The sequence below is a fragment of the Saccoglossus kowalevskii genome, chromosome 16 (assembly GCF_978046115.1).
Source record: "Saccoglossus kowalevskii chromosome 16, keSacKowa6.1, whole genome shotgun sequence".
Lineage (NCBI taxonomy): Eukaryota > Metazoa > Hemichordata > Enteropneusta > Harrimaniidae > Saccoglossus > Saccoglossus kowalevskii.
The window spans coordinates 9,794,701-9,938,879 of record NC_140656.1 but is presented as its reverse complement, the minus strand read 5'-3'; the positions used below and the strand labels follow the sequence as shown (position 1 = coordinate 9,938,879).

Sequence of the window (144,179 nt, the reverse complement as noted above, 5' to 3'; positions counted from 1 at the left end):
ACATTTGAATAAAACTTGGTACATAAATGCTCTAGGACAATAGACAGCCTGATTAATTTTGGGTTAAAATCTGTTCATATTAACTCTCTAATTAGCATAATAATTAATATGTTAATATTAATAATTGCACATGTGTCATTCATTTTGTGTTTGTAAACAGGTGCTGAGCACCTACTGCTGGCACTATGTAGCCTGTACTATTAAGTGCAAGCTCTCCCCGTGTCTGGATCTAGCCGTTATACAAATATACGAGATTAGTTTACATCTTCGTACTAGGTGGAGCCTGAACTACTATTAATATATTACTTGGAACATTAATTTAGACTTTTGTTAGCCTAGTTGTTTTCATTACAGTGTATGACCTTGGGTCACCAAAGAGCAATGACACAATGCCAATATCTTGTTATTGGGGGGGGGGGGGGGGGGTTGTACTTCTGAGTTTAATGTATTCCTTGTTGTCCTTTGTGTTTGAAATTAATGTTCTATTAATGCCTCATTTGCATAATGCTGCTCTAATTGATATTTCATTCCATATGGCTACAGATACTGTGAAATACTTAATTATATAAAGGTATATTTGCTTGTTTTTATTTTCACTGAGTCAATCTTGCAGCGAAAATTAATTCCAACCAAAAATAAAGTATTTTTCAGTAAACTATCGCAGGACAGGTACCAGTTAATTTATGCAGTTAGCTTAACTATGCTGTTTATAGGTTGGGGAGGGGTGTGTTTTTGTAGATCAAATTACCTTCACTGTACTGTTTGGCACTAGGATGTAGCAATTGTTGGAATACAATACTGAACCCCAGAAAAGCATTTCACATACTTGTAAATACTTGCGTTGATGTTGTTATTTGTGAACGTCAGTGCACAGTGAACTATGCCACCCCTTCATATAGTGGAATAACCTGAATTAATCAGTTGTTTTAAGTAGGTCAGTAGTTTGTTTTGATCATGTGAAAGCTCTAACTGCGTGTTGTACTGGTTTAAACCGGACAGAACTAACCAGTTGACAACATTCGACTTTACCAGCTGACCGGCACAGTGAATATTTGGTTGTCTTTGCAGTCACTGAAGGTAAAATGGCAGACACTCATTTTAAACGTTTAGCTCTTACATGTATATATAGGGAGACGTGCATTCATTCACATGACGTGCATTCATTCACATGACGTGCATCATATGTTCCAGGCTGGCGAGAACCACAATTAATCATTTCAGCAAATATTATTTATTATTATTATTATATTGAATCGTATTGGTCCACGAAAGACTATTTAGTCTACGATTTAATTCAGTTATTTTCAATTGGTCACTTGAAATATTTTGAATAATACTTACCAACTATGTTCTCTGTAACATCTATTTTTTTTTTCAGTGAGTTTGAGCAAAAATCATAGTGTAAATGTAAATGTTTGTCACTTAAGATAGATGCAAGTTTGTGGGCACTCGGAGTAAATTTTGTTTGTTTTTTTTGTTTTTCTTACCCATACAGTCTTGGCTAGATAGTGTTAACATTTCGGAGTATTGTCAATGCTGGAACATACTTAAAACAAACATACTTGATTTTAAAATATAGGGAACCGAGGCACGCATATGTGATTAAAAGTCCCGAAAGTTTGTTTACGTAGACTGTATCATTTTTTATAGCATTCATGAAAATACAATTTCACGTACATCGCTGACAATTTGTGTTGTAATACCCAGAAAAATTTGAAAAAATATGATGATATTCACCTACTCCAGAATTTTTGTCTTGCAAAATTAAATTACAGTCTATACCGGTACTTTCTAAATATAGCTTCCCGAGAGGCAATATGTTCTAGGTGATATTTGCGGCTCATCTATGTTTAGCTCCGCTGTTAACTTTGTCGAGCGGAGCTTATCATATGAGTGATTGTTTGTTGGTGTCCATCGTCCTCATCCGGCATCCATGTCAACTTTTTACTTTTTCGATTTTTTATTGCTTTTGTACTTGGTGTATATGTACATGTACCTTGGGCAGACCTCTTAGATTTGTTTATTTCGTGATGATATCCTTAATTCTCTAATTTTGATGAATGTTTTTGTCATTTTTCGTCTTCTTGTTAAAAACCTCAAATCTGATTGCTTTGATATTATACATATAGGTACCCCAGGTGTACCTCTTTCAGATTTGTTCATTTCATGGTGATATCTTCAATTCTCTAATTTTGATGAATATTTTTGGTAAAAAGTGATATTTTTGACTTCTTGTTGAAAACTGCAAGTCTGATTGCTTTGATACTATATATACATAGGTACTACTTCATCTCTCAGATTTGTTCATTTCCAAATCATATCTTCAGTTCTTTAATTGAAATATGCATTGCTAACAGCGGAGCTATCTCAGCCGGGATGCTGCTTGTTTCGTTTTGTGAGGGACCACATGTATTCATATCACAATGAATTGTAGTCCTGAGCAATATGAAGTTATTGACTTAAAAATAAGTTGGGGATCACAAACCTAATTTCCTAGAAAATGATGATTGTATTTTAGTGGTTCATAATAAATAGTGGTATTTTTGTCAGTATTACCGGGTATAAGGCTTTTACCATAAGTTTTTATGGCAGAGATATTATACAATATCTCAAATTGAAACCTGTTGGCATAGGCTGAAAAAATCATATGTTGTGAGTAATGGGGTACTGTTTGTTGTCCTAAATTATTTTAAAAAAATCTGAGTTTTAAAAGTCTCAACAAATTTATTTTTGACATTTTGTTTTGTGGAATTGTTCTAAAAAGTTTCCCAGAATACATCACTGCAAGCACGCAAAAGAATGCTATTTCATGATACCATGGAACAATAGCTCCATGATTTTATATAATAACCCATAAACATTGTCATACAATTTTTGACCTTTTGACTTTCTCAAAAATTATTAGTAGGCTTCTTCCTCAATGATGGTACGGTGTAGTAGTAAAGCATTGGCAATAAACATCAATGAATGATCTATCTGCCTCGTGTAGCCACAACTTTTGAATCCCTTTATCGAATCCAACAGCCTTCAGTGTTAGTTTGGTTTAAGTTGGGAACAATCTCAATCAACAATTTTAATAAGTAAATGATCAGGGTTTTTTCTAGAAGAAAACTGCAAGAGGGAGCACTGCAATTCAGCGGCGCCACCAAGTGAGGAAGATAGGGTTCTCCCCACCAAGGTGTGGAGTTTTTGATAATTCTAAGTTAAAATGGAGCATTCTATGGCTTCCTTGAGGCCAAAATTACTATCAGACAGGTCACAGTTTAAGACTGGTCAATCAGAATTTCATGGTTGGCAGAGGATCTGCTCCCCAGTAAACCTAAACTGTAAACCTAAATATTATAAACTGCATTGTATGAAATGTTATTACCCAGTACTATATTTGTAAATATAAACATGAGTATGTTAACTCCAGTGTTAAAGTATACATACAGTACGGTATATACTGGAATAATGTTTACTATTTTGCCGAGGGGGGGGGGGGGAGTCAGTGAAAATAAAATCCAGTGAATATCTTTTTTTTTCATATTTTACATTCAGCTCGTCAAAAATCAGTGAAAATAAATTTCATACAAAACACCCAGAAAGTCTATTCAGCGAAAATGAATTCCAGTTACAATGAAGTATTTTACAGTAGATGTTTTACAATCAACATTTATTTAATCTATAACAACCTACATGTACATGTAACTATGATGGCCTCAAATCTTTCCAAAAACTTGTGTTCATACAGATCTGAGTGTGGCATAGTCGGTATAATACCATGCAGAAAAATATGTTTGTATGTTACAAGAAGTTAAGATGGTATTCAACTTTAATACTTTCTGTGTATGTTTTTGGTATACATATCCTTGGGGTGGGTAGTCCCAGTGTAATTGCTGGGGTGGCATGCATGGAGATAGTGCTGTTCTGCTTCAACCTTCTCACCACCAGACTTTCTCGCCCAAATTCTTCTGCACTTTTTTTCTTGTATTCTTCAATATTTCTGGAAATGAACCTTCATTTCCAGAATCTTCTGAAGGAAAGTGTAGACTATAAACATTAACTATTTTGTGAATTTGTGATGAAAAGAGGGAAGTGGTAGTGTTTTTCATTGAATAAACAGTGGTTCTTAATTAGGCTGGCGGGTACTGTAACGCTAGTTTCTACTTGCTCTTACAATCATACATGAATATTCCGGGACCCCTCCACCCTCAATAGAAGCTACTTACAAGATTATGCCCAATTGGCTATCCAACCCTGAAATCTAACAGTTAGACCAATCAGAGAGTAGCTTGTTTGTTGACAGTTTTTTTTACTTTACTCAACTGCAGTTCTGTTCTTTATCTCTAGAAAAGTTCTTTGTTCGATAATTTGAGAGTGTATGAGGATAAAATGTCATGAAAGTCGATCACTATGACGACTTTTCTTAAGGATTCCGATGAAATCTTGAAGCAATATTTCATGATTTTCCCTGAAATTCATGAAAATTTGTCTTGTCAAATTAAACGGTTTACAGTAGCGTCTGGTGTTGCATCATCTTTTGAAAAATCAGTAAGAATCAACATGACCTAACTAGACACTGATAAATATTTAATCAATGGGTGACCTTGATAAGATTGAAATAATACAGAATTCAAATTTTGTACTACTGAGCATGTTACTGCACATGAATGCAATGCATTGTGGGAGTCAAACTCAAATTTTGCACTACTGAGCATGTTACTGCACATGAATGCAATGCATTGTGGGAGTCAAACTCAAATTTTGCAATACTGAGCATGTTACTGCACATATATGCAATGAATTATGGGAAATAACACTTTATTTTAGCTGGAATTTGTAGCTGCTTTGTACAAGGTTTATTTTCACTGTTTTTTGATGAGTTTAAAGTAAAATATAGGAAAAAGGATATTTTCACTGGATTTTATTTTCACTGACTCCTCCCTTCAGCGAAAATAAATTCCAAGTGAAAATAAAGTAATGTACAGTAATGGAAAACATGTATCACCCTGAAAACTCACAAGTTATATACCATTTTTTTTATTTATCAATTATCAATACAACTTTTTCATCACATAATAATAATAATGCAGTTTTATTACACCGTAATGAAATTACAAATTCATTTTTGGCTGAAAGTAATAAAAGGTAAAGTAAAAAGGTAAGTAAAAAACAGAATGTTAAAATAACATAAGATTTGGTTGTAAAAAATTAATGTAGTTTGTGTTTTTCAAAACACACTTTTAGATACTGTGTCACATGTCTAATTAGTTTAGGATTATTAGTATTAATAATGATAATAAACTTGTCGATATTGTTTTCAGACTGGAAAGTGGGAATTTCCTTGGTAAATTCAGCATATATAGTATCCCTTTCATCAGTGTAATAGCTACAGTCTGTAATCAAATGAACTTCATCTTCAATACTGTCGCTCCTACACTTATCACAAATCCTGTTCTCCAGTGAGATTTTAGGTCTCTTATGTCTGCCTACTTCTATTTTGAGTTTGTGACAACTAAGTCTCAATTGAGACAGTGATCTAATATCTTGTCTATTATTTAACAGAACTAATATCACTTTTAAGTAGACTATAAGATCTGAGTTTGGCATCTGGTCTCTTGATATTATATGTATATCACCAAGGAAAATGTTGACATATACGGGTAAATAAATAATCTCACCATAGAAACCAGTGGAAATATTACTCTGACTCTTATATCTGATTTTTTTCGGTATTCTGATGGTATGAACTCGTAATAATGATAGTATGACAGACATGATATAGAATCCTTGAATTTGGTTTGAACCTTAATAAAATGTATTTGTGATTACAATTTTGGGGAGTACACTTTATCAAAATTTCTTGCTTTAGTACTACAGTATTATCTACAATTACATTTATATCACATTAGATATAGTCACTGTTGGATTTGGTGGGTGAACTAGCCTAACAGGTGATAGCTTTACAACCCCCCAAATGTAGAACTGTTAAATACAATAAAAATGTACAAAATACAATAAGATTCTAGCTGTGAAAATACAGAAAATGGTTAGTGTAGCAGAGTAGCCTTATGGTTACCGGGGGGGGGGGGGGGGGGGGGGGGGTATTATGTAAATAGTACATGTGGATTAGGTGAGGGTAGGGAGGTGTTTCTACCATGAAGCATTTCAAATATTTATGTTTTATGTGCATGTGTGGGAGGGGTTTGCCATTTAAAACTCTGGTAGGAAAAATATTAGGAAAATTGCAGATTGCTTACTGTTTCTTTATGATTTTGCTGGATGTTTTCTCAGAGGATGCTTTCTTCACCAAAAATTGTGTTGTTTTTTTTATAAATACTGGTATGTAGATTTTTGTTTTCAAAATCTCCACCCGCCCCCTTGAGTTTTTAATAGTTATCCCCTAATTGTTTTTGGGGGTAAGTGTGACACATTTGTCGATGGCAAATGACAACTCAAAAGTCTTTGGCTATAGGTCATAGATATGGTTGACCCTCACAATTCATGCCACACACCTCAAAATTGTAATTGTTTGTTTGACACGAAATCTAGGACAATGTTCCTATTTCTAGGACATATATCAACATGTGACTGCTATATTTTAATTACTGTACATAACAAATTAACATTTATGTCAACTTGTCATTTGTGTCACCACTTTTATTTACCACCAAAAGATGAACTGCATGTCCGTATTTCTATGTACAGCTTGAATTACTAAAAGAATTGATTCAAAAGTTTGAACGTTTACAAATTGTACCTACTGTGCTGGAATAAGTGGTTCATTCCAAGGTGACATTATGTTTGGTGTTAAGTACCAAAATGGGTCAACTCGTCCCTGGGAGATTGTTATGCAGACTCAGTGTTGAGTATGTTTCATTAACTTATAGATGCCACGTCTTCAATGAAACCTTTAGTTAGTTAAAGCGACAATAGCTGTGAATTTTGAAAATGTTTTTGTATAACCAGATAAAGATAATATAACCAGATAAAGATGAACAAATCTAACAAGACTAATGTCGCATAACATACCAGTAGCCACCATTTTGTTGAAATCAATCATGTGTTGGGGGTCGTAGAAAATTGTGACGTACAACGCCGCTATTATGGAAAATGATCATCAATTTATTGATGAGAAGCCGTCAGAGAGTGGCACTTGGCCTATCAAGATGGCAATGTACTTGCTGTTTCACCCATACTCTGATAAGTTGTCATTGTGTCCCATTATACCTGAGGTTCACTTGACCTTGACACAACACTTACAAGTGATTTAATGTACTATGTCGGTATATAATAATATAATAATAACTTTATTACACAACTGCACCATCGGTGGGTGCTGTATGGTAAGGATACAGATCTAAAAAAATAAACACAAATAAACAAAAACAACAAAAGTTTCAAAATTACAAACAAAACAAAGGGTATATATAAAATATATATAATCTATATGCTATGCTTTCACCGTCTACATTTTTGAAGATGGCCAATGACGCAGAAAATGTTTTATTAATAATAAAAATTGGGGGGAAAAAATTTGATTGTTACAGCTGTTGCTGCTTTAAAAATGTATTATGAATGAATTTTTAATATTCATGTTTGATAATGTATGTTGCTGATTTTTCATTTGTTGAAACAATGAAGTTGTTTTGGTGCATACAATAGCAATCAATGCGTGTGCGTTTTAGTGTTTTTGATTTTTCATTTAGTAAATACTGTCGAGTTCATGATCCTATTTGGTCAACAATATTATTTTATCCATATTGTATCTTTAAAGAATGATTGTTGCAGAGCACATTCAAATTTTATGTGAAGCAATGTGTATTACATTTGTTTTAAAATACAGCACATAAAAAGCACTTTAAAAGTAGCATTCTGAGAGAATTTATATAGGTTTAATTGACGTTTTGAGACTATTGTTTGAAATATATGACAATGAATAACTTCTAAAGTAACAACTAAGAAAACAATGGGAAGCAGAAATGATGACCATTGCTCTGAAATGCTGAAAAACATTGAAATGTGAATGTTTATTTTAACATTTTCTGCATCAGACTTTCTCACCAAAATTTTTCTGCACTTTTTTTTAATATTCTTCAATATTTCTGGAAATGAACCCTGATTTGGGAGTGAACAGATGAAATTTATGTGAATTTTCAGTTTTTATTCAAAAAATATGGCTTTTTGTCCAAACTTCATGTATAATTGGGACTATTTTGTGAAGAAAATAGGGAACTGGTGGTGAAAAGGTTATTAAATATTCCCACAACACAGACAAGTTGAGACCATTAAACATTTCATGTAATAGTCCCAAAAACAAATTACACTATAAGAATGATCTCGGAGTACAACTTTACTGCAGGTTCACTTGGGTCTCTTGGCCAATCAGAATGACCTATTCATAAAATTAACTCTGGAATAATATAATTAAACATTTTCTGTGTTCTATTGCAGATTAACTCTGTGTTATAATGGTCTGAGAAAAACTTAGAATGGCTACAAGTGGGACAACAAACATGTTGGGTGTGCTTGTAAGGTCTGGAGTTAATGTCAGGTAATTAGACAATATATAGCGAGGGAACCATCTCAAATATTCATTTAAAAAAAAATTGCCTTCACAGAATTTTAATTTCTCACTTCAAGGAAACTATCATCAAGAATACAATATTTTCTTAATTAGTAGCGTGCTAATCAGTGTTTTTGTTGAATTATGGTTTTATAATTATTCCTTGTGTCTGAGAGAAGTAGATGCTTTTAGTTCTCAGTACATTTATCTGGAGCCCTTTCTCAAAGATGCTTCAACAAATTTCTAACAAACTTTGTGTTAAAACAGTACAGCATGTGTCCTTTATATCTCTTCAAACGTTGGCAACTGGTTTCCATTTTTACTGTCGTGTTTGTTGGAGATAACTGCATCAATTCTTAGCAACCTGTTGCGGTTCAGAGATCATCATGATTATGTACCTAATTTGTGATTTGATCAAATTTGGTTGACTGCATGGTGGCCATTTTGATCATACAAATCATAAATACCATAATACTTATTGTGTTTGTTTGTCAAAGGTGAATGGGATACATTCACTCACATTCCTCTCCCCCCCCCCCATGAACTGATTCAGTATGGTCAAGTAGTCGCTATTTAGTCAACAACTTATTGAAAAATCCTAATATGTGAATGTGTCTGTATCTTTGATATACCTAGGTCTATTTCAACATTGATGGTAAGCAATACGTACATGCTCATGTTGTGAACCCTTTCACTATTCAATTCTAATATTATGGCATTTTATTTCGCTTCACTAGGACTGTAACTAAGCAACCATACGTGGCAAGTAGTGCATCATACAGGTGAGAGATGTTCGTAATTTACTAACCATACTATACATATTCAATTTTGTCACAAATCTTACAATCGTTTTTAGGGAGTTCTGTTTTCTTGGAGACATGAGTACACCTTGCAGACTGGCACATTTCCTTAAACGTTCCAATAGCCTCACTCAGGCTACCATACCCTATGCACATAATGATGGATGTGGCTGACGAAAAAAGCAGCTAAAAATTTAAAACAAAAAAAATTCTTGATTCAATGAATAGTAATTAAAAAGTGAAAATAAAAAAGAGGGGAATCCAAACTTGTTTCCATAAAAACAATGACTGAATAAAAAAATAAAAAAATCCAAACTTGTTTCCATAGAAACTATGACTTTGTGATTTTGCAATAGACGGCCATTTTGTATTGAAAATTGGGCAAAATGCATAGAACTAAGGTTCATAATTTATAGGTATTTTTGGTTCCCAATTTTGTTTTTTCAAGATTTTCAAATAGTGGCAGGGAATAATTTTGTAACACTTTATGATTCAAAAAAAAGTGTAGTTTATCTGAGTTTTATCTAGTCAGTCACAGGGAGAATAAGTGATATTAAAATTGCAATAAATGACTCTCATAAGTGTTAGTTTTATGCATTCTTTATAGGACAGTCATTTGTTATTGTGGCGTGCTGTCTTAGATGTGGTCAAATAAGACCCGCACATTGTGTGTAAAATGCATTAAAACCTGCATGGTGACTAGCGCCCTCTAAGTGTTGATGTGGAATAATGGATGAGAATACTGTAGAACACGTTGAAATAGCTGCATGCAATTTTAGTGGATTTGACTCTTAGCATGAATTAACAGAATCTTAATTTAGCTAAAGTGTTGACTATCTCCCTGTGAGAATATACTTTATACATCTTATATATACTTAGCTACATCTTGAATTAGCGAAATTACAGATTAGCTAAAATACTGTGAAATACTTTATTTTCGCTGGAATTAATTTTCGCTGAAAAGGCTTTTTGGGCATTTTGTATGGAATTTATTTTCACTGATTTTTGATGAGCTTAATGTAAAATATAGGAAAAAAAGTGTATTAGCTGGATTTTATTTTCACGGAATCATCCCTTCAGCGAAAATAGCGAAAATAAATTCCAAGCGAAAATAAAGTATTCTACAGTAGCTAAAATAACATGCTATCTAAAAAACATGTTTTACAGTAATAAAATGTAATAATATACAGCTGTGATATTTATTTAACCATTGACTTAAAATTCATTCATTCATGCATTAGATATGTTACAACTGCACTGTCTAGAGGTGACCAGACCACGACAGATGGTTTGATTTGTAATCCAGTGAATAGGAACAACTGGCACAAGAATGGAAGAAGTCAGTACTCCACCGGAGGTACTCAGAAAACTAAATTTGGACCTCTGATTGGTGCTGCAGCAGCGGCAGCGTTTGCAGGGATTGGAGTTGTGGCATATTGGAGATCCAATTACACTCACGCTGGAACTAAGAAGAGTATTCAACATGCAGTTCAAGTTCTACCAGCTGAAGATACTAAAATGGTGATTCATCCCAAAAAGATAAAATCACATGCTGGAAATGCTGGGAAGGCGATTCCTGGGATACCAGAATACACAGCTACTGAAGTTGCCCGTCATGATGACCCAAACAGAGGTATCTGGATGACGTATAAAGATGCTGTCTATGATGTAACAGAGTTCATTACAGCTCACCCTGGTGGTGATCGAATCATGATGGCTGCAGGAGGAGGCTTAGAACCTTTCTGGGAGGTTTTTGAGATCCATCAAAATGCTAAGGTCTTTGAGCAATTAGAGCTGTATCGTATCGGTAACTTGGCCAAGGAGGGACGTAAAGAGTACACACCAGATCCAAATAATCCATTTGCGAACGATCCTCTTCGGCATCCAGCAATCATCCCGAGTTCCAAAAGACCTTTTAATGGAGAGCCTCCATCTGATTTGCTCATTGAGAAGTTCTCCACTCCACAGCAGCTGTTCTATGTTCGCAATCATCTTCCTGTTCCTGATATTGACCCTAACAACTACTCGCTGGAAGTGACCTTCGAGGATGATGATGAAGGAACAGTTGAGTTTTCACTGAAAGACTTGAAGAAGTTCCGGAAGAGTTCGGTGACAGCGACACTGCAGTGTGCTGGTAACAGACGAAGTGAGATGAATGAATACAAAACTGTGAAAGGGCTCAGTTGGAAGCAGTCTGCAATCGGTAATGCTACCTTTACGGGAGTTAAACTACGTGATGTTCTTATGTTTGTGGGATTCAAAGAGTCTGATCCTTCATATAAAGGAAAACACGTTCAGTTTGAAGGACTTGACATCGATCCTTTCACATCTGAGCAGTATGGTGCTTCTATTCCTCTAGTAAAAGCTCTAGATCCTGAGGGGGATGTTCTGCTAGCATGGGAAATGAATGGTGAACCACTCACCAGAGATCACGGTTTTCCAGTACGTGTAGTCGTGCCTGGCTTTGTTGGTGCTCGCAATGTCAAGTGGTTAGGTCGTATCACCATTTCTGACGAGGAGAGCCAAAGTCACTGGCAACAAAATGACTATAAAGGTTTCTCTCCAGAGGTTACCCTTGAAACTGCTGATTATTCAAAGCAGGCTCCGATACAAGAATACCCGGTGCAGTCGGCTGTTTGCGTCCCTGTCAATGGTTCAACAATCTCTAGTAAGGATGAGGAGATCACCGTCAAGGGTTATGCTTGGAGTGGTGGTGGGAGAGGTATTTTCCGTGTCGACGTCTCTTTAGATGGCGGTAAAACATGGTTTGAAGCATTACTGAAACAGGAGAAACGAACATTCAATCGGAACTGGGCATGGACCATTTGGCATGTCACATTACCAATACCGAAAAATCACAATGGAGAGTTAGACATCGTCTGTAAGGCTGTTGATTCGGCATACAATGTTCAACCAAACACATTTCATGGACATTGGAATTTCCGTGGTGTCTTAGCAAATGCCTGGAGTCACTCTCAAGTGAAAATTGAATAAGAGTTTGAAATAACAGTAATCTTGACTTTATATATTAGAACAAATTGAGACCAGTTTGGAAGGCAGAACTGGTGACTAAAATGTCTCTAAAAAATAGCAGGTGTTTTATTAAACACATATATTCGGATATTACTATCTGGCTTTATGCAATGTGAATAGACTCGGAGGATTGTAATTACGCGATTGTTGGAAGTCAACTTGATATATTGGTACATATACCTATATTAGGTTGGTCCACTGGGAAGAGAATGCTTGCAAGGGTACTTGAATATTCTGTTTATTTTTGGGGAAACCGTTGCTTGGTTTTACCAAGTTGCAATGTACATATTTTGTTTTTGTTTATATAGGGACGAGCTAAATTCTTTAATTTTAAACAGTGTACATTGTGTGGTTGGACGTGGATCAGCTTGTCAATATAATGTTTGTTTTGTTATAGTAACACCATACACTGATGTAAATTACAGGTGCATTTATGGTCAGATGAGATCGTATTTTAATGATCCAATATACAATAAACAAATGCCATTTTTTGCTTATATGCATTTCTATTGGAGATGCATTCTTAATACGGTATGTGAACTGTTGTGAATATATTGTACAAGCGTGGATGATTTAGTATGGTATATTAAAGATTTTATTTCTACATAAATACTGTGGCCTGCTCAGATTACCATATTGGTCTTTCAGGGGGGGTATAAGTAAATTACAATATTTTCTACTGTCACTCTTGTTTAGTACAGACATTGGGAAAGTGGAAACTGGTGCGTTTTTAAAAACAACTTTGTTCTGTGCTTTCCCATATGCTACAATTTCTTGTAAATGTGCCATTACGTACAAGTGATGGTTTCAGTTTTTATGAGGTATATAATAAAACAATGCTAATGTGCGGTGGATTGGGTTTGTGAACATTTGTGCAAATAAAGTATTCAATTCAATATAGCAGTGCAGATTCACTTCGTTCCTTCAAAAATGATCGCGTAGGTGAAATTTAAAGAGCAATGCAGTTCATACTTTGAATTTTGTGTAAATTGTTTTTTTTTACACGTGTTGTGTATGGTACATAGGTCCCATATCAAACAAGTGTTAGAAGACCAGTGAATGTTTAACACCTTCAGGGATCTCTCCAGACTATCTGGAGTGCTGGTCGGTCATGAATATTAATGAGCTTGATTACAGTGCAAATATTTTTTTATTGGAGTTAAAACATTGTTTCACAATTTAGAAGAGTTTGAATTTAAAAATGAAATGCAAATGCTGCAGACTAAAAACAATATTGTTGCAATATTAATGTCTATTGTAAAAGGTTCAATGAAACTCGATTGAAACGTTTCAGCCAGCAATATATTCATGATCTTATTTACTCCAAAAACATTCTCCTTCAAAAAATCTACCACATAATTTTTAGATGTTGTAATTTATTATTCGTACCATCAACTTCTACAATGTTTACATTTACATGAACGAACAAATAAAACTTCCAAGCGATCATTAAAGTTTACAATGTGACATAACTTACTGTCACCTTTCTGCATCATCAGTGGCATCCCTGTGGAATCATTGTACAACACACCAGTTGTATAGTGTAAGGGTTAAATTAACGTTGCAGCTAGTTTCCATGATTTGGACAAAGGTCACTGTACGTCCTGCTGCGAGGATACAAGACAAATGTTTGCTACTACAAATTCCTGATGGTGAAATTCACAAATATGTGTCAAGAAAATTTAAAATCGTAAAAGAAACAATTTTACCAAATTACTGTCACAGACCATAGACATAACTGGGATGTGAATTACAATGTATGCAGTGAAAATAGCCATGTGGCATGAAAATGACAACATTGTTGGTTGGTATATGTACACTGTATCCTAAGAACGACCAAGTGCCACCATTCCATTGTGAGTTGACTTATTTCAGCTGCCCTGCAATAACAAATCTGCATTTCAAACACCTTTGACAAAGGTTGATTGTCAGAAACTCGCAAGGGAAGTAGATTTTTAAAAAAAATAAATTCATTTGAAGGAAAACAAAAATAACATTTTTTTGGCAAGATCCTGAATTAAAATTGTCTCCAAACAACAACAGTTTGTCTACCATTTCCCCTCCCAGAGTTTGTAATGACCAACCCTTAAAACTGCAAATTACCATGGAAACACTCTCAGTAGAAGTGTGTTAATGTAACGTTTGGTTTTAGTGTATGCACAAAGATTTAAATAAATGGATTAAACCCACCATTATGTTACGATGTCATGGCGCCCTCTCTAGTTCATATTATGTTGACTTTGTTTTTTCCTGGTGGCGCTCTCATTGACAGCTTTAATATAAGAGTACAGTTTTCCAGATTTCACATTGCTACAACAATTTCTTAGACACACTAATTGTAGCACACTTTCATGTTGAAAAACATCTTCAATAGGATAAAAAAACATATTCGATATAGTAAAAGAATTTATTATATAATTTGGAAAATGCTGTGGGGTATAGGATCTTTTACCGAATCAGATAACAAGTCAGTCACTTAGAGTTGAAAAGAACGACTACTTTATTCCGTGGTCTAAACACTACTGCCTCATGTTAGCCTTGACTCACACATGTGACAAGTTTACATTCTGCTGGGCAATCTCAAGTTACATTAACGTGATAGACTATAAACTACAGTGACGTAATGTAAGATAAAGAATATCATACGGTATCCCCAAATATGTTAATCACATAAATCTGTTCCCAACAAATGCATGAAATGTTTTCTTGCCGTGATGAATATATTGCTTAAAATTGTATTGTATTCAAATCTAAAATCCAAGTTAAGTCAGACGGGATTCAGAGACAATTACAACATTTAAAACACTGATGCATAATTAGAGGCAAATATTTATATTTCAAGCCATTATTGGTATAATTTTACTTCAACAATCCGTTTTATCAAATTTAAATACATTTGCTGTCATAAAACTCGCGTTTAAAAAAAATTCATTGAAATAGTACTGCAATATACGATTTTGTTCTTGCTAAATATATTTCATATGGTTTTATCATATGAAACGTCAAAAAAATATTGCAGGCAATTTTGTTTTCTTGAAATCACAACTTGAAGGTGTACATGTTGTTGCATGAATATTCCATTTGTGAAACACCTGAGAAATCTGTAGTCACGGTTTTCAAAATCAAACCCACAATTTTTAAGGACCTACTTTATAATCATTTTCTATACACCTAAAACTAACCAACATGACAACATAATGACAATAACATGTTTTTCCCAAGTATTTGTAATTGTCAGTGTTTTGCTTTTATTAATTAGCTGTTTTGTGATAGCAAAAGTAGGACTATAGTCAACTGTGGGGGAAATAAACAAAAACAGAACACTTGGACCATGGTGAACTGAGGATGGCTCTGTGGTAAAATCAATGAAAACATAACAGACGATGCGTTTGTGTAACGTAATGGAAGACGTTCACATTTCCTGGTTCCTGGCCTCCTATGCATGACAAGAAAGACAACTTTATTTAGAAAGTTTTACTTTCCTATTTGGTGTATAAATGATATACCAGATATATGATTTTGTTAAAAAGGAAATAAAACTTAGTTTTTTTTTATTGTGTAGTCGTTCATCGGTTTATCGTTTTAAGCGACAAACTATATTCAAAATAACAATCGGATAGACAGCGAGGACAAAAGATTGTTCACAGAAAGTACCTTAGGACAAATGTATTACAGTTGTATTAAAAAAAGTTTGTCTTGTACCTAATAGACCATTTCGTAAGCGCATTTACGTAAGCGCATACTACTAATAGAGCAAATACGATGTATAAACTAACCTTCTTACCAAATTCAAATGGAATCTTTCAAATATGTTCAATGAATGATGTTGGACAGACGCACCATAAGGGAATAACAGAATCTACTCATCTTATAAAGTCTTCATTTATGAGCAGGAACTAATAATAACTTTATTTTGAATAGACCATTTTCCGTTCACTGCGAGAATCACGCGTTATGCGTGAAATCGAACGTAAAAACAGGACAAACAAAGGTCATAGCGTCGTAGTGGCGTCAAACAACGCGTGGGATTCGACAAACGCGAAGTATTTTGGGGAACATTTCCATGCTTAATAATGTGCTGTCCACATTTGATGATAGGCAATTTCGATTAAGTAAGGGTATTCGGAAGCAATATTCCTCTGTCGAAGATCGGCCGGTCGATGTGAGTTACGAAATAAAGAAATTCTAGTTCAAAATCAAATCGTTCGATTTTTGCGGCAGACGTTCGATGCGCGTTTTTCATACATCTCGCGAGATCTCGCAATTGTACGGAAAATCCCCTATTCTCTTTGTATAGTGGAATGTGCTTGTCAATTGTTAACACTGTAAATGCCCTGTATACACGTCATCATGGAAGGTACCTTTCATACCTATATAGAGGATATACCGGTATATATATATATATATATATATATATATGTTTTCTTCCCAACTGCACATGGAGCATTGACAGTGTATACTTGTGTTTGTTTACCAAGTACCACAAACATTATTATTGATAAAGTCTATTGCGGGACATTCCATTCTATAAAGAGGTGACAAAGGTTATTCTAACCATTTGGGGGGGGAATATATATTTTCTACTTCTTGTTGGTTGTTGCATTGATTAACCATAACATTTTCATCTGTCATTTTGATGTCGCATAAGCATTTCGGGACCGCTAGAGGGAGTGTCATACTGTAAAATGACTACTGGTAATTTTCACCTGATTTAAATTTCACATATTTACCATTTTAGGCATATTCAGTGGGTTTCAAATTCACATTTTTATCTTTCAGATAATGTGTTCTATCCTAAATTTTACATTATTATTCACTGGGTTTTAATTTTGCGCATTTTCCAGTCAGCAAAATAAGCAAAATTATAACCCAATGAATAATTAACCTATATTTGAAACGATCCAATTGCCAATTCTTCTCCATGCATTTGAAACTTAGGGAATAATAATAAAACCAGACAAGTGGGACAAGGCAGAAACCGAAAAATACCACATAAAATACTGTAGACTGCACAATTGGTTGTAGACTTGATTAGGGACATTTACAATAGAGACCCAATTACCATATCAAAACAGTCATTCTAAGTCAAAACTAAGAACCACTATATAGATTCATGTATTAGTGACATTAATAGAACAGATTCTAATCTCAAAACTTAAAGTCTCCTTTAAATTGAAATCTGCATTTATTACATAATAGAGAAGACATCAAAGTAATGTCACACTTGAGATTGAGCTGCCATAAACTTCAAATTGAAGTTGGCAGACATAAAAAGCCAAAAATACAAGCAAAAAAAAGAATCTGTAAAAAATGCACTTCATCAGAAATTGAAGATGAAATACATTTTGTAACAGGATGTGATTTTTATAATACTGAAAAAGAAATACCGGTACTCTATACAGAATTCACAAAAAATGTACTCCCACTTTTCAATCAAAAAACAGTATATTAAGCAAATTCAAAAATATATTAATACACAAGAACATAAACTAATCAAGCATGTGACTAAATACTTAAAACTCTGTTTCAAGAAATATGACACATAGACATGTACTTATCATACATAATTGGATATATCACCACACTATCTCAGGCTAATTTGCCATTTTGAACTACACTTATCTTAATTTTTACTTTATTTGTTGTTACTGATTTTTAAAATTTATCACAGAACAGTCTAGACTGATTTGTTCTGAAATCATTGGAGAAATCTCATTGGATTAAAACGACAGCTTAATGTTGAAGAAATAATATTTGGAGACCCTTCAGTGCCAAGGTTATTAAATTTTCTGATTTTGGTGATAAAGGGATTTATATACATATCCAGGTGTAAACAAAAAATTCCAACTTTTGTAAACTTGAAATCATTTGTGCAAAACAATCAAAATGTGGAATATGTAATTGCAAACAAAAGATCAAAACTGGGTACTCATCTGAAAAAATGGGGTAAATTTCTTGAACTATTAGAAAAATAAATGCATTCAGTTGACAATATTATATACAATGTATATTTGTTGAAGGTTTCTCAGACACATGTAATTCTATTCATTCAAAGCACTGTAAGATTGTATCTTGTATACTTTGAACTTCAATAAAAAATCAATTAAAAACAAGTTAGAACGAAATCCATCCATAAATGCCAGAAACGCTTGATATTTGATGATTTTTTAGCACAAAAATGGCCACCATTCGGCCATTTTGAATAGGATCGTCAAACCAATATATCTGTATATCTATGACATGATCTATAATGATATTTAAAATTTAAACATAATCAGTCAAAGCAAGTCAGAGATATGGCACGAGAACCACATTCATTAAAACAAAATGGCCGCCAGTAGGCTATTTTGAATCATATCTGAAAAACGAAATTATGTGCAAAATCCAACTGTAAACAGCTGGAAAATCCTTGATTTTGAAGATTTTTAGCACAAAAATGGCCGCCATTCGGCCAAATTGACGTGCATATGTATAATATCGTGTATGATGTATGTGTGAAGTGATTGTGATTGGTCCAGGCATTTCTGAGATACATGCCCGGATGCATGCATGCATGCACGCACGCACGCACGCACGCACGCACGCACGCACACACTGAGGTCAAAACACAAGTCTCCGTTTTCGGACTGTGTCCGAACAGGGACTAAAAACAAAAAACTTTTACTATGGTGCAATATAAAATGAAATTATTATTATAGTGAAGGTTTATTGTCCAGCATATTAGTATTAGAATTACAAATGTTGACACAAGTCAAGCATTCATTTATGGGTTCTGCATGTGCAATAAATCAGATTATGAGTAATAGACGCCCTCTAACTGCTGCTGTGGAGTAAATACGTGCTGAGAACACGCGTCGTTCAGAGTCAATAGGTGCTTGTTCTGCCGCAGTGAAAGATTTTAGGGAGTTTTTATTCTTCAAAGAATCTCTACCTCGTTTTGAAATACATTACATTGATTAGGAACAAACCATTATAAACTCTGGGGTTGCAGATGATTGAACTGTTAAGCCAAATGGATATTTGTTCACGACAAAGTTACTGCACCCTTTGAAAGATTTTTTTTTCAATAAACATTTTATTTTTCAAATCACCACCCATCTATGTATTTTTTGAGTCAAGATGGTGCCTTTTATAGGAAAGGTGTAGCCCATACAATCTATTGTGGGGGTCACTTGATTGGTCAAGCCAAACACCTTTCTTCCCTGCAGGTAGCCTGACAAGTTCGTGTGAATTGCACCCTCCGCGGTGCTCCAAACCCAACACAAGTGGCACCAGAATTTTTTTCTTTAAATTAACTATCTGGCAATATTAGCGCCATGTCCCACTTCAACCTTCGCTATCTACATGTACTTTCTCTTCAGTGTTCAATATGGTACCCTAGTGATTCGGACACGAGCTGCTGAAGATTGTAGCGCTTTAAAAAGATACTCTCAATACTATTTTCCCCGATATTACTATGTATATTCCCCATATTTTCCGAACTACATGTGACTCTGTTCTTCCGCAATACTGGTATCCTTTATGACAGGAGCCATATTAAAGTTGTCATGACATAAGACATATTTCTACACAGACAATCAGAGCACAATATTGAGTAATTTAGATGGTCGATATCAACAGGACAGAGGTTCATTAACTGAGTAACATTAATACTGACCTCAAAGATGAGTTGTGGCATTCTTACCTATCATATGTTTCACTTTATTCCAAATGCCACCATATGTCTCTGGTTGGCAACAATGACATTTGGTCAGACAACCATCTTGACGGTGGTCCAGACAACAAGCAACATAGTGGTTGAAATAGCTCCGCTGTTCTACAATAACTTTGTGGTAGCCAAGTTGAGAACAAATTGATCACAAAAATAATGTACACCTCAAATATCAAAGTAATCCATGATATACCATTTACCAAAAACAAGATGGCTGACTGGCGGCCATATTTGGTCTGATTGTGAAACCAATCATCATGGATATGTATCCTAATATGTATAATGTATGTACTAAATTTGAACAAAAACTGACAAAGCATGCATGAGATACATTTTCAAAAACCAAACTGGCTGCCAGTCAAGAATCATGGATTGAATCAGTAAACCACTGCATGTGCATATGTCCTAAAGAATGAACAGATGGTCCACTGGATTCTGAAATACGATTCCTGATGGACGCACGGAGACCAAATTATAAGTCCCTGTTTTGAACAGGGCCTAATAACAAATCAAAGCAAAAAAAACAAGACAACAATGGACAATAACCTAATAGTATATGAACAGCTCTGCTCTGTCATCTATGATTACAGCAAAGCTAAATCAAAGAAAGCTTAGAAAGAACCTCTGTGTGCTGAGAGTATTGGAAACACAGTAAAAAATTAATTTGAAATGTGATCAGAACCAAACAATTATGAATTATTATGCTAATTAGGGAATTAATATGAACATATTTTAATTCAAAACTAATCAGATTTGTCCAAGAGCATCTTTGTACCAAGTTACATTGAAATAGAATAATACTTTAAACATCAGTGTGAAAGCTTAAAATTGGTTAATTATGCAAATTAGGTAATTAATATGATTTCAACTCAAAATTAATCAGGTTTGTCTATTGTCCTAGAGCATCTATCTACAGTTTCATTGAAATGTGATTTGGACTCGAGATATCAGTGGAAAAGCTATGCAAATTAGGTAATTAATATGCACAATTATTTACCCTAAAACTAATCGGGTCTCTGTATAGTCCTAGTAGATGCATGTACCCGGTACCAAGTTTCATTGAAATGTGATGATTAATACTTGAAATTATAAGTGGAAAAGCCGAAAATTGACTGATCATTATGCAAATTAGGTAATTGATATGCACAGATTTTCACCCAAAACTAATCAAATCTGTGTTCAGAGCATCTATGTACCAAGTTTCATCAAAATCCAATGAATGGCTCTTCAGATATCAGTGGCACAGACGGACACACACATACAGGTGTTACCGTAGTTGTAACACCACACATTGGATTAACTGTTAATATAGTTGAATTAACTTTTAATATAGTTGCGATATAAACACAATTACTGTAGAATACTTTATTTTCGCTTGGAATTTATTTTCGCTATTTTCGCTGAAGGGATGATTCCGTCAAAATAAATTTCAGCGAATATACTTTTTTTCTAATATTTCACATTAAACTCATCAAAAATCAGTGAAAATAAATTCCATACAAAACACCCAATTACATTGCAATACAACTTAGAATTGCGTTCTAATTAAGTTTAATTAAACAAGAGTTGAATATCCCGTGACTGAACATAGAAATGTTTGCGAAGCTTAGGTTTAGTAACAAGGGAAGGTATGGCACAATTATATTAATATAAATTGAACCATACCTTCCCCCTTCACTAAACCTCCCATTGTGCTTCACACACAGGAGTCAAAAAAAGAGAAATAACTTTCTTGTACTTTCATCACATTTATTACGATTTCACAAGTCAGATAAAAACAATCACTCCAAAAGTTTCAACTAAAACTGGCCTATACCCATTTGCATATTCAGGACTGTTTTGTATTCATTTGCTCAACTCGATTTCAATGGCAGAACTTATTAACTCAGATTAACTCATCATCGAACAGTTCCTTTTCACTCAATCTTATCTGGACAACCATCAGGTAAGCTTAACGAGTGTTCTTTATTCCACTGACTATAAAGCTGAACAAGTACTCTTCATTCTATTAGCTAACTTAAAAAGCATTCTTCATTCTATTAGCTAACTTAAAAAGCATTCTTCATTCTATTAGCTAACTTAAAAAGCATTCTTCATTCCATTAGCCAAACCCACCAAGTACTCTTCATTCTATTAGCCAAACCCACCAAGTGTTCTTTATTCCACTGACTGAGCCTAACAAGTGTTCTTCATTCCATTAGCTAATGTAGCAAGCATTCTTCATTCCATTGACCAAGCTTAACGAGGGTTCTTTATTCCATTAGCTATGCCCACCAAGTGTTCTTCATTCCATTGACCAAGCTTAACGAGGGTTCTTTATTCCATTAGCTATGCCCACCAAGCGTTCTTCATTCCATTGACCAAGCTTAACGAGGGTTCTTTATTCCATTAGCTATGCCCACCAAGTGTTCTTCATTCCATTAGCTAATGTAGCAAGCATTCTTTATTCTATTGGCTAAGCTTAACTAGTGTTCTTTATCCCATTGGATAAGCTTAACTAGTGTTCTTTATCCCATTGGATAAGCTTAACTAGTGTTCTTTATCCCATTGAATAAGCTTAACTAGTGTTCTTTATCCCATTGGATAAGCTTAACTAGTGTTCTTTATCCCATTGGATAAGCTTAACTAGTGTTCTTTATCCCATTGGATAAACTTAACTAGTGTTCTTTATCCCATTGGATAAGCTTAACTAGTGTTCTTTATCCCATTGGATAAGCTTAACTAGTGTTCTTTATCCCATTGGATAAGCTTAACTAGTGTTCTTTATCCCATTGGATAAGCTTAACTAGTGTTCTTTATCCCATTGGATAAGCTTAACTAGTGTTCTTTATCCCATTGGATAAGCTTAACTAGTGTTCTTTATCCCATTGGATAAGCTTAACTAGTGTTCTTTATCCCATTGGATAAGCTTAACTAGTGTTCTTTATCCCATTGGATAAGCTTAACTAGTGTTCTTTATCCCATTGGATAAGCTTAACTAGTGTTCTTTATCCCATTGGATAAGCTTAACAAGTGTTCATTATTCTATTGTCTGAGCTTAACTAATGTTCTTTATTCCATATATACTAATACTATACTATATACTACAAACACTTGTTAAGTTTGGCCAATGGAATAATGAACCCTTGTTGAGCAACAAGAGTTCATTATTCCATTGGCCAAATTTAACAAGTGTTCAAGATTACATAGGCCAAGCTTAACAAGTGTTCGTAATTACATTTGCTAAGCTCAGGAAGAATTCCAAATTCAAACAAAAGTGATTTACATGCAATTTGCAGAGGTCAATGAGTGTGATTCATTTCATTGGCCATTAAAGCCAAACAAGAGTTCAACATTCAATTCGCTGGATTTACTGTGCAATCCAAATGTTGAAGATTAATGTACATAAACAAAAACAGTTTTGGATGATGTAGGGTAATAATGAAACATTGAAAACAAAGGAAATAGCAGTAAATATAAAAACAATGGCAGGTATGTTTCAAAACAATTTTAAAATAAATGTATTCTGAAAATGTACGACTTGTAAACAGGGCAGTAGTAACCATGGATCAAAACTACACTAGGAGTATGTAAACACCCTAACTTTCAATATCAGAGATAGAAAACAAAGACTTTGCATAAACTGTAACCAAAAAGTTGGAATACGGTTACATCAAGTTACATCATGATTACACCCTTTACTAAATAAACAACACTGATTCACATGAACATTTACAAATGCTGGGTCACAATATATAATGGAATTTTCTCCTTGATTTGTACATTTTGTTGTGAACCACAAAAATATATACACATTGGTGCAACTGCAGGGAGCAATGGCTCGATGGAGTGAACTGCAAGAAGCAATTACGACTCGATGGAGTGGACTGCAAAGTACACTGGGTTGATAGGGTGGACTGAAAGGAGCATTGGGTTGAAAGGTGGACTGCAATGAGCAACAGCTGAATGAAGTGGACTGCAGGGGGAAATGGCTTAATGTAGTGGACTGCAAGGAGCAATGGCTTGATGTACTGGACTGCAAGGAACAATGTGTTGATAGACTGCAAGAAGCAATGGGTTGAATGAGTCTACTCCAGGGAGCATTGGGTTAAATGAGTCTACTTCAGGGAGCATTGGGTTGATGGACTGGACTCAAGGGAGCATTGGGTTGATGAACTGGACTCCAGGGAGCATTGGGTTGATGGACTGGACTCCAGGGAGCATTGAGTTACTGAACTGGACTCCAGGGAGCATTGAGTTACTGAACTGGACTCCAGGGAGCATTGAGTTGCTGGAATTGAGGAAGCACTGAAATGCTGGTGTGAACTTCAAGGAGCATTTTTACTCCTCGCTTCAATCTCTGAGCACTCACTTTTTTCTAATAAACAGTGCATAGACATCAGTGGTGACGTAACAATTTGGTTGTGACAATTACACTCCTTCACATAAATATAGACAGCAGACTGTCAAAATACAGGGTCATATTTATTGTTAGACACTATTTATTCGGAGGAATATTTATTTTCATCAAAATGGTACCAGTAATTTGACTGGAGCACTGGCTTTGCGAAGTAGGACTTTGTATAAGAGCTTAATTGTTATGGAGCAGTTTCGATGATGTAAAACACCAAAAAATAACAATAATATAAATAAAAAAAAATGACAACAACTGGTAATCCTGCAAACCCAGTACCACTGCAACTGTAGAACTCGTCTATAATCCACCACTTGGAATCTAGTATCGACCTATAACACATATAACTCTAATATACCACAAGACTTAACCAATGATCAATGATTTTGCAGTTTGAAATTCAAATTCGTCTAATGTGTATGGGAATGTTTTCCCTAAACTGAAGCCCAAACTGGTTGCTCTACATATAAAAGAAGCTAAATCTGTACACTTCAAATTTTTCTTCATCGCTTCACATGTACAATGTGATGATTTCATAAAATAAAAATTCAAGATTCATTTGCAAGGCTAAAAATACATTACTGACAACATACATAATATATATACTATTTACATATTCACAGCCAAGGCCTTCAATTCAACAATGACAAAAAATCACAACTTGACAGAAAAACCTGTCATGCATGTGCAAGTACTGTAAATAGTGATGCCATATTACACAGATATTTCATAATGTGTATCATAGCGACTGTCATTTTCAATTGACGTAGCCGACATTTGCCGTGTTGGTGTCACTGTGTGTCGATAACTATTACCTGCACCATATCGCCCACCAGCAGAACCACCCCGTCCAACATTACTGTTTTTTATTTTCTTCTCTTTACTGAGCTGCGCTGCCTCTTCACTCATTTGTAAAGCAGTTGTAAAAGATAACGGTCGCCTCATTCGTCGATGATCACTACCAGAAGTCCGTGACCCAGTTGAGGCAACACTGTTCTGTGATGGTTGCCGGGGGAACTCCGGATCAGACATGGGGGAAGTGGGAGATAAGTACCCAGACCTTGGAGAGCTCATCTGCTCTGATGATGTTGTGGAATGTTTTTTACTACTGACTATCACAGTGTTCGGTTTATTATCCAAAGAATCAATACTTCGGCTAAATACTGATGAATTATCTCGTGCTACTTTGTGTTGGCGTTCTCGATGAGAGCTTTGACTCTGCAAGATATCAGAGGCACTGGAGTATGGAGGATGCACATTATACCTAGGTCGATTGACTGACATAGTTAACTGTATACTATCAGACTTGGATCGTGCCATCTCCCTAATAAAATCTTCATGAGAGCCTCTGGGTTTAGGTGGAGGTGATGGCTCACAATCCTGTCCCTGGCTTTCCTCATCACTACCAGAGTGACTGACAGAAGGGTGGGAGTGGTTGGTTTCAGGCTGTAAAGAGTTGAGTAAGAAGAAGTAGTAGATACACAATGTAGTTATATTAACATGCAAGTTACAGCCATGCAACAGAGTTAGGATACACCAACATTTGAGTAGTATATTTTTTTAGGTATTCCATTATTAAACCAAGTTGCGAAAATGTTAACTCTGATAATATTAGTGTCTAATATACAAGGATAGGTGCAATATTTAACTTTCACAGAAGCGATGAAAGTGTGCTTTTTATATATAAGGTATACAGATAGTCAGTTTCAGTTCTGGATCTCAAAGTGAAGGTGCACTTATCACACCACTTAAAAAGTGGCCAAGTTTATATGGCCAGGTTGGAAAATATGTGACAATGATAGAATACGTGCTCTCACGGAGGTTTACTTTTAATAAGGGTTGGGGTAGTGGTAAGTAGTCACTCTGCATGCAGTAATCAGTCAGCCAAGCAAATCACAGAGTAGTATATTGTGGTTTGGGGGAGCTCTTTCTTGTCTTAAAAAAATTTACAGTCTCAAAAACATTAGGCCAAAAAAAAAAGGTTTTTGCTTCTCATTATTGTTTACGTCAATTCAAAAACTGTATCTTACCCATTATTTTTGGCAATTTTGCAAACTGGTGAAGCGTGTTGCATATGATAGTATTGAGAAATGTTTTCTTTTCTTTTCTTTTTCAAAGGTACATGTATACGTTTATCCAAACCAACTTTAATGCATGTATTTAATAAATATTAAACTTTGAAGTTAAAAACATATTGTTGTGTATTGAATAATTTTAATAAAAAAACAATTAAAGCAACATGACCAAATTATTTTTTAATTTACCTTAGGACGAGAAGCAAAATCTTTTTTTTTTTTGGCCTTTAAAAAACAAGCAGCCTCTCAGCTGAGCCTCTCAACTGTTAGCAACACCCATTTCAATTAAAGAACTGAAGATATCATTAGAAAATGAACAAATCTGAGAGAGGTCTACCTGAGGTACCTATATGTATAGTATCAAAGCAATTAGAATTTTTACCAAAAATATTCATCAAAATTAGAAAATTAACGCGAAATAATTAAATCTGAGAGACGTTTACCTAGGGGCCCTATATGTATAACATAAAAGCAATCAGACTTGCGGTTATTTAGAAAAAGTCAAAAATGATTTTGGTACATATTCATTAAAATTAGAGAATTGAAGATATCATCACGAAATGAACAAATCTAAGAGCGAGTATCAAAGCAATAAGAATTGAAGTTTTCAAGAAGAAGACAAAAATGTAAAAAATTGACACAGATGAGTTTTGCAAAAACATTTTATATAACAAGTATCAGTAAAGACACTATGTCCCTGCACCACATTTACGCTATTAGAAGGGCATCCCCAATAGATGCGTGCATAAAACAAAAACTGCATTTATTGGATGACTAAGTTTAGACATACACATATGCAAATATGGTAACTGTACTTAAGATTCTGTTTTTGTACACTCTTTACCTTATACATATGATTCCTTGGTTTCGGTGGTAATCCATTTCCTTCAACTCTGATCTGTACTTGACTCTCAAATATCTGTGTTGGCATATACTCAACTTGTATTGTCATAGTCTTGTGCTTTTTCTTACTATTATACTTAATATAGCTAATAAACAAATATAAACAGTCAACTGAATACTGGGTATCTTCGTCGTGGTGCAGCAGAACCAACTAAATACTATAAATGTGGTGAAGCAACCTAATTTAAGGTAGTTCGGTATCATTAAAACATGAAACAAATTGAACACAGTAAATCATTCAAAAATGTCTGGTGATGATTCACATACATACACGTCATTCATATTTGAATTTTACAGAGAAAAAAAGATGTGCTTTCAGTAAAATATATTTAAAATAATCTAAAAAAGAGGCCACAGAACCTTTTCTATAGGATTCCATGTAAACACATTATTCAATGGATAACTAGTATTCAAAATTATCCCAATTTTTAGCATATAACTGTAGGTCACCGAACAAAATGTTTAAAATGAATTAAAAGTAAAAATGCATTTTTTATCAGTTTTATGAATAATTTTGTGGAAAACTTTGGAGACCATATACATTACAGTAAGCCAACCCCTATTTTGCTAGTTTTTGAGGATTTTTGAGTATTTTTTAGTGACTGCAAACTACTTTAAGAAGGAATACCACTCAATCAAAGTGAATATTTGCATACATTTTAGTAATCATTTCAGTGACATACTGTAATTTGTCTATAATTAATGCAGTACTTTCAATAGGCATAGGACAATTGTACTTTCCATATATCATAATGAAAATGAATTTAGATGAAATTCCACTGATCAGCTTTTCAGTCTTGGCACAGAGACATTGCTAAAATTGCTGTTAAAGCTAATCAGCCAGTGTAGAAGAACTGAATCATATGACCAATCCTAATTCAGGGAACCCTCAAAGGAGGTATATCATATCTTCACCATTTATCAGTGAGAAAAATGTTATTGAAACATATCCTTGCCAAATAGGAAATAATGGTAAAATTTCTCCAAATCACAAAACTAGTACATACAATCAGTACAATTTTTGCAGAAATCTGGTCGTCTGGCCTCACTTATTTTTAATATTTCTTGAGTTAGACTTTACTAATCTGATTATTTAGTCTTTGGATAAAATCTTACTTTGTTATAATTTGTCAATCTGCAAAAAATATTCAAATTACAATGTCGTATTAGTTCCAAACTAACAAAGAGAATTAAAAAAATAAGTCTTACCTAGGATGTTGTGGACCACATAACGTGGCACGGAAATTATTATAGCACCCTTTGGTAAATGGATTGTGACCACTACGAAATTTACCCGTAACCTGCAAAAATACCATAAACATTGAGGGCTAAGTTTCCAGTACTCCTTAGCTTAGTCATAATTGTCAAAACATGACAATACCAGACTGACAGTATTTTTATTTTCATTTTTAAAAGTTATCCTTCAAAGTAAAGTTTGAAATTGAAATGATTGAATAAAACCTGCAAAGACTTGTGGGTAATGAGCATTACCAAATGGCTTCTATAGGCTATGAAAGTACAACTAGATTTGAATAAAGCACAACATTTTATATAATTCCAAACAAAAAAACCATTTATGCCTTCATGAAATTTACTGTATTTTAATCTTGCAACTCCTTTCCACTAAAACAATGCCTATAACATACATCATGTCATCAATTTACATGGCCATAGAGTGTTATTATCACAGAAGATAGACATTTAGGGATGCAGATTTCACCAATATTGCTAGAAAATGCAATTCTAAATTTTTAGCATCAAAGTCATTTGATGCAAAAATAACAAGCTCAGGGGTTAAAAATATTATCTTTATATACCGGTACTGATTAGGATGCATAAAACATAACATATGTATGACCCCTAGAGGTCACACATCCTGGTACTTTCTGAAGGGAAATATTCAGGGTGCAAATTAATGGTGAGACACATTCAAGCCCATTGAAAGCAAACATGCCCCTCTGAGCCAAGTTATCAAGCCATAATTCCACAAAACTGTGGTTGTTTGAGAAAGAGGAAATCGACAGTGTGTAAGTGTGCCATAGTAGCTTGTATTCAGTTACGCATATAATGTTCTCGGATGAACGTCATGCAAAAAAATGCCAGGATAACCAGCAGTTTTTATCATGAAAGAATCAATTTGTATTCATTGATCAAAACATTGTTGAGTAAACAAGTCGTGCATTATCGTCGTGTTCGTATGTTAGTGCATTGACCTCCGGCATTGCCATTGTTATCGTCTGATAACAGGGCTGCATGTGGTACTGATTGACCAATCAGAATGTGGCGTTTCAATATTGGACAGTAAAATTATAGCCCAATTTTTTGCAATGTTGAACTTTTTTTTTAATTTCAATGATAACTGCTTGCTTTTTTGGGGGAGAAATAATCTAATTGATAGTGAAATGTACCCTCAGAAAGTACTAGAATGTGCAACTATTTGGGGTCATGAATACAGTCTATTATCTAAACGACATACTTGTTCATTAGTTGATCTACCCCTAGATACAAGTACAAGATGAAATGCCGTCAATCCAACTACGGGGATTATAGTCAATGCTATAATACACATTATAATAATACTGATAAACAAATATATTAAGGAATAATCCCCAATTTGCGTTTAATATGCATTAACCACATTATAATCCACAATCCTGATCTGATACATACTATCATTTTATCTACCAGGTGTGGATGCGATATTTTACACATTTGACTCATATTAATAACATATTTTTTTTTAAATGTTGTTAAAAGCGACGATAGCTGTCAAAAACTGTCAATTTGTAACGACCATCGCCGAAATGTGGACACTAAAGCATAGAATATATGCTATATACCAACGGTGTACATCACTTGCAAGTACATTGTAGCGTCCAAAATGACCAGAGGGTGCCATCTATTGAAATCCAGTTTTGTTAAGCGAACCACAAGGATTACGGTACAAGGTGACAACTTATTTGGAACCGTGGACGAATGTCAATTAATTTGTCATCTTGAGAGGCTGAGCCTCAACCTGACAACCTATCATTTGTGATTTTATGTCTCATTTCTAATAATAGTGTGCGACGTGCGACAAGATTTTGGTGACTACCCTTAGTGTCAACATCGCATACAATTGCGTCAAAAAAACAATAGATTGGTAAGATTTGGTTATCTTTATGTGGGTATATTGAAACAAAATGTTCAAAATCACAGCTATTGCAACTTTTGAACCAAATGTATATAATTTCCAGTTAGATACAGGTCTTGATCAAAATTTCCCCAAAAATTCACAAAAAATATTGAGAGCTTAATTTATGAATGGTGAAAATATTGGCTTGGGTGTTTTAAAGGGAAGGGACTTTGAGAATGAGTTAGTTTGAAAGGTGACCAGCACATTTCTTATTTGATTAATATCATAACTAGGAATTTTTTTTTGCTTAAAAAGTGAAATTTCATACGAAAAGCAAATGTTAGCTACCATATTTTCTGAACCCGATAGCTGAAAGGGCACTGAAATAAAAAACAAAATTGTATTCTGATATACAAGGTATCTGATAAGCCTAAGTAGGATATGGTGGTAAGATATATTAAAGTAAGTTTGGTGACTATTCTATTTGGAAAACTTTTCTACTATCAAAGGATACGACATTATACAATTCACACTTTCTAGTTCTTCATCATGTTGTAAAACATACATAAGGCTAAAAGCAAATACTGAGAACATATGTACAGTTAATGAGAGTAAAAACTGGAAGAAATATCGATAATTCCTCTTGCCAACACAGTTGTTAACCCATGGACAATGATGATCAAATCTCTGTAAATACAAAAAAAAATGATAGAAGTATGTATGTAAGTACATGCATTCTGACAGGCATTGTTTAGATGAAACATTATTATATATCCAACATCAATACAACTTGATATTCCGAGAAAAGTTGTATCAGCACTCCTTCAAACATTTAAATTTCCTTATATGGGGTAAAAAATGGCACCAACATCAATGAGTTCAAAGTTATTGACATTATATTTGAACACTTCCCTTTGTTTGTTTTTATATTCAATTTTTATATTTTTATATTCTATTCATTGATAAATTCTAGCAATCCAATTCATTTCTGACAGGGTTTCTCAAGTTTATCCTTTTCTGTGGTAATTTCATTCTCCAAATGTTAGAATAAAGGAAAGTAAAGGTGTGGGGTTTGTTTTTTTACAAATCATTGCTGAATATATGCGTCTCATAGCTATCAACATAAGGTGGTTATAAATCATACAAAAATCAGGGTTACAAAAAACAATCACATCCAGTGTAGGTTAGTTCACTAACATTATCATGAGGATATAGCAAAGTATGCACTCAGGCAGTATGGGGTCACATCGACCTCCACTACAAGTTCATCGATACATATTGCTTTTGAGCATATTCCGCGGTATTTTCAAGGTTAACCTAATATCTTATTTTCTTTTGTACCAATTTTAAAGAAAAAGATTGTCTCACCTCTATACAGTTATTACAGACACTACAATGAGAACACCTAGGCGGTCTATAAAAATTACAAGTTGTGCACCATTTCATTCGCACTTGAATACCCTGGATTTCCACAGTTTTATACAAAGGCGCTTTGAAATCGTCATCTTTATCTTCATCACCAGCAGCTAAAGGGCATGAAAAGATGAGAGACAGGTATCATCACTTAGGTTGAATGAGGTGAACACCACAGGGAACTAAGCAACCATCTATTACTATGCAACCCACTTTGGAATATCATAGAAACTAATACCACAAGCTGAGATGGAAATTACAGAATACGATTATAAATGAACGTTTACATGTATACTGAATGAATGTAGACCTCCTACATAACCTTTTAATCAATCACAACTGTAAACCCCTTTAATTATGCTGAAGACAAATGTTGTATAAATTTGGCCAGTCCACATAAACAGCAACATACAAGTATAGCTGTGAAGTACAGTACGATGCAAGCGTAACATAACATTTATCTCTCTTTAAGCTGGCTGAAAGCTTGCTTACCTTGCTTTCAAAACTGTCACGTATCTAATCTGCATGAATATGTCTCATACATGTATTAATAACATACAAGCAAATACCACAAAGAATAAGTTGGAATTATTGATAACAACTTTAAAAATTACAAGTTTTTATTGAGAAGGCAAATCTAGTTGATAGTCAACAACAAGTTATATGTTAGGCCTGAATTGAACTGTACTTGTGAATAACTTCAAATAGTATTAAACATTTTTAGCACAATACAAATTTACAATTATGTAAATAGCATGTGAAGATGTTATGGCCACTGTATGTTGGTCCAACATAACAAAGAAACACTTAGTCTATTTTCTTTTTTTATTATACGTGATTTTTATACATTATCTTTTTTTCTCTCTTTCTAACTGTTATGTATTTTATTAGTTTTAGTTATATTTGTAATTTTGTTTTGTGAAGGTTTTTATGAAGACCACTTGTCTAATGTGACCAGTGACTACCCTTTTAGCGATGCTTTCGACAAATGAATCTATGTCAAAAGGTCAAAATCATGGTAGATTGTTGGATGTTTAGTGTTTTACACACTGACATTTTCAATTCAGTCAACGAGGTGTTGACAAATTGCTCCTTAAACTGAGAAATTACAGTTCAATTTGCATTCACAAATTAATCAATTAAATTCCATATAAAGACCACCTCATTACAGAAATTGCGTTCTTATTCAAAGAACAAATGCACACATTCATTTCAGATTCTAACTCGGTCAGTCATTTTGCATCATGGATTACTTACTTGGATTCTAAATGCCAGCTCGTCAAATTTCACTCAAGTTTGGTGGTTTGTTTTTGTTCAGTCGTCTATTTTAGAAGTTTTTGGTTGTTTTCATTTTAATATTATTTATTTTTGTCTGTGAATCACATGCTTGGCATTTCACAAGCATTGAAACACAGTAATTATAGAATACTCAATGCCATGGTACATGTTTGTAAAAACATCAAGTAAACAAATTAACTTTACATAAAGATACTTACATTTTGGGTAGACACCTGGATCCATGAAAGTGGCAAGAAAAAAGTTAGCTAGAACAAATATAGTAACAATACCCTCATATATGGGAATAGCAAGTGATACTTCTGCGAGAGTTGGACATCTGCAAAAACACAAAAAAAAAACTATTTTAATACCTAAGAAAGTGGTTATTGCGATGAACTCATGATAGACCCAAGTTCAAATCGTACATTGTAGCTGGGGGTTGAACACAAAAAGGTTAGTGAGAGGGAGTTAGTAGGAATGGCTGTATAGATATGCATGACAATACACTGAATAGTATTTAGTGTTTCTGCAAATGTACCCTTCTACTGACAGACTGACAGCTATGGAGTAAAGCAGTGTGTGCATCAGGTTTTCCTTGCATTGTCATGGTACCGGTAATAAACAAATACAGTACTGTATTTGCTGTATTAGAAACACATCTCCAATAGAAGCAGATAAAAACCAAAAATCCCATTTACACATATTGTATACTTGATCATTCAAATATTACTTATTTTGACCATAGAAATACCTCTGTAATATAAATAAGACTACCGTAATAGAGCAAATACTGTATTCATTTCAAAATATGAGAACAAATAGAAAAAAAAAATCTTGGTCAGGTGACAATAGTACTACAACATTCATTCATAGAAATATAAAGACACATATTTATAACTACTGTAGACTCTTTTTTTTTTATCTCTCACCTAGTGTAGAAATAAATGTACTTGTATTTGACCTTATTCATTTGATCAGGCAAAATGAAGCAGCAGAAATAATTTTGAGTCATGAAAAAAAATTGCAATATCTTGACAAAATTGGTACAAAGGCTAGAGAGACTACATACAGTATAAGCCCCTAGAGTCAAGCAAGTGAGTATGGATTTTCACAGGTCAGTGTGAGTTTTTACCTTCAGTGTCATATGTAGAACAGCTCAAACTGAACTATCAAATTTATAGTGCCCTAAAAAATGTACAAGTATGTGCTTTGAATCTGAAATGTACAAGACATGATAATATTGTCTAGACAGTGGTATCAAAATGTCCTTGTAAAACAAGGTTCTAGCGGGTCAGATGCTAAGTCAATTGAGTCAACCAAAATTTAATTTATGCATTTCAAAAACAAGTTGTTACTACCGGTAATTTGAAATCATTTACTATGAAGTGACTGAGATAAAATCTAGGAGTTTAGGTTTCAAGCTGTATACAATAAATAGATAGGTAGATGAATGAAACAAACAAATAAATAAATAAATAAACAAATACTAGTAATTTAATCATATTGCAAAGCATGTTTCCCATTATGTATTTACTGTAAAGCTTCTTATAAAGTGACTATTAAAAGTAGTTTTGGTGGGTGACATAAAATACATGGTATTTCTCACTATAGAGATACATGTGTTATGCATGTGACAATGAATGATGCAGTAAAATACTTTATTTTAGCAAAGACATGTACACTAGAAAAGATTTTAGCTGGAATCAATTTTTGCTGAAACACTTTTTGGTTGTTTCGTATGGAATTTCATTTCAATGATTTTTCGAAAGTTGAATATAAAATATAGGAAAAAAGATATATTAATCATTCCTTCAGCGAAAAATAGCGAAAATTAATTCCAAACAAAAATAATGTATTTTAAAGTATCACATTTATAGCAAGAAAACAAATGTCAACAGCATAGCACACATTAGTATAACATTTTCTATTCATAAACACACTTTATTTTTGTGCTCAACCTCAAACAAAAAAAAAGATTTATGAATAATTTGGCTCCTAGTCCTATGGATAGTTAGAATTGTGTTTATGCAAAAAACTAATGATGTCTCAAGTAATGGATACTGCTTCCACCAAATTTGAAGAAAAATAACATTGCCAAAGATTAGGTCTTTGAACTGATTTTAGGGTGTTTTGTACAACAAAATAGTCAGCAGTTTGCCACCTTTGATCAAATGATGTAATTATTGTATTTTGGCATGTGTGAATTGATGTACAATCCAGGTACAATGTATGAAGTTTGAGGTGAATTGCTCAAAGCATGAATGAGATGTATGTCTGAATTTTTTCAAAGATAAAATGGCCGCCAGTCATCCATCTTGAGACAAATTTAAAAATTAAAGCAGCATGCATCAAATACCCACAATTAGTAAATCTTTCCACAAAGTTTGAAGTAGATCGGTAAAACACATACCCAAGATATACTTGAAATAGCTGATTTTAGTGTATTTTTAAAATCAAATCAAAGAAAGTTTAGAAAGAACTCCCATGTGTTGAGGTAATCAGGTACGAGCATTATCCCCGAGCATCTATGTACTAAGTTTTATTGAAATCTGATAATTGGTTCTTGTGATTTATTCGTACAAGCTTCACACACAGGAGTCAAAAATGGCCACCAGTTGGCCACTATGACCTATTCATGAAATCATTTACCTTTAGGTTGCACTTATATTTGTTTTTCAAGCAAGATGGAGTGACAAAAGAATGGATAGAAACTAGGACAGAACTCATGTAAATGGTGGTGCTTGCCAGGCCTCGCATGTTCCAATTTCATGTAAACAATGTATTTTACATGCATTGTATATGTCGCTATGAGTCCCATATCGAACAGGACGCGGCACGATGACCACCACCCCTTAATAGCCTTCATTCCTGAATTTTTTTCCCAAATGGGGACTAATAAAGGTACAGGTAATATATCAACCTCGGATTTGGAAATTGAATTAATTTAAATTGCATCTAGCCATACAGAGTACATTGCATGTATGCATAGACAGGCAGGTATTCATTCATTCATTCATTTAGTCAGTCAGTCAGTCAGTCAGTCAGTCAGTCAGTCTGAAGAATTGATTAAAGTAGATGTATCTTCTATCGGCATTTACTGAATGATACAATATAAATTCTAAATCAAACGTGATACAATTTTCATTATTTTCACAAATTTTGGGGATTTCCGAAATCTATGGCATTTGTGAAGAGAACATTTCACAAACAGTCACGTACACTACGCGTTATGGACCCTCAGAGAAATTTTCACTTCTAGAGAAATTAAAAATTTTTATTGACTCATGAATATTTGTTTCTCGTAGTTTACAGTATATAAATCTTATTTTATGGACTGAACACTTGCAAAACGGATCTGATCACCACATATTTATATTTATACACAGTAACAGTATATGTTTAGTAAAAATGTACATGTATGTGTGTTTAATTGATCAGGCAACTTTATTTATGACACAGCATTTGCTATTCTCGTGATATCTTGTTTTTTGTCATGTCACTACTTAGTTGCATGTTGATGGCTTAGTTTCAGTTGTCATCTTGTTTGGCTTCATTGTCAATTGTTTTGGGTATTTGATTATATTTTTCACTTTGTATCTCACAATATGAACTAGTGAACAGTAGCTACAAGATTGTACTTCCGGGTAATAAACCAATGAACCCTGTTATCCGATTTATGACCAACTCAAAAATTATGTGTAGAAATCTATCTCAAGTATCTGTCGTATCTAAAAAGAAATCATTTTCCACTCAGGAGGCAAACAGATAGTTTGATGTTGAACTAATTGGTTCAAAATACTTGTACATTGTACATTAATGATAAGAAAGCCAAGATGAGTTACTACTATGTAGGACTGAAATTTATACTTTAAAAGGTTGCTGCACCAATTACAAGATCCAATTAATGTATGTATCTATCAAATTTCTAAAGGGTTGTTCTGTAGGGGTTGGACTTCTTGAGTTTTATACCTAACACATTTCTGATGAAAAACCACATGCACATTAAATTCTGTATTACCGGTAGAAGCCGCACCCATTTTTTTTGAACAATTGAGACCCCAAAAATTAACGATTTCTCATGTCATATGCCGGATCTCCTCTGTTGCATTACAGATTTTACAGTACATGTAGACTCCACTAAGCAATAGTCATTGTTTAGTAGTTGTAATTATAATATCTGTATTTATTTATTTATTTATTTATTTATTTATTCATTAATTCATTAATTTATTGTTAATTTTTAACTTCAATGATAACTTCTACCAGTTGTCCATTGCATACAAACTAACAATGGCTATGTTGGCATTCTCTTGATATCATTTTCCAGATGAACATACAAAGTTTGTTTGCTATAATTGTATTTTAATGTATTTTTAATGGTAAAGTGAAAAACAAATGCTTAGCTACAACATAATTGTGACTTATTCAAACCATAGACATCTTTTTCATTTGCATAAACACTTGCACTACTAATAGAGTAAATATGGTATAGTGAATATATTTATTTTTCTAAAGGTAGCACAAGGTAAACTGCTTGGTGACCAAGAAAATTGTCCTGTGAAGTTCTGATCAGTGTAATAAATATTATGCTGTACAGGAAGAAATATTCATTGGGATAAATTTTTGTGGATTCGATTTTGCAGGAATATTCATGAAGTTATAAATTTACTAGATTTTGAAGGAAACAATTTTGTTATATTTGCATATTCACTGGAAAAGAAATAAGAGTCCATACATTTGTGTACCTTCACTGTGATAACAATAGCACGGATTTGCAACGTCCCACATACATAATGTAATCAAACAAAGCCTGGAAAGAACTCCCTGTGTGCTGAGAGTAATGGAGACACATGAAAAATTAATTGTACTTGAGATATTGATGGAAAAGCTGAAAACTGACTAATTATGCACAGATTTTCATCGAAACGTGATTAGTACTACAAAAATTGAGTAATAATTATGCAAATTAGGTTAGTAAGATGTACAGATTTTTACCAAAAACTAATCAAACCTGTGCATTAGTACCAATTTCTACCAAAACAATGCATGAACACATAGCTCTGTTATAACTGTATGATGTATGAAGAGGTGTACATGCAGTGGCGGATCCAGAGGGGGGGGGACAGGGGAGCTGAAAATGCTTTTTGGGAGTTTTGTATGGAATTTATTTTCACTGATTTTTGATGAGTTTAATGTGAAATATAGGGAAAAAAAATGAATTCTAAGCAAAAATAAAGTATTCTACAGTAATAATTTCTGTAATTTGAGGAAAATGTATTGACTACTAATGGAGCAAATACTTTAATGCGATATACTGGTATGAGGATAATGTGACGATGCATATGTTCAATATCTACTTTTCTGAATAAATTTATGAAATATGAATAGTGGGGTCGATGATGCATCAAATAACAGACATTTTTATTTTATATAATAAATCATCACTTATGACTGGACAGTTTGACAGATGGTAATAAAATAAGATTGTGTGGGCAGCAATAAATTATGATCCAACTCCATTTGTTCATTTGTCATAATTAGCGGAAGTAAAATGAGCCATATGTTAACATTCAAATATTGCATCATACAGTTTGTACTTTGTATTTAACTAGTAAATGTCTTCATTGTTAGTTTAATGATACAGAGTGACAATGGTTTGGTAATATGGATCACCCAGGATATTTTTGTCTTCCATATTCACCGAATTATGATTCATAACCGCATACAGCTCTATTATACAAATACATGCCCATTACATAAATATCCGTGTATGACTTGTATTTCCAAGCTAGACAAACCGCATGCTATGCTTCAATTCAAATTTAAATTTAATAATAAAAAAAACAAGCCATGCATGGCACAGTCCCCGTTAGTTATCAAATTTAAGATATATAGTTTTGTTTATAGTAATATAGCTGGGAATATAACCATGTCAGAAATATGATTTTTTAACATTAAAATGATTGAAATTTGTATCTGATCGTCAAAAAAGTACTTGTCCATATGGAGAGATATTGTTCTGGAACAGCATTCAAAATCAGCCATTTTGAATACATGTATATATATATAACATGATGTATAACGAATATATAAAATTTGAATATAATCAGTCAAAGCATTTAAGAGATATGGCTCTAGAAGCCCAATCATTGAAACAAAATGGCCGCCAGTCAACCATTTTGAATCCAATCTGAAAAATAAAATGACGTGTATCAGGAACCTGTAATGTCTAATGTATGTACCAAGTTTGAACAAAATCCATCCATAAATGCCAGAAATGCTTGATATTTGATGATTTTATAGCACAAAAATGACCACCATTCGGCCATTTTGAATAGGATCGTCAAACCAATATATCTGTTTATCTATGACATGATGTATAATGAATATTTAAAATTTGAATATAATCAGTCAAAACAAGTCGGAGATATGGGTCTAGAAGCCCATTCATTAAAACAAAATGGCCGCCAGACAGCCATTTTGAAACCAATCTGTAAAAAAAATGATGTGCATCAGGAACCTGTAATGTCTAATATACATGTATGTACCAAATTTGAACGAAATCCATCCATAAATGCCAGAAATGCTTGATATTTGATGATTTTTTAGCACAAAAATGGCCACCATTTGGCTATTTTGAATAGGATCGTCTAACCAATATATCTGTCTATTTATGACATGATGTATAATGAATATTTAAAATTTGAACATGATCAATGAAAGCAAATCAGAAGATGTGGCATGAGAACCACATTCATTACATCATTTGATCAAAATGGCCGCCAGTCGGACATTTTTAATCTTATCTGAAAAACAAAATTATTTGCATTAAAGGTCCCATAATGTCTAATGTACATGTATATACCAAGTTTGAACAAAATCCATCTGTAAACAGCCAAGAAATGCTTGATTTTTAGGAATTTTTAGCTCAAAAATGGTCGCCATTCGGCCATCTTGAATCAGATCGTAAAACAAAATGATGTGCCTCAAGGTCCTACAATGTCTAATGTATATATACCAAGTTTGAACAAAATCCATCTGTAAACAGCCGAGAAATGCTTGATTTTGATGATTTTTAGCACAAAAATGGCCGCCATTCGGCCATCTTGAATCAGATCGTGAATCAAATTGACGTGCATATGTATAATATCATGTATTATGTATGTGTGAAGTTTGAATGTCATTGGTCTAGGCATTTCTAAGATACAGGTCCGGACGCACACATGCACGCACACACACACGCACGCATGCATGCACACACGGACTCACGGAGGTTAAAACATAAGTCCTCGTTTTCGGACTGTGTCCGAACGGGGACTAAAAAAACTTTATAAACAATTAAAAGTCACAAATGGCCAAATAGTAGATATATACAGAAAATTTAATTTTTAAATATTCTTTATGTGTGTATGTGAATTAAGCCAATTCAGCCATTTCTTTCACCTGGACATTTAAAAGAAGATTTGGCGTTATCAAAGCGACATTAGCAGCAATAAAATGTGATCTAGACACTAAGGGTAGAGTAGTTGACATTTTGTGAAAATCGGTAATGTGATAATAACCGAAGAAAATCATGTCACGCACTATTATGGGAAATGACACTAAAATCACCGGTGAGGCAGTCAGAGATGGCAATAAACTTGACATTTTGACTAGGGTATGCAGTAAGTTGTCATCTTGTGTGTTTTAAATGTTTGTTATAGAAGTTTGAGCAATAACATTGCTACAGTCACCAAAATGCAAAGGACACAAACATACCATATTTGTTCTATTAGAAGCACATCACCAATAGAAGTGCATATGAACCAAAATTTATTGTATATTGAATCATTAAAATATTACCTATTTTGACCATACTACAATTTACGTAAGCGCATACTACTAATAGAGCAAATACGATGTATAAACTAACCTTCTTACCAAATTCAAATGGAATCTTTCAAATATGTTCAATGAATGATGTTGGACAGACGCACCATAAGGGAATAACAGAATCTACTCATCTTATAAAGTCTTCATTTATGAGCAGAAACTAATAACTTTATTTTGAATAGACCATTTTCCGTACACTGCGAGAATCACGCGTTATGCGTGAAATTGAACGTAAAAACAGGACAAACAAAGGTCATAGCGTCAAACATCGCGTGGGATTCGACAAACGCGAAAGTATTTCGGGGACATTTCCATGCTTAATAATGTGCTGTCCACATTTGATGATACGCAATTTCGATTAAGTGAGGGTATTCGGAAGCAATATTCCTCTGTCGAAGATCGGCCGGTCAATGTAAGCTACGAAATACATGTAAAGAAATTCTAGTTCAAAATCAAATCGTTCGATTTTTGCGGCAGACGTTCGACGCGCGTCTTTCATGCATCTCGCGAGATCTCGCAATTGTTCGGAAAATCACCTATTCAAAACATGTTACAACAATTTATTAAGTTATGACCTTGTTATGTACCAATGTATGTAATGTTACAGTAATAATTCATCTTTGCCAGAGGAAGCTCCTGAGTACAACAAATATTGATGAATGTTCTCAACAATCTACAAACTTAAGACTGGTTATAACATGTCAAATGAAAGCAGTAAAACATATGTTAAGGAAGAACCCTACTCAATACTTTTAATATACATTGTATAACGATAAATTTGGTCATACATGTTGTAAATCACAAGACTGCATTCATTGGGTTGTTATTCACAATCATGAAGCTATAATTCCCATGGCAACATGTATTAGCATTCTGTTGCGTGTTACACTGCCATAATTCAAGAAAATTAATCTAATATCCAAAGATTTTCATATTTATAACAATTTCATAGAACACAAAGTTTTAATAGCACTGTTAATCACTTTTAAAACTCAGATTTTTAGAAATAATTCAAGATAACACTAAGTAACCAATCAACAATGTGTTCTGTAAGATAGTAAATTGTGTTACTGACACAGAGACTAGTCGTCATATATCAATCAAACAATTTTATCATAAAAAACATCTACAATAGTAAAAAAATTAGCAAATTGGAAAAACTGAAATATACAATATATTTTCATTTTTTAAATTCAAACAGTTCATACGATACTGCTGGAGAAATATTCAATTGGGCTTAATTTTATCAGATTTGATGTTGCATGGATTTCTAAATTCACTGGTTTTTGAAGAATGTTTTGCATTTGAATGTTGCATTTCAGGATTAAATTTGGAATATTTAGAGGATTTCAATTTAGTGCATTTCGCTATCAGCAAAAATAATGTCAAAACCCAGCTAATAATTAAGCCCAATTCACAATATAAGACTTTCACAAAATATGTCACTGCAATATTAGTGTCCTAAGACTAGAGAAATGCATCTCTTATTTCGATAAGCCTTTCTTTGGAAATTTAGAGAGACATTTTTCCATCCCAATAATTCAATACTCATCTATTCAATAACCTTTTTTTTGAAAAAGCTACTTTTTTCCTTCAAATTATCTTGTGTAAATCATGCACAAGTAAAATTGATTTGAGAGCTGAACAAGGTTTGAAAACAAATTATTGATGTTTTTTGAAGATTAAAATCATTTTTTCACTTAGCATCTGTTTGGTTGTAGTTATGGTAGATAACGCAGACATGTAAGCATAAACAAATCAAACAACAAAACAGATGTTACAACTGCAATAAACTGAATATAAACATACTCCACAACAAACCAGTGCCAACCAGTTGATGATTCTATCTAGAGGGTCACGCAATTGACCTCATGATCTGACACAAGCATAAATATGAGTGAATGACATCAATAACAAGTGAATGAGACTTGATTTAAAGACTACAGTTGTAGCTATGCTTCAAACAGAGTAAGAAACCAATTCCCCATATGTACATAATATATTCGTTTCTCAGAAGTGCTGGAATATTCCACTTTATATTTTATACATGTACATTGAATTTTGAAAAGAAAGTCTCCAGTCATTGTATATCATATTTGCTCTATTTAAAAGCACATCTCCAATATGAAGCACATATAAAACAAAAATCGCATTTGTTATATTAAATTATAAAATATTTCTTATTTTGAGCAGAGAAACACCTCTGTAATTTATGTAAGTGAATACAGTATCAAAACAAAATTATGTGTGTAGCAAGCTCAGAAAAAACCTAATAAATGACTAATTATTATGCAAATCAGGTAATTATTCAGTGATGTAGAAAATAACTGTCAGGCGGTAAACATAACTGTCTGTAAACGAGATAATTTTGCCTTTTAAAACATACTACGATACTGTGCTTGTGACTTTCAGATTTCTTTCATGATTTACCGGTAATATGAAAATTGTAATTTACTCATACTGGCAAGGTCAGAAGCAAGCCAACACTATATAATAAACTACAGTATTTGTTATATTACAAGTACATCTATAATAATATTTCATCAAACCAAAATTATATTATTTGTATGGTGAATCATTAGAATATTACCCAGTACTTTTTTGATCATAAAGACACCGATTCAATTTATTAAATGTGTATGCGCTACTAATGAAGCAAATACAGTATTTGGAAACCTATGTGGACACAAATCCAGGGTTATGGTGGAATCAAACGCCATTGATGCCCAATGAGATTGCGTAGTTCCTCTTTGAAATTCACTAATTTATTCCTATTTTGGCTTGAAAATGGGTGCCCTCTCAACTCCAAGTCTAAGCCCTGTAAATTTATCAAAATTTCTAAGAATAGGAAAGAGGACATCGGCTCCCTTAACACATATTGTTATTTCAATTCTTTTTCTGAACTCATTTACTAAATTATCAGGTAATATTATGCACAGATTCCAACCTAAAACTTCAAAGATAATCAAAATATGAAGCGGTGGCGATCTGACAGCTGCATGCACAGCAAGATGTTTCATTCATTCGGTTGCGTCAAGAGACTATACAATGAACACCAATTTCATGGACTGTTAGTAAATAACCGTACTACATGTAAATGTAACTGGTAATCATTTGGTTCAACGATTGTTTTGAATGAGTAGCATTCAACAAAATGTTAACATTACCACTGGAAATCAATTACATGTACCATATGTAGCAGTAGCTTAGGCTTTTATAATATATGACAGAGGTGTGTCTGTGGTCAAACTTAGTAATGAATCAGCTCAAAGTCATACCATTGAAAACTTATCATATCTTAATGATCTAATATACAATAAATGCAATTTTATCAGAAAAGCACTTTAGAAAAAATACAACAGAGGTAATGTGTCATACAGAATTGGTTACTGTAAAATACTTTATTTTAGCTGGAATTAATTTTCGCTGAAAAGACATTTTGGATGTTTTGTATGGAATTTATTTTCACTGATTTTTGACAAGTTGAATGTAAAATATAAGAAAAAAGGTATATTCGCTGGATTTTATTTTCACTGAATCATTTCTTCAACGAAAATAGGGATTCCAAGTATTCCACAGTATTTTGCAGTTTCAATTTCTGGTGGCATTAATTTGAATTGTATGGGTAGTGTTTACAGTACAGGTATAGGTGGTCAGATTGAAAAAGTAGAAGGCAAAAATAGAAAGACTATAGCAGATATCAATTATCGTGCATGTTACTGATATGTCACTATACTAATTTAATACAAGGTGCCAGGCAGATTGCAAACTTAACTAGCTCACAGAATTTAGTACTTTCTGTAAAACAAGTCATTGTATTTCAACGACAGTGGCCATTCACGGAAGATTGTTAATAATTAAAATAAAAACCCATAACTACACGTAGTAAGTGTATTGTGAAAGCAAAATAAAGTTTTACAAATCGGAAGTATTTAGTATTTTTAGTTATAACCTTTTCAACACCACACTTTCTCGCCTAAATTTGTCTGCATTTTTTTCTTACATTCTTCAATATTCCTAATTTTGAAGCCAACAGACAAAATTTGAGTTGATTTTTCAGTTTTTACTCAAAAAAATTAGCTATTTTTGTTCCAATCTTCCGAAGGAAATTGCCAACTATAAACAGGAATATTTTGTGAATTTGTGGTGAAAAGAGAGAACTGGTGGTGAAAAGTTTAACAAATGTTCATAGAACCATTGATACATGTTAGCAACTACCTGTATGATACATGAAATACTAATAAGGAATCTAAGGCCATGGTGGCATTTGATTAGCACCATGTACCAAATGTGAATCTGCATTTTATACCACTTGTCAACATGTTGCAACTTGTAGATTGAAACAGAGACATGCTCCTTTAAACGCAACAGGTTGTTGATGGCACTCCGTCAACTTGTTTGCATGATACACAGACTAATATCTATTGTCATTCAAAGTTGTCAGCATGTTGATCCATGCATCCATGGCCTTTAAATGCTCCACCTGCCCTTTAAAAGTCATAACATTCCTTCACAATTTCAATCAGCCCAAGATATTTGAAGTGTTTGGGTTTTGAAATTGCATGACCTTTGAATATCAAAGTTCAAGCCTTGCATACAGGATATGCATACAATCTAAATTCACTAATTGCAAAGCATCTAGTGCTCCCCTCGATCCAATTAAATTGTTATTTTAACTCACTGACTAATAAGAAATTATTAGTAATTAATCAATCATGATAATTGAATTATTTTTTACTGCTGCAGACATGTATTGATTATTTATTTACATACATTGTACATGGAGACAAATTTTTAATGGCTTGAAAGCAAATAAACTATACAGTACTTAGAAAAAAATACTTCAAAGAAATCAAATTATTTTCTGGAAATGAAAATATTAGTTAGTGTCTGATTTAGGTCTAATTTTCCCAGTCATTTTTTTTCAGTCATACTTTTCCCAACAAAATTTAAGTACAGACAATCTAAGAAACATGCCTTTTAGTTTTATACAAATAAATTTAAATAATTCATGATTTAAGATGTTTTTAAATAAATTTACAAGATACCAATATGCAACTAATAGAGCAAATACTATAGTCCTTAATTTGTTATCATACATGTACATGTATCTATTTTGTGTGCATAACTTTAGCTGAAAAGCGTGTTATGCATGAAGTTATTGTGACATGTCATTGTGATTTGGTGAGCATTTGTGAATTGTTAAGTACTAGACACATTTTTGACTACATACCTGTAGTATTTCTTTGGTGGAAAAAAGTTTCCATTACAATAATTAGGAATGATGTTGAACCATGAAAAATTACACAGCTGTCTCAAAATTGGCTTAGGACATTTTGTCCTAAATGGTAAATTGACAGATTTTGAGTGTAAACAGTAAAATAACACTTTGTCTAAAATGATTGAACAAAGTCAGAACATTTAAAAAAATATTTCCAGCAAATTGCTGATATCCGATGAGCATCTGAATACTGTAACATATGCGCTGCAATACATGGAAGAGACAGTGATTTCTAACTACAGATATAAAACTGACAATGATGGATGACAACACTTATCATCCATATACAGTATTATAGATGTATCACTTTTCCAATTATGGTTAGCATTATCAAGTATGACATCTAATCCAATAGATGCCAAGTTACGCACAAATACATAGAGATACTCGAAACCATAATCCCTAAAAAGTCGTACACCCGGGCACTTTCTTGGGTATCATATTTTTTTTCTAATACCGTACTTGTTCGACCTGGTGGGATGGATTTTGGCAAAAAAAAACAGTACATCTTTTTTTAAAAATTGGTAATTTTTGAAAGGCAAAATTTACTCTTTTCATATGCTTATTTATTGTTCATTTCACGTAAATATACATGCTCAAGTTGTCTGTTTTATTAAATCTTAGCCAGTGAAATCATTCATGTTTCAAAAAATACAGGATGACCCTATGGTCATTACCATCAAAATAGAAAAATACTGTAAAATACTTTATTTTAGCTGGAAAAGGCTTTTGGGTGTTTTGTGTGAAATTTATTTTTACTGATTTTCGAGGAGTTGAATGTAAGATATATGAAAAAAGGTATATTCGCTGAATTTTATTTTCACCTACAGCGAAAATAAATTCCAAGTGAAAATAAAGTATTTTAGAGTACATCCAATAATTATCATACACACAAACATGTTATCACCGAGATGTGACGTCACAATGTTGTGATATGAATTTTCATAAATTCCATATCAGTACATGTGTGTGATATGGTACCGGACTACTTTCAGAATTTACTCAGTCAGGTTCATTGCTACTGTAACTGAATAGGAAATATTTTGAAACGTGTAATAAATATGGGGTACAAAACAAAAAAGATACACGTACAGGGTAAATATTTAGAATGTTATATTGTTTTATCCATTTTTGTGAGCGGAGAATTTCCCATCGCCTTCAACAGCATGCATCGCCTGTGGGTGGCTGTGTTAGCACACAGAAATCTGATAAATTTGAAAATATTTGCTCAATGTGTTTTATTACCATGTAAATAAACGCATCCAGTTAAAATGTGTAACTCTATGGCCCACATTGCTGTTGAATTAAATATTAACAAATTTCTGTAAAATACGGTAAATCCCGAGTTACTAGCTGGGATTGTCACGAGAGTGGCATACCACTGCACATTCAAATACATGGTGCACAACACCTGCCCATGTTGGAACCTCATAACATTCTGGCTAAGTTAGTAAAAAAGTTCCATCGTTTACTCGATAAAAATCAAATAGCTTCTGGAACTGTGATTACAAAAAATAAATGAATAAATCCCCCAGTATTCCTCACTTGTGTGAAGACATCTTGGATTTGTAACTACGGATCAGAGGAATGAAGTCGCTATACAGGAAGTCACTCATCCACGATGTGTACTTGTTCGGATTAGATACAAGTGTCACATGACATCAAATTTTGGCGAGGAATATATGAAATTAGATAATACCACACATATGTATTCCTAGCTACATGTATTTTGTCAAAATCGCTATTGGTGTGTTCACATCCTAAGCTTCTGATTGATTGCATTTCATCTCATTTGCATATACAGAAACACTGTTAAACGCACTATATACAATGTACATTGTAAACATTCAGTTTGATCAACATATCAATTATCACAAAAATAAATTGTCTAGTTAGGCTGAAGAAAATTTGTTGTCCAGTAACGCTACATGTACCTACCCAATTTTGGGAAGAAAATCAAAAAATTTATTTTATACAAATAAACTCCAAATTATCTATTTCTAGGCAAATTAGCTAGCCCATGGTCATTTCATTACTTTTTTTTTTTTATTGCCTGTACTTTCTTTTATATAGTAAATGACTAGTGCTTAAATGTATTAAAGGAAACATATTATATTTCACATCTGTCCAAATTTAGTTGAACCATGATTATGTTCAAACAAAAACCTAAAAGAACAAATCATTAAAAAAATAATATTAAAAAAAAATTAAATTAAAAACCCTGCCTTTCTACCTATCAAATATTTTTTTTGCTGTTACTGGAAATACCAAATTAGTTTATTTGGTCTTATCAAACAAGCTATATTTGTAGGTTTTGACCTTTAAACTTGACCAGTCGGTGACAAGTGAAGATTTACCAATTAGAAGATGTCAAATATTCCATGCCTTTACAATATGTCCACTGATACTGCAGAATCTGTCACCACATTGCTATAAATTACAGTATGCCATTATTTTTTCGGTATCACACAAGGTACATGTATATACATCTTACTTCATTAGAAAATGCAAAATACAAATATGAAACAATTATGTGTTATTTCCAGCAATGGGCTTCCTAAACCATGATTGATTATTATGAAGATGGTACAATGTATGCATTCAAACAGTACATGGTCGTGTACAATCTTCATGTACACTTTGAGGTATCTTCGTCATAACCTCAATTATTTTACAATTTTTTTTTCGCAATTTTAATTTTCAGTTACAATTTTTATTTTCTCTGGGAAATGACTGTTAAATAACTAAATAAACATTGGTTCATATACACTGTAGATGTAGTACTTAAAGTAAATACAAAATAGTTGTTAACAGTGTTGCTTGTTTTTGTCTGTATGTTCATAAAAACACCAGAGTAAGGGGGACATTCATCCAGGGTAATGAAATAAATCTATAATAGCCAAGCGGGTGAGTAGTATAGAGGTCAATCAGGACAATTAATGAAAGTTTAACTTATTAAAATGATCTTAAATTATTACATCGTTTTATTATACCAGTATATATTAAATGTATTGTCAGTAAGATAGTTTGAATAGGGTGTGGCACCACCACATTTGCATGTATGTACATGTATAACCATATGGATGAGAATTGGAATCACTTACATGTATGCAGTACAGTTGGATATAATAATTAATATAGGGTTACAATAGTCATTAGATACTGTATACCAATTTAATTTCATGAGAGACAAATTTGCGGAAGTCAGAGAATAACATGATATTTTGTGAAAAGTGAAAATTGTCTTCATGAATGCAATTAAGTCATTAAATCACAAAAATTCCTAGCAGTAAAAATTAAGTTTACAGTATACCCTTGTCTTAGTCAGTTTCTACATATGGTGGAGTGGAGTAGTATCGTAAAATCTGCATTAGAAGCTGCATTCCTAATAGAAATCACACCCATTTTTTTGGACCAATTGAGAACCAAAAATTGATCATTTCTCATATGTGCAGATGCTTTCATCGAAGCTGCATCTCCTCTGTTGCATTATTACCATTTTAATAGAAACTACAGCTTCTAATACAGATTTTACGGTAATAAACATTTTTTTTAATTTTTTTTTATTCATTACAAACTACTGAAATTGGATATGCAAGTACTTGGGTACCATAGGATCAATCTAAACAGTTGTATAGCTATGGTCAAAATGGCAGGATAAATGGACACTATGAGCGACTGGGGAATTTATTTCATTTATTTTACTAATAGCTAAATATCCTAATTCAATGTTTCTATCAGTAAAAAACCGTAAAAATCAAAACCGCTGAAAATTAACCTAATCATTATTTCTTCCACTCACCAAGTACAATTTACATCAATCTTAGTAAAATACATTTGAGGTTCCAGGCAAGTATAAATTGAATGTTGTCATAATGGCAGGCTTGACTGATCTGAGTCAACACCCAAGCCTAACAACATTGACAGAAGACAAGTATGTGTTTGACAGAGCAGCTTTTAATCACTATAAACTGCTTCAATTTCGCCAGAGACAAATATTTGCAAATTATCCTGGTGTAATACAGCAAGTCAGTGACTTTCGAAAATTTCGACTTTACGAATGCAATAAAATCAACAAATTGCAAAAATACCTAGCAGTGAAAAATAAGTTTACAGTATAACCTTGTCTTCGTCAGTCTGTACACATGGTTTAGTAATAATTTTATTTATTTATTATTTATTTTAATTATTTATTTATCTATTCACAGCACACAACAGGCCTTCAGCCCTTTGTGATAATGGGAAGAAATCTACCCGCTGGGTGTCAATACAAATGGGAATTATTAGATTTAAAAAAAAAAAATAATTACATTGCTTTTTTTTTTCAGTCATAATTCTCATTTTAAAGAGTGGTCACCACTCAAAAAATTACAAACTACTGTAAAAGAATTAATTATTTACCAGGTTTTAATTTTGCTTATTTCACTGACTGAAAAATGCGCTAAATTAAAACCCTGTGAACATGTCAAATTTAGCATAGAACACATTATCTAAATGACAAAACCTTGAATTTATAACCATCTGAATATGCCTGAAATGGTAAATCAGTGAAATTTAAACGCAGTGAAAATTAGTCATTTAACAGTAAATTGGATATGCAAGTACATAGGATCCCAGACTGGGGATACACACATTGTGTGCCCCACCCCTTTTTCTCCAAGGAAACACATTTGAAAACAATATAAACAAACTGTAACACTAGCAAGCTTATTCACTAGTATCGTGTGTATTACTTTTAAAACAGACAGAACGAAGAATAGTTTCGGTTTTGTTTTGAAACATGACAATATTTGTATGTTCATTAACCATTTACAATATTACTGTAAAATCTGTATTAGAAACCACGGCTTCTATTAAAATGGTACAATGCAACAGAGGGGATGCGGCTTCTATTAGAGCATCCACACATATGAGAATTATGAATTTTTGGTTCTCAGATATTCAAAAAGAATGGGTGCGACTTCTATTAGGAATGCGGCTTCTAATACAGATTTTTCGGTATGTGCATTATGCTTTCAGAGAAACAAATTTGAACTTAATTTTTGGAATACTTTTTAATTCGCCAAAAATTCCAAAAACTACAAAACTGGCAGATTTGGGAACTAGGTTAAGAAAGTTATGAATTGATATGAACTATAAGGAATGAGACAAAGCATATCAACATAATTACATGCCTCAGTTTGAAATTTGATACACTGTTTAGAATGACAACATCCAAGGTATTATGCAGCCCAGTGCAGAGTGTATTGACCATTGCGTTTTGTCAGTGTTGCTACACAGAGTACGCTTGTTCAAGATGGCGGTGCTCACGAATTTTACAGAATTAACAGATCTGCAGAAAAAAAATGTTGTTTATTCACACACATAAATGTACACATTTGAAACATTACTTAGGAATGTTAGTGTAAAGACAAGTTTAACATAAAGGCAAACCAAGTCACAAAAAAGCTAAATTCTGTTTAAATCCCAGATGAACACAACTAATGGTTGTGTTTCATCCACATTTAGATTGCATGTGGCTGACAAAAATGAGAGTAGTAAACATCATTGCCTGAAAAGCATACAAACTGGCCGAAACATCCTGATCGGACCCCTTGAAGCCAAAAAGTCCCACCATTTCTCTTCATATATAATTTGATACTGTTACACAACAGTAAACATCATGACACTGAACATCTCAAGTGTAACCACTAACGACCCACCCGCCACAAGATCAGATGTGACTCGACCAGGACATTCTCTAAAATGTGAATTTAATTTTACCAAAATACAAACTCCATGAAGCAGAGTAATTTTTTCGTAATTTTATGTTGCATCATTAGTGCACCAAAGGATAAGCATATTAAGTTACATCATAAAAAATGTCTGTGCACCAGTGATGCATCATACATGTACATGTATCTGTTTAAAGGCACACTGCACCCAAATCCTTGACTGAACTCGTATTCAATGGATCACTGAATATTTTTTCCTGAATAATTGGTCATTTAACTTATTTAACATCTCAACGCTTCATACAAACTCAGCTGCCATATACAGACAATACTATTCAATATAAACCCATACCTCCCCTAACTCTGTATATGTGGGAACTAACAAAATTTGGTTGCTAAATATACTATATTATGCCAGGCTTCTAAGGATAGCACTAAGATGCCGTATCCACTTGTTATCCCCCACCCTATCCCATTCCAACACTATCGTCCTTCAAATTTTTCGTCAGGTAGGAAATTTCATGACAAAATGCCCAACTAATTCAAGCTTCTCTGAACATTGCTGTCCCAAGATTAACTCCATAGTTGCCCCCACATACAGGCTTTGGGAGTTTACATTTACTGGTGCATACTTGTTAAACATTCCATACCAGATTCCTTTTTACTCCTAGGCAAAGAAGTTCAAGATAATGTGCATACAAAATGCAGCCCCATCAATTACTAGTATGACAGAGGTGGGGGAGAGAGATACTATTAATAACTTTATTACTTCACAAGTATCATCTGAGGGTACTATATGGTAAAGAGAAAACATAAATACATTGCACAGATAAAAACAAACAATACTTCTCTCAATGCAACAAAGGCATTCCCTTCATCTTCATAATAACAAATAAAATTTTTCAAATGATGTTGTTGTGCACTGTGCTTGTTAATTGGCAGTTTCGATTCAACTGCTGTAGAAATTTAGTAATATTTATTAAGATAAAGGGAATGCCTTTGTTGCACTCAGAGTATTAAAAAGAAAAAAAATATCCAAGCATACATGCATTGCAGGTACATGGTTTGAAGCATAGACCTTCTAAGAAGATAAGTTACTAATAAAGGGATCCAATAAAAATATATTGAAAAGATCAACACTCCCTCTTTGTTTACACCAAACACTTGATAAACAATCAAATAAATTTACAATGTAACTTCCATTGTTGTTTATTTACATGCATTTATGATTTATAATTTGTGAACAAATTTCAGCGATATTAATTAATTATACTTGAATAACAGGGATTTTGCACTACCAATAAAAATATCAAGAATATGTGTGTGGGGAAAATGCTGTCTGTGTGTAGTGACACGTTTTCGGCTATACCGGTGAGCACTTGAAAATGTGATCATTATATTCCAAGCCCAGCTGTACAAAACGTAATATATAGGTAGTACTTACGGGAATATATAGAATAGCGAAGTACACCCCAAGAGAAGGACATATGCAGACGTTACGGGAATGTATTTACTGCTTGGTTTACACTTCTTCTTGCAACAAGCCATATTTGAGATAAATCATGAAAAAATCCACCATAAAAACGATAAGGACTCGCCTTCCTTGACAGATTTCGTTCTAAAAATTGGCTACCGCCGAACAACACCTCAAAATATTCTGCCGCGAATAAAATTAATTCTTCATAAGACGGAAAGTCGGTTTATTATACATTATTCTTGTATATATTATTGACTGGTGCCCACTAAAGATGTCGAAGTATCCTGGTTTCATAGACTCACCGCTGCATCAATCTAAACTTAACTTAACTCCCTCAATGCGTATGGATAACAAAGCGAGATCACTGTGATACGCCAGAAACCGGAAGAAGTATTGGGTAATTTTCAACATGGCCGCTGCCAGGGATTGATGTGCCACCGGCCGGGGATAGGATCATAAACTGAGATGACAGTCATTATTTACGATTAATAGTTGGACTTCACACTGACATCAAGCACAGCTGTTAACAACGACAGTATCCTTGTGTTAAAAATGGGGAATTCCCATGGACACCATCACAATGAGGGAACCCGCCACAGCCCTCACGAGGAACAACTTTCCCCTTTCGTCATAGACCTGATTCAGGTGAGCTGTCATAATTCTGAGAGTGGGACGCGAGGGAGAGGTGTGAACGTTCCCATCAGATATGGCCACAGTCTCTCCACACGGACGCGGAATGCAATTTTGTGTACCGACAAGTAGTTGACACAATTTCAGCGTTCGAACTTCGCAGTTGAGAGAGCATCCATTTTCAGCAAAATTGCCTTATCATTTAACGGAATACCAACAGACACCAACACAGACTCGTTGGACATCCTTCATTCATCTTGTCGTTCAAGCCCTGTGATTTTTGGAAAATTTGCCTGAAAAATATTTAGTTAGAAAAAAATCAATTAGGTCAGCCATGAGTGAACTTTATTATTGATGTATAAAGTTCATGTAGTATATAGCGACAGTGGGATGGTGAGGACTTTGTACACGAGTCATTGTCAACCAACTGTGTGTATACATTGTATACATGTATATATATATAGTCCCGGTATAAAGCTCAGGCCACAGGACTTGTTGCACATTGTATTAAGTGTAATGTTAATCGATTGACTTTAGTACCTCTAGCATTTCTTTCTCTTCTAACGCTGTACAAACATTAATGATTTCACAGATAACTATATTAAAAACACTTGAGATTCTCCAGGAGGAATTTAAATTGTAACATAACAAAAATCAAAATGCAGTACAATATTAAATTATAAACAAAAAACAGTAAGGAAATCAGATAAGACCAAACAAAGTATACATTGAGTTTCTGGTAACATTCAAAAATAAATACAGGGTAAATAATAAATACAGGCGTGTTAACAAAATGCCGAAGGCATTTCAAGCGAGGGCCGCGACGTTGTTTCAAAATGGCCAAACGCCAGCCATTTTTGTGCTAAAAAATCATCCAATATCAAGCATTTCTGGTATTTATGGATGGATTTTGTTCAAACTTGGTACATGTACATACATTAGACATTACGGGTTCTAGATGCACGTTATTTTATTTTTTAGATCGGATTCAGAATGGCTGACTGGTGGCCATTTTGTTTTAATGAATGGGATTCTAGAGACATATCTCTGACATGCTTCAACTGACTATGTTCAAATTTTATATATTTATTATACATGTACATGGCTGATTTTGTTTTAATTAATGCTGTTCCAGAGCAATATCTCTCAGATACAAATGTCAATCATTTAAATGTTAAACAATCATCATAATCATACATTGTATGTTATATTCCAGCTATATTACTATAAACAAAACTATATATCTCAAAGGAAACATCAATCTAAGCAATATAATGACCCCTGAAGAAAAAGGTCTACAAATGTAGGAGAATGCAATTTACAGTTTTTTTATATCACTTTTCATTCTCTAGATATTCAACTTTATATCATTATTATGTAGTCACCTAGAAAGTCTCAGGACTAATCCAAAGCACAGACTAGTTTCCCATTATATAAGAGCATTAGCTAACAGAATGTGACCATATTTAGCAATTTGGTATGAATTAATGGAATAGAATATTTACATATTGCTATATTAGTTACATGTATACTGGCAATTAATAATTTTATACTGTAAATGTATTAATTATTCAGTGGGTTTTAATTTTCTCTGATAAGTAAAATTCATTAAATTAAATTCATATGAACTTGTCCAATTACAATAGAACACATTGTCTCATTGGCAAATTCGTGAATCTGAAGGGAAAAAATGCTGAATATGCTTGAAATAGTGAAAATAAATGCTTTTACAGTACCACCACGTAGAGAATTTTGTCAGTGTTATAATTGAAATGTCAATTTATAATTTAACTTTACAGAGAAAGTTGTGTGGTACTGAAGAGCATTCCCAACATATTGACAAAGAAGCATTTCATGTAAGTCTGTTTAGCCTATGTATGTTTCATTCTTGGTCTTACATTGGAGGGTTTATTGGAGTGATGATCTGTTCTACTGAATGACCTGGTAGCATAGTGGTCGTTGCATCAGACTCGTGATCGGTAGACCCAAGTTCAAATCCTACCTTAGGCTGAACACCAAAAAAGTGACATTCAATGTCCAGAACAAAAAACATTTAAAAAAAAAAAATCAGTTCATTCTACTGAACAGCAGTCCTTTCCTTCAGGATTCAAAAATAAATCTTCTAAATATGTCTTTGTATTTATGAATAATCGGAATAAAAATGTTATTATTCCTTTTGTTAGCATTTTTTGGTTATTTCAAATATCAGTAAGCATAATATGTTGCTGTTTTCACAATTGAATTCAATTGGCACATAGTTGTTCTGTTTTGAATAGCGTTCTATATTTTCATATAATAAATTTAATCTCATAGTAATGAGTTTCCATATTGTAATTTGATCTCTCAGTAGTTTCTATATAGTAATGAGATCTCGGTTCTTGCTGGGAAATTCAATCTCTTACTAACAGGTTCTTGCTGGTTTCTATGCTGTCATTTCATTGCTTTGGTCATGTAATTTTCGAAAATGTTATAACAATTTCCTGATTTTCTTTTATCCTGTAAAAAAAAGGTTGCTACATACAGTTGAATTGTATGTGTGTTTAATTGTATGTACTGTCCATTTCTTGTGATCAACAAATTTTAACATTGCAAACTACTTATTTATTTGCTTCACCTAGTTTTGAACTTTTTTTGGATGATGTTGTGTATTTCCTGTCTATCAAATATGTACATTTTTTTATGAATATACTCCCCCCCCCCCCCCCCGATATACTCCAACGCCTGAATGGTCACCCCCCTAAGATGACTTATTCTTATATTTGCAGGACTATTTCTCGCAACCCGTGGAAAGATTCGGTCAATTGTTCTATGAACACATTCATCGTCATTTTCAAAATGCCGGAGAAATTGGCACTGGTTCGTTGCTAACAAAACAGCATGTCGTAGATGCAATTAAAAAGGTTTTGTCTTTAAACAACAAAAAGACAGAACAAATCAAGTTTTATTGCAAAATATTTTCCAAAGAAGAAGAAATGCTCAATCAAGAAAGTAAGTTCAAATCTTTTATTACTTTTTCATAAAATTGTAGAATTATAATGATTTCATTTACATATTTTGCACATTGCATTGTGGTTAGAATCCATTGAGAGCAGTATATAGAGTCAAATGTTTTTTTTTTAATTGTTCAGATCTTGAGAAAAAGGTGGTAAAAATACTTTCAACGCCCTCTCTAGCCAAGGTTAATTGGATCTTCACTTTACCATAGTAGATTTCATTCAGCCAGTGTGGTTTGATGTGCACCCTCTTTGGCAAGTTTACATCCTGCCCACTTGTTTTATTAGCTCCGCTGTCAACTTTGTCGAGCGGAGCTTATCATATGAGTGATTGTCCGTCATCGTCCGTGTCAATGTTTTACTTTTTCCACTTCTTCTTGAAAACTACTAGCCTGAATGCTTTGATACTTGGTGTATATGTACCTTGGGTAGACCTCTCTTAGGTTTGTTCATTTCATGTTGATATCTTCAATTCTCTAATTTTGGTGAATATTTTTGTCATTTTTGGTAAAAAGTGATATTTTCGACTTCTTGTTAAAAACAGCAAGTCCAATTGCTTTGATATTACATATATAGGTACTACATGTGGACTTCTCTCAGATTTGTTCATTTTATAATGATATCTTTAATTATCTAATTTTGGTGAATATTTTTGTCATTTTTAATAAAAAGTGATATTTTCAACTTCTTGTTAAAAACCGCAAGTCCAATTGCTTTGATATTACATATATAGGTACTACATGTGGACCTCTCTCAGATTTGTTCAATTTATAATGATATCTTTAATTCTCTAAATTTGGTGAATATTTTTGTCATTTTTGGTAAAAAGTGATATTTTCGATTTCTTGTTAAAAACCACAAGTCCAATTGCTTTTATATTACATATATAGGTACTACATGTGGCCTCTTTCAGATTTGTTAATTTCAGGGTGATATTTTCAATTATCTAATTTTGATGATTATTTTTGTCATTGTTGGTGAAAAGTGATATTTTTTACTTCTTGTTGAAAACAGCAAGTCCCATTGCTTTGATACTATACATTTGTTCATTTTCTAATGATATCTTCTGTTCTTTAATTGAAATGTGCATTGCTAACAGCGGAGCTATCTCAGCTGACCGGCTGCTTGTTCTTATTGCCATAAGCTACAGCAACTCTCATGGGGCATGTATAAAGGGTACACCCAATCAGATCTATGTATTTTAAAATGACTCTTGCATTTCTAATCCCTGTCACTCTATTTACAGGATAAACACTGTATTAACTGGTCATAATTATATGAATATGTGAATTTTCACAGGTAGTAGTTGTTTGGTTAATGCAGCTTTTATGATGTACATGGCATCGTCAGGATATCGATACAAAGACTCGGAGGTCGTATTAGATGTATTTGCGCATAGACTCGCAAGTTGTAGAGATATCAATGCCCTGAGTCATTATATTCAGAATAACTGCCCAGAACTACTTAACAGCATGCATAACTGGGTGGTATCCCTCTGTCATGGACAAGCTAACCCTAATGTAAGTATCATATATTATGTCATTCTTATTTCTGATATTAAACCTTCTGTATACCTGATGTGCTGCATTATGGGTAGGGTGTCTGCCTGAGATCAGTTTTTTTTTTCCATTGTCAACTGCTCATCCAACAATGAAAAATAATACATTCGGCCTATTGCCAGCTCATAACATTTCTCGTTAAATTGTCACATAACACTGTCGTCTCTGTGTGCTGTTTCTGCCCCCATTACACATTACAGAAAAGAGAAATCTTGTAAGAGTAATAGATCTTCATGATGGCCGCCAACAAAAATGTAACTCCATGAAAGTCAGTAGTTGATTTAGTAGACTACCGTATTTGCTCTTTTTATCAGTGTATCTCTGATAGAAGCGCATGTAACCAAACAGTTGTATTTATTATTTGATGGATTATTAAAAGATGATTTATTTTGACCATAGATACATGACTTACATTATTGATATGAATACAAATATGTTACCTTGTATTAACAAAGTTCAAACATATTTAAACATACACACACGAGAGAAATAAAGTCTTGTGTGTCTAAGACTTACTGTAACTCTGCTATTTTCAGGGATATATTTCAGGGTTCAATTTGCTAAATTAAATCCACGTGAACATGTAAAATGACAAAAGAACGTATTCGTAAATATGCTGAAAAAAAGTTGAAAATAAATGGTTTTATATAATGTTATTGATTCTTTTTAGTTGTTCATTGTGAAATTTACAAAAATGTTTGTTTTTAAAATTTCAGGCATTGCATACTATAAGTAATGAAGATTATTTTCAAGGATCCATGTTAAGCCATCCCCTTGCCTGGCTATTATCATGCTGTATATCAGCTACTTACACAGTAGAAAGCACAGTCTTAGGTTCCAGAGGAGATGATGTAAGCTTTATATTTTATACTGCCCTCTTTAGTTTTAATTTGATAGTTACTTTGTTTTTTATTTGTATGCTTCTAACAATATCATCTGGTATACAAGTGGAAATATAAGAGATGTAGATTCCTACAAGGCTGTGAAAACTTTCGCTGTCAAAAGATTTGTTCGGGTAACTTTTATCATTCCACCAACAAAATTGATCCAAAATCGGCATTCCTGGGTGAAATGTAACTTGCATATGGCACCTCTTTATCGTGAAAACTTTTTTTTTTAAATAGAAATTGTCATCTAAAGCCTTCAGAGTTGGTTTCAAATACATTGTGAAAGTATTCTAAGTTCTTTGGTTCATGTGGTGTCTGTACTTTGTCACTGTTTTGCAGGAATCTGTGTTTAATAATTTGTAGTTTTTTGTGTTCAATTATTAAAGCCCAGAACAAATATGTATCCAAAGTTTCAAAGAAGAGCATGTAACGCTCATGAGCTGTTGAAGTCTAAGAATATTTGTATACTGCTCTCTATAGTTAATTTTACAATCTATTGATTACTTTGTTTTTCTAATAGTTTTGAGGACTTTCCTTTTAGTCTCTGCCACAACAAATTCATTCACCAGAATATTTGTATACTGCCCTCTATGATTAATTTTACAATCTATTGATTACTTTGTTTTTCCAATAGTTTTGATGACTTTCCTTTTGGTCTCCGCCACAACAAATTCATTCACCAGAATATTTGTATACTGCCCTCCATAGTTAATTTTACAATCTATTGATTACTTTGTTTTTCCAATAGTTTTGATGACTTTCCTTTTGGTCTCCGCCACAACAAATTCATTCACCAGAATATTTGTATACTGCCCTCCATAGTTAATTTTACAATCTATTGATTACTTTGTTTTTCCAATAGTTTTGATGACTTTCCTTTTGGTCTCCGCCACAACAAATTCATTCACCAGAATATTTGTATACTGCTCTCTATAGTTAATTTTACAATCTATTGAGTACTTTGTTTTTCTAATAGTTTTGAGGACTTTCCTTTTAGTCTCTGCCACAACAAATTCATTCACCAGAATATTTGTATACTGTCCTCTATGATTAATTTTACAATCTATTGATTACTTTGTTTTTCCAATAGTTTTGATGACTTTCCTTTTGGTCTCCGCCACAACAAATTCATTCACCAGAATATTTGTATACTGCCCTCCATAGTTAATTTTACAATCTATTGATTACTTTGTTTTTCCAATAGTTTTGATGACTTTCCTTTTGGTCTCCGCCACAACAAATTCATTCACCAGAATATTTGTATACTGCCCTCCATAGTTAATTTTACAATCTATTGGTTACTTTGTTTTTCCAATAGTTTTGATGACTTTCCTTTTATAACATCATTTATATAATGCTCACAAACTTGTAAAGTTAAGATCTCATTGTATTTAGATACTGTCCTCTGTAGTTTGTTTCAAGAGGAGAGTCGGATGTTTGGCAAACTTTCTCTGCAAAATGCGACCATACTTTTTAGTCCTCGTTCGGACGCAGTCCGAAAACGGGGACTTATGTTTTGACCTTCGTGTGTGCGTCTGTGCGTGCATCCGGACCTGTATCTTAGAAATGCCTGGACCAATCACAATCAAACTTCACACATACCAGTGTTCTCCCCAGGCCTTTCAAGCACTGCAGGCTCGCGTCGCTTAGACAAACAGCCGCGTCGCTTTTGTTTCGTCCGCGATCCTTGAAATCCTGCCCGCGATGCTTATTCACGTTGTATTGTTTACAAGTGTCAGCCTCGTCTAGCACATCTTTAAAACAATAACATGTATTGATCGAAAGGTAATCCCGCCTTTGTACATAGTTAGCCTTACAAAAACAGTGATAAAAACGGAAGTCTACAAGAAATTACCAAGTCTATCAAGGGTGCGGAGCTGGCAAACCCAAAATACTAGGGTAGTAATAATTTGCCCATTGCGTCGGGATGGTTTATCCCGAGTTGCTGCACTGCGATTAATTGCGTTTTTACTACTTCATCTCCAGTGACACTAATTACCAAGAATTAAAAAAACAAGTGAAATTAAGTCGCATCGGAAAAAAAAACTGTAAATAAATCGAAGTAAAAATTATTCAACTGCAGACGAGACGGACGAGGAAAAAACGAACCCTGACCTCTAGAAATACCTCATTCATAGTGCGTCATTACCGAGGAACGCCACCCTAAGGCGATGTAACGCATGTAGTGACATCACAACCGATGCATGCTGGGTTACAACGGAGATTTTGATTGAGGTAACAAAGATGGCGGCGCAGAGTGCATGTTTTTCCGCGATGTTTAAAAACAACATTTCGTTGGCGATTTTGATGTAATTTCTAAGTTAATCATCAATGAATCGTTTTAATTAAGCAAACATTCTAAGTTTGTGTATTTTTAAACAAAAAAGTCAGGGACCGATGATCGCAACAGCAGCGGTGAATACCCGTTCAACGCAATGCCGTCAGCTGAAAATGTTATGGTGATCGTAGCGTTACACAAATAATAGATAGATCAATGAAAAATCGCTGACTTTAGTTTTGAAATGCCGTTATAGAAAAAAAATGTCATTATTGATTTATTAATTTCTTCATACAGATTTTACAAATTTAACAAACAAATCCCTCCCCCCATTTCCATTTCCATTTCTTTCCTGTTCTATTTCAAACTGTATTTGACTTGATGCACACATAAAACACAATGAATGTAAATGATAAAAAATATATGAGATATGTATCTCTTCTTTATTTCAGTTATAATGTTTGTTGGGGAAACTAATTATTATGCAAACAAAATTATGCAAATAAGATGTATTGTTATGTAAATTAGCCGCGATGCTTGGCTTAGAGTCTGGAGAGAACACTGCATACATCATACATGATAGTATACATATGCACGTCAATTTGTTTCACGATCTGATTCAAGATTGCCGAATGGCGGCCACTTTTGTGCTAAAAATCAAGCATTTCTCGGCTGTTTACAGATGGATTTTGTTCAAACTTGGTATATACATTAGACATTATGGGATCTTGCTGCAAATAATTTTGTTTTTTAGATAAGATTCAAAATGGCCGACTGGCAGCTATTTTGTTTTAATGAATGTGGTTCTCGTGCCATATCTTTGACTTGCTTTCACTGATTATGTTCAAATTTTAAATATTCATTATACATCATGTCATAGATAGACAGATATATTGGTTTGACGATCCTATTCAAAATGGCCAAATGGTGGCATTTATCAAAATGGCCAAATATCAAGCATTTATGGATGGATTTCGTTCAAACTTGGTACATATGTTAGACATTACAGGTTCCTGATGCACATAATTTATTTTTCAGATCGGATTCAAAATGGCTGTCTGGTGGCCATATATTCAAAATGGCTGATTCTGAATGCTGTTCCAAAGCAATATCTCTCAATATGGACAAGTACTTTTTTGACAATCAGATACAAATGTCAATCATTTTAATGTTAAAAAATCATATTCCTGACATGGTTATATTCCAGCTATATTACTATAAACAAAACTATATATCTTAAATTTTATAACTAACGGGGACTGTGCCATGCATGGCTTGTTTATATTTTTATTAACAATTGCATAAAAAAGAACATATGTCAAAAGTTAATCAAATATGGTGATCTGGTTTAACACAATCACTTGCTGAAAGCCCCCATGGATAGCCAAAATCATTGGGAAAAAGCAGTATCAGTAGGTGTTAATTGTAGGCAAATACAATAATTCAATATTCCAATTGTAAATTATAATAAAACTAGAATTCTACCTTGAATTAACGTAACAAAGCAAAGAGGGATGGTAGTAAAATACTAGTAAATAAGGTTTACATATAGATTCAATTATCTGAAATGTCAATTACGGTATTATTCAAAAAACATTTTAGTAGTGTTTATCGCCCCGATATCAAACTTTAACACAGTTTTGTACATTGATAACAGAAAAGCATGTCAGCATTTCACTTTTACAGCACATTTCACTGTTCGTTGACTTGTTATATTTTTCCGATTACATTGTACACATTATCTACTGGTGATAATTTGAGTGCAAATTTTTCTTTAATTTTCGGATTAATTATTTATGTGCCAAATTGTCATACTTTGCCATTGAATGAAAGTTAGGAAAAAATAGAGAAAACAAATATTTTTTGTTTTTGTTTTGTGAATAGGGCATTCAAAGTTAATCTTTTATTTTTAGAATTCTGTAGAATGAGCTGAACTTTTATTAATTGACCGTAACCGCAACATTTTTATCTGTAGCTGGAAACGCTAAAATGGGAACACTGGATGACATTGTACGACAGTAACTCGAAAGGACTAAGTTTAAATCGTTTACAACACCACGTATTTAACTACAAAGGACCCACAATAATGTTGGTGACCTGTACTGATGACAACTTCTTTGCGGTTGCTGTGGACCAGGAATGGCAGTGAGTAAACTAACTTTGTGTCAGAGTGTAAACTCAAGATAACATGATATGACACGCTACTGGTTCACAAAGATTTAGTTGTGCTATTTCTTTACCGTGTCATTGTACAATGTATTGTGCTTTTAGAAAACATATCACTATAATTATGAATTAAAGAAATTCACATTTTATAAAAAATCACTATAAAAACCAATAAAATTTGGGGCTGATTTTTTGTTTGTGCCTCAAGGTACCTATGCAGTCACGTACAATTTCAGTTTATTCTTTATGATTGACCTCCCTGGTAGTCAACAAGCTGCTTGATTTTTGGATTCCATTTTGAGTCAGGATCCCTACACAATCAGTTCCGTAAGAAGGCATACTGCAGGGAATTTTTGTTTGTGATCTTTCTGTTCGGGCATGTGTGTATGTGTGTTGACCATGTGTCAGTGCGATTTCCCAACCTTCTAGGGCTAATTTTTCTTAACGGCAAGTCACAATGGTACATATATATACTGCTACATGTACATTGTATACTAACATACTTGCATTTTTAAGTATTCCACTTTGGGTGAGTGGCTGGAATTTAGATTAAAAGTGTAATCATTAGTTTCTCAGATATACCTGTTTTGATTTCAGTAAAACTTGATATTAGTATCTCGCATGCTGATTTGTTTCGTGATTTGATTGAAAATGATTCTCTTGTGGACATTATATTTTTTCTGTGTCTGTGTGTCCTAATTTGTTGTCTGTCTCTGACTTTTTATAAATGTGAGATGAGAAATTGTAATATTTATAGCTATTTGAATTCAAACTATCTTACCCTCATGCAAGGAATTCATGTTGGAAAATTTGGTATTTGTGTTAAATATGTCATTGCACTGTGACGTCATCGTTTACGGGTGTGATTGACCGGTTCTTGCCAATCAATCAGTCACTGCGCACATATACACAAACAAAATCGCAGTGCATCGTATATCAAAATAATTTTGTGATTGCAGCACAATTAACTAAAAAATATACGAAGTAGTCAAATATACACTTCCAAGTTGAGCATGTTAGATAAATAAATATTTTATATACATGTATACTCCCAGTAAAAAAAAAGTTCATTTAAAATTACTGTGGGTTCTTGAGAAAGTAATGGCACCTCTATATCATGTATAATGTAATAAGGCAACAATATCCAACATCACATAGTGCTATACTGATAATAATGTTTGCGTTTATCAATGAACTTGAAATTCCTGTTCTTGTATCTGTCTGGTGTTTATCTTCATCAAGAATTCCTGAATTGGTTTATGTTAATTTGAATATTTCTTTTTCTACTGCGTACGTTGTCTGACCATGTACCCTGACTGAAAATAAACACTTTGGAACCTATGGAGGGAACAAAACAAAGTGTTAACAAATTTTGATCTAGACTGTAAATATTCCTCATGTCTAATTTGTTAGTACATGTATACTAAATCAGGCATTTCAGCAAATGCTGGACGCCTGAGGACTGTTACGTCACTCGGTTTTAATAATAGGCGGAGCATGGCTTGGTTCACTTCCTGAGGTCAACACAATAAAGGTCATAGATCCATGTGCCTTTTTTGCTGTTCTTTTGGGCTCTGAATCAGCAGATATTTTCAGAGTTTTAAACTGGAGAATTATTAGAAAACGTCAAAGCGTATTTATCATAACTGCAGTATCGCATATTTTGCCGGTCATCGTCAAAGTGAATAAATTACAATCAGGAAGGTTAAAACATGAACTTCTGTCATCCTGTCACTGTGATTGGCTGGTTGTTTTGTGATGTTGCATGACCTGTCAATCATTCTCTGTTCAGTACCAGTGGAAAACCATATAATGTCGCGTGAGGGTGTTTACAAGCGTTTACAGTTCTCCTGTCTTCGCTAAAATGCCTGCAGCATTTCTTGCAAACTCCTTTGGCCTCAGGCCTAACATATTAGGCTCGAGGACTGTCTACAGTCTAACTTTGATCCAGAAACAGGGATGTGTGTCTGAGTTGGTGTGTTTTGTGGTCTATTACCGTAGGTATTAAATTCACAGATTTGAACTCAATCTCAATTTATTGGTCCTTTTGATGTATAAAAGGATAGTTCATTTCCAGTGTCTATTAAATCCACATCTATCGGGGGTACATCGGGGGTACTACCGGTACTACCGAGGTATTTATAGTCATATAAGTGTATCTGGCCACTGTGGATCACTATTGTACCATACAGGTGTTTATGTTCCACATATTAATGGCACTTTATAATATTATTAAATTATACCAAGTACTGAATTAGAACACTATTCCACACCAGTTACTCTACACCACAGTCATATATGATGGCACGGCAGCAAAATCATTATTGAGATACTTAACTTGTTGTTGTGGCTCTCATTATTGTTAACTTACATGTACATATCTCTTGTTCTAACAAGGACATCCAGTAGTTATCATGTTGTTTAGCAGATATGGCTGGATACTTAATGATATCTTCCTTTGACAATACTCCGGGAACTTCAGCCATTTTGAAATGATCAACGACTAACTGCATAGAGAGATTTCAATCAAATTAAAAAAAATACCTTGACGAGCAATGAATGTTGGGAATGCCACATATATGTATGTTGATTATTACCTTACCAATGAATGGTTGGAATGCCACATATATGTATGCTGATTATTACCTTACCAATGAATGGTGGGAATGCCACATACATGTATGTTGATTATTACCTTACCAATGAATGGTTGGAATGCCACATATATGTATGCTGATTATTACCTTACCAATGAATGGTGGGAATGCCACATACATGTATGTTGATTATTACCTTACCAATGAATGGTTGGAATGCCACATATATGTATGTTGATTATTACCTTACCAATGAATGGTTGGAATGCCACATATATGTATGCTGATCATTACCTTACCAATGAATGGTGGGAATGCCACATACATGTATGTTGATTATTACCTTACCAATGTATGGTGGGAATGCCACATATATGTATGTTGATTATTACCTTACCAATGAATGGTGGTAATGTCACATATATATGTATGTTGATTATTACCTTACCAATGAATGGTGGGAATGTCACATATATATATATGCTGATTATTACCTTACCAATGAATGGTGGGAATGCCACATATATGTATGTTGATTATTACCTTACCAATGAATGGTGGTAATGTCACATATATATATGCTGATTGTTACCTTACCAATGAATGGTGGTAATGTCACATATATGCATGTTGATTATTACCTTACCAATGAATGGTGGTAATGTCACATATATATATGCTGATTGTTACCTTACCAATGAATGGTGGTAATGTCACATATATATGCTGATTATTACCTTACCAATGAATGGTGGTAATGTCACATATATGTATGTTGATTATTACCTTACCAATGAATGGTGGTAATGTCACATATATATATATGCTGATTATTACCTTACCAATGTATGGTGGTAATGCCACATATATGTATGTTGATTATTACCTTACCAATGAATGGTGGGAATGCCACATACATGTATATGTATGTTGATTGTTATCTTACCAATGAATGGTGGGAATGCCACATATATGTATGTTGATTATTACCTTACCAATGAATGGTGGTAATGCCACATATGTGTATGTTGATTATTACCTTACCAATGAATGGTGGTAATGTCACATATATATATGCTGATTGTTACCTTACCAATGAATGGTGGTAATGTCACATATATGCATGTTGATTATTACCTTACCAATGAATGGTGGTAATGTCACATATATATATGCTGATTATTACCTTACCAATGAATGGTGGTAATGTCACATATATATGCTGATTATTACCTTACCAATGAATGGTGGTAATGTCACATATATATATATGCTGATTATTACCTTACCAATGTATGGTGGTAATGCCACATATATGTATGTTGATTATTACCTTACCAATGAATGGTGGGAATGCCACATACATGTATATGTATGTTGATTGTTATCTTACCAATGAATGGTGGGAATGCCACATATATGTATGTTGATTATTACCTTACCAATGAATGGTGGTAATGCCACATATGTGTATGTTGATTATTACCTTACCAATGAATAGTGGTAATGTCACATATATATATGCTGATTGTTACCTTACCAATGAATGGTGGTAATGTCACATATATGCATGTTGATTATTACCTTACCAATGAATGGTGGTAATGTCACATATATATATGCTGATTATTACCTTACCAATGAATGGTGGTAATGTCACATATATATGCTGATTATTACCTTACCAATGAATGGTGGTAATGTCACATATATGTATGTTGATTATTACCTTACCAATGAATGGTGGTAATGTCACATATATATATATGCTGATTATTACCTTACCAATGTATGGTGGTAATGCCACATATATGTATGTTGATTATTACCTTACCAATGAATGGTGGGAATGCCACATACATGTATATGTATGTTGATTGTTATCTTACCAATGAATGGTGGGAATGCCACATATATGTATGTTGATTATTACCTTACCAATGAATGGTGGTAATGCCACATATGTGTATGTTGATTATTACCTTACCAATGAATGGTGGTAATGTCACATATATATATGCTGATTGTTACCTTACCAATGAATGGTGGTAATGTCACATATATGCATGTTGATTATTACCTTACCAATGAATGGTGGTAATGTCACATATATATATGCTGATTATTACCTTACCAATGAATGGTGGTAATGTCACATATATATGCTGATTATTACCTTACCAATGAATGGTGGTAATGTCACATATATGTATGTTGATTATTACCTTACCAATGAATGGTGGTAATGTCACATATATATATATGCTGATTATTACCTTACCAATGTATGGTGGTAATGCCACATATATGTATGTTGATTATTACCTTACCAATGAATGGTGGGAATGCCACATACATGTATATGTATGTTGATTGTTATCTTACCAATGAATGGTGGGAATGCCACATATATGTATGTTGATTATTACCTTACCAATGAATGGTGGTAATGCCACATATGTGTATGTTGATTATTACCTTACCAATGAATGGTGGGAATGCCACATATGTGTATGTTGATTATTACCTTACCAATGAATGGTGGGATTGTCACATATATGTATGTTGATTATTACCTTACCAATGAATGGTGGGAATGTCACATATATGTATGTTGATTATTACCTTACCAATGAATGGTGGGAATGCCACATATATGTATGTTGATTATTACCTTACCAATGAATGGTTGGAATGCCACATATATGCATGTTGATTATTACCTTACCAATGAATGGTGGTAATGTCACATATATGAATGTTGATCATTACCTTACCAATGAATGGTGGGAATGCCACATATATGTATGTTGATTATTACCTTACCAATGAATGGTTGGAATGCCACATATATATATGTTGATTATTACCTTACCAATGAATGGTGGGAATGCCACATACATGTATATGTATGTTGATTGTTATCTTACCAATGATTGGTGTAATGCCACATATATGTATGTTGATTATTACCTTACCAATGAATGGTGGTAATATCACATATATGCATGTTGATTGTTACCTTACCAATGAATGGTGGGAATGCCACATATATGAATGTTGATCATTACCTTACCAATGAATGGTGGGAATGCCACATATATGTATGTTGATTATTACCTTACCAATGAATGGTGGGAATGCCACATACATGTATATGTATGTTGATTATTACCTTACCAATGAATGGTGGTAATGCCACATATATGCATGCTGATTGTTACCTTACCAATGAATGGTGGTAATGCCACATATATGTGTGTTGATCATTACCTTACCAATGAATGGTGGGAATGCCACATATATGTATGTTGATTATTACCTTACCAATGAATGGTGGTAATGTCACATATATGCATGTTGATTGTTACCTTACCAATGCATGGTGGTAATGTCACATATATGTATGTTGATTATTACCTTACCAATGAATGGTGGGAATGCCACATATATGTATGTTGATTATTACCTTACCAATGAATGGTGGGAATGCCACATACATGTATATTGATTATTACCTTACCAATGAATGGTGGTAATGCCACATATATGTATGTTGATTATTACCTTACCAATGAATGGTGGGAATGTCACATATATGTATGTTGATTATTACCTTGCCAATGATTGGTGGGAATGCCACATATATGTACTTCATGTTCCGTTGCTCCATCTCGGTTTTCAAATTTTTAGCTATAATTTGTGCAGTATGGATAGTTTCCTGAGTGCTTCTGATATTTATCTCCTCACAGTAAGAAACATTCTTGCCATCCTCAATACATATATGATACCTTAAATGTAATTAAATATGAATTCATTAGAGAAGTAATCCCTAGTTCATGAAAAAAAGTTATTAGTCCCCGTTCGGACGAAGTCCGAAAACAGGGACTTAAAATTCGGTCTACGTCTGTGTGCCCGTGCGTCCGTCCGGAGTCATATCTCAGAATCCCTTGGACCGATTCCGTTCATTCTTTGCATGTGCCTAGTACTTTATCTGGGACATATGCACATGCAGTGGTTTAGCGATTCGATTCAAAATGGCCGACTGGCAGCCATCTTGTTTTTTGAAAATGTTGTATTTTGAACATGCTTTGTCAGTTTTCATTCAAATTTAGTACATCGATCATACATGTTAGGATACATGTCCCGACCGTCCGTGAGTTCCTGAGTCTGTCAGTCCGTCCGTCTGTTTGCGCGTCAGTCTGTCAATAGTAATATTTCAGAATCCTGTGGACCGATTCTGTTCATTCTTTGCATGTGCCTAGTACCTTATGTGGGACATATGCACATGCAGTGGTTTAGCGATTTGATTCAAAATGGCCGACTGGCAGCCATCTTGTTTTTTGAAAATGTTGTATTTTGGACATGCTTTGTCAGTTTTCATTAAAACTTGGTACATAGATTATACATGTTAGGATACATGTCCATGACGATTTATTTCTCAATTGGATCAAAGATGGCCGACTGGCAGCCATCTTGTTCTTAATGAAAGTGACTCCCTAGTAAATGACAAATTAATGACTTGTAACACGACTTGCCTGTACTAATTAAATGAACTTTTCTGCAAACATTTCTCTGAGAAACTGAGACCCAAAACAGGCCAATAACTACCACAACTGCATTGTACTGTGAATTTAGCAAGTTTCGGGTATTTTTGCTGCAGCCCTATCGCGAGTTTGTGTTCTCACAGCATACATGTGTTGCGTAACGTCTTTTGTATAAAAGGATATCGGGTCAATGACCTGTACAAATGGCATATCATACGAGAGCAAGGTACTGTTTGGAACGAAGAAAGAGTACTTTCCTAGTAAATACTGAATGAAAATTGTCTGCTATCAATGGTTAGCCAACTGTAAAAACAATAGCAACAAGTCAAGGGTAGTATTACTAAATGTAATCACAGTAACATAATGTGGTATGTAATTACAGTAACAGAATGTGGTATGTAATCACCGTAACATAATGTGGTATGTAATTACAGTAACATAATGTGGTATGTAATTACAGTAACATAGTGTGGTATGTAATCACAGTAACAGCATGTAGTTTGTAATCACAGTAACAGAATGTGGTATGTAATCACCGTAACAGAATGTGGTATGTAATCACAGTAACAGAATGTGGTATGTAATCACCGTAACAGAATGTGGTATGTAATCACAGTAACAGAATGTGGTATGTAATCACAGTATCAGAATGTGGTATATAATCACAGTAACAGCATGTGGTGTGTAATTACAGTAACAACATGTAGTTTGTAATCACAGTAACAGCATGTGGTATGTAATTACAGTAACAGCATGTGGTTTGTAATAACAGTAACACCTTGTGGTATGTAATCACAGTAACAACATGTGGTATGTAATCACTGTAACAGCATGTTTTATGTAATCACAGTAACAGTATGTGATTTGTAACCACAGTAACAGAATGTTTTATGTAATCACAGTAACATAATGTGGTATGTAATTACAGTAACAGCATGTGGTATGTAATTACAGTAACAGCATGTGGTTTGTAATCACAGTAACAGCATGTGCTATGTAATCACAGTAACAGAATGTGGTATGTAATTACAGTAACAGCATGTGGTTTGTAATCACAGTAACACCATGTGGTATGTAATCACAATAACAACATGTGGTATGTAATCACTGTAACAGCATGTGGTATGTAATCACTGTAACAGCATGTTTTATGTAATCACAGTAACAGAATGTGGTATGTAATCACAGTAACATAATGTGGTATGTAATTACAGTAACAACATGTGGTTTACAATCACAGTAACAGCATGTGGTATGTAATTACAGTAACAGCATGTAGTATGTAATCACAGTATCAACATGTGGTATGTAATCACTGTAACAGCATGTTTTATGTAATCACAGTAACAGCATGTGGTATGTAATTACAGTAACAGCATGTAGTATGTAATCACAGTAACAGCATGTAGTATGTAATCACAGTAACAACATGTGGTATGTAATCACTGTAACAGCATGTTTTATGTAATCACAGTAACAGTTTGTGATTTGTAACCACAGTAACAGAATGTGGTATGTAATCACAGTAATGGCATGGAATTGATATTACCCACGTACATTTCTTGTATCTTTCCACGCCAATGCAGTGCTATATATGGTTGTCCATGGCATAACTTCCTCATCACGTCATCTGCAACCTTTTCTATATCTGCTGGGCTAACTAAATGTTCGTTAACTAAAAACCGAAGAGCAGGCTTTAATTTTGTTGGTAAATGTACCATAAAAAATCCAATGCATTTTAAATCAGATGAACTTTCTAAAGTATGATTCACAGAAAAATTGTCGGGAATATTGATACCATACATTTCTGAATACTGTTGCTGTGCGTTTACGAAACGCCAATGAGGCGACAAGTTTGGCACAACAGCCTCTACTGTACTATTACAGTCTTTCTTGAACTCCTCCACTGTCGCAAAATTTGCTATTCTTTCTAACCTCGCCATGTTGAATGTCTCATTAATAAATCGTGGTCTGTGAATGCTATGTTCTGTCCAGTGAGAAATAAACCCTTTGTCTACAAATGTTCTATTCAGTTTTATCGCTAAAGCCAAATGCTTTTTGAACACTTTGTATTGTGCGTTTGGACCCATTCCTCTGTACGAGTCTAATATTGAAAGTAAATAGCGACGCCCTGATCCATTCTTCTTCTTCACTTCTGCAATCTGTGGTGAAAACAAAATCCCAGATTTGGTGAATCCCATGAGTTGATATAATCCTTGTGTTAAGCTACTTATGTGGTGGAGGGTTCACATCTGTGTTGCATTTTATTCAAAATCCTTATAGGGATATGAAAGCAATAAATATCTAGCATCGAAAACTACAAGATTTGTCATTTCGTAAAATGCTATATTAGGACATGTTCCAAAATGTATTTCAGCACCCATTTGAATGTTATAATTTCTCCTAAAAACGCAAAGAATGCTAAAACGAAAATAGGATTCTGTCACTGAACGCAAATATTCACCCGGCTCAAAATTTTTGTTGTTGTTATTGTAGCCTATTTTCTCTGATTAAATAATAATAACTACACGCAGGAAAAAAATGTATAATAATAAGGTTATCATGAGAATACAGCAAAGTATGCACTAAGGCAGTATGGATTGCATCAACCTCCACTACACGTTGGTTGATACAATCATCGTACTGCCTTTGTGCATACTTTGCGGTATTCTCGAGATAAACCTTGTGGTATGTTACTTTTGCCTGTATTTGATGAGATGTATGTTTGATTTTGGAAATAAATTTCAATGATTTTCTTTCAATTGTTTGTCAAGCTGAGTGAACAATATATTTGCTAAGACAGTTATTTTGAATAACTGGAATTGCTCCAAGCAATCATATGTAGCATGTTTTCATCTATTTTGGTGGCCTTTTGCAAAGGGGCTTTGTGTAAAGGGGCTTTTATATTGTACTCATTTCCTTTTAAATTGTTATCCTGTTTTGCCGAACCCACACTGTCTGCCCCGTCTCACAGGCAAGTAAATTTGTTGCGTTATTTGTTATATATTGTTCAATTTAAGGCCTATATATAAGCACCGGTATATAGACAGTAACAATAAAACAAACACATACATACCTGAATGATTTGGTTTAAAACCTGCCCCTTTAGTGTTCTTGATCTAGTACCTGTGTGAACACTGTTTGTTGATTTGGATGTCTAAAAGAGAGATAATTTGATATTTTAGTTTTTCTGTTATCATGACACATTATTTATTATTCATCATCTTGGGAAATCCTTGTTTATGTTGTTTACATTATGTCTGTTTAAGTATTTATCTGGGTAAGAGCCCAACCTGGGCAAACGCCCACCCCACACTTTTGATACAATAAAGAAATTGTGGTCATGTCCTGCAATATGCCCAGGGGATTTTTTTTCTACACTTGTTATAAAAAAAATAGCAAAAACCTATTTTTTTTTTTTTTTTCGTTGTAATTAAGAATTGACGTTCTTGCAGTCTGTTGCGATTCCGATAAAAATTCTTGCAAAATAATTGAACGCAAAATAGCTGTGATAGATAATTTCGCGTTCTGCATTCAGGACAGCGCGTTTGCATAATTTACATTAAATTTTATTTTTCTAGATTTTTTATCTGAATCCATATTAGTCAGCAAGTCTACAAAAATGTATATTAAAGTAGTTCTTTTTTTGAAGTATGTTGTGGCCCTGAAAAGGATTTGATTTGTGTTTCCTTAGAAACGATTCATGCAAATCTTACAGTATATGGAGAGCCACAAAGCAAGTGTCACACTCGTTCGGCTTTAACATCATAGACAATGAAACCAATGTTGCAATATTGTAGCAACCCGTACCAGGGAGAGTGGTTGAAATCGCGTTGTTTTGGCTTTATAAAATATTTGGTAGCAGCTTGTGAATCCATAACTGGGGCCAGCAATTTTGCAATGTCACGCCGAAGACTGACAACAACTCTTTCATCACAGCTATTGCATTTCTGTCATGAAAATTATTCTTCTGTCGTTGGAGAAATAAAAAATCATCCTATTTCAAGCCCACCGCGATATCCTTATAGTTACACAACAACACATTAAGAAAATAATAAAACAAAAATATATTAATCTATGGAGCCAAAAAATAGTGACATTTAAAACAAAATCCAATTTTGAAGAATACTTAACTATTCTGAATCCAAAACAAAGAATTCCAGTAGCCAAAAGTTATTATTATTTACCCGGTATTATTATTATGTGTATCACAATGGTGTAATTAAATATTCATCTTGACAAATTATGAACTTTTTGATGATTTTAATTAAATTTAATTTAGTAGTAATCATTTTAAACCCTTTCTATAATGCAGTTTCATATTTACTGGGTTTCATCATAAAGGTTTTCAAAACTTTTTAATCCAAACATGTGAGTGGTGTAAAATTCCCGGTTGGGAATTCCAAATACTACAATACTTAGAACATAGAAAGATTGGTGCCATAGTTTCATCACAAAAGCGTTGATACAGCTCACTACTTATCTCAAAAAACATGCCAACATATTCCACAGCTGTTGTGGATAATCCCTGGATTATTTATTTATTTCTAAATGTTTAATTAGCATACAACATTTATTTCGGTATACACAGTACGTTTTAAATAATTTGGTTCTAAATGAATGTGGTTCTAGTGCCATATCTCTGACTTGCTGTGACTGATTATGTTCAAATTTTAAATATTCATTATACATCATGTCATCCTATTAAAAATGGCTGAATGGTGACCATTTTTGTGCTAAAAAATAATCTAATATCAAGCATTTCTGGCATTTATAAATGGATTTTGTTCAAACTTGGTACATACATTAGACATTACAGGTTCCTGATGCACGTTATTTTATTTTTTAGATCAGATTCAGAATGGCTGACTAGTGGCCATTTTGTTTTAATAAATGGGCTTCTAGAGCCATATCTCTGACATGCTTTGACTGACTATCTTCAAATTTTATATATTCATTATACATGTATTCAAAATGGCTGATTTTGTTTTAATTTGACGATCAGATACAAATGTCAATCATTTAAATATTAAACAATCATCATAATAATATTCCTGACATGTTTATATTCCAGCTCTTTTACTAAAAACAAAACTATAAATCTTAAACAGATAACTAACAGGGACTGTGCCATGCATGGCTTGTTTTTTCACCTTTCCTACATTTTTTGTAGTTAATGTGTCTTGTTAGTTGTATTCAAGCAACTCGTTTTAAAAAGTAGTGTGCTGAATTTCTGTTTTAGTCGCATTGCCCCTACTCAAGCCACAACACATTGGTAAATAATCCATAAAATAGTTTGTCTGGACACATTCAAGTCATTGTCAAATTAAAGCTATGAAAATTTGGTGTTAATCCGACGACAATAAGTATACTTTATTTTTTGTTAGAGACCTTGTATTTTGAAAAACATAAACTCCTAGAAAACGTCGATGAAGTCACAGCAAAGATTTTCAAGCTTGTTTATCTGCATAACCAATTTGTTTTCACATTAAGGTCTGTTTTAACATGTGTATGGGAATCCTAAAAAATAAAGGAATGGGATAGCTACATGTATAATTTGATAAAGTTGGCAATTCTTTTTTTTAAGTGGCTATGTGACCTTGTGTCTTTCACACTCATTGTGTGTTAGATACTAGTAGCCACTGATGGCGAAAGAGTGCAAGACCCGCAAATGCAGATGGGCAGCAGTTAATTCAGTTAAGGCCACAAAACAATCAGGTGTACAATAGACGCTCTCAAAATTCAAAATGGCTGACTGGTGCTCATTTTGTTTTAATTAATGCTGTTCCAGAGCAAAATCTCTCAATACGGACAAGTACTCGTTTGATGATCAGATACAAGATGACTGAATGTCAACCATTTTTGGTATTAAAAAATCATCATAATCAAGCATCAGCTACTGGATCCATAGCTCTGACATGTTATGTTCCAATTATATTACTATAAAACAAAACTATCTTAAATTTAGTAACTAACGGGGACTATGCCATATGGGCTTGTTGCCATGGATTTTGGTACAGGCTTTTTTTATTTGTATGTGTCCCAGCATGCAATGTGTCTGAATGTGTGTAGGACCATAGAAATGTAGGTACTAGTAAAAAAATCTAAGATGGACAGAATTCGGTATTATAAATTGGTTGCAATTTTAGAAGCCAATAAATTACCCCAGTATGAAAATTTGCCAAATATCGGTAATTACATGGTCAGATTTCAAGAGGTAGTATTTGTTGCAAGAATTCAGAACAACTGTGAATCTTTGCGAATTTATGCTAGTCAGTACAAAATTGAAATATTATAATTTTAAGTCAAACAGAAATTGAAACGAAAAGTCAAAAAATTGGCAATATTGAAACCTGCAAAGCTGTTCGCCAGACACCATATACCCAGAGTTCAATGTTACCCAGAGTTCAATGTTACCCAGAGTTCAATGTTATCCCTACCATATTCTTAGTTAAAATATTTGTTGTCTTAATCTAGATCCAGAAAAATTATCATGTTCATTGTCAGTAAATAATATCAGGATTGTAAATATTAGCTTGACCTGATATGTCGCAGACTCTACGGGTAAAATTTATTCTGTTCACGTTCTCACAAGCTGATAAGCTGATTGAATTAATAAAAGTTTTTTCCATTCATAGGCTTGGCTTAGATTAACAAGGGATAAATTTCAAATTAGAATACTCAATGAAAAGCACTCAGTATGTAAAGTGTCTGTCTATTAAAATATAACAGATGTGAGCAGTAAACTGTTTTTGATTGGCCATTTTTCGCCTTGATGTATCTCTAATAGAATAGATAATTTTGCTGAATTTAAATTAAATTATACGGATAAATAAATTGTCCCTGTGTATATAGTTATAAGTTTGTTGGTCATTAATTGGTTCATACATTGTTACTGCAAACATACATGATAGGATTATTTACCGTATTTGTTTCCATCTTATAACTTGGCTGTAACTGCAATGGTATCCTATAGTACCAGATATATAATAACAATAAAGGTAGAAAGACCAGGCTGTGGCTTATCCGGACACTCATCTTTTCTGCTGTTGTACATGTACATGTTATAATCTCTTGGTTTCTCATATATATAAGTACCTATGGCGGCAGATGGTGTATAAACGATGATATTCATTGCTTACAATACCATGTGTTGCCTGTTGCATTTGTGGTGTCAATATTATGACTACTTTCATTTAACCTTACACCTACTAAGTAACGACAGACCTACCATGTCACAACCCTCCCTATTTTTAGTCCCTGTTTGGACGCAGTCCGGAAACGGGGACTAAAGAATTGACTTCTGTGCATGCAAGTGTGCATTCGGAACTGTATCTTAGACATGCCTAGACTGATTACATTCAAACATCAATTTGTTTCACAATCTGATTCAAGATGGCCGAATGACGATCATTTTTTGTGCTGAAACATCATCCAAGTCGAGCATTTCTGGCATTTCGGGATCTCAACTGTTTACAGAAGGAGTTTGTTAAAACTTGGTACATACCGGTACATTGGACATTATGAGACCTTGATGCACATCATTTTGTTTTTAATGCGACCATTTTGTTTTAATGAATGTGATTCTGACATGCCTTGACTGATTATGTTAAAATGTTTATATATTCATTACAGTTCATTTTCGCTGAAAAATCATCTTTTTCAACTGGAAATCTACATTTCTCAGCTGTCTTAAATAGTTCTTCTAGCTGCCCTTGTTTGCACCCAAACACACTCACTTCGATATCTTTAAAAAACTGTTTCAAATATGCCACTGACTTCTTCTGGGTTGCATGTCTACCGTTTTTTTGACTTTTTATATTTCTGTCCTATCCTCGCCCATTGTTAGGTAGGTTACATGGATTATATTCAAATTTTATATATTCATTACATATCATGTCATAGTTGTACAGATGTATCGGTTTGACTATTCAATTAAAAATGAGTGACCGTTGTTACAGAGCAATATCTCTCAATATGGACAAGTACATGTTGACGATCAGATACAAGATGACTGTTATTGTAATGTTAAAAATTCATAATCAAGCATCAGCTTCTCTGACATGTTACTATAAACAAAATTATATACCTTAAATTTGATAACTAACAGGAACCGTTCCATGCATAGAATGTTATAATTTATATTTTTAATATTCAATCAAATTTAAGTCAAATTTACATAGCTTAGGTTCAGTAAAGGGGGAAGGTATGTCACAATTTATATTAATATTAATTATCAAAATTAAATGTTTTCCCCAGATTTGTATGATTAGTGTAAACAACAACCACTACTGGTCATTTTCATCTTGAAATTTACCTAGTACAAGTATGTGCGTATACATGTATACTGTACAAGATAATAATTTACTGGGACCCCTTGGCAACATGTCAAGACCTTTCTCATTGATGATTTTATGTGTCATTCCCCATAATAATGTGACCAATTTCAATGAAATGACGACTACGGTACTCGGTTCTGAGTTTTTTCATTGTTTTTCATGTGACATCAGCCTAGTATAGGGTCACTTTGCCCAAGTGTCTAAATCAATGTTTTTCATGTGACATCAGCCTAGTATAGGGTCACTTTGCCCAAGTGTCTAAATCAATGTTTCAGTAAAATGTGATCGTCTTTATGTGGTTATATTCAAACAAGAATGTTCAAAATCACAGCTATTGCCAATTAAACTCTTTGTTTCCAAAAATAACACTATGTACCTGACTTAACCAGACCTTATCTTGCCTTGTGCCACCTAACCTAGGACATGCTTTCTAGGCACCTGTTCTGTCACATGCTAAAAGGCTGTGAATGTGACAAGTTAGCATAAACAATATTGCACTTTACAATGAATAATGCTAGTCTTTCATTTCTTGCAGAGAAAGCACTCATCACTGGGGAGGGGGCAGTTGTGCATCGATTCAGCTTACTCCAATGTTCAGGTGTATTGAAGGCAAGTTAAATGATAGACATGTCCTCATACAAATAATTCTTGCCAAACTGACAGCAGTATGCGTTATTTTCAATATTTTTACTTGAGAATGGGAATGCCGATTTTTTTCTGAATCTGTTAAATGAATGGTTGTATGACAGTTTATCACTTATTTTGTGTTGATGGGTGCAACCAATTCAACTCCTTTATGCTTCTAACAACTACATTACAAGTGTTGATTAACCTATCTACTTGCAGAGGGCTCAGATATGATGTTTTTAAATGAGAAATCTCGAACTATGCCAAAAGGAATTATTGTTGGTCGAAATGGTAGAAACCCATCGTTTAGTATTGATAGTGGTCTTAGTGTTGTCACACACAGTGGTGGATTGCAAAGTAATCTTGAAGCAATAGAGGTGAGAAATTATAATTTACCGTACTTGACCGCGTTAGCGCCCAGGGGCCTCAACTCAGAAAATCCCGATTTTTTAGGGGTGGGCGCTTACCCGAGCACCCCCCTCGAAAAAGAGTGCAAATGAAAAATTTGATTCATCAAGTGACAGATTACGTCTTTGAGGGAAAATCAAATTACGAAATTAGTTGAGTCGTCATTGATTTTCACAATGAAGAAACAGAAAGATCACAAAAAATATGCACATTTTATTACAATATTAATTTCGTACCACAAGAATTTATGAAATTAAAAACATTTGAGTCTGTTGGAACACAGTCAAAGTCAAAATTGTCATATTATCTCCACTGACGAAGGTGTTGGATCGTACGCAAGCTCTCGATGAAAATCGCTTTCCACCATGATGCATTTGCAGATTTTACCTGCAGCAGCGTCCTTTGACCTAATGGGTCAAGTTGGTTATTAACCAATCAGAATGCTGTGTTGTACTGACGCAATTCTTCCGAAATTCCCGAAGACTTTCCGGTAACGCAATGCGGAAGTGAATTATCGACGTCGAAGTACGATCTGTTGGAATTGATTTCAGCAAATAAACGACATGGTTTTTCCAAAAAACTAGTAACTAGCCATTTTTGAGAGGTGAACTGAATATGGCATGAAATATTTCCCGCATTTACTTGTATTAACACGTCATTGTCGAAGCGTACTTTACGCACGGTTACCGTGTTCTACGCATTCACAACATGTTCACAGCGGTCGATATCCACGCTGTATCATATAAAAACGATTACCAAGATTCGTTACGCAAGACCAAGTTTTAAATTAGTTGCATTTTGAAGGGTTGGGCGCTTTGCCGAATGTGACCCCAAATATAAAAATTGCGCAAAAGTGGGGGGTGGGCGCTTGCCCGGGCATGGGCGCTAACGCGGTCGAGTACGGTATACATGTACATACATTTACACAGGTTGAATGAGTTAAGGGTTGGTGTAGATCCAGAAAAAGTTTGTTGTTAGACAATGTCTTTATTGTACTATATCTATTGATTTTGTATTTGTTATTACCGAAAACGATTGTAGTTGATACATTTTTTTCTTGCTGAATTAAAAAGTAGACCGCCTAAAATTTCATTACAATGTCACCCACTGTCATTTTTCTCCCAAAAAAATCACATTAACAAACCTAATACGTCAAATACTTTTTGTTCTATTTTATTGGTAACGAAAGTATATTCTAAATGAAGTTTCAAATAAAAACGAACACAACTGCATTGAGTAGCAGCAAATGATGATGGTTGCGCAATCCGGTCATGCTGCATTTCCCAATTGTTGATTATCACCTAGTAATGATTATAATAACATACAAAAAATAAATTTGTTGAATTTCATCGTAAGCAAATGATTCCGGTCACCCTGTGCGATTTCTTGGTCCCATTTTATTATTTTTTAAAACCCAAACTGCCATTTAACGGCCCAGGGCGAATTGACGGCAGAACTCGGTAGTAGCATTCATGCACAGCTCATTAGCATAAGCTAAGAAATCAAATATCTTAGCCCATGCTAAGAAAACTTGCTTGAAAACAGACTAAGAAATTAATTCAGAAAGTTTATTCTTAACAAGTTCTTTAGTAGGGCGTTTCTTAGCCTGTGCTAACCACTGTTTACTTCTGTCTATGATCGTAATTGAGTCTATCTGCAAACAAACAAGATTAGCTTGAAGCCTGTACTGATTGCTAAGTATGGTATTGATTCACTTGATTAGATAATTGGTTGTGGTGGTAAAGCTGCAATGATTTCACAAGCAAAACAGAAAGAATGGGAGCTTAAAGAAGCACATAGGATGCGAAAGGTAAGTACGCATGTATATGGTCAATACATTTACTGACATATCACTGCTTCCAATCTGACAAATCACTGATTCCAATCTGACAAATCACTGATTCCAATCTGATAAATCACTGATTCCAATCTGACAAATCACTGATTCCAATCTGATAAATCACTGATTCCAATCTGACAAATCACTGATTCCAATCTGACAAATCACTGATTCCAATCTGACAAATCACTGATTCCAATCTGACAAATCACTGATTCCAATCTGACATATCACTGATTCCAATCTGACATATCACTGATTCCAATCTGACATATCACTGCTTCCACCCTGACATATCACTGCTTCCACCCTGACATATCACTGCTTCCACCCTGACATATCACTGCTTCCACCCTGACATGTCACTGCTTCCACCCTGACATGTCACTGCTTCCACCCTGACATGTCACTGCTTCCACCCTGACATATATCTGCTTCCACCCGGACATATCACTGCTTCCTCCCTGACATATCACTGCTTCCTCCCTGACATATATCTGTTTCCAATGTGACATATCTCTGCTTCCAATCTGACAAATCACTGATTCCAATCTGACAAATCACTGATTCCAATCTGACATATCACTGATTCCAATCTGACATATCACTGATTCCAATCTGACATATCACTGATTTCAATCTGATGTTATCACTGCTTCCAATCTGACATATCACTGATTCCAATCTGACGTATCACTGATTCCAATCTGACGTATCACTGATTCCAATTTGACGTATCACTGCTTCAAATCTGACATCCCATGGGCAATTTAAGACTTGTGTAATTTTAATAGTTGTTTTATTTCAGGTACCTCTACCTGGTAAATGGGAGGAGAATCCAGACAAATATTTATTGGAAATGGGTGGTGTCAAATGCAATCATGCTGAACTAATTGGAGGAGATTAATTCCCCACACACAAATATAGTGTTGCTATGTGGAACAATCAAATGATAATAACATGTAATGTCTACAACATCTTTTTTTATTTGAGTGACTAAGAACTATGCTTTCATTATCTCCTCAGATTACTTAAAAGTATTTTATTTGTTGTCTTGTCAGATTTTATTATATTATGTGACAGATTTCTAGAAAATGTAATTTTATATTTATTTTTACAAAGATCAATAATTTTTTATCAAAATGGTTCTTTGTGAATTGTACTTGAATGTAAACATTACTACTATACAACTGCGGTTAAGTATCTATTTACCATTTTGAGTTTTAGGAACTAGTGTGTATTATTATTATCCCTCATAAGTTATTGAGATTTAATCTTTATTCATGATTTTTAGTATTACTTATATCCTCCATCTTTCCACTTTTTATTTGTCGCCATATTGTACCAATAACATAGCGGAACATAATTATCATGATGTGTGTGACCTTTTCAGGTTGTTGAACAAAACACAGACAAGGGTGTATTAATAAAGGATTATTTAATTATTTACATTACCTGAGTAATATATGAGCAAGCAGTTGCTCTAAAAAAACATTTACTTTATTTTTTAATTTGCAATCATTTTCAGATAAAGAGTACAACATTGTTGTTGTTGTTGTTTTTGTTTTTGTTTTCAGGGGTGGGGGATGGGCGGGGTGATGATTGAGTGGGTAAAAAAGTTTCTGTGCAATATGAGGTATATGAATGATATTTCAATATATGTATGATTTGTAATGGATTATGTTCCCAGGTTGTCAGTTAATTTTAAAAATATCAGTTGTATGGGTTTTTTTTACCTCAGATTGATTGATTCTGTCTGTAATAATGTAGTTAATTATTTTGGCTTATTAATCCATATTTTTAGTATATCTTGGGATTAAGCCATGTTTTATGTAATTTATGTGATATACTGTCAGAGAAGTATTTCTAAAGGTTTCAATAAAGATATTATGTAATATTAGATATAAAGTGACCTTAAAAGCTGACTATACTGGACATTTATGGAAGCTGTTTACATTTGATTTGTGTTGTCCATTATAAAGCCTACATAAGAAACCTTAAATGGTAATGAATGTCATTGAGTTGGATGTGGAATTTGATATATTGTCAGTGCATTTACATAGGAACCCATCTGATTTATTCTGTGTACCATTCATTATCTCCCATCTATTTAATGAATGTATGGTGTCCAAACTCCAGGTCTGTTGACAAAAAGTTTTTTTGAAATGCATTTGATGTATTAGACCTAATGAATATTCATACATTTGATGTATTAGACCTAATGAATATTCATACATTTGATGTATTAGACCTAATAAATATTCATACATTTGATGTATTAGACCTAATGAATAATCATACATTTGATGTATTAGACCTAATGAATAATCATACATTTGATGTATTAGACCTAATGAATAATCATACATTTGATGTATTAGACCTAATGAATATTCATACATTTGATGTATTAGACCTAATGAATAATCATACATTTGATGTATTAGACCCAATGAATATTCATACATTTGATGTATTAGACCTAATAAATATTCATACATTTGATGTATTAGACCTAATGAATAATCATACATTTGATGTATTAGACCTAATGAATAATCATACATTTGATGTATTAGACCTAATGAATATTCATACATTTGATGTATTAGACCTAATAAATATTCATACGTTTGATGTATTAGACCTAATGAATAATCATACATTTGATGTATTAGACCTAATGAATAATCATACATTTGATGTATTAGACTTAATGAATATTCATACATTTGATGTATTAGACCTAATAAATATTCATACATTTGATGTAATAGACCTAATAAATATTCATACATTTGATGTAATCGACCTAATGAATAATCATACATTTGATGTAATCGACCTAATGAATAATCATACATTTGATGTATTCAACCTAATGAATAATCATACATTTGATGTATTAGACCTAATGAATATTCATACATTTGATGTAATAGACCTAATAAATATTCATACATTTGATGTATTAGACCTAATGAATAATCATACATTTGATGTAATAGACCTAATAAATATTCATACTGCACATTACAATTATTTGACGATATACAAGCAACAAGCTAAAGGACCAATTACTCCAAACATACTTTGATGTATTATTATAGACATTTATTAATTCTCCAGTGATGCACTTGTTTGTGTTGAATGTTTTTGTTTTTTCACTAGTAATGCATTTGTGCATGACACTGTCGCAAGAAATGCCAAACTGGGAAATGGCATTTTGCCAATACTGTTTGAAAACTAGTTATTAATCAAAGCAGAATCGTTTAATTGTGGTTAAATTAGTCTCTGATTATTAATCACACTTGAAACATATTCACAACATATTTTCTCAACTACACATTAAAAAAAGATAATCTGTTCTGGGCTTTCTGTTGCCATAGATTCTTTACATAATGCAAACAAAAAAATGTAATATGGATTCAAGAACGATTCTTACATATATGTAAAATGAAATGAGTCCAGATTCAGTGCCACAAGTATAAATTGTATTATCATATACAGTGCTTGAATAACTGGTGAATCGTTTCGACTCCATAGACATTTCTGCTACAGTGATACCTTTTGAGTTCAAGTAATTCCAGTCAAAAACCTCAGGCCAAAGTTGGTTGGCAAGAAGTAAAGTTGAATTGGAAATTGCCTCAATGAAAGAACACATTCTGTATGTATGAGCATGCAAATATTGAAATTGTAATAGAGACTTTAGACCTTGTATCCGATGAAATGAAGAAACACTGGTCATAAATGATAATTTGCATTATGCAAATATCATATCTCACCATGGATAGTAATTAGTTTGTTGCTTGATTGGCAATACATGCTGTTGAGGAAAGTGCAAAGTTCTGTGCCAAATTTTATAAAGTCTATAAAGTTGCATACAATATTGCATGCAAACTGGGTAAAGTAACTTGGAATGTCTGTAATATTGCATACAAAGTGAGTAATGTAACGTGGAAAGTCTGTAAAATTGCATGCAAAGTGAGTAAAGTATCTTGGAAAGTCTGTAATATTGCATGCAAAGTGAGTAAAGTAACTTGGAATGTCTGTAAAATTGCATGACGTGACGTTGAAAGATTGTAAAATTGTATTTGAACTGAGTAAAGTCAAATGGAAAGTGTGAAATTACAGGCAAGGTGATTAAAGTAACGTGGAAAGTCTATAAAGTGAGTAAACTAACAGTATCTTGGAAAGTGAGTAATATTGCATGCAAAGTGAGTAAAGTAACGTGGAAAGTCTAATATTGCATGACGTGACGTGAAAAGATTGTAAAGTTGTATTTGAACTGAGTAAAGTCAAATGGAAAGTGTGAAATTGCAGGCAAGGTGATTAAAGTAACGTGGAAAGTCTATAAAGTGAGTAAACTAACAGTATCTTGGAAAGTGAGTAATATTGCATGCAAAGTGAGTAAAGTAACGTGGAAAGTCTAATATTGCATGACGTGACGTGAAAAGATTGTAAAGTTGTATTTGAACTGAGTAAAGTCAAATGGAAAGTGTGAAATTGCAGGCAAGGTGATTAAAGTAATGTGAAAAGTCTATGAAGTGAGTAAACTAGCAGTATCTTGGAATGTCTGTAAAATTGCATGCAAAGTGAGTAAAGCAATGTGGAAAGTCTGTAAAGTTGTATGAAAAGTGGGTAAAGTAAAATGGAAAGTCAGTAAAGTTGCATGCAAAGTGAGTAAAGTAACGTGGAAAGTCTGTAAAGTTGCGTACAAAGTGAGTAAAGTAATTTGGAAAGTCAGTAAAGTTGCGTGCAAAGTGAGTAAAGTAACGTGTAAAGTCTGTAAAGTTGCGTACAAAGTGAGTAAACTAACGTGGAATGTATGTAAAGTTGTATACAAACTAAATAAAATAAAATGAAGTGGAAAATCTGTAAAAGTGCAGGCAAGGTGATTAAAGTAACGTGGAAAGTTTATAAATTTACATATAAAGTGAGTAAACTAACGTAGAATGTTAGAACAGTTGCATGCGAAGTGAAGTGAAATGTACAGTAACTTGGAATGTCTGTAAAATTGCATGCAAAGTGAGTAAAGTAACGTGGAAAGTGTAAAATTGCATACAAAGTGAGTAAAGTAACTTGGAAGGTCTGTAAAGTTGTATACAAAGTGAGTAAAGTAAAATGGAAAGTCTGTAAAGTTGCATACCAAGTGAGTAAAGTAATTTGGAAAGTCTGTAATATTGCATGCAAAGTGAGTAAAGTAACTTGGAATGTCTGTAAAATTGCTTGTAAAGTGAGTAAAGTAACATGGAAAGTCTGTAATATTGCATGCAAAGTGAGTAAAGTAATTTGGAAAGGCTGTAAAGTTGCATGCAACGTGATTAATAAACTTGGAAAGTTTGTAAAATTTGCATGTCAAGTGATTAAAGTAACGTGAAACGTCTATAAATTTGCTTGCGAATTGGGTAGAGTAACGTGTAAAGTATGTAATCTCGTGTGCCACGTCTGTATAATTAGTACTCTATTTATAAAAAAAGTTGCTAAAATTATAATTTATGAAAATCCGTTTGATTTACCTTTGATCAAATGAGTCGAAGGTTTAATGAAAATCGGGTACAAAATGTACGCCATTTTTGTTATGTCTATATACTACGACATAACATTGAAAACAGCACGTACAACGTCCCAACTACATTGTCTCTCACTGAAAAGTACACTCGACAGGGTGAACAATAATGGCCTTGATTTGTTTTTTGATCATTGTTTTGGAGGCAGTGTTAGTATATCCGCATTTAAAACCAGATTGGCCCATACTTCTAAAAATAGATTTATATTTATTTTTTCAACGTTGTCCATTAAAATTATAATGTCTACTGCCCTCAGATGCTTCATACAATTTAGAATAAATGTTTTAGTATTACTTGTTTTTATTTTGGTATATAGCAATAGGAATAGTCTGATTTTAAATTTCTAAACGTTTAATAAGATTCTCAATGTTTTTCCCAGTTATCACCTTCAATATGGCTGAATGATCAGATAGAATTGAGTGCATAATAGAAACAGTTGTTCAAACTATCCTGCACAGAGTCTGAGGTCACCCAATAGTTCAACGAACTGCGGATAATTATCTTGCCCATACCATCAAAGATGGAAGAGAAAGGTATATTTAGGGAAAATTTTCTGTCCGCCGTTGTCGTCGTCGTTAATAATTTTTATTGTGTGCAAAATAACTTTACTAATTATATTCCAAACTTTATCAAACTTGGTCATATTCATCAGTATAAAGTCTTCCCTGAGTATGAACGACAGATGTCCTGTATGAAAATATCATGCAAAAATTGAGAAAATCTGATAAAATATTTTGACTTGACTGATCACTGGTGATAGACATTCAAAGGTCACGGATCTTAGTGGAAATATGAATTGTTGTATGTGTTCAATGAAGCAAATCATTGTAATAATATCATTGGTAATGTATCCCCCAAATCCCATGGGAATACTAGACTGTGTTTCAAAACCAACTCATGGAGAGAGTTATTACTCAGTCTGATACACATTTGCAAGCCTACCAATACAATCTTTACAGAAAACAAGATGTCAAAAAATCAATATAAGCACTCCTATGAATTGGGTGCCAAACTTTGATCAAGATCTGAAGCTAATAGAAAATATGTTTATCAAATCAAAAACAATACATAAAAATTACATAAAAAGCAAAACGTTCCATCCACATTTTGAAAAAAAAATATGTATTCTGTATTTGACAAACAGTTCATTCGACAAATGAAAATTTACAGGAATATGTTTCAGCTATTAGAACAGAATGATAGAGCTTTTATAATATTAATTTAAAAACGCACTTCAAAAACAAAGATTACAGTGTTTGAAGATGTAGATTTTCAGGAGGAAACAGTACTGTTGACTTCTCTCTCCACTGGACACCAACTAACTAATTAAGTTGATTTGCATACAAAGCAGAGCTTGCAACATGATAGCTATTCATAGAGGTTTTTTTTTCACTTTTCAAATAATACAGTAGTCACACAATGAGGCAGTTCATATTTGTCTCAGTGAATCATTAATTTTTTGACAGACACCTGTACAAAATACTTGGACAAAACCCAGCTAAGATTGTCTGTTATATTGCATGTTTTATGAATCTATTCACGTCTAAATGCAGCATTTTTTTTTCTGAGATGCGGCTTTTGTTTTTATACTAAAATATCTGAATTACTTTGAATAAAGCTGGAAATTATGTCCCTTAAAATAATTAAACAAATTAAAGTGCCTGTGAATTGGCTGTTATTTTCACGCCTAAAATTATCCATTGATACATAAATATTATTAATTTTTATGTTTCTAAGCATAATTTTTTTTTTAAGTGAAAAAAATGCGTTTTAAACTCTACAGTTTAAAGTCTACAGCAACTTTATTTTTGTGTATTTTAAAACGAGGCTCCTCATTAGCTTCTCATTTGCATACAGAAATTCACCTTGTGACGTCAGAAGGGGAAGTTGCCGGGTAGCTGGCATTGCCGATACGTGTAAATAAGGCGAATTTCTTGTGCTGTTTTCTCGTCTTTGACTAAATTGCCACTTATGTACTTCTTCGTCGAATAAGAATGGGCCATAATGAACACATTAGTATCAAGTTTGTTGCATGGGGTTCAGTCAGATGCGAAATATGTCCGGTCTGGTGTCGCTAGTCACCGTGGTCGTCACCGGCGCATGTTTGTACACTGTCGCTGGACTCCGGCACAAAATCGAATTTGACGCCTGAATCGTCTTGTTATTTAGCAGGTTACTAGGCATGTCACTACACTGTTTTATTTCAACGATCGTCAAACACATTAAAAAACACATTCAAAATTAAAATAAAAAGAGAACATATTTTGACATTCTAAACATTAAATTATAGTTATCAATAAAATAGAGAAATAATTAAAAAAAACGGCAAATCACAGTTATTTTGTTGTGATGGGTGAACGCGTCGGGTCATGACGGGGACAAGTGCGTGAATGGCGGCGTTTAATTGGATAACAAAAATAATTGAGAGCGACTCACATACAGACAAATTCAAAGTGGATTTAGCGTGATTTTCATAATTATGACATCATATTAAAGAATCACTTGTTGGAAACACATTGACAGCCCAAGCCCGGATTCTTATTCCATAAATTATTACGCAGATCAAGCTGCAAGTAAAAGCAACAAAGTTCTGAATTCGACATTCAACACCAATCACCGAACAATTCAGACACTTTTAGCCTGCGAAAATGAAAACAGGGCTGCGTAATTTCCTGTTTGTCGGACGCTTCGTTTTCGTGTCATTATCAAAATTATTGCTACCTACCTGCTGGTCTCTGTAAAGCGACAATCACGATCGCAAAAAAGTCAAATCATTTGAAACACTTTTACCCGGCGTCTCTTTCCCTTCTGAAATCCGCCTCAGTGATCGTGGGCTGGTCCGGAATGTATTTTGTTGAAAACGTTTTGTATTGCGCCTGGTTTAAGTTGTTGGCGTTTCTCGTTAAAACCTAGTTGTTTTGTCATGAAAAAAGAATCTGAGGTGAAGTGGACACTACATTTGACGCTGTAGTAGGGAGCAAGTCCACCCCAACCTTTTCTCGTTATTGTCACGGCGTTCGTCCACCGATTTCGCACCTTCGGAAAGAAACGTGTAAATACTTACACTATGACTATACGCATTACTGCAACCGCCCACAACACAACGTTTAACCATCATAAATATTTGTTGTGAAAATAACTTCTAAAAATTCTCTCTCTCAAAAATAAAATAAAATAGACAAAAAAGAAAAGAAACGCCGATCAAAAAATGTATATCGTTTAAAAGTATGTTGTTCCTCTCATATTTTAGCATTTTGTGGCGCACTTTCGGCGAGAGTCGGAAATCTGGAAACAGTCGACCGTTTCAGGATAGGTGAGCATGGCTACAGCACGGGAAATATCTCAAATTTACATGGATACGAGTAATCATTTTCAGCAAAAAAAATCAATAACTGCCCATTTCAGTGGGGCACAGATCATTATAAAATGGGAAACGTGTGGGTGGGCATTGCACAGGCACTTTAAGCACCAATGTTTTTCTCGTTATTTTCACGGCGTTCGTCCACCGATTTCGCACCTTCGGAAAGAAACGTGTAAATACTTACACTATGACTATACGCATTACTGCAACCGCCCACAACACAACGTTTAACCATCATAAATATTTGTTGTGAAAATAACTTCTAAAAATTCTCTCTCTCAAAAATAAAATAAAATAGACAAAAAAGAAAAGAAACGCCGATCAAAAAATGTATATCGTTTAAAAGTATGTTGTTCCTCTCATATTTTAGCATTTTGTGGCGCACTTTCGGCGAGAGTCGGAAATCTGGAAACAGTCGACCGTTTCAGGATAGGTGAGCATGGCTACAGCACGGGAAATATCTCAAATTTACATGGATACGAGTAATCATTTTCAGCAAAAAAAATCAATAACTGCCCATTTCAGTGGGGCACAGATCATTATAAAATGGGAAACGTGTGGGTGGGCATTGCACAGGCACTTTAAGCACCAATGTTTTTGTAAGATATTTACATCTATCAAGGACATTCGGTAGATTGCTTCCCCGTTGTTGTTTTAACCCCAAAGCTTGTTTGTATTCAAAATTAATTATGACAATGCATATTTATATTGAAACAAACTATGATAAAGGGAATAATATTATATAACAAAGGGCAAGGGCACCATAGTTCAACTATGTCATCTAATCTGATATTTTATTTAATAGGATCTCACTTGACCTCAAGTTGTCCACTGATCTGTCTAGTGTTGGATTATAATCGCCATAACGTAATTAATATGTTCGTCAACTCAAAAATATCAATCAATCCAAACAAATAAATCGCCCGTTGTCATTAAAAATCTTGTTATTTTAAACAACAGTTTGTAGAAAATGGAAACTTCGTGAAACTTTGTATTCATTCTCTGTATGTTGATCCATAAATAAATATTTGGTCACTAAAATCAAACAAACTAGGAGGGGTTACAAAACAGAGTTTCCACAGAAATGTAAAGTCTGGTGTTTTCCGTCCCTTTTATAAATATCTGCCTCTACATGAATGAATGAATGAATGAATGAACTTTATTGTTCCCGTGTAAAAAAGAGTAGGTTGGTTACATAGGGTGTTTGCAACAATAAAGAATTTTTGTTAACAAGACAATATTTTGAAAATAACTAGAATGAATGTACTTAAAATTCACAAATAAATATGTATAAAAAAAATACACAAATAAATTATTAAAGAAATCTAATCTCTAATTTTGGTCGCAGCTAAAATAAAGTTTGATATCTCTTGTTGAACTAATTTATCTTGATGTGAAAGTAAATATGTGAAACAAGAAATGTTATTGTCAGCCGGAACTTTAATTTTATGTAACAGTTGAGATCTCTGCTGTTTATATTTTTGACAATTTGAAAGGAAATGGATCTCATCTTCAATGCAGTTATTACAAAATTGACAAAGTCTGTTATTTATTGGTACTTTTGGGATAGAATGTCTGCCTTTTTCAATAGCTAAACTATGATCGCTAACCCTGAATTTAGTGAACATTTTTCTATTTTCACCGTTCAAATTAAGTAAATAAGGCTCCAAATTATACTTTGTTTTGTTTTTGCTATATCATTTGATATAGCAGTTCTCCACTTGTTCACATACCTTTGTAAATTTGATTGTAAAATTTTACAAATTGTTGCTGTTTGTGTTTTGAGGATTTTTCTTTTCAGAAGAAAATCTAATGATGCTTCTTGTAATATTGTTTTAAGATTAATGAACCAACTATTTGATATAGATGACTTTTTCTGTTCATAGAATGCTTGTTTAGTTAGATTATCATCTGGTAATTCTACGATATGCAGCCAATATTTTATTATTTGTTTTTTGATGTCAAGTAAAAGAGGATATTGCCCCAATTCTGCTCTTGCTGCTAGATTACATGAGGTCCTGTTAATCTGCAAGATTGACTAGCATAACAGGTTTGAGGACAATATAAATATGCTCTGTGGTGGTGCATATATTCAAGTATTATATCGTATTATAAAAACATTATGAGATGGAGGGATTGTGCATAATGGCAGGGAACTCCACGCTGTATGTGTGATTCCCTGTAAATAATATAGCATAGCGCCAACATGCGTTATAGATGCGAGAATGGCCTCCATTGACCCATACACAAAATGGCTGCGCCCATCATATTTGGTGCGGTTGCAGTGGCTATATTAATTTTGCATGTCATACTAACCAAGTTTAAAGGGGTCCCTAAGCAAATGTATAATTCTAGCAATGTATTGATTGTTACTGCTCATCCTGACGATGAATGCATGTTTTTTTCGCCATTTATTTTGACACTCAGTGCGTTTCCATGTGGTATTTATTTGACTTGTCTCAGCAGTGGTAAGTTTGTGTTCCATAAAATGGATGTTTTTTTTATTACAAATGTTTTATTCACCCCATCCGTTTTAAGTGGGACCCTACTTGTTTTACTTCCATGATAAGATATGGGGTATTATAGATTTAATAAGATCGCTGAAATCTGATCTGAACTAAGGGAGGGTTATTGAAATTGGGGGGGGGGGTTAAATAAAGTTAATTTAAATAGGAATGTGGTTTCTGTAATAGTTTTGTTTAATTAAAATTCTTTATGCTTTGATTGAAGTATTAGTTTAAATTTTACCTCTGCATATGAATTCTCCAGGTTGCCCTATGTATATGTATTCAACATAATATCAGCAATCCCTGATTCCTCTCAACAGGTAATTACTATAACAAGGGTCTTGTGAGAAAAAAAGAATTAATAAAAAGCTGTGATATCTTAGGACTTCGAAAAAAGAATATTTCCGTAATAGAAAATAGGTAAGTAGTTTAATTGGTGTCTATGATAATCATATACTTTTAGTGCATAACACTGTGTTGTATTACCACCCATATCACTGATAGTTAAATGCACTAAATTAAAACCCTGTACTGAATATTTAAATTAAAACTTAGTGATTATGCAAATTAAAACACAGAAATTATGCAAATTAAGTTAACCATACTTAGAATGTATTGTTTCCTCACAAACAAACCAGTGAATTTAAAACCCAGTGAATATCTCAGAATTCATATGTCAGTCGTCGTACCGCGTCCTGTTCGATATGGGACTCATAGCGACGTATACAACGCATGTAAAATATATTGTTTATTTACATGAAATTCGACGACCACCGCCCTTTAAATATTTTAAATATAAGCGTAAAGCAATTGTATCCATTGATTGAGGAGGTCAATGTGATCCAGTACTACAATGTGGATTTTGTGATATTCTCGTAATAACCATATTATTATTAGTTCTCCTTTTATTCAACGAGAGATAACGATCCAAAATGCAGTCAAAAAGTTTTTTTACAAAATTCATGCTCATGTAATCATTTACAATCAGTATGTGATTCTATTCGTCATGCTCATAGTTGTTGTGTGTGATGTAAACAAATAACAATTTCCGAGTATAAAATAATCTGTCACAACATCAGTGGCATTACCTCAAATAAAGAAAATTTTAAACGTACCTGAATATTCCTAAAATTCAATTAGGATCCTGGCATGATCGCTAATTGTCACAGGTTCGGGCGTTATTATTATTGTTCATAAAGGAAAGTCATGTTCGAGCACTCGCACACAATAAGATAGACCTGCGCAGTCAGGGCGATTAATTTGTTTTTGTAGTTTTTGCTACAGATGTGTTCTCTTGTGATAAACTATAGTCTTTCAGTTCAAAGTTGGTGTGTTTTTTTGTTTCAGTGCTTTACCTGATAACCCCTCTGTACAATGGAATGAGGATCTCATTGGTTCAATAGTTTTGGAGAAGATAAAAGAACATGATATAGACACAGTAAGTGACTGCTTTATAGCAGGTAATGTCCATCAGTATACTTTTCCATTCTCAAAATATGATTCAAGGCAACCATCAACAAGATATCATGTGGTGATTCAGAAATTTCAAATTAAAAAAAATGTTGCTACTTAACAAATTTCAACACAATATATAGTTACGTAAGTTACGTCAATGTTCATTTCTCTGTGATCAATTTTCAGGGCTGATAAAAGTTGTTGACATCTGCATCTGATTTGATGTTGCAATAAAGAGTCCATGTACAATTCAATTGAACCTATAATAGCACTTCTTAATGTATACCTCATGCTTCACACACAAACCTTCATGGTTCACATACAAACCTTCATGTTCCACATACAAACCTTCATGGTTCACATACAAACCTTCATGGTTCACATACAAACCCTCATGGCTCACATACAAACCTTCATGTTTCACATACAAACCTTCGATCATGGTTAACATACAAACCTTCATGTTTCACATACAAACCTTCATGGTTCACATACAAACCTTCATGGTTCACATACAAACCTTCATGGTTCACATACAAACCTTCATGTTTCACATACAAACACTCATGGTTCACATACAAACCTTCATGTTTCACATACAAACCTTCGATCATGGTTAACATACAAGCCTTCATGGTTCACATACAAACCTTCATGGTTCACATACAAACCTTCATGTTTCACATACAAACCCTCATGGTTCACATACAAACCTTCAAGGTCCACATACAAACCTTCACGGTTAACATACAAGCCTTCATGGTTCACATACAAACCTTCATGGTTCACATACAAACCTTCATGGTTCACATACAAGCCTTCATGGTTAACATACAAGCCTTCATGGTTCACATACAAACCTTCATGGTTAATATACAAGCCTTCATGGTTCACATACAAACTTCATGCTTCACATACAGGCCTTCATGGTTCACACACAAACCTTCATGGTTCACACACAAACCTTCATGCTTCACACACAAACCCCCATGGTTCACATACAAACATTCATGGCTCACACACAAACCCTCATGTTTCACACACAAGCCTTCATGGTCCACATACAAACCTTCATGGTTCACATACAAACCTTCATGGTTCACACACAAGCCTTCATGCTTCACATACAAACTTCATGCTTCACATACATGCCTTCATGGTTCACACACAAACCTTCATGGTTCACATACATGCCTTCATGGTTCACACACAAACCTTCATGGTTCACATACAAACCTTCATGGTTCACACACAAACCTTCATGGTTAACACACAAGCCTTCATGACTAACATACAAGCCTTCATGGTTCGCATACAAACCTTCATGCTTCACACACAAACCCCACGGTCCACATACAAACCTTCATGGTTCACACACAAACCTTCATGGTTCACACACAAACCCTCATGGTTCACATACAAACCTTCATGGTTCACATACAAACCTTCATGCTTCACATACAAACTTGGTTACGGATGAGAATCATCTGTAATTGTAGATGTAATAAGAACTGTTGTACTTCATTGTTGTGTTGATCTCATTCTGTCTGTATTCCAGATTTGGGATGTTTAATCCTTAAGTTATAGTTTTTAATACTGCATTTTTATTTCAGGTAATAACATTTGATGATTATGGTGTAAGTGGACATAATAATCATATTGCGATATCCAAAGCAATTAGGTAAAGCATAAAGATTTATTTCTTTGTTAATGCAAGAATTTTTTATGAAATTTACAAATGATTGGGATGGCTAGATTGATCACATTCTAGATTTGTAAGATGACAATTACAAGTGCATTTTAATTTTTGTTGATGATTTGGTTTTATCATCATTTCTCTGACATGTAATGAAGGATTCTATTTGAAGTTACTGCAGTACATATATATATACAGACAGTACTCCGCAAGACGTATGTGTAACCGATGTACCATCTAGATCTTTGCTCATTCATTAATTCGCAGACACAGAGTCAAGAGACAACAATGACGTCATTTGATTTCATTTAAAAAAAAATATATATATGCACCTGTGTACAACATCCTTATACATGTGTGTCACTGTGTTAACAGTTTCTGTCAAACTTGGTCTGACGCCAATACATTTTAATTTACCATTGCACAATATTTCTTCTTCAATGCAATGCAATCCAATGTGGTCACGTTTTTATTTATTATATATCCAAGTCCATTGCTATTTGGAGTTGATGAGCTTGACCAAATTTTTTCAGCATATTACATGAAACAGTCATTTTAGTTTTATCTCAAAGACGTCATAAAACTAGTATATATTATTTTTAATCATCAGTTTTGTCTTTTTGGGTCTTTTAAATGTTTTCTTAACCATTGATTTATGGTTTTCTTCTTATTAAATTTTGTGTCAAATATTTACATCTATTTACATATTTCAACATGAAAGAGAATGATTTTACAAATTGTAGCATCTGTATTTTCTCTGTAGAAAGTTAAAGTCTCAAAAGAAACTACCACCTGGTATGTATGTACTGGATGTATTTATTGTTTCAAGCAGAATTGCACATTCATAGCATAGTTGTACTCTTGCAGTACTATGTTAGGTTCTTACTATGAATACAATTGTAGAACACATTTTTCTTTCTACTGTAACAATTGTGTAATACTACATCCGTTCATGCATTACCTTATCAATGGTCTGACTTTCGATGATCACAAGTTGAGAGATATTTGTGCAATTTGTCGGTAACTTTTGCATTATGTCAGAAAGTTGATCGGTGTATGTGTCACATTATCTCTTAATAGAAACATACACTTACATAAATGTGACAGAGGTATATCTGTAGTTACAGGTATATTACAGTATAATCATTTATGTGCATTTCTATTAGAGATGTTCTCTATGGTAAACTTAAAACATATTTACAGGGACCAGTGCCTACAGCCTGGAAAGTATACCTATTTGGAGAAAGTATATTGGTGTGTTGGATCTCCCAATTTCTTATTTGTCTAGTAATATGGTGTTTATTTCTCAATGGTCAGATGTCTGGAAATCACAGGTAAAGAAATTTAGTAACAGATAGTAAAATCACATTATGGCAAATCATGAAGAATGTAAATGCTAGTGAGGATTCCTAATTTGAAATTAATATAAACAAGCAGCCTGTTGCAGGGTCCATAGCGTTGGGAAAATCCTTTGAAAGTCTTTGGATTTTTCGATGTCTGGAATGTCTTTGAGTGTCTTTAAATTACAGGAAAAATAAAAAAATCTTTGAAAAGTCTTTAAATTTCTTCATAGTTATTAATTCATTTTAGAAAGATCTGTTTTTTCCAGGGAACTACCATATCTTCAGAACTTCGATAAGCTTTAGTGATGATGTTGGCCTGAATTAAGGGTCAAAATGCAAGAAAGTTTGGAAAAAGGTCTGGAAAAGTCTTGGAAATCATTTGGCGCTTAGGACCCTGTGTTGGCAATATAGTTAGAGTATCACAAAGTAAACAAATCTGACTATAAAGGGCAACTCAAGGTGTCTACATAAGAAACATCAAAGCAATTTGGCTTGCCATTATCAAAAAATAACATTGACATTGTAAAACATTTGTGCAAGCTAAAAAATCAACGAAGCAGTGATTTTTTTTATGCATATTAATTGCCTGTTTTGCATGAATGGTGGTTTCATCTTCACATTACCGATGATGATGATTTCTTCAGCAGTAGATTGATGTACTTGTTGAAAATTACATCAATGTTACTAAATAGAACATGTTCTTGTTGTTTTCCAGAAAGCCATGTGTGCACACTGGAGCCAGTTTGTGTGGTTCCGGATAATTTATATCGCGTTCTCACGCTACATGATCATTAATACGCTTATACCTATTGTTTGAAAACCACAAAATAGTAAGAACTCTCAAACTTGCATGCTGTGGTCAAATAACAATTCTGAGGGAATTTCACTTCTGACTTTGCAAGAAATGTCTCAAGGAACCAAGATTCCAAAAACTGAAGAAGAAATATCCCAAGTTTAACTTTACCGATTTGAAGATACAGGAATGTACAATACATTTCAAACTCGCTGGTTTGTGAAAGAAACATTACACTCTAAAGTGACATATATTGTGACCGTGTGTATTTATTGGGTTTTCATTTAACATACCTGGCTGTATCACTGAAATATATAAAGTTGTATTCCCACTTTGCAAATCTGTGAGGTATCATCTCCTGACAATTATATACATGTATGAGAAGTTAAATTTAGAAACAATAGACGCTCACTGAATAAGGTGGCTCTGTTTGTCTTAGTCTGACATGTAGGCATGGGTAGGCGCTCGGCAACGCCTGACAGAATAGTGGTGGTCATGGTAACATTGTCAATCAAAGCAGTTTTTGCATTGTCGACAAAATCACACTGTTTTCTTCAACAAGATGATAAACATTGGGCGGAAATAAACTCTGCCATGAATGGTTACTCTTTGATGGCTGTCACTATCTGGCGTTCCTGCAATTTGATTGGTACCAACAACAAATTGTCTGGGGAAGTGAAAAACTACATCGTTCTGTCAGGCGTGTGTTGGGTTTGGAACACCGTGGTGGGCGCAACGCACCCAACCTCGTCAGGCAATGTTTGTCTTTGAAAGTTAGTTACATTAATATTCAGTAAATGTTCCAAATGAACATTGAATACAATGGTGTTTTAGTTGCTTAGCTCATTGGCACACACTTTGTTTATATCTTGTGTCAAGACCAAGTTTAAAAACAGGTCAGATTTAGCCTGTATTTTATAACTGATTCGAAGTCTGTACTGAGCATTAACGCATGTTTTTTTTGCACATACCAACATTTGTTACCTCTTAGCCTGTGTTAAGGATGTATGTGTGAACACAACTATTGTAGCTATGTTTGTCTGGGGAATAAAAAAAAACTTCCAGTACTTTCAAAATGAAATGTGTGAAAAAAATCAGCAAATATAATTTTACACATTTAATGTTTCTAGCTTTTATCTTGTTCTGAAAGTGACGTTTCACATATTTTCCATGTGGGAGTGCAACTTGATGGAGAAAAAAAACAGTTAATAATCATGCATACAACTCATCAGTATGATGTGTAGTGGACATTTTGAAAAATGTGATCAGTATCCACACTCACTGCAAATATGTTAGGAAATATAAGAATACATATTTCATTAATTTACACATCGTGGCTGTGATTAATGAATTCAAGACACTTATTATATTCAAGAGATAAATTACGGTTACTGTAGTTATTTATTAATAACAAATTTTAATAATAAAATATATTTTTACAGAAGAGTCTAATTTTTTTTGCTGTGTTATTCTCTTGAGTGATGTAAAGTACATAGCCAGGTTGGTCTGCTCCAACGCAATGGTTACGAAACAGAAATTTTCAAACTCCGTTCTTTATATCCTTAACAAGGTTACATACAATAATTTTGAATTAAATATCTGCCCTCCTCTATTTCTTATTCGTGCATTTATATACACAGTGAAAAGTCAACTGAAAGTCATTGTGAGGGAAAATTATCCCTTGGATTTATCCTTGAATGAAGGATTTTTTGCCATAAAGTCCTCCCAGTTTGCACCATCTACAGACGCCCTTGTCACGTCCTTCATTGTACCTGGATCCAAACAGTGTATGGCTATACCTGTAAACAAATGTTAAATAATCAGTTGTTTTTTATTACACTATTGCATAAATACTACTTGTGAACATGTAATATCTTATTTATTAAATAAGTGTTATATTCTTTCATATGTTCTAAGCTTTTGTCTGTCACAGTGCAATCACTAAAATCAATTGCTCTGTGTGTGAGTGGGACTCTTCATATGCAGTTATGGAGGTATTGTGGGGAACAAAATCAATACTTGCACCACCCGAGTTCACCAGCACATTTCCCTTAATGTAATTTTCACAAAGTATCAATTTCGCACCCCACACCGACCTCAATTATGATATCATGCAGTACTCTGACTCTAAACTCAGTTGTGTCTAGCTGGCACACCAATGCTGATATTCATAATCACATCACTGTATCTACCTTTTCCATCGGGATTAGATCGTGGACTATAGAAACTCTGTACACCACACGTCTTACAGAATGTGTGCTTGGCAACGTGGGTATTGAAGGTATAACATGTCAAGTTGTCTTCTCCCTGCAAGTGAAAATTATGTGTAAATAACAGAAGTGTGTCTGATCATATTTTAATCATCCAGTATACAATAATGTAATTTTTTATCTATGTACAATTCTATTACAAGGGTAGTTGCATCATCGATGGCAATAGTTATTTTCTTATTATGATGTGCATGCGTTCATGGTGCACATTTACTATTGGTGCATTTATAAACACTGCAACAATTTCTGGGCCAAAAACAGTTAAAGATGCTTAACCTTTTCACCACAAGTTTCCTCTTTTTATCACAAATTCACAAAATAGTCCCGTTTATCATCTGCACTTTCCTTCAGAAGATTGGGACAAAAATAGCCGATTTTTATTTAGTAAAAAAAAAAAAGTGAAAATTGACTCAAATTTTATCAGTTGGCTCCAAAAATAGATTTCAATTCTATAAATATTGAAGAATATAAGAAAAAAGTACAGAAAAATTTTGGCAAGAAAGTCTGGTGATGAAAAGGTTAATTAACAAATACAGAAACCATACAATGCACCAGTAGTATATGATCTGGAATTATTGGTAGTTTATAAAAACAGATTGTGTGTTCAGGTTTCAACTAAACTATCATCCTTTCATAACTTTACAGGACAAACGAACAAATATTAAAAAATACTGAAAACATGTGTACCTGCAGAATTTTAAATTTAGAGTTTGGAACGATGAAATGATGATTTTGCTTCTTCACACATATACTGCAGCTGTAAAAAACATTAGAATTAAAACATTTTTTTTTTCAGTTTCTCAATCACCAACCAAGAGGAATACTATTACAAAAATATTTTTTACCTATTATGAACATTAAAAAAAAAGAAAACATGGCATATCGTATTTATTTAGTCTCAGGACAAATCTACAAATGGTAGCCAGATGCTAGAGATTCAAATGGAGGCTCATGACACCTTTGAAACCCAATTCCAAATATGGTTGCCTTTCACAAATAAACCTGCATAAATGTTTCCATATTTTTACAAAACTTTTGATCAAAAACAATATCCAATGAGAAACAAGACATAAATGTCACAGTAATCACCTTTGAAAAAGTAATACTGAGATAAAAGTTATTTTGTTTGATTGTATCATTGGTAAAACAAGCTATTGCTTCACATAGGCCCTGTGAGTTTTCAAGAGATATGGCATCAGAACTGCATTCACTAAAACAAAACGGCAACCAGTCGGCCATTTTGAGTCTGACAAGATAAACAAAATGATGTGCATTATTAAAGTCCCATAAAGTGTAATGTACATACTCAGTTTGAAAAAAAATTTTATGCATGACCAAGATGCAGATCGAGAATTGCAAATAAAATGCTTGTTTTTGATGAATTTTTTACATCGAATCATCTGTGATTTAGCCATCTTGAATCAGACAACCAGAAGAATATATGCATATGTGTGACATATGTAATGTTTGAAGATGATCAGTCAAGGCTTGTCAGAGATACAGCTCTGCAACAGCATTCGTTAAAATCTGATCTGAAAACAATCTGATGAAAAACCCAATTTTGTTATTTAGTTAAGTTAGTGTGTCTGTATGTGTTTCCACTTGTTCCACTGATATCTAAAGAACCACTCATTGGATTTTTTATGAAACTTGGTACATAGATGCTCTGGGCAATGCGCAGATTTGATTAGTTTTTGGTAAAAATCCATGCATATTAATTACCTAATTTGCATGATAATTAGCTATTTTTTTAGCTGTTCCAAGACTGTTCCACTGATATCTAAAGAACCACTCATTGGGTTTTTTATGAAACTTGGTACATAGATGCTCTGGAACAATGCACAGACCTGATTAATTTTGTGTAAAAATCTTTTTTTTTTTTTTTTTTAATATTTTTTTATTACTTTAAATAAATACATTTACAAAAAAAAAAAAAAAAAAATTACAAAAAATGAAAAGTTGATGGCTTAAAAGAAGTGGAAGTGAGGGAACATTATTGATAAGCTGACAAATCTGGCTAATAAGTGATTTACTCATAATTGAAATTGTTCCATTTTTCATTAAATTTAGACATTGAACCATTATTGATAACTATTTGTTGCTCTACAATACGAGTGTTTAACATTATACTCTCCACGACTTCCACCTTTGGGACAGAACCTCTTTTCGATTCAGAATAGAGGTGCTGTTTACAAATTAAAATAAAAATGTTGAGAAGATTACAATAAAAACTGCCGTGTATTCCAAAACAAATATCCCTGTCAGACAATAAAATATCAACGTTTGTCCATTTTTTCCAGAGTTGCTGACATTTTCCCCAAAATCTTCTAGTAATAGTGCATGTAATAAGAAGATGCTCAAGAGTTTCAATATCAGCGTTACAAAAAGTGCACAATGTACTAACAACTTTCATAAACACAAAGTGTTATTTGTGTAAATTGCCCTATGTAAAAATTTATAATGAAATGCCTGCAGCCTGGAATCAAATGTACAGAGAAATGGTAGTTTAAAAATGGGTTTCCAATCTTCGTTCGGAATTTGAATTTCAAGTCGTTTTTCCCATTTATTTTGACAGCCCAAGAGAGGTACATTTTTCCTAACCAAATCCGAATACATTTTTTGTGAGGTTTAGGTTTGTCTCTAACATTAAGGATAAAATAATTGTCAATTGAATTTAATTTCTTAGGATTCTCCTGCAACTCCTTTTTCCATGACCTGGGAATAGCTTTTAACACAGATTGAAATTCAAAAAAATTAACATTGCAGTCGTATTTACACTTGAAATTTTCATAACTTAAAAAATGGCCATCATCTCCTAGTAAATCATTTACATACCAAACATTCTTTTCCTGCCACAACCTCCTGTTGACATAATCATCTTTTATAGCAATATTTGAATTATGCCACAAAACCTGACTTTGATAATAAAATTTTTGATGATTTATACAAGAATGCCAAATGTCCATTATTTCCGACCAAAAGTTATTTTTTATTGAAGTAATATACTTTTTAATAAAATTTGCATCTGCTTCCCAAATCTTATAATGTCCAATTTTCCTAAAAATATTAAAATAAAGTATTTTCCACGGGTGAGCAGCTTTTTTCTTGGAACTTTTTAATCCAAGTCAATTTTAACGCCTTGGAAAAAAGTGTTAAATTAGGTAAATTTAAACCGCCATATTCAACACCACGACTAAGAGTAGCCCTGGATATTTTAGCTAGCCTACCACTCTAAATAAATCGATTAATAATTGCATTAAGACGATCCATAAGTGCACTAGGAGGAGATGGCATTAGTTGTGAGATTGCAAGATTTTTAACAATTGTAAGTTTACCCAAAAGAGACAGTGGTCTACCGCTCCATGAAGCAAACAAGGAAAATTTTTTCTCAATTTATCTTCATAATTTAAAACCACCATGTTTTCTAAATTTAAGTCGAAGATCAGTCCCAATAATTCAAAATTATTTTCTAACCATATTAAATTAAATGACGGGCATATTCTGTCACTAAATCTCTTTTTTGACCCAAACCAAACAGCCTCTGTCTTGCCTACATTTAATTTCAAACCTGAAACTAAAGCGAAATTCTTCAGTACCTGGAAGACAGTACGTAGAGAGGATTCTGAACCATCTAATGTTAAAAATGTGTCATCTGCATACTGACTTAATAATAATGTTTTATTATCAATCTTTATTCTTTTAATATCACGATTGTTTTTCAAAGCCTGGGCCAGAAATTCGACTGCAATAATAATCAAAGAAAGCTTAGAAAGAACTCCCATGTGCTGAGAGTATTGGAGACACATTAAATATAATTTGAAATTACTTAGCTGAAAACTAATTATGCAAATCAGAAAATTAATATGACCAGATTTGAGTGTAAAACTAATGAGGTCTGCGCAATGTAACAGAAAATCTATGTCTCCAAGTTTAATTGAAATGTGATTAGAACCAAAAAATTATGAATTATTATGCTTATTAGGGAATTAATATGATCAGATTTTTACCCCAAACTAATTAGGTTTGTACATTGTCCTAGAGCATCTTTGTACTAAGTTTCATTGAAATGGAATAATTAGTACCGTGAAAACTCCAAAATTTCGACCCCTCTAAAAATTCGTCCGCCTATTTATTTGCCGGGTTTTCGGTGTTTTATTTACCTCCAAATTTTCGACTCCACTAAAAATTGCCGACTCATTCTTATTCGAAAATTGCGACCAGTGCTAGTTTTCCCCCAAACGAAAAAAAAAACGATGTGAGCGTTCAAACGGGACCTTCCTCGAAGGCATGAATCCGGGTTTCTGATTGACTGAGAGATTTTTATTTTATTGGCAACGAAAATATATTCTAAATAAACGAAGTTTCAAATAAAAACGAACACAAAAATCTCGGCATGCTGCGTTTCTGAATTGTTGATTATTACTGTACTCAGTAGTGATTATAATAATGTACACAAAATAAATTTGTTGAATGGTTATGAAATACAAATAAAAGTCAACTTAGTTTCATCGTAAGCGAATGATTCCGGTCTCGTATAAACGTTTGATGCTGTAGGATATCCGCCATGTTCTCTTAGGTCAAATAGGTCAAATCGCTAATTAACCAATCAAAAAGCTGGATGATGCCAACGTGTTCAAATTACCATAGCTTATTTAAATATGTTAATGTTAATGAACGCAATGCGGAAGAGATTGATGTTGTAGTACGATATTTTGACTTGGATTTTGATGCGAAAACGGCATGATTTTTTTTAAATAAAAAAATTAGTTGTTTTTAAAAAATAAACTGGTCATCTGAAGAATAATTTAACATTGTTCACAGTGATAACAGCTCATTCTCGAAAGGAAGCTTACCCGCTCACGCTAGTCACGATAAAAATCATACACGTGTACTCTTGAATAGACAAACGTCAATGACTACGGTAAAACTTAGACTCTATTTTAGCCGGCAGGATTGATTGAAATGTCCGAAAAATGACGCCAAAATACACCTTAAAAGTCCCATTTTATTTTCTTAAATCCCATTTTATTTTTTAATCCAAGGGCGAATTTACGGCAGAATTTGGTCCCTCAAATAAGGGACACGTGAGCTTTGATTCTAACCGGATACATTGCACTGGGTCGGGGAGATAGTTTGCTAAACTTCCATGCATCTTTTTTCCAATGGGTACCTGTACTTCGAACATTCGCAAGTTTTTCTAGGTAGTGCGAGACAGCTTTGTCTTTTGACCTATTAGTTTTGTGCTGACCTCTTCTCCGCGTCTTGATGTTTTGTTTTGCTTGTCATAATACTCACTGATTGATGACTTTGTTTAGATTTTGAGTTACAACTCGGCCACGACCTTTGCTTTTACCGTGAAACATGTGGAAGTTTACGTCAATTGACGGACATTGCATTTTTTAAAAACTAATGAAGCACACTGTCTATCATCCCCATTTTTTCATTTGCTGATTTCTATTCTGAAAAATTCGACCGTCCGAAAATGCACCTTAATTTTGACTCTAAAAACACGTCACATATCTAACACCAATTATTTAAAACCGGTCGAAATTTTGGAGTTTTTACGGTGCTTTAGATATCAGTGTGAAAGCTTAAAATTGGTTAATTATAACAGCGTCCGGATTACTTTCGGAAATTCCGTCGCATTTCGGAAAGTTTTAATTTTCAAAACTTTTGAATATTTATTTGTGCTTTTAGGTTAGTGAGGAGGTTATAATAATTTTTCATTTCACTTTAACTCTGTTTTTTACACCCCTCAGACCCCTTTAAAAAGTCACTTCTGGCCATTATAATGGCCACTATTTTCTTAATGGCCAGAATATTGACCAGAAATTTTTAAGTGGCCAAAATATTTACCAGTGTTTTTAAAATGGTGGTTTTAATGACCCATGTTTTTTATACTGGTCAGAATAATTACAATTGCTTTTTAAATGATGGAGTTGATGACATTTTTTTTTTTGATGGGCAGTATAATGGTCATTTTATTTTTCATTACATACATAACATGACCAGTGTTTTTGTTCATGTCACTAATATAATGGCCCAGAAAAAAACCTTCTACCTCGTGTGAGTCAATATACATGTGGGAATTTATTTTTTCAAGTTTCACTGGCGCTTGCAAGTACACTTAAATGAAATTTCGCGAATAATGCCTCGATCCCCAGTGAAATTTTATAGTAACGCTGATGCCAGTGACTGCTAGTGGACTACATAACCTGCAGAGTATTTAGATGGTGTTGAATCATAGGACGATTGCAGTACTGCAACTGGCACATCAAGGTATGAATTTGTAATTATTTTACCATTTTACAATGACTTCAATACAATATTAGATACTTTTGTTGTTGTTTATGTAACAGGATAGTCTTTTGGGGCTTTCGTTTTTTTTCTTCAAAAATTATATAAATTAAAAAACACTGTGGCATTTGCTTTATGTACTATCATACCTATTTTTTGGAAAAAAATAAATTCGCAAGTTTTTGTTCAGTTGTGGCTCACTGTGTAAGTACTGTTTCATTATCATTCATAATTGTCAAACAACAAGCTCAAGTAGGTGTTAATGAGGATTAGCTCCTATGTTTGTTAATACAAGAAAAGTATAAACAAAGGTTATTTCCAGCTCCTGAAATCTGCAAAAAAACATCAACGTAAATTTTTTTCCATTCATGGCAATGTTTTCAAATTATTAATATAATTTAACTGACTGCAAAATGTTTTTTTTTTCAAATTTTCAAAGATTATGTATATTGTTTTTTTTTTCTCTTCAGACAATACCAGCAATAGTGTACTGTACATTGGGAAATCTCACTTAGTAACCATGTATGCACTATATATATTATTCCCATAACGTCAAATACCATACAGAATCCCTTTTTCCTGTAAACTAGTATAGATGATATATGCCCACAGTGTGCAACAGTTCATTTTCTTTGCGCACAAAAAAAAACTCCCATACTCAAAATAACTTTTAATTTAGCATGGATTTAAACTAAATTTCAATTAAATCTAATATTCTTTGCCCATCTTTGAGCCCAATTTGATTTGAATGGGTTGTAGAGATCAATATAAAAGGGAAGTGAACCTAAATGCATGCGCCTAAGGAAGGAATAAACAGAAGACACTTATTAGTAGTATTCAAGCAGAGCTCTTTAGCAAAGACTAAGAGGTACAATACCTTAGCCTGTGCTAGAAAAAATTTGCATAAACACAGGCTAAGAAATACTAAGTACAGAGTAAAATCTGGTCAGTCCAGAGCCTTAGCACAGGCAAAACAAAACATGCATGAGCGCTTAGTTCGGCTAAAAAAAACCAATGTATTCAATGTTCATTTAGGAGATTTACTACTATATTCATAACTTTTTATTTCGGTGTGTCATTTCCTGCATGACAATCAATGTTAACACATATAGAGAGATTTACTCAAGAAAAAAATGACCTGATGATGAGACTCTGTGCTACTTCCTGTTATTCTGCAATTTGCACTTTCTGAATTTGCTTTGGTATTGTTTTATAACTGTAGAACTAACCTTCCTAGTTCCTCTAACTGAGCAATCATAGTTAAAATTCCTGAAGATTTTGCCTATTCTTAATAAGTTTGGGTGTTCCTTACCCCGTGCTAACCATCGTTTCCTTCTGTGCATGAACTCAAACATTAGCTTACGAGATTAGCTTAGATCTTAGCCCGTACATTGTGTAGCATGAACACTACTATTGAAGATCCAGGGGGCAAATGGGTGAAAATTAAACAAATTATGATGAAGGTGCAATATGCAGTCAGTAAAAGTCCTGACCTGGGTCAGTCAAATTGATCAAAACTTGGACAAAAAATATTTAGTCTACTGTGGAATACTTTATTTTCGCTGGAATTAATTTTCGCTGAAAGGGCTTTTTGGGTGTTTTGTATGGAATTTATTTTCACTGATTTTTGTTGAGTTTAATATGAAATATAGGAAAAAAAGTGTATTCGCTGGATTTTATTTTCACGAAATCATCCCTTTAGCGAAAATAAATTCCAAGCCAAAATAAAGTATTCTACAGTGTATAACGGGAACAGGGGCATGCTACTGTGGGTATCTCTTTCAAGTAACCTTAGTTATAGTCCTCTACTAAATTAACACCTTAGCGAAACTGATAATAAATCTATGTCAACACCACTGTTACATCCTCCCCTGTTTCATAAGCCAAACATGGCTGCCAGGGAGTAGCTACACAAAATGAGACAATTTTGTGGTTGGAATATAATCAGAAAAATTAAATTTGATCAAAACTGAATAGCCAAGTCCATTCTATTGATGCGAGTGAAACTAAAAATTAATAGTTTTTATTCCACTATGAAATCAGGAAAGGCAAACAAAAATGTTAAGTTTTCTCTGCAAGGAAACAAAACTGCCTAAAAGTAAACAATGACCTGTCAAAATTTGTGTCATTATAACAAGTGGATTTTTCATCATATTTAGAACAGATATAGCATAGTGCACTCGTTATACACTGACCAATGGGAATACTAGTAAAAACTGTCTTAGATGTATAAATCTTCTAGGGAGGTTATAACCCACATTGTACATAGGAAACTTGGATTTTCTTTTGTCTCAGACAGAAGTTGCATGTCCCTGTTTTTTAAGGTCCATGCTTAAATCATAACCATCTGAATATCATTATATCATTTTTCAAACTAAACTGTTTTTATATTTTTAATATCATTTTCTTGATTTTGAAAAAAAATATAGAAACAATATTACACTTACCATAATTACTCTATTAGTATTAGCAGCACATGCGCTTAGGTAAATTACAGGGATCTTCAATGGTCGAAATATGTAATATTTTCAGATTTAGTATCCACAAATGTAATTTTAGAGCAAATATGGTATTGTATTGGATCATAATTATAATACAATTATTTATTTTGTAAAAGTACCAGGGGATCGATGAAGTTGTACATTCATGGTAGCATTCCCATTGTGGAGGGACTCTATAATTTTGTATGTACACAGCTTCCTACTTTGGGAGACACAATCATGCAGCTGCATTGTTACATAACATTCTTTTGTCTCTTGTCTTGTGGGAAGTTAAATCCCCCTATTGTTCTCAGAAATTAGGTTCCTAAGTACAGCAATGTACTGTCCTAGTCTCTCAAGAGACAAACTGTGTGTATATATGGCACAACCCCTTAATATATTCGGTTAGGAAACAATTTTATTTTATTTTATTCTGTTGTCTAGATGCATTTTTCGATATTTATATTTTTTTCAATCAGAATGTACAGGGTATCATTTTTTTTGGAAGTATATCTGAGTTGCATAGGGGAGAAGATGTCATTTTATCGACATTGCTATTTGTGAGGACAGAAATATGCCAGCATACACAGACACCACAAATTTTTGTTTCCAAAATTGGTTACAAAGTGTATTAATTAAAAACTGGTCATTGTAAACTAATAGCAAACTGAATTATTTTTTGCAGATAATGACAATTTAAAAAAAGGAAAAAACTATATATATGGGACGTAAGAAGTTGAAGAACCAGAATTTATGGACGTTAAGGGAAGAAAAAAGTTTAACCAGTATTGATGGATGCAATGGTTTAGCATTTACATGTTTATCAGTTTTACGCTTGCACACAGATTTTCCAAGTTCCAAGTGTGTAGAGTCACTGTACATTGCTTTTCTATGTTTTCCCTCAAATAAAAGTGACATCTTTCAACTGGTATTTCAAGATTTTCAGCTATCTTATATACTGTGGAATACTTTATTTTCGCTGGAATTAATTTTCGCTGAAAAGGCTTTGTGGGTGTTTTGTATGGAATTTATTTTCACTGATTTTTGATGAGTTTAATGTGAAATTATTCCCTGGATTTTATTTTCACGGAATCATCCCTTCAGCGAAAATAGCGAAAATAAATTCCAAGCGAAAATAAAGTATTCTACAGTAGTTCTTCTTGCTGACCCTTTTGTATACACCCACACTCACTCCACAGTCTTTCATCTTCTTAATAATAATTAACAGGAAAATATTATTGAAAAAATCCAGCAGAGATCAATAATAGGAAAAAAATTGACACGCCTACATCTTGGGGAAAAAAATATTTTACACTAGAAAAAGAATAGCACAAAACAAAGAGGAGAAAAAACATTTTGCACAGTCCCCTCCTTAAGCTAATCGCCTCTCAAGAAAACTTGATAAATATCTAGAGGAGTATGACATTGCAAACCTAAAATACTATTATCCACTAAAACAGTCTCTATGGCTGTGTACTACATCAAAAACAAAACATGGCATACTTTTAATATTGCTTACATATACTTGTTTTGTCTAATGTTTTCATTAATTATTCAATTTCTGTACTTCATGTGTTTGTACACTGAGCTGAATAATTAAGATGATGTTTTGAAGCAATGTTTTAACCCCCTCCTTCCCCCATATGACTTTTTTACTTTGCAAAGCTGTACCTCCCAGATCTTTAGTTGTTTATGCATAGACAGTCTTTGGTTATAAATTATTTACTTTCCAGTCATTTTTTTAAGCGTAAGCCTTTGTCATACTTTCGGCTGTGGTGACTGTCACTATGCTTTTGTTTCCCTTTGGTTAGCTCATGATGGTTAGCTAAACATATGAACGTCTTGTTAAAAATCACACTTGGAAGTAAGAGTTTCTAATGGAATAGCAAGCAATCTAATATATTCCTGAAATTGTTAAATTATATATAGTGTTATCTGGAAATGTAAAAATAAACTTCTAGAAATGTGTTATTCAGTTCAAAAAATAAACTGGCTGCATGCAGAATCTCAGAGAAACAATTGCATGTACATGCAGGAATAGACGGATGTTGCAGCAGCAGAAGTTTGGGCCTGGACATTCCAGTCGCATTTTTAAAATGATTTTAAATAATGTATGTATTCTTAACAAACTGTTACATGAGAGGGGGCAGAGCATGAAATAATATTTTAGTTTTGAAAACTATACAAAGATGTGTGTTCCAGTTCAGTAATTCAATACCTTTGATGAGCCATTATTAATACCACACTAAGGGTTAGATTTGAATAGATTCCTAGTGAGATTGGTGCATTCTTAATTCAAAAAAACTTAAAAAGTTTTACTGCTACTAAATTATACATATGTTTGGTATAATTTATTGTAAAACATTAATGTTATTGTGAAAATAGTTTTATACAAAACCGTAAAAATTTGCCAAAATCCTTGTATGTGTTGCCAGTGATATGCTAGTTTCCATTGTTATTTAAATGTACTCATCAGGGAGGTAATCCATTACAAAACATCACTAATCCACAGTAGTCTGGTTTCAGGCTACACCAAGTCATAGTCATAAGAGGGACTTTGACCAAGTGCAGGCTAAGATATAAGCTAATCCCAAATGTTTGCATATCAGCTATACGCAATTGTGTTCACTCACAGGAGGGCCCAACTGTTATAGCACAGGCCACAGTCTTGAGGGTCTGTGCACTGGTTATTTTTCTTTTACTAATATCTGATTTGTAACCCTTTTCATCCCCTCCGGGGGATGTTGTGTGTTAATAAATAAATAAATAAATAAACTGGCTAACACCTAAACTTGTTTCCCAAGGGAGGCAGCAATTATGAACAAACAATTAAACAGCAATGGTACAGTGCCATAACTAAACCAACCACAAATTATCGAACCAACCACCATATATTTTTCTCCTTTAATATTTTTTTTTCATTCCTTTTCCATGTTTTATTGATTTATAATGCTTATAATGTTTCGTTTTAAACCATTGTGGTGCTTCCAATACGAGTTTGCTGATAGTTGATAGAATGGAATTTTTGTGACGTTGATTGGTACACTCAGAAGCACAATATCACATGTGCAAATTTACATTACACCCCAAAACGGCATGTGCGCCCATGCGAAACACCATATCTTCGACTTCTGGAGAAGTTGTCTACGAGTATCCCACCAGTCATTACTCCGTACACGCTTCCACACTGATTGGGTCGCTGTAGTAGAGCATACAACAACTCCAATTTGGTTCGCTGTCTACGACATGCACTAATAAAACTCTGCATTCTGTAACGCCGTTATATACTGTTCCTGTGCATCCAAATAAATCCGTCCATCTTCGCTCGTGTTCCAGAGTACGTCGCTTCATAAATTTTAACGAAAAATGTCAGCAGCAGAAATTTTGCGTTCGTAAACAGCTGCTTAACAAAGGTCATCTCGCACCGACTGATGGCGCCCCTTAGCTCGTGCTAGCTGGACTGGCCCTCCCAATGCGTGGACGCAATTGGGTCTAGTCAAAATGCAAACATCAGCTTAAATCTTAGCCAGTACTTCATGTAGCATGAACACTACTATTGTCCAGCATTATAATACCGTGAACAAACAAACGTACATGCCATTCACTGCTAAGTCAGCTAGCTAGCTACACACATGGAACTCTATGCTAGACCCCCCCCCCCCCCACATATAACTTACTGAACCACCCAACACCGTTTTGTACACATGCAGTAGTCGTGGAATATTTTCACAGATATTTTTCATATCGCATTAAACCATTCATAATAGAGAAAATAGCAGAATATAAAAATAAAGCAGAGCATCATGGGTATTTTTAGTTGATTGTGTCTAAGCCACTTTAAAATCACCTTCCATCGACCCTTCAACATAATCTTCTACAGTTTATAAGACACATTATGAAAAGTTAGGGACAACGTAAAAAGATCGATGTCGGATAAAAAAACTTATTTCCTTTAGTTTGGGAGTGGGGGGTTTTGACCTCAAAAAGTTTCCATCCTACAAAAACGATTTTATTTTTTAATGAAGTCAAAAAAATCTTGGAGTATTTGTAGTTGTTGTTTTTTTCTATCCAATCATGGACAGAAATAACCGAAAAGGGAAAAAAACAGAAAAATGGTTTGGTTTGAGTGTCAATCTGTGCGTCAAATGAGGTGCATTTGTAAAATCATTTTACACCCACCCGACAATCAACTGCTATGCAATACTACTGTCCGATTATCAATTTGTATTTAATGGTGAATGTAGTCTGACGCCATGACCGATATTTATCAATTAAGTTTCAGTGGGGGTAGGGGGGTTTGGGGTTTGTTATCCGACATCGATCTTTTGACGTCGTTCCTTACTGGTTAAGTATTTCAATGTAAAATGTTATAGTTTGGGTGTATTTGAAGACTGAACTTTAGTTTTTTGTCATTATTAAAATGGGAATTTTGTTTATGTTTGAGCTTAACCCCACTCATAAAGACACTCTTTTTTCAGATTAATAACTCACTGTTTATGTGACTTTTTTTTGTGGAAAGTCAGTTGCTGAGTATTTTGGGGGTTGCACACTGTTCGAATGTTCAGTAATGAATGTCTTGCTTGTTTGTTCAAGGTATTATAATGATAGACATTGCCTTTATAAGAACAGGAAGTAGTACAGAGTCTCATTGTCAGTCCATTTTTATCTCAAGAATAATGTCACAGAATGTGCTTGTATTGATTGTCAAGTTTAGTATAGTTATGAATAAGAATAGTTATGAATATAATAGTTAAATTTACGAATGGACATCAAGTACGATGGTATTTTGGGTGATCAGCCTGGGCTCATGTTTGCACAAACTTCGTTAGCGCCTGTGACAAGGGTCTAGACCGTATTTTGAAAACAGGTCATCTTCTATGTTTAATAACCTATTGCATTACACTATATATTATTAAGCCAACAGTATCAAGTGCATGATCTGTTGTGATTTTAAAAAAATTAACCCAAAACTTCATATTTTTTCAAGATATATAATTCCATATTTCAAATTTTTCAAAATCTTGTATTTTACGTTTACCTACAATTGTACTGGCTTAAAATTGAAGCAAACTGAAGCGAGGGAGGAAAAAGAGGAGAGCTGTCAATCCCCATGTGCCATTACCGGGTATATCTGTGACATGAAAAAAAAAATGACCATTTTATTCATGTAATGAAAAATTAAATGATCATTATAATACCCATTAAAAAAATAGATTGTCACCCACTCCATCATTAAATAAAAAAATACTATTATTCTGACCAGTGTAAAAGTAGTGGTCATTATAACTACCAGTTTGAAAATACTGGTCAATATTTTGACCATTAAAAAAAGTTCTGGTTGATAATCTGGCCATTAAAAAAATAGTGGCCATTACAATGGCCAGAAGTGACTTTTTGAAGGGGTCTGAGGGGTGAAAAAAACAGAGTTAAAGTGAAATGAAAAATTATTATAACCTCCTCACTAACCTAAAAGCACAAATAATTATTCAAAAGTTGTGAAAATTAAAACTTTCCGAAACGCGACGGAATTTCCGAAAGTAATCCGGACGCTGTTTTATGCAAATTAGGTAATTATTATGTACAGATTTTAACCCACAATTATTCAGGTCTGTCTATTGTCCTACAGCATCCATGTACATTCATTGATATGTGATGTATAGTACCTGAGATATCAGTGTGAAAGTTGGTTAATTATGCAAATTAGGTGATTAATATGCACAAATATTTACCGGAAACTAATTGGGTCTGCATAATTCTAGATTCATTGAAATGTGATGATTAGTACTTTATCAGTAGAAAAGCTGAAAATTAATTATGCAAATTAGGTAATTAATATGCACAATTATTTACCCTAAAACTAATCAGGTCTCTGCATAGTCCTAAAGGATCTATGTACCAAGTTTCATTGAAATGCGATGATTAGTACTTGAGATACCCGTGGAAAAGCTGAAAATTAACTAATTATGCAAATTTGGTGATTAATATGCACAAATATTTATCAAAAACAATCAATCTCTGCATAGTCCTTGAGTATGTAAGTACCAAGTTTCATTGAAATGTAATGCTAACTACTTATATCAAATGCTGAAAATTAATTAATTATGCAAATTAGGTAATTAATATGTACTGATATTACCATAAAAACTATCAGGTCTGTGCAGTGTCGTATGACATCTATGTACCAAGTTTCATTGAAATGTGATGATTAGTACTTGAGATATCAGTGGAAAAACCGAAAATTGACTAATCATTATGCAAATTAAGTAATTAGTATCCACGGATTATTACCAAAAACTAATCAAAACCTAGCATTAGTTCAGAGCATCTATGTACCAAGTTTCATCAAAATCCAATGAGTGGTTGTTTAGATATCAGTGGAACAGTCATGGAACCACTAAAAAATAGCTAATTATCATGCAAATTAGGTAATTAATATGCACGGATTTTTACCAAAAATTAATCAAATCTGCGCATATGTTCAGAGCATCTATGTACCAAGTTTCATCAAAATCCAATGAGTGGTTGTTTAGATATCAGTGGAACAGTCATGGAACCACTAAAAAATAGCTAATTATCATGCAAATTAGGTAATTAATATGCACGGATTTTTACCAAAAATTAATCAAATCCGCGCATATGTTCAGAGCATCTATGTACCAAGTTTCATCAAAATCCAATGAGTGGTTGTTTAGATATCAGTGGAACAGTCATGGAACCACTAAAAAATAGCTAATTATCATGCAAATTAGGTAATTAATATGCACGGATTTTTACCAAAAATTAATCAAATCTGCGCATATGTTCAGAGCATCTATGTACCAAGTTTCATCAAAATCCAATGAGTGGTTCTTTAGATATCAGTGGAACAGTCATAGAACAGCTAAAAATTAGCTAATTATGCAAATTAGGTAATTAACGAGCATGGATTTTTACCAAAACCTAATCAAATCTGCGCATTGGCCCAGAGCATCTATGCACCAAGTTTCATCAAAAACCGATGTATGGTTCTTGAGATAGCAGTGGAACAGTCGGACACACACACACACACACATACACACATACACACATACACACATACACACACACATACAGACACACTAACTGCAAAGACTCCCATTTTGTGCTTCGCACATGGGAGTCAAAAATGTATGGAGACAAGGGGTCTCTTTGCCTAACACCCCGGGATACTTTAAACATTTCACTTGCATGTCCGTTATTTATAACACACGAGACAGAATCCTTGTAAAGACATTTAATCCAACTCCTCAAAGAAGCACCAAAATTAAATTTTAAGAGAACCTCATCAATGTAGCTCCATTCAATAGAGTCAAAAGCTTTTTCGAAGTCCAACAATAACAACAGACCAGGAATTTTGTTAAGCTCAGTGTACTGCAACACGTCAAGTAACGAGTATTTTCAACAATGAACCTATCTTTAATATATCCAGTTTGAAAATCACTAATAATATCCGGAAGAATCGTTTTAAGTCTCTCGGCTATACAGCCTGAAGCCAGCTTGTAATCTGTATTCAATAATGTGATCGGGCGCCAATTTTTTAAAATGGATTTGTCCTTATCGTTCTTGGGAATTCAAGTGAAAACACCTTGTTTTTGTGTAATCGACATGTAACCAAGAGACAATGAATAATTAATAGACTTTACCAGGAAATAATGAATATCGTTCCAGAAAAACTTATAAAATTCACAAGGAAATCCATCACTACCTGGTGTCTTATTATTTTCCATTTTTTTCAAATCTGATAGAATTTCTGTATAAGTGATCTCACCATTGCACTGTTCTTTTTGAATTTCCGACAAACTGGGGGAGAGGACTGAAAAACAATTATCAATCGGTACAGTAGGTTTCGAGGTATAAAGGTTTTCATAAAACAATTTTTCGGTGTACAAAATTTCCTTAGGGTCTGAAATTAACCAGTCATCATCCACTTTCAAATGTGTTATGGTTTTATCAATATAATTCCTTTTTTCTAAGTTTTCTAAGTTTAGTTTATTACGCTCACCATGCTCAATCCATTGAACTTTTGACCTCATTATTGCACCCTGGGTTTTAATTTTCTGCATATTTTCTAACTCTTGCTTCTTATTCTCTAATTTAATAACCAAATCATTTGAGTTTGGTATATTTAATTCTTGTTCCAAGGTGTTTATTTCATTCTCAATTTGTTGAAAATTGTTCACATTTTCCTTTTTCCTATAAGTACTGTAAGCAATCGTCGTACCCCGTACTTTAAGTTTTAACATTTCAAAAAATAGTTGGGGGTTAATAGAGAAATTCCAGTCATTGTCTGACGATACAGTGTCACCCTCCCCAATTTTGTATTGCTCAACAACCTCTTCGATTGACGTTTTAATCTTTTGTGCATAAAAATTGTCATGCAATAGTGAAGTATTAAATTTCCAGAAACCTCTCCCTCTTTTTTGTAAGTAAAAATTACAAATAATTGTAGTCGTACTGTGATCCGAACGGTATCCGTACGAAATATCTGAATTTTTAACAAAAGAGGAAACGTCTGGGGAGACCAAGAAATAATCCAGACGACTTTGCTTTAGTGCTTTTTTTTGTGCCAAGTGAATCTTCTAGAATCTGGGTGGGTGACTCTCCAAATATCAATCAAATCAAAAGCTTTCTTTAGATTGTCAATTTTTAGGCTTGCTTTTGGGTTATTATAAGAAACATACCCACTACAGTCCAAATTAAAATTGTGTGAGACATTCCAGTCCCCACAAATAATTATACTCAAATTCCCGAAGTCATCCAGGATATTCTGTATTTCTTAGTAAAAAGTTGGATTGTCCTCATTGGGGCCATAAATGGTACCCAATGTGAACCGTTGTGAATGAAAAGTTAAATCAAGAAATAGAAAATTACCACCAGCGTCGCCTCTACATTTATGTATCGTATATTCATCAACTTTGTTAAAAAAAATTCCCACACCTCGGGAATTACTTCGATACGCACTAAAAAAACACTTCTGCCCCCATTCCGATTCCCATATATCCTCATCCCCGATTTTGCAGTGTATATCTTGCAAACAATAAATATTAAAATCTTTGTTTTTTAACCAACAGAAAACATCCCTTCGTTTTTCTGGAGTAGAGCACCCCTGAACGTCTAACGACAATACTTTCAAATCACTCATTATGATTTACATATAGTATTTTCCTATAACATAACCCCACACTAAAACTCAAAGCCATCCACTCACAAAAAATACACGAAAACCACAAAGAAACAAAAAAGTAAAATTGAACATGGTAAGAAAAGAAAGGGAGACAACTCTCCCCCTTCACCAAAAAGGCAGATGAAAATAAAAAACCAAGAACAAAAACGCACTGCTGGTTGAAAAAAGGCTCAAATTTAAATAAGAGCAGTATCAAGTTGTTTTGTTGTTGCACGGTTACTAAAAAAGACGGTTAGGAAACGCTATTGTTAAAAGGTGTGAATCTCCCTCAAGTATGCGTGTCGTGCTGTGTACGCCCTCTATTGCTTGAGATTTCAAGGCCCACCATTTTGTTTCATTTGTGTGTCGATCACATGATGTTCCGCGAATTTGAAATTTTAAGCTCGTGTTTGATATAAAATCCACGTTTAGTGCACAAGCTCTATGAAGAACTACACGTACATTTCGGATGAGTACTTTTTGTGACTGTGGTAACATTCAGAATCGTCATTTATCGTTTTCACTTGTCATGAAAGTAAGCTTGGGTCCCGGAAGAAAAAGTGACGAAAATTCTAACCCCTAAGTTACTATTTTAAAATACATTATATTATAAAAAATTCTACCAAATGAATTTTTAGTATACTACTGTGCGTACTTATGAAGGTTGTGTTCGATTTGGGGGCTTATTAGAGTAAATTTTATCGTTTTGCTTTCGCGTCACTGTATCAGCCATTGTGTTTAAAGTCGTAACACTTTTTTTGTAGATGCCGTAGAAATCGTTGAAAATGTATTCAACATTTTCCGCCAGTTTCATAAAATGCCTGTTTAATTGTTCTTGTCTGTCCTTGTTTCAGTTTTTTGGTAAATTTTTCATGTTGCAATATTCAGCGTGCCGTTAAATGCAATTTTAGTCAACGCTACAATTGTTGAACACATTGAACTGTCGGTACAATTTTCTAGCAGTCTCTTTGGCAAATCAATTTTTTGAACCCTTTTTAACCGTTCTTAATTTCATTGGAACTGCCTGTTGTTGCATATTTGGTCTGCTTACATGCATTTTGTAGAGCATGGGTGGGTTATTTCAGTTATCTTATCGCATATTTTGTATATTTCCAACAAAATGTATGTGGTATCATGGCTCCTCATTAAAACTTTCGCATGGCTGAAATATAAACACTTGTATGGTTTTTTGACGTCTTTTTTTCTGATCATGTTTTGTTGGTTTTTTTATTTCAGTTTTCTGTCGATCTTGTTCTTTAGAAACGAAAATGCCATACAAGACAGGCAAATTTGTATTGAGTTAAAACCGAGCGACAGGTTTTGTCAGGATTCACTGGAACAACTTACACTTTAGTATAGTTAAACTGAAAGTATCGAGAGAGACACAATAAAATGGCGTGCAGTTGTTGATTGCAATGATCTCTGGGGAAAATGACGTCATATTTGCGTGATTTCCTGTCTACATTTTATGTTAATGATTTATCACAGATTAGTACGTCTTTTGTTTCAAATGTTTACCCGCGACACGCATCCAATGAAAAGAACATGGTTTGTTTCCTAACCGTCTTTTTTAGTAACCGTGGTTGTTGCTAGTCTCACTATGAAAACTCAATCTAATAAAACCTGCGACTAAAATGTTTGATTCGCCAAGTTCACAAGAAGTTTTACTCTGAAAAGTTTAAACAGATTTTAGAACGCATTACGAATCTTTTTCTTTTCTTTTTGCAGCTAAAGCTGCTTTCCAAACTAAAGCATTTTAAATAACGCAATTCACGTTTTGTAATTGCAGTATTAATATTTCCCCTGATAACGCATAAGCATAGAACAATGACATACAATTAACTGTATCACGTGATTCCGTGTAATATTACACCCAACAACTATGCTATTTTGTTGTACAAATATGGCATAATACATATCCAATAAAACAGAAAAAGCGTGTACCTGAAAAGTAACATAAAGTAGGTTAAATAATATATGTATATGTATACTTAATATTACTCAATGAGAAAAAGGATATTAATCTCAATCTTCCAACTACCAGTTGTACCTGATCAACCTTTATCAAGTTCACAAAGTTCACAAAGCATGTTGGTCAACTGCTGAACTCCATTGTTGTCACCTGCATGAGTAAGTGCTGAAAAGAACAGCGTACAGCTGAATATGAAATACTCAAATAGTTTTCTCGCTACACAGATAAAGTTATGAAATGTTTTATTCTTTATATACCGGTATTTTTAGTTGTCCATCTTCCCGGTACTTTATTATTGCTGGATAGGCGATAAACGGTCGCGAATCTGGTTTTTCACTTTTCAATTTTTGTAGCATCGGCAACACATTTTTGCGAGCGGCCCGAGTGGCAGCACAAAAATCTTCTGATATAAACACACTATTTCCTTTATACGGCTTATTTGACAAACACTTTGCCGCATTACGGGGTACATTCTCCTTAGACTGGAAACATAGAAATGACACATAAATGGGACGAACTCTATCTCTCCTAGTCGTAAAAGTCAGAGTCCAGTGAGCCCGTTCAATCTGTATGCTCCCGTCTAGCTTCATGTGATTCTTAATAAAATCTTGAATGAATTCTACACAATTTGGTCCTTCTGCCATTTCAGGAATATTGTAGAAGATTAAGTTATTGCGGCGCAGCCTATCATCTAAATCATCTTGGCGGGTTCTCAATTGACTACCTTCACTTTTACTAACCTTGTCCATTTTCAGGTCGTTAATCTCAGCATGTGCGTGTTCTAAAGACTTCGTCAAGTCCACCTGTTCTCTACGTAAATTGACTAGTTCACTCTCTATTTCTTCTAATTTCAAGAATTTATTCTCAATTTTATCCTGTCTACATAATATTAAATCCAATTTTTCGGAATCTGTCAGTTTCGGTCTCTCCATACTGCTAGTAGTATGCATGGCAATTTCTTCGTCACTTTCTACACGACGTGCCTTGCGAGGTGCACCATCCATCTGTGGACTAATGGCGTCATCAATATGGCTGTCAATCCCTGTCGACTCACCAACAGGCGGATATCCCTTGAACATTTCTTTCCAGTTTCACAGACTTTCCCACCAAATTTGGATCTTCACTCCTGGACATCACTAACAATCACTTATTAACACGTTATTTCGTTATAATTGTCACAGGTATTTAAAAAAAACAGAACTCGACGAGACTAGCACGGTGTCTGGTGTTACCTAAACCGGCGCATGTGTAAAAATCTGTGCCTATTAATTACATAGATGCTCCAGGACTATGCACAGACCTGATTAGTTTTGGGTAAAAATCCATGCATATTAATTACCTAATTTGCATAATATGTTAAGTCAATTTTCGGCTTTTGTTTGTTACCCTGACAATAATATTTGGGTGTTGATCAGAATCTATCTGCATCCCTGTAAGTACAATGTGATGTTATTTATAATTGGTTGCAATATTTTCAGTCCCAGTATATGTCACTCACTTGCATTCACTGACTTCTACAACATCAGGAGCAAACACTTCAAATCTGACAGCTCCGCAATGGCAACCACCCACATGTCTCACCAATTTACTGCTCATTGTATGTAAATAAATAGCCTGCATTAAAAAAAAAAGTGGTAACAAGTAATTTCATTACCGGTACATAGTCCCTGTGAGTTTTTAAGTTTAAATCAAAGAAAGCTTAGAAAGAACTCCCGTGTGCTGAGAGTATTCGAGACACATTAAAAAAAAAACTTGGCAACTAATTTTTGTCTGCTATTTGAGATGCATAACCTGTGATTCACATTATCAAAATTTATAATACATACAGAAAATACATTTGATTTTTAATCCATGGTTAGTCTAATTAGTTCCAGAGCACTTTTGCAATGAATTTAATTTAAATCTGATTATTTTAGATATTATAAATGGAATAATAATAGATAATCAATATGCATGTTTATCAACATTAAACTAATCATGTCTGTGGATTACCTCAATGAATTATTATACAAATTAAGCAATTATTATGCATAGATTTAGGTCTGTAAATTGTTTCAGGGTGCACATGTACAAAGTTTCATTATGTATATAATTTATTCATAATACTGTAGGCCTCTCGGCCTCAAGGTATACTCATTGTAATTACATAACATGTTACAGAGGACAATGTCATTTTACAGTGACTGAAAAAGAATACAAGGGCGTTGTCGTAGAGTAAGAACGTGTTCTTTTGCCGCTCCCGCTGGATACGAAATTTTGACAAGTAACTGTATACCTGATCCTGTAATGGTTATTAGTTTAACAAAGTAATACTAGTGTGACAATTTCTCGTCATCATGAGTGTATCAGTGGTGCAGTGAAGGCAGAAAATCGGATGTTTTTTGCAACCCGTACAAAGAATGCAGAGATGTGACAGCGGCAGCCATTCAGGTGAGACCGAAAGATTAGACCCAAGTCTCGCTGTACGTTTGATGCTATTCTTTAGTTTACTATCTTGTGGCGATGTTGAATCGAACCCTGGTCCTAACCCTAATAACCCCACAAAAGGAGGATATAATACTAAGATTACAACATTCGACAATAAATTGTCTTTTGGTTCAAACACTCAAGAATCATCAACGCACGTACCGACACAGGTGACAGCAGGTAAAGACAATAGCGACATTGTTATTCAGTTGAAAGAATTTATTGACTCCAAACTGACACGTCTACAGATTTCTATTGAAGATCGGTTTACTAAACTGGAAAAACGGTCCGAAAATAATGTCAAAGAACTCAATAAAGTTTCATTATAATGTGATGATTAGTCAATCCTAACTAAATTAGTGGAAAGCTGAAAAGTAAATTATTATTCAAATTAGGTAATTATTATAGATGTATATAAACCTAAAACTAATTTGATCATCACATTGCGTTAGAGTACATATGTACCAAGATTCACTGAATTAAGATCAGTACTGTCACAGACTATGTACGAAGTTTCATTGAAATGTGATTAGAATAAAAATTATGATATATTATGCGAATTAGGTAATTATTATGATCTGATTTTAACCCCAAGCTGAGCGGGTATTTGCATTGATATCTGAGATATCAGTGGAAAAGCCGATAATTGACTAATCATTATGCAAATTAGGTTAATTATATGCATGGATTTTTACCCAAAACTAATCACATCTGTGCATTAGTCCAGAGCATCTATGTACAAAGTTTCATCAAAATCTAATGAATGGCTCTTTAGATATCAGTGGAACAGTCAAGGAACAGCTACAAATTAGCTAATTATCATGCAAATCAGATAATTAATATGCATGCTTTCAACCAAAACCTAATCAATTCTGGGCATTAGCCCAGAGCATCTATACACCAAGTTTCACTAAAAACCAACATGCGGTTCTTGAGATATCAGTGGAACGGACAGACGCACATACACACATACTTGTATTTCTATATGTTAACTTTTAATATAGTTGCGTTATGAACTCAATTAAAACGTGTTCCTATATAGGGTTGCATTTTAATTGTACTTTAATTAAACTCAATTACAATGCAATACAATGGAGAATTGCATTTTAATTAAGTTTAATTAAACAAGAGTTGAATATATCCCATGACTGAGCATAGAAATGTTTGCGAAGCTTAGGTTTAGTATCGGGGGAAGGTATGGTACAATTATATTAATATTAAAATAAACTGAAGCATACCTTCCCCCGATACTAGACCTAAGCTACGCAAAACGTATTAATAATCGAATTAACTATTAATATAAATTATGTTTTCCTCGGAAGTTGGTATATATCAGTATTTTAGTCCTCGGAACATATAGCAATGCATGTACACACACACACATACATACATACCGGGTACTTACATATAAGGGTCATAGACTAGACGAGTTCTAGGGAACTATTTTCATGATCCTCACAATAAACAATTTATATAAATATCTAAAAATATATATATCTAAAATTCAAATTATAGACTTATTTACTTAATTTTATTTACTCATCTGTTTATATATCACATTTATTTTAATATTATTATATGTAAATATGTTTATAGTGAAATAAACTTCATTCATTCATTGCAGCTATATGTTCCAAGGACTTCATTGTATTAACTTTTAATATAGTTGAATTAACTTTTAATATAGTTGCGATATGAACTCGATTAAAACGCATTCCTATATAGGGTTGCGTTTAAATAGAGTTTAATTAAACTCAATTACAATGCAATACAATGTAGAATTGCATTTTAATTAAATTTAATTAAACAAGATTTGAATATCCCGCGACTGAACATAAAAATGTTTGCCAAGCTTAGGTTTGGTATCGGGGGAAGGTATGGTACAATTAAAATAAACTATAAGCATACCTTCCCCCGATACTAGACCTAAGCTACGCAAAACGTATTAATAATCGAATTAACTATTAAAGGGGAACTAAATAGACCCTATTTCGGTGTTTGTATTTATCAAGTTATGTATATTGATTATAAATTTGAAAAAAAAAATTAAAAAAAATGATTATCTTCAGAGTTATGATGATTTAAATATGAGAAACCATAAACCTGCGAAGGACTTCCGTTTGCGCCATCTTGCCATAAAAAAACGCCCTCATGAGGTATAAACAGGTAAAGTAACAAAGCATGATGACGAAATAGTATCTGATTAAATATAAGCAACTTAGGGAGCCATAGCTGGCTGGACTGGTGAATTGACTTCTAGTCTAGGTTGTTTCGACTTTTACGTTAATATTATTTACAAGCATATCAAAATACAAACATTATGGATGTGCGATTGATCGAGACAGGCATTTTGTTTTGTTTTTTGTCTAACTGTCTAATAAATGCTGTTTCCAGTACTGCACTGTGCGGCGTGCAAATTATTCAAAGTATGGATGCTGGAGTATGCAATCTTGAGATCGTAGGGTGGTGGTGGAAACATTTTTGTCCATGTATTCACGGGGCTGCACTGGCAAATCATGGGACAAGTGTCACAGGAACACCAAGCAGATTGTTCACAGACTTCCGTGTAATTTGAAATATAACTTTCATCCGAACAAGGGGCATCGTCGACGATATACTCTCATCACTCACACTGGACTGATCTGAATCGTCACAGTGTACCGTACTTCCCTGATCATAAGCCCGGAGGCATGAACACGTAAAGGGAAAGTAAGGGATGAGCTCGAGGACCAACTCAGAAAAAATGATTTTGTTTTGGGGTTAAACACTGTAACCATCTTGCAAACAATGAAAAATTATCCAAAAAAAATATTCGTTCACCACGCCGGGCTCGGGAAAATAATACTTATTTTTGAAAAAAAAATGCGTCATTGATTTGAACGATACTTACAATGAAGAAACAAACATGTTCATAAAAAACACACACATTTTATTACAATACGATTTACATACCGTCTGAATTTACGGTGAAATAATGGGTAGGGTCTGTGAGGAAACAGTGGACGAAGGCATTTATCATTATCTTCGTTTTGGTATGTTTTCGATCGTACGCAAACTCTCGACGCAAAACAATTTTCCACAATGAGGTTTTTCAGCACGATTTGACCTGGAACAACATCCTCTGACATAACAGGTCATGTCTTTCATTAACCAATCAAAATGATGTGTCGTAATGATGAAATTTTCCGATTATTGACGATGATTTTTTAACGAAATGCGGAAGTGAATTACCGCAATGTTAAAATGCGATCTGTAGCACTGATTGCAACGAAAAAACGATGATTTTTTTCCCCCTAAAAACTGGTGATTCGCAATTTCCGAAATATAAACCACGGTTAATAGTAACCGTGGGTAAACTGAGTGTGGAGGAAGAATTTAAACACCTTTCTCGGTCGCCAACATGTCTCATCATTCAAAACCTAGGCCTTTCATAATAGTCTCAAAGTAAACCATGCCCAATAACCAGGTACACGCCTTGACGAACACATTTTTGGCTTTTCGAAGGCTACTACTCAAAGAAATATGGATTACTCCAGAATTGCAACATCGATGTTCATCCTGAGTAAATGACAGAATAGAAATGATGCGAATCAAGTTGTGTACGTTCGCCATGCACTCTGAACTTGAAAGTAATGCGAGTTTTCTCATAAAACTAAAAGCATGAACCAAACTAACGATTATTATGAAATGAAACACACCTTTTACACGCATATTTTAAAGAATATCGTCGACGCCCAGTAAAAACACTCGTGAATGCCCTCAACTCGATAAATACCAAGTAAAAACATAGGGATGGGCTTCATACTCGGGTGGGTCTTACAATCGCATTTAGATTCGCTTTAATATAAATTATGTTTTCCTCGGAAGTTGGTATATATCAGTATTTTAGTCCTCGGAACATATAGCAATGCATGTACACTGTTTAAGACATAGCAAAAGAAACATAGATCACAAGTGAAAGCATGTCCAAATTATCACATTTTAAACAAACAAAATGGCCGCCAGTCGACCATATTTGATCAAATTGCAAATTGAATTGACATGTACATGTATCCATTTATGACATGCTAAATATCAATGAAAATGATACATCGGTGACAGAGATATAGTAATATGGCCAAAAATAAAAACAGCCGTTATTCGGCCATCTTTGATCTGATTATGAAACAAAGTGACATGTATGATGTATGTGCCAAATACGAATGAAAATGGTACATAAATCTTGGAAATATAGTAGTAAGGCCAAAGTCAGATGGCTGTCAATCCGCCATTCTTGATCTGATTTTGAAACAAATTGTCATGGACATGTATCCTAACATGTATAAAGTATGTGCCAAAACTGACAAAGCATGTCCAAAATACAACATTTTCAAAAAACAAGATGGCAGCCAGGCGGCCATTTTGAGTCGAATCGCTAAACCACTGCATGTGCATATGTCCCACATAAAGTACTAGGCACATGCAAAAAATGAACATAATCGGGGGAAAGGATTCTGAATAATACTCGGGATGGACAGACACACGGACGGAGGGACGGACGGATGGACGTACAGACGGTCGGAGGACATGTATCCTAACATGTATAATTTATGTACCAAATTTGAATGAAAACTGACAAAGCATGTCCAAAATATATGCCAGTCAGTCATTTTGAATCGAATCCCTAAACCACTGCATGTGCATATGTCCCACATAAAGTACTAGGCACATGCAAAGAATGAACGAAATTGGTCAAAAGGATTCTGAAATATGACTCCAGATGGACGCACGAACACACGGACATACGGAGACCGAATTATAAGTCCCCATTTTCGGACTTCGTTCGAACGGGGACTAATAAACTGAACCATACTTTCCCCCAATACTAAACCTAAGCTATGCAAAACATATTAATAATTGAATTAACTATTAATATAAATTATGTTTTCCGAGGACTATGATATATCAATATTTTGGTCCTTGGAACATATAGCAATGCAAGTACACACATATAGACAGGGTAACTACAAAGACTCCCATTGTGTGCTTCGCATACTGGAGTAAAAAATATATCAAGTTTGTACATGAACAGTCAAAGCATGTCAGATACTGTATTCATTCAAACAAAAATGGGCACCAGTCGGCCATTTTTATATCATGTTAAAAACAAAATGATATGGCAGAAATGCTTGGTTTTGATGACAGTCTTCTTGAATTGAATCACCAAATAAATAAATGTGCATATGTGTGATATGATGTAGGTATGAAGTTTAAACATGATCTGTTTAAGACATGTCATAGTTCCGAAACAGCATGCGATGAAACAAAACGGCTGCCAGTTAGCATTTTTTAATTTAATTTGAAAAATAAAGTTCTATGCATCAAGGTTCCATGATGTATTTGAAAAGTCTGAAAAGTATGTCCAGGCATGTCAAAAAAAAGGGGAAGGCACACACACTCACGCAAACATGCATGAAGGTCAAAACATAAGCCCTGTCAAACAAGACTAAAAACATGGGATAATTATTACAAGTGTGCATGGATACATGGTATAGGTGTGATTGATTTCATCACAAATTCACAAAATAGTCCCGTTTATAGTCTGCAATTTACTTCCGACGATTAAAACAAAATTTGTTTGTGTAAAAACTGAAAATTGACTCAAATTTGGCTCAAAAATTAGTGTTTATTCCCAGAAATATTGAAGAATATAAGAAAAAAGTGCAGAAAAATTTTGGCGAGAAATTCTGGTGGTGAAAAGGTGAAACAATTTGTAATATAAACTATGTTAACTGCCCATCTTGTGTTATTTCTTGGATATGTCAAGACCAATTTTGATAACAATTGGTATGATATACATAATGGTACCGGTATATATAAACATGTCATATTGCTTTTAGATTTGATGGCTTTCCTCAGATTGATGACATTTCATTTAAAAGTTTCATTAACTGTTTCTTAGACATTTCTGGCCTGATGGGGAGTCCCCGTCCCTTGCATGCACGAGATATGGGTCTCATAATTTTAGAAAATTATGTGTTCAAAATAAAGAATGCGGAACTATGTGAATGTCTAAGTAGGTTCTGCCTGAGCAACCATAATCTAAAAATTGAAACAGGAAGGTACACCAAACCAAAATAGGAAAATAACATAACAAAGATGAGTACCATTTTATTATTAAATGCCCCTTTTACGATAAATTGCGAAATGCACTATTTGAAGAGACTACTAAACACATAAACTTCATGAATATTAGTGACTACAACAAATTTTTAAAATTAATGGGTGATACAAACCTGAATGTACAAATAGTTGCCCAATTTATCAAATAACACGAACCTTAGACAGCAACATCTTCTGGCAAATTAACAAAAATATTTTTCTCTTTTTGTTTTAAATATATGTTCTAGTGGTTAGTGTAATCATTTTAATTCCTTCAGAGGAATTTTAAAGCGGGGCAGTCGTCACTTGAGGATGCGTCAGATGGCCTAGCATGTCATTGTTTACACACAAGCGTCTACCCATGAGCCTTTGTGTTTTAGCATGGGTAGTTATTGTCGATTGGGACTCAAATCCCGCCCATGCGCAGATGACAATCCTCCCTCTTTAAGTTGTAATGGCCAATCACGTTCAGCTTATTATGAGGGGAAAATGCACATGCACAGAGGACGACCCTCCCGTTTTAAGTGTTTCAATAAAACCATATAAACTAAGATGGCGACTTTGACTGTTGGCCAGATCAACGAGTACAAACTTAGACGTTACCATGCTTTAATTAGGAATTTTCAGGTGATTGAAATGTATCTAAGGAGTCACCGGCGGCAATTAGTTGCAAGTTGCGCCCAGCTCGATCAAACCCCATGCTTGTGATTTCCATTAGAAGAACGCATTGGATTGTTGTAAAATCAATGTTTATCAACACAAATGTCACACATGTGCAGCGCGACAACCACCGCCTTTTAAGTTCTCAAAATTTACAAACTCAGAAGTAACCAGGAAGTAACGTAATATTCGTTCTGGCTATATGTTTTTTCTGGTCGTTTTTACTATTCACTCAGAACGTCTGCTAGTTTAGAGTGATTTACTGAAAATGGTAATGGTCACGAAATCACAGTTTTTTTTTTTTTTAAAAGGGATGACAGATAATACCTACCGTATAGACCAGCGGACCAGCTAACGAGTGTGAAGATGGCACGCAATAAGAGCACGCATTACAAGCGTTAGAAGCTGCCACGCAATAATAGCACGCATTAGAAGCTGGCACGCAATAAGAGCACGCAAAAAAACACACCGTAAACCGGCGTTGACCGGCATTTTCCCCGGGGGGGGGGGGCTACTTCCACATTAAATGGGTAAGGGTGTGAAGCCCATCTCTCGAAAACCATACTTTATACAAAAATTACTAGTCATAACAGATCTAACTAATTCAGACCCACATCAGAATAATTGTTGTGATATTTTTAAAGAGAAGCTCAAATGTTTGTACCGTATGAAGTGGAAAAACAATTTGTTGAACAATTGTAAGCTTGACTTTTACAGGTGTGCTAAAGAAAATTTTGAATTTGAACATTATTTGGAAAAAATTAAAAATAAAAATCATAGAATAGCTTATACTAAATTTAGAACTTCTGCACATTTTCTTCCCATTGAATCCGGTAGACATAAAGGCATTTTGAAGGAAAACAGGCTATGTAATCTCCATGAATGCAATGAAGTAGGGGATGAGAAACATTACATTTTATATTGTAATAATTGTCAAATCAAAGAACAAAGATCTAGATTCCTTGCAGCTTTATACATCTATGCCCCAAAGCTGGAAGATTTTAGCATGGATGAATTATTTCCTATTATTGTTTCAAGTAATGATTTTTTCATTCTTAGCATTTTTGCAAAATTTATTTTCTATATTCTTGATATGTTTTAATACTGTAAGTTTTTGTTGTTCTGAATGTTTTGTTTCGTTATTGTTATTTTTGGACTTTACTCAAGATTTCATTGGTACGTTCCAAATAAAAAATTCTATCTATCTATCTATCTACTCACTTCTAAACCATTTTTTTTCTATTTATATACCCACTTCTAAACACAAGTGTTTTCAGGGAAAAAAAACACCCAGCTCACAACTTTCGCAACCAGTGAGCGCATCCGGGCGATGCATTTTACTCAGCCTTTTCCAGTATTTGGCTTTGAATATAAGGATCTGTGAAAAAGTAAATAAATGCTACACATTTCTAAACCAAACCATTGATAAATGGCTACCCACTTCTAAACAAAATAACGTGAAATGACACCCCAGTCGGGCGGCACATACCCGTATTGCAATTCTATGGAAGTAGCCCCCCCGGGCATTTTTTGTCGTGTACTGTGACAAAAATAATCAAAATTGGGGTATCTGATAGCCGATTTTTTTTTGGAATGAATTTTCAACGAAAATACCAAAGCAATACAAGTGCTAAACCTTATCGCAGTGTACATGGCTGGCGGTTTCATCAAGTATTAACAGCAAATCCTAATTTACACACTATATACCAATTTAAGACGAAAAAAAGTGGTCGTATATATTACGTATCGATACCCATGTACGGGCAATATTTCACGTTTTTTGCACAACAAATGCGATGTTATTTATAATTAAATGCAGCCACTTAATAATTAAAAGTATAACGGTTACTTTCCGGAACAATACTAGTATGTTGTCACACTGTAGCCACGCCCTGATCATAGTAGCGCGTTGGTGATCAGGGTGATGTATATTACTGTGTTATAATGTCATAATGCTAACTACCTTCACAGAACCACACGTGTATATGCATATTTTTTAAGGCAGAGGAAAAAAGCGAGGCAAGTGTATTATCTAAAAATTAGCGACATGCACACTGTGGACGAATAATAATAACAAATAAAAAAAAATGGGAATCAAAGAAAGCTTAGAAAGAACTCCCATGTGCTGAGAGTATTGGAGACACATTAAATATAATTTGAAATTACTTAGCTGAAAACTAATTATGCAAATCAGAAAATTAACATGAACAGATTTGATTGTAAAACTAATGAGGTCTGCGCAATGTAACAAAAACTCTATGTACCAAGTTTAATTGAAATGTGATTAGAACCAAAAAATTATGAATTATTATGCTAATTGGGGAAATAATATGAACAGAGTTTTACCCCAAACTAATTAGGTTTGTACATTGTCCTAGAGCATCTTTGTACTAAGTTTCATTAAAATGGAAATTAGTACTTTAGATATCAGTGTGAAAGCTTAAAATTGGTTAATTATGAAAATTGGGTAATTAATATGTACAGATTTTAACCCACAATTATCCAGGTCTGTCTATTGTCCTACAGCATCCATGTATAAACATTCATTGATATGTGATGATTACTAGTACCTGAGATATCAGTGTGAAAGTTGGAAATTGGTTAATTATGCAAATTAGGTGATTAATATGCACAAATATTTACCAAAAAACTAATTGGGTCTCTGCATAATTTTAGATTCATTGAAATGTGATGATTAGTACTTTAGATATCAGTAGAAAAGCTGAAAATTAATTATGCAAATTAGGTAATTAATATGCACAATTATTTACCCTGAAACTAATCAGGTCTCTGCATAGTCCTAAAGGATCTATGAACCAAGTTTCATTGAAATGCGATGATTAGTACTTGAGATACCCGTGGAAAAGCTGACAATTAACTAATTATGCAAATTAGGTGATTAATATGCACAAATATTTATCCGAAACAATCAATCTCTGCATAGTCCTTGAGTATGTAAGTACCAAGTTTCATTGAAATGTAATGCTCACTACTTATATCAAAAGCTGAAAATTAATTAATTATGCAAATTAGGTAATTACATGTACTGATATTACCATAAAAACTATCAGGTCTGTGCAGTGTCATATGACATCTATGTACCAAGTTTCATTGAAATGTGATGATTAGTACTTGAGATATCAGTGGAAAAACCGAAAATTGACTAATCATTATGCAAATTAGGTAATTAGTATCCACGGATTATTACCAAAAACTAATCAAAACCTAGCATTAGTTCAGAAAATCTATGTACCAAGTTTCATCAAAATCCAATGAGTGGTTGTTTAGATATCAGTGGAACAGTCATGGAATCACTAAAAAATAGCTAATTATCATGCAAATTAGGTAATTAATATGCACGGATTTTTACCAAAAACTAATCAAATCTGCGCATATGTTCAGAGCATCTATGTACCAAGTTTCATCAAAATCCAATGAGTGGTTCTTTAGATATCAGTGGAACAGTCATAGAACAGCTAAAAATTAGCTAATTATCATGCAAATTAGGTAATTAACGAGCATGGATTTTAACCAAAACCTAATCAAAACCTAGCATTAGTTCAGAGCATCTATGTACCAAGTTTCATCAAAATCCAATGAGTGGTTCTTTAGATATCAATGGAACAGTCATAGAACAGCTAAAAATTAGCTAATTATCATGCAAATTAGGTAATTAACGAGCATGGATTTTTACCAAAACCTAATCAAATCTGCGCATTGGCCCAGAGCATCTATGCACCAAGTTTCATCAAAAACCGATGTATGGTTCTTGAGATAGCAGTGGAACAGTCGGACACACATACACACATACACACACACATACACACACACACACATACAGACACACTAACTGCAAAGACTCCCATTTTGTGCTTCGCACATGGGAGTCAAAAAGTGAAAATTTTACCAAAATCGCACAGTTCTGATATCAGCATTTTTTTAGAATATAACTGAACCACGTTCCAATTGCACGTGTCCGAGAGTCCCCACATTTCACATTTATTGTACGTTAAGTCAGCGTTGAAATCATAATTGTTACTGTAAGTATTGGTACAATTGTGATATATTGCCACAGATTAGGCGTTTTTTGGAACAATTTTAACTGCTTTTGCTTCCCTGAAGAAATTGCAAATGCAATGCAAGAGAAAATGCCCACACAGCCAGAAAAGCATGGCTATCCACCCCCAGTTGCAACCTCGCAACTATTGCATCTGTCATCTGAGCAATTTTACGAACATTCTCATATTGTAGCTAATTTGAAGCATTCGTTTGTCTGCATATTTTCAATTGTAGTGTTCTTGACTATGAAGTAATTGCAGGCCCGTAGCCAGCACTTTTGAATAGGGGGTTCAAAAATAACAATAATACATGTATATATGGTGTGAAACGTGTGAATTTTTTAATTTTCGAAAAAAAAAATGTATTCTTTAGTATCTTAGAGCTCTGTTTCACATATCATCTTTAAACTATTTTCCCATTTTAGAGAAGGGGTTCCTGAGCCATTCCTCACCCACAGACAAACACACGCACACCCTAGATCCCACAACTACAAATTGTTCCGCACATAGAAGTGACACGATTTCATGTCGAAATCTGTCTACAATTATTCATTTTATTATCAGTCAATTTATTCTTATTATTATTATTTATTTCAGTACAGGGCCACAACCCATCGTACAAAATGTAATAGATAGAAAAGTGCATAACACGTTTTAAAAACAATACAACATCCATGTAAACATTCGGTACTAGGTTAGGCTGGATTCATATTCATCTCGGCGCTTGAATGATTGTACCTGTTTTCTATATTTTAAAATCGTCTTTCGAGTAGGTCCCACTATTCACAATGTTGCGAAATTTTAACAGTCTATAGCCATGTTTGGGTAATAAAAAGCAAAAAAATTCACTCCCAAGTGCCCACAAACCTGCATCTATACCTTAAAAGATACAGAGTTAGTTGATAAATTGAAGTGAGCGAAGAAGTGAGCCCAGACTGTCAGTATTTCCATAATTGCATAGTGTTATTGACAAATGCTAAATGTAAACGTAATTTAAAAAAAAAAAAAAAAAAAATATTGATCTAACGGTATTTTTGTGTGTCTGCCTAACTCAACATTAAATTTATGGCCAAAACAGCGAAAACTCGTCAGTATATAATTGCTTGCCAGTATCTCTCAGGTTATAATACTACTTTAATTTTTCCAGTAAGTACACAGCTTGGATGATTGTGAAATTGAGGCATGCCATTCTTGCTGACAACAATCTGTTATTCTTTGAGTAAATATCTCTAAGAAATTTGTAGTACCCCAACTTGTTTTTTAAACCAGAGAATGCAGAAACCATATTTGAACAGGAGTTTTTTTATGCGGGTCTCCCAAGTAAGTCTGCCGGTCTCGTCTAACATGTTTTGGGGTTCCAGCTACTTTTACTTCAAGTAATTTTAACCAATATGAGATACAAAGCTTGAAATAAACACAGCATAATGGCAGCCTTCCACATTTATCCAACACCGCCACATTGTTTGTACAACTATTAACGCTAAGTAGATATCTGCAAAATTTCGTTTGTACCCTCTTGATGATCTCCGAATATTCGTACTCCCATATCTCCTCACCATAACAAATAGCTGGCACAATGATTGCGTCAAACAAATTAAATGCACTAACCAATGGCATACCACCAAGTTTCTTACAGTATTCAAATTTGTTTGTATAGTGTAAATCTGTTTTTAGGGGTCAATTTTCTAAGACATCAAAAAGAAACATGTCAGGCACTATATATATATATCTTTTTCATCATATGTTACCACGTACAAAATTTGAGATATTGGGATGTATGCTTACCATATAAAATAATAGTAATATGTCCTAAAACTAAAAGTTTCAGTGTTGAAGCAACACAATGGGATAAATTGTTGACTGCAAAAGGCTCTTCGACCGATACAACTCGTGATGATAAATCTTCGGCCTTGTTTTGAATGATTTTTTCAACCAATAAGTTGACTACATTTGGCTGACACACCTGGAAAGAAATAGTGTATATGCCTTCATTAACTTGAAGAATACAAAACTAATGAACCAAACAAGGGAAGTACAGTGTCGTGTTGTGCTGGAAAAATTACGGGACCGATCAATCCCGTTCGATCCCCACATTACTAACTGAGCGAGGGCCACCGCATCCTTCAGAGAGTGACCACCATTACAGTTTTAATATTTGACACCAGCTGCTTGAACGCAATCTTCATTACACCATCGCGGAATCACCGAATAAAAGCTTGCATTTATAACAACCCTTTTTATTTGGCTGCTGTTAAGCTGAGACGGCGATTGACATTTAAAGCTCGTAATTACTATGCAATGATAATTACCTCACTGAGTCAGGTGATTTAAACGATGATAAATAGTGATTAATATTGTTTGTTTTAATATGTTCTAATCTACGATCATAATTGTATTCACTTCCAAAATTCAACCCAAACTACGGGCCTGAATTGCCGCAAACATTTATCTAATTTTTCACCATTTCAACAGTAACTATGTAGTCCATATTCCCGGGGGGGGGGGGGTCACTCAATATTAAAACCTTACACTATGTGCGTTCTTGCTAAAAAAAAATAATAGAACCCTAGGGCTGGCAGCACATTGGTAAACCATACCCCCTATTGCGGACGCAATGTAAATTTAGTACCCCCTAGAGCAGACATATTGAAGAAAAAAACACCCCCTATTTCAGACATATATTGAGAACATTCTACCCCCTATTGCGATGATTTTCTGCCGTTTTTGCACTCAGGTGGAGTGTGATCAACTCAAACAAGTTACTGTGAATGCAACTCCTGTTGGTGTAATTCGTTGTTTGATGAAGAAAGATGAGACCTATTGACATGATTGTGAATATGATCATTTATTTGATAGTTTAATACACAATGCACACAACTTTGCCAGGATTCTTATTCCATCAGATACCATTGCCATTTTATATTCAACTTCGAGAAACTTTGGCATGAATGCAATGCGGTTTATACGCACAATATTTACAAAATATTTGCCGAAAATAATAATATTTAATACTCATATGGCTCGTTTCGCTAATTACAGATAATCGAAAATCTGTAATCAGATTCAGGTCTGACACGTAGCAATATTCACAACTGTCGGACGACACTTGACCAGTATATCTACCTTTCAGTCGTGTATTTGACACCATGAAACATTTGTCGAAAATAACGGGATTTTAATTAGTGAATGATTCGTTTCGCTAATTATAGACACTTTTTTATGTATATAAATATACACGACTGAAAGGTAAAAATACTGCTCAAGTTTCGTCCGATAGTTGTGATTATTGTACCTGTAAGACCCTTGTCTCGCCGCGTGATTGCAGATTTCCGATTATCTTTAATTAGCGAAACGAACCGTTTACTAATTAAAATCCCGTTGTTTTCGGCAAATGTTTTAGGATGTTAAATACACGACTGAAAGTTAAATATACTGATTGAATTGTGAGAGTTTCTTTTTTTATATTTTCTTTAAGTTTTAAAAAGTTTCATATTTTGTACTTCCTTTAAGTTTTAAATTCCCTTTTTTTTCATTTATATAGTATGTGCTTTTTCCAATAATTTTTATTGCAGCTCCTAGTTACTAATTAGTGAACCCCTGATGTAAAAGGGTAGCAAGTAAATAAATATACTTGTTTCGTCTCCGGCGGTGGTTTATTGCTTAAATATTATTTTCAGCAAATTGTTTTTTTAAATATTGTGCGTATAAAACCTATTTTCACTGAATACAGTTTAATTTTTATTATGTGTGTTATCCCGTTCCGTTTCGTTCCGTTTTGTTTCGTTTCTTCGATTACAATAAGCCTCCGTATGCTCGTGTTGGAAGTGGCGGGAAAGTCCCGGTGGGAAAGTTCGGGCAGACGTTTTCGGCCTGGTCGGGGCTATGGGTCCGCCAATTCGGGTCCTAGGGCGGTGTATGGGAGTGGTTGTTGCAAGAGGGGGCCTACAGCGGGCCTATTGCAGACACTAGCATTTTAAAGGGGGTCTATTTGCTTCCCGCGCGGGCCCGCTTTAGAAAGTGAAAAACACCCCGCTTCCCCGCTAAATTTGAACGCACATGGGGTAGTAACAGCATATAGAGTGGCCCCCGGGTCCATATTGCTGTCTCACTATCATTTGCACGTGTCATGTAACAAGTTATTACTGCAAACCGATCGACAACTCAAAGTTTTTATTGCTGATATCTATTACACATGAGTTGTACTATATGCGATAAAAGTCTGATCGCCTAGACCCTCAGAAAGTGGTCAAATAGTCATTACCTCCCGCCAAATATGCTAAAAAGTCTAATGTCCCCCACAAAGTAGCCTTGCTTGCCGTTTATAACCTTTAACTAATAGTATGTTCAGGTTGTATAAAGTTTATAAAATTAGTTTGTTATACTTAATAATATAAATCCTTCACCACCTCAACAATTTTTCAAATTGAGTAACGGCAAAAAATGATATTAAGCAGTTTCCCTGAGACCTTCAGACACGTGCAATTGGATTCCTTAGCAGCCATACAAAAATTGTTATTATTGGGTTTTTGCAATTCTGGCAAAATAGTCATTGTTGTCTCAATACTGTAAGTATTTCCAGGTTGTATTAATAAATGTAAAAACTAGCTTTTTGAGTTTTATAAAATTAGTAAATAATCAATTAAAATGATTGACAAGTGTTTCTTCATTTACTTATTAAATTTGAAATTCTCATTTCCAGATGAAGTAGAATGCAAATACCACATTAAATACTGAAAAATTACGTCACTCTGTAAACTCTGTTTTATCATCTTATGCACAATATCTTGTGCATTGTGCATGTAAATATATAAAGTCTATATTATTTAATCCATAATAATACATTTGACTTGTGCAGGAGGGAGAATGGACATGGTCTGATATAACGGAAGTTGAATACTAACTGGGCAACCAGATGGTGAATCTGGTTTGATTGACGGTGACGTCATTTGTGCTATGCAATCCAAGCAAATAATAGAACATATGCCATTAAAATAGGATTCACAAGAGTACTGTTTTGTCATTTAATTAACCAAAATACTGGAGTTTCTATCACGATACCGAAATTTACATCCACGTGATAACTGTAATAATGATATGATATTGAGAATGACTAATATGAGAAGATGGTATTTGTAGTATTCAGGTTTATGAACAAACACGACATCCTTAAACTATAAAATTTCTCATCCCGGTTGAACGAGGTTATTTGGACGTGGGGGAAGGTAATTCATTCTAAAATTGCTTAATCTTGTAAATCGTTTTGGTTTAAAACGTTGAGATATGGGTTTGCCGATTATGAAATATAAGCACACAAATCTATGTTTATATTATGTCTATGCGTTTAGAATCCATATTGAAACTAAAATCTACAAAATGGTATTCACCTAGGTTAGGAAACGTAATGCAGTCTTTTATCTTTTATTGTAAGGAGAATTGTAACAAGTTTTGATTTAAAGAATTATTATTAAGTTATGAATATGGTTATACTTAAATATGTTTGTATGCATTTTTAAACAAGGTCAACCAGAGTTCTTGAATGAGACTTTCAATTTGTCTTAAAGGAAGGTGACCGTATATTTACATGCGCTGTATACGTCGCTATGTCCCATATCGAACAGGACGCGGCGCGACGACCACCACCCTTTAAATACAAACAATGTAGCAGTACATTATTGTCAGCTACTACGATGGTCCGGAAAAAGACACGTCATAATCACAATCGTTGCGTCCGACAATTCTCATATTGTACATAGGACTATAATTGTGTGTTTTTCAAATATGAATACGTGAATGTTGAGAACAAATTATACCTCGTTTGACATCGCAAAAATGAAAAATTTCCATGAAGTCATAAACTGTCATATAATGCAATATAAATAAATTGGTGTGTTTCAGAAGCACGAGATATCAGGTGCAGCCAATGAGCAATAAAATGAAATAGTCAATTCTCTGGGACAACATTTATTTTATGGGCCTTTTGAAGTATGCTAATTAATATAAAGGAAAGAGGGGAAATTAAAAGCTGTTCATAAGCTACCCTCCACCTGAAAAAAAATGTCTTGCCCTCCTGCTGACCAAATTCATCTTCCCCCTGCCCTCATTAAAAAACACTTTTTTGCCTACTCCCCTACCGCCAACTTGCCTTTCTTGTCCTCCTGCTGACCAAATTCATCTTTCCCCTGCCCTTATTAAAAAACACCTTTTTGCCTACTCCCCTACCGCCAATTTGCCGTTCATGTCCTCCTGCTGACCAAATTCATCTTTCCCTTCCCTTCATTAAAAAAACACTTTTTTGCCTGCATTGCTGTGCTGATTGGTGGTGTAATTCATCGAGTCATTGGCTTCTATGGGCTTCTTGAATACATTAACCACTGAGCAGATCAGTAGGTGACTTGCATTTTCAGCTATTGATAGCACACGGCTGCCCACATTTAGCAGATGTTATTTCCCCCAATGCGTTTTTTTATTATACCCTGCCTTGAAGGCTGTTTTGCCCATCCAGCGATATTTTTTATGTAAGTCCCCTACCCACTAAAACAGGTTTCCATGTCCTTGCATTTTTTTAAGAAATCTGCCCTGCCCACGGGGGTAGGGGTGGGTACTGATATTTCCCGTCCCCTACAAAAAATAGAAAAAATCCCCTGCCCTCAACAAAAATCCCTTGGAACAGCTTTTCCGATGAACAACTCCATTGGCTGCACCCGAGATATTCTTGTCAGGGTGCGGCATCAAATCCGACGTCAATTGCGCATACGTGTGTTTGTATTCATGAACCAATGACCACCAGCACATGCTCACTGAAAACAGCACGTGGTAATTCTCAGGGAATAGCGGTTTGTGTCGCAGGATATTCACGATTTCAAAAATAATTTTATTTCAATTCCATGAAAGCAATGATTTAAACGATGAAGACAATTCAAAAGACATTTCGTGTAACTGAATTAAAGAGTCGTGAACATAATCAACACTCTAACAAATAGTCAAAGACAAATAGATCAATGGTCCAAAATATTATACGATCAATTGGATGGGTAAAACGAATAATATTGTAATAATATGGGACTTAGTGAAAAGGATCAAATATATTCATTCATTCATACATACATCCATTGATTGCTTGACATACATTACAGTTTTCGTGGTGGAATTAACTCCATATTCATTTACATGTATATTGCCTAGCAGCGTGACATTTTCACACTTAGAATTGTCTATCATTTGAGTTCAGTTCAACTGCAAATAATAACAGAATATTGAGATCGTGGGTTGAACATGTTTGTTTTATTCAGCAGTGTTCACAGTATATAGACAACCAAATATACAGATATGTACTAAAATACATTTGTTATATTTTCTCACTAATAGATTTTTCCTATAAATAGCGCCCTCTAAGGACGAAGCGTGAAAGCCGTTGAAAGCGTCGACATCATTTTGATCTGTAGCCGTTCATCACTGGAAAATGTGTTTTTGAGTGATTACTATACTACAGATGATGAACCACTAAAAAACCAAACTTTACTATATATCTTCACCATACACGTCATTTTGACGTCACAGAAGCGCTTGTCAATAGAGGGCGCAAATATTTAAAATGCTCATCAATTATTACAAAAGTTAAGTCATTGATTCACCAACTTTAGCACGTATTCTTTAATGGCTGATCTACATTATATTACATTATATATTAAAATAGATTGTGGCTGTCAAGCAGATATACTTCTATTACCTTTATTTTCATCAGATATTTGATAGAGTAACTAGCATCAACTTAGCATGTATGGCTTGCATGATTCAATGCTGTCCTGGTTTCCCAGTTGTGTGAATAACCGTAGTTAAAGAATGCTAGCAGAAGGATTCCTGTTATATCTGCTGTTCTTCATCGGCGTCCAGTCTTAGAAACCTTTTTATTTCTACTAAATATTAATGATTTGCCACCCGTGCTCAGCAAAAATAGTAAAATGGCTTGATTTACCAACAATGCAAAAATATTTAAACTCATTACAAAACTACCATGGCTTGGAGTGTAATTTAATGCAAAGAAATGTAAAATTCTTAATTATTCTTATTATCAATTAAAAACGTTTCACTATTTGGAGGAAATTTTAATATGAATAACCGACTGACGAGGGTCACGACCATATTTTATGAAAAGTGTCACGTTGTGCCTTTTCCGTATTTTACGCATTCATAATTAACATTTTATTGCAGTTTATTTTGTCGATTTTACAATTTAAATCGACCTCAAACCTAAAAGCATTAAAATGCAATTATACATTAAAATTTTGTAATTTCACTTCACTTTAAAAATATATTTACATTTGCAATCTTATTACTTTTGAAAATGAATTTATATTTGTAATTTCATTTTGATTTTAAACATAGTTTTGATTTCTTTCATTACAATGTTAAAATGCTGGTTGTCTTACCAACAGGTAAAACATTATCAAATGTCAATTGAACGCTTTATATATATTGCCAGACAGTCATACGAGTTCAACGTACAACGGCGAGAAATATAGTGCAAAGGTGTGAAAAAACGATTGAAAAGTTGATAGAAAATTCCACCAAAGTTGCTGTCGGATCGAATTCGCAATTAAAAGTTTGAAAAAATATGCAAATGTCGAGTAATAATTTCAAGAAATAGCGTACAAAGTTGTGTAAAGCGATTACAAAGTTACTAGATTTGTTTGGAAATTTGAACTACCGGTAAGTGGTTGTCTTTTGAAACAAATAGTAGAACGTTCGAAAAAGCCTGGTAAAGGGCCCTCAAATTGTTGAATTATTGTCCTAAGCATGTAGAGGTCATAGGTCAAATTTAGAAATTTCATTGTTAGAATGATGACCTAGACAAGACAGTAAAAACAGTAAAAGATCCTCTGATGCTGCTAAAAGATGACAAAATCCTCATTGTGGTAGACGGTCATCTCCTCTGGAGTTGTCGTTTGTTTTCGCTCACGTTCGTATATTACACATTTAAATTGCCATGCCTAAGTAATCACTGAAACAGCCTTGTGTGTCATCCAAACAGAGTTATATGTAATCACTGAAACAGCCTTGTCTGTCATCCAAACAGAGTTCCTGAATGACAAAATCTGTATTGAAGACAAAACGAAGTATAACAAGTCATTGTCAATGACACGTCCCTGTTCCGTTCATATTTGAGTGACATATACATTCAAAGCAGATCATGACCGAAATGCACCTGCATATGTACAACACATTGTACTAAATCTGAACAAAATCCATCCATGCATGACTGAGATCCGGTTCCGGAATTGTGAAAATACGTGATTTTGATGCATTTTCGGCCTTAAAATGGCCATCATTTAGCTATTGTTAAGCGGATCATGAAACAAATGCACATATCTATTTGTGGCATGATGTACCATGTGTGTGTGAAGTTTGATCAATCCAGACATGTCTTGGATACGGACCCAGAACTGAA

The 144,179-nt window shown here is 33.9% G+C and overlaps 6 protein-coding genes and 1 long non-coding RNA gene across 8 annotated transcripts in view; 4 read left to right on the top strand and 3 right to left on the bottom strand.

Annotated features, from left to right (window-relative positions):
- The window catches only part of LOC100378014 (sulfite oxidase-like), a 20,362-nt gene extending 7,085 nt beyond the window's left edge, over positions 1 to 13,277 (top strand). The window contains exons 1-4 of one of the 2 annotated variants that reach the window (XM_006815670.3): positions 927 to 1,077; positions 8,437 to 8,536; positions 9,286 to 9,330; positions 10,590 to 13,277. In XM_006815670.3, coding sequence (XP_006815733.1) covers positions 8,475 to 8,536; positions 9,286 to 9,330; positions 10,590 to 12,342 — 1,860 coding nt within the window. In that variant the 5' untranslated portion in view covers positions 927 to 1,077; positions 8,437 to 8,474 and the 3' untranslated portion in view covers positions 12,343 to 13,277. Of the gene's footprint in view, positions 1 to 926; positions 1,078 to 8,436; positions 8,537 to 9,285; positions 9,331 to 10,589 lie in introns of those variants that run through there. The other variant, XM_085490846.1, reaches the window with a different exon arrangement.
- Positions 13,278 to 24,555: 11,278 nt separating this feature from the next.
- LOC100377869 (palmitoyltransferase ZDHHC5-like) lies at positions 24,556 to 53,775 on the bottom strand. The gene is made up of 8 exons (XM_006815677.3): positions 53,581 to 53,775; positions 33,488 to 33,606; positions 31,947 to 32,104; positions 31,093 to 31,265; positions 29,940 to 30,042; positions 28,673 to 28,764; positions 27,405 to 27,549; positions 24,556 to 25,931 (listed from the first exon to the last, which is right to left on the bottom strand). Exons 1-8 carry the CDS (start codon positions 53,682 to 53,684, stop codon positions 25,200 to 25,202), a joined length of 1,626 nt encoding a protein of 541 aa, XP_006815740.1. The 5' UTR covers positions 53,685 to 53,775; the 3' UTR covers positions 24,556 to 25,199.
- A 236-nt stretch (positions 53,776 to 54,011) lies between these two features.
- Positions 54,012 to 84,392, top strand: LOC102808561 (uncharacterized). Its single transcript, XM_006815676.3, has 10 exons — positions 54,012 to 54,258; positions 56,043 to 56,099; positions 57,009 to 57,231; positions 58,536 to 58,756; positions 59,512 to 59,646; positions 63,936 to 64,105; positions 80,145 to 80,218; positions 80,456 to 80,613; positions 82,368 to 82,454; positions 83,293 to 84,392. The coding sequence occupies exons 1-10, from the start codon at positions 54,166 to 54,168 to the stop codon at positions 83,389 to 83,391; spliced, it is 1,317 nt and encodes a 438-aa protein (XP_006815739.2). The 5' UTR covers positions 54,012 to 54,165; the 3' UTR covers positions 83,392 to 84,392.
- LOC144350621 (uncharacterized) lies at positions 65,143 to 73,471 on the bottom strand. Its single transcript, XM_078008697.2, has 4 exons — positions 72,828 to 73,471; positions 70,340 to 70,514; positions 66,498 to 66,633; positions 65,143 to 65,464 (listed from the first exon to the last, which is right to left on the bottom strand). Exons 1-4 carry the CDS (start codon positions 73,469 to 73,471, stop codon positions 65,364 to 65,366), a joined length of 1,056 nt encoding a protein of 351 aa, XP_077864823.2. The 3' UTR covers positions 65,143 to 65,363.
- A 9,248-nt stretch (positions 84,393 to 93,640) lies between the features above and the next one.
- LOC100377567 (N-acetylglucosaminyl-phosphatidylinositol de-N-acetylase-like) lies at positions 93,641 to 99,456 on the top strand. Its single transcript, XM_002734079.3, has 7 exons — positions 93,641 to 93,883; positions 94,243 to 94,342; positions 95,270 to 95,360; positions 96,991 to 97,058; positions 97,837 to 97,868; positions 98,277 to 98,407; positions 99,132 to 99,456. The coding sequence occupies exons 1-7, from the start codon at positions 93,667 to 93,669 to the stop codon at positions 99,231 to 99,233; spliced, it is 741 nt and encodes a 246-aa protein (XP_002734125.2). The 5' UTR covers positions 93,641 to 93,666; the 3' UTR covers positions 99,234 to 99,456.
- Positions 99,457 to 100,591: 1,135 nt separating this feature from the next.
- LOC102806550 (centromere protein V-like) lies at positions 100,592 to 131,037 on the bottom strand. The gene is made up of 5 exons (XM_085490849.1): positions 131,008 to 131,037; positions 122,908 to 123,023; positions 102,167 to 102,236; positions 101,402 to 101,516; positions 100,592 to 101,008 (listed from the first exon to the last, which is right to left on the bottom strand). Exons 2-5 carry the CDS (start codon positions 123,003 to 123,005, stop codon positions 100,884 to 100,886), a joined length of 408 nt encoding a protein of 135 aa, XP_085346975.1. The 5' UTR covers positions 123,006 to 123,023; positions 131,008 to 131,037; the 3' UTR covers positions 100,592 to 100,883.
- LOC146733649 (uncharacterized) lies at positions 107,355 to 111,183 on the top strand. Its single transcript, XR_014926605.1, has 2 exons — positions 107,355 to 107,758; positions 110,942 to 111,183. It is a non-coding gene; the product is annotated as an uncharacterized LOC146733649 (long non-coding RNA).
- Positions 131,038 to 144,179: the final 13,142 nt, after the last annotated feature.

Bases quoted from the DNA above. Each gene is read 5' to 3' on its own strand.
- LOC100377567 (XM_002734079.3), top strand. From the start codon at position 93,667: ATGGCTGCGCCCATCATATTTGGTGCGGTTGCAGTGGCTATATTAATT. The intron at 93,884-94,242 runs GTAAGTTTGTGT...TCCTCTCAACAG, and splicing joins TTTGACTTGTCTCAGCAGTG to GTAATTACTATAACAAGGGT. The intron at 98,408-99,131 runs GTAAAGAAATTT...GTTGTTTTCCAG, and splicing joins CAGATGTCTGGAAATCACAG to AAAGCCATGTGTGCACACTG.
- LOC102806550 (XM_085490849.1), bottom strand. From the start codon at position 123,005: ATGAGCAGTAAATTGGTGAGACATGTGGGTGGTTGCCATTGCGGAGCT. The intron at 101,517-102,166 runs GTACACATGTTT...TTTCACTTGCAG, and splicing joins CTAAATTTAAAATTCTGCAG to GGAGAAGACAACTTGACATG. The intron at 101,009-101,401 runs GTAGATACAGTG...ATTTGTTTACAG, and splicing joins ATCTAATCCCGATGGAAAAG to GTATAGCCATACACTGTTTG.
- LOC144350621 (XM_078008697.2), bottom strand. From the start codon at position 73,471: ATGGGATTCACCAAATCTGGGATTTTGTTTTCACCACAGATTGCAGAA. The intron at 66,634-70,339 runs GTAATAATCAAC...CTCTCTATGCAG, and splicing joins TCCCACCAATCATTGGCAAG to TTAGTCGTTGATCATTTCAA. The intron at 65,465-66,497 runs GTAAGTTAACAA...TTCCCTCCATAG, and splicing joins AGAACAAGAGATATGTACAT to GTTCCAAAGTGTTTATTTTC.
- LOC100377869 (XM_006815677.3), bottom strand. From the start codon at position 53,684: ATGGCTTGTTGCAAGAAGAAGTGTAAACCAAGCAGTAAATACATTCCC. The intron at 32,105-33,487 runs GTAAGTATCTTT...CATGCCCTTTAG, and splicing joins TCCAGGTGTCTACCCAAAAT to CTGCTGGTGATGAAGATAAA. The intron at 27,550-28,672 runs GTAAGACTTATT...TTTGTTTATTAG, and splicing joins TGTGGTCCACAACATCCTAG to CTATATTAAGTATAATAGTA.
- LOC102808561 (XM_006815676.3), top strand. From the start codon at position 54,166: ATGGGGAATTCCCATGGACACCATCACAATGAGGGAACCCGCCACAGC. The intron at 54,259-56,042 runs GTGAGCTGTCAT...TTAACTTTACAG, and splicing joins TCGTCATAGACCTGATTCAG to AGAAAGTTGTGTGGTACTGA. The intron at 80,219-80,455 runs GCAAGTTAAATG...ATCTACTTGCAG, and splicing joins AATGTTCAGGTGTATTGAAG to AGGGCTCAGATATGATGTTT.